This window comes from Zootoca vivipara, chromosome 3, assembly GCF_965207765.1.
Source record: "Zootoca vivipara chromosome 3, rZooViv2.hap1.1, whole genome shotgun sequence".
Taxonomy (NCBI): domain Eukaryota; kingdom Metazoa; phylum Chordata; class Lepidosauria; order Squamata; family Lacertidae; genus Zootoca; species Zootoca vivipara.
This window is the reverse complement of record NC_142586.1, coordinates 26,221,638-26,353,055: the sequence shown is the minus strand read 5'-3', so window position 1 is coordinate 26,353,055 and position 131,418 is coordinate 26,221,638. Positions and strand designations below refer to the sequence as shown.

The 131,418-nt window shown below is 45.1% G+C and overlaps 1 protein-coding gene and 2 long non-coding RNA genes across 4 annotated transcripts; 2 read left to right on the top strand and 1 right to left on the bottom strand.

Annotated features, from left to right (window-relative positions):
• Positions 1-12,701: 12,701 nt before the first annotated feature.
• On the bottom strand, positions 12,702-14,875 carry ID2 (inhibitor of DNA binding 2). Its single transcript, XM_035109888.3, has 3 exons — positions 14,378-14,875; positions 13,989-14,053; positions 12,702-13,349 (listed from the first exon to the last, which is right to left on the bottom strand). The coding sequence occupies exons 1-2, from the start codon at positions 14,723-14,725 to the stop codon at positions 13,997-13,999; spliced, it is 405 nt and encodes a 134-aa protein (XP_034965779.1). The 5' UTR covers positions 14,726-14,875; the 3' UTR covers positions 12,702-13,349; positions 13,989-13,996.
• A 27,169-nt stretch (positions 14,876-42,044) lies between these two features.
• Positions 42,045-43,619, top strand: LOC148686193 (uncharacterized). The gene is made up of 2 exons (XR_015948877.1): positions 42,045-42,130; positions 43,298-43,619. It is a non-coding gene; the product is annotated as an uncharacterized LOC148686193 (long non-coding RNA).
• Positions 43,620-45,014: 1,395 nt separating this feature from the next.
• On the top strand, positions 45,015-103,338 carry LOC118082406 (uncharacterized). Of its 2 annotated transcripts, XR_015948875.1 has the most exons (7): positions 45,015-45,154; positions 46,973-47,152; positions 49,778-49,875; positions 50,480-50,553; positions 69,162-69,249; positions 95,823-95,883; positions 103,077-103,338. It is a non-coding gene; the product is annotated as an uncharacterized LOC118082406 (long non-coding RNA). The 2 variants fall into 2 exon arrangements; XR_015948876.1 differs by lacking the exons at positions 45,015-45,154; positions 49,778-49,875; positions 103,077-103,338 and adding an exon at positions 90,601-90,831 and having other exon boundaries at positions 47,030-47,152; positions 95,823-95,911.
• Positions 103,339-131,418: the final 28,080 nt, after the last annotated feature.

Here is a 131,418-nt window from a genome sequence, read left to right as displayed (position 1 = left end):
CCTCCAGTATCATTGACAGATATTGATTAAATTCAGAAAGGAACTAACATTTTTACAATGTGAGAACTTTAAGTAATGTTACTAGGGATCATAAACTGGCTGCCCAAACTTGGGTCTCCTGAGAAGTACCAGCTGCTTCCCCACTCCACCCTCCAAATTAACAGGTCTGATGCAGTTGAAGGTTGTGGAGGAGTGTGGCTGTTGCAACTTGCTGGCATCAGCTGTCCTGAATTCCTTCTTCAAACTGGCCTTCCTAAAAACTAGTTGCTGACATTGGATGTACACTGTAATTGGTGTATAGACAGTAGTTGGTTTTTTTACTCTCCTAGATGGATTCCGTTTTATTTTGCCCTTCCTGCATACAAGGAACACATATCTTTCGTAGCCTTTCCCCCAGAGTTATCTTTCCAACAGTCCTGTGAGGTAGGTTAAACTGAAAGATTTAATTTATTAATATTTCTTTCGAAGAATTCCATTTATAAAAAGAGTGACAAAAAAGAGAAAGGAAAAAGCAAGTGAGAATGAAAACATTTATCTTAGAGGTTTATAATTTAGAGGAGGAGAATTGCTTAGAATTTGCAAATATTTAAGACTTTAAGGACTAATATGAGCACAGCTTGTGTATTAATCCTGGGCAATATGTCCTTGGAATTGTAGGAAGGAACAAATCCCAATATCTGCTAGCCATGCGGAAGCTCCACCCTTCCCAGAGGTTCCTGGTCTGACAATTCAGTCTGGTATGAAATATTTCCAGGTTGACGTCTATCTGTTCCTTTGCTGTATACCTCAGTTAGGAAAGATGGAGTCTCAGGATTTTCCTGCAGCTGCTTCTCTTAACTAGTTGTGAAAAGGAATCCCAATTATTGTTCTGACCCACTGTTCTTTCAGTATTATGTGCGCGCATAATATTTATTCATGTTCAGTGGGACTCCTCAGAAGCATAAAAACCCAGGCAATAGATTTTCCTTTCCCGGTTCTGAAGGTACCCATCTGCCTGAGTTGAGCACAGAATGATAGAGATTGGCTTTCCTGTACATAGCAGCTGTGACTAATCTCCCAAGCAATTGGGGGGGGGGGGATTCAGGTCAAATTATCCTGTCTTTCTTTTCCATCTTATTCATGGGCACCTGCTATCTCCAGGGGGAGAGAGAGAGAGAGAGGCCAAATCTATGGACATAGGAAGTCATCTTGCTGATGATGGTGTAAGAGCCTCTTGTGGCTTATGTCTTTCAAACTTCTTCAACAAGAAAAGGATCTGTTTTCTGTCACATTCTGGGAGTGGAGTGGTAGAACGGACACAAGATATGATCCTCTGTGTGCAGTACTGGTCACTGGTCAAAGACGTGAAGATCGACATCAGCCTAACTTCAAGAAAGTTTTGTAAACCAGAGTCCCCAATACATTTTTCAAGATAATGTCACATCCTAAAAACCCTGTTCCATGCCTTTTTTAGGTTGGGAGCGTCATTAAAGCAAGATGTCCTATTCTATATGCATACACTCATACGGTTGGGGTTATAGCTGATCCAGAGAATTGTCGTGACTCCAGGTTCTCAGCTTTCCAAAATTACATTGGGATTTTTGCCCTGATAAATAACTGGTGAGGTCAGGCAATTTTTCTACACTGCTAGTCTGGAATGTTGCCTGAATCAGAGCACTGCATTGCATCTCTTCTCCCCTCGGTACACCCCCTGCCTCAGCCAATGCTAGGGCTAGACATTTTAAAACTGGCTTTATTGCCTTCATTCATCATTATCTTAGTTTGTAGGACAGTGATTTCTATGGGGCAGGGTGTCTTAGGAGAAAGCATGCTCACTTTGCTGCCTGAAACAGCTCAGACCATCTTCCATGGTCAGATTGACCCTATTTTCCACGTGCAGTTCTGGAGGATCCAGATATCTTTGCCCAAGGAAGAGCTTTTGTTTCTGGGGTATTGCATTTCGCTGGCATCCTGACTGCCATATTTTGTCATTGAGAAAATGCAGTCTTTCCCTCAATATAGCTTACAGGGCATTCCAATTACAGGCAACTGAAATATACTAGAACACACGAGAGAATTATGCTGGCACAAATTACAGTGCGATCCACATTTCAAGCATATACTGTGCTCGTCATACAGCTGCCCTTGTGCAGAGAGAGCAGGAGTACATAACAGCGTTTCAGAGCCTATGTTGACTTCCCAACATTGTACAGGATCAATTCCAAGTTCTGCTTAGAACCTCTGGTGCTCCAGATAGCCTGGCCCCTGCACAACAAAGAAACATTTCCTATTCCTTCACTACACTGTGTGCAATCTCTGAGAATGTTTGGACAGTGGTCTCTTAAATTTTCTAGTATACCTCAAGATGGGGCTGCAAGCACATATATAGGAAGTGTTAGTAGAGGCTGCTTCTCTATTAATTTGTCTTGGAAATCTGCTGAAGTACAAGTTTGGGTGCCTCTTCACTGTCAAAAAGAGATGGTCACATCCCCCACCCCCTTTTATGAATCTGTCCGGTTCAGAGTTCCTTGGCATTTAGCTGGAGGTTAGAGATGAGGGAAGAGGGCAGCTCTACCTTCTCTTGGGGCAACGTCCAAGGACGTCCTGCCTGCCTGCACAATGAAAATTTGGTTTCTCAGTTCCTGTTTCCTGGGTGCCCCCAAAATATGCCCCAAAGGGCCCCAACCCTCTAAAACAGATTTTTGGGGGTCTGCGGAGGGAAGAGAGGAGGGGAAAGTCCTGTTGCATGAGCAGGTGCCCACTGGTGCCACTTTGCATCTCACCCATGGTGTCCTTTAATAAGAAAGATGGTGTTTCCTTAGGGGCAGCCTTAAAATCATAGAATACTCTGACTCTAAATTAGTCAAAACCTTAGTCAAGTTAAACACAAGGCTCCTGATGTTGCACCTGTACAAGTCTCCCATACAAGATGAATCCCATCTGGTTTCACTTAAGTGTGGCAAATGTCTCATCACAAACATTTGGTTATGACTCCGATCTTTTTAGTGAGTATCTAGAAGATTTTCTGTGCCGTTGAAGGGGCATATGTTGTGATATCTTGGAATTACTATAATTTAATAATGCCCCGGATATAGAATCTACACAGGGACGGAGTCTGTTGTAACAGCGTTTGTGCTTTATATGTCAGAGGTTCTCGAACGCAGTAAATTAGAAGCCTCTGAATAGAATCATTGTGGGAGAAAATATTGAAAAACAAAAATCAATGTACTAGGGCTATGCTATTATATATGTGGGCCTGCACTTTCACATATATTACACACCAAACTAAACCTCTGATCAGTCTTCCATTATTCCCAAAGTGATTTAGTAAATGTACGCCTCATTTATGATGAGCACCCATCTGAAAACATGGATCTAGAGAATTTTAGATCTCATAATCTTTGTCTTGCCTTTGTTTTGCTTGTAGCTGCCATGTAACATAAAGTGATGCATTTAAAAATAAAAAGCTGAGCTAAGGAAAAAAGACCCATCTCGTAAAATATATGCCACAGCTAGTAACTATGCTAACCTGCCCAAAGGCTTGTCTAAATAGCTAGGTTGGGGTTATATGCCAGCAGCTGGGCTTTCCAGAGCTGAGGTGCAGTGACTGAAGAATCCCTATTGTCTACAGAGTTTCAGGCCTCAGTAACTGAGCGTGGCTTCTGAAACTCGAGTACACTCGTAAGTACATATGGGAGGAGGCATTAATCCTAGGCCAGTTGCATGCAAAAGAACAAGCCTTGGTGATGTTGCATCACATGGCTTCTACAAAGACAAGTTTTGCCCTTATCAACCTTTCAGAATTCTTTTAAGAGTGTCAACAAGCATATTGATGGTGTGATTCAATAGACAATTGGGCTTTTGACACCCAAGACTCCTGAGCAAACTTCGCCGTCACACAGGATATGAATCATGGGGCAGCAGCTGTAGCTGGTTAAAGAGCAGAAAGCTGCAGGAGTGGACCATTTTAACAATACAGGAGCTGTGTTGGGACTGTTTGCATTAACATTCAGAACTGATCTGAAGCCAGGGCGGAATAGCATAGTGAAGTTGAAAGCATACTATGAAGAGCTCTAGGAGGGTACTCTTAAAATGAGTACTGTACCCTCAGCGGCAGAATGGCAAATGGGGCAAAAATGGTATCCAATTGCTGATTGGGGTCTCAGTGACTGTGACTGTTCAGGAAAGAGATATTGGGTCAGTTTTTGCATGTCCCCCCTCTTCCCTTCACCCTCAGCATCGCCAGAAAATCAGCTTCAGGGAACCACGGGAAAGGCAGAAACTGCCTCTTCCATTATCAGACACATTGAGTGTGTCATTCTGCGAGTGCAACGGCACCAATTTGAGTCTGCTTGCTATGTTCAAAGACTGTATTCTGTATTCGTTCTCTGACAATCCTTATGTAGCAGAAATTAGGGAACTCCCAACATTTGCAGAAGTACTTTTAGAGAAACATCCTAAGGAGAAACCCCCAAAGAGCAAAATGAGAACTCGGAATGCTCAGTAGCTGCAGAAAGCAAGAGCGTTGTGTGAGGGGGGCGGGGGGCGGAATGGCAATTCTATCCAAGGGCGTAGCCAGGATCAAAACTAGGGGGGGGGGCAAGCCATGATCATTCAGGGGCGGGGCCACAAAGTGGGAACGTGGGCGGGGCTACAGGGCCAGCTGGCCTGGCGACATCGTGGTGGCGGCAGCGGCGGCAGCGGCCACCTTGTGCTTCTGGGGCTGGCAACGGCGGCGGCTACCCTGCTTGGCTGGAGAGGACGGGAGGGTCGGGCAGGCAAGAGGGGGTGACAGGGTGGGCGAGGGCAAGGCAAGGCACGGCCGCAGTCACGACGGCTCCGAGGCATTGCTGCATATCAGCATAATATTTCAACCATGTTGTGGGTTCAAGCCCCACCTTAGGAAAAAATTCCTGCATTGCAGGGGGTTGGACTAGATGACCCTTGTGGTCCCTTCCGACTACAATTCTATGATTCTATTGATATATTGCCATAGCATATGCATCATTCTGCTTTCTTGAATTGTCCTACTCCTAGGCATAGCAGCCAACTCCTAGAGGCCTAGGTGCCTCCCCCCCCCCAATTACTAGTAAATACCGTATGTGAAAGAGTCATCCCCCCCATGTTGATGGGCTTTCTATGTGGGGCTTATCTGCCCCCCCCATATTTTATTAAGAATGGAAGAGGGAGGGAAGGAAGGAAGAAATAGAGAGAGGGATAACTCATATTTGTGGGTGCCTCTGGGTGACGCTGTGATGCTGGAACTCTGCAGCAAGTGGACGGGAGGGTCGGGCAGGCGAGAGGGGGTGGCAGGGCTGGTGAGGGCGAGGGAAGGCACGACCGCAGTCACGACAGCTCCGAGGCGTTGCTGCATATCAGCATAATATTTCAACCATGTTGTGGGTTCAAGCCCCACCTTGGGGGGGAAATCCTGCATTGCAGGGGGTTGGACTAGATGACCCTTGTGGTCCCTTCCGACTACAATTCTATGATTCCATTGATATATTACCATAGCATATGCATCATTCTGCTTTCTTGAATTGTCCTACTCCTAGGCATAGCAGCCAAATCCTAGAGGCCTAGGTGCCTCACCCCCCCCCCCCAATTACTGGTAAATACCGTATTTGAAAGTGTCACCCCCCCCCCCATTTTGATGGGCTTTCTATGTGGGGCTTATCTGCCCCCCCCCCAGTATTTTATTAAGGATGGAAGAGGGAGGGAAGGAAGGAATAATAGAGAGAGGGATACCTCATATTTGTGGGTGCCTCTGGGTGATGCTGTGAAGCTGGAACTCTGCAGCAAGAGGATGGGAGGGTCGGGCAGGGGAGAGGGGGTGGCAGGGCAGGCGAGGGTGAGGCAAGACAGGGCCGCAGTCTCGATGGCTCCGAGGCGTTGCTGCATATCAGCATAATATTTCAACCATGTTGTGGGTTCAAGCCCCACATTGGGGAAAAATTCCTGCATTGCAGGGGGTTGGACTAGATGACCCTTGTGGTCACTTCCGACTACAATTCCATGATTCTATTGATATATTACCATAGCATATGCATGATTCTGCTTTCTTGAATTGTCCTAGGCATAGCAGCCAACTCCTAGAGGCCTAGGTGCCTCCCCCCCCCAAAAGAAATTACTGGTAAATACTGTATTTTAAAGAGTCCTCCCCCCCCCATGTTGATGGGCTTTCTATGTGGGGCTTATCTGCCCCCCCCCCCCAGTATTTTATTGAGGATGGAAGAGGGAGGAAAGGAAGGAAGAAATAGAGAGAGGGATAACTCACATTTGTGGGTGCCTCTGGGTGACGCTGTGATGCTAGAACTCTGCAGCAAGAGGAAGATACCGGTACACCTGTACAGGAGCCTTGTAAGCAGCTTTCTCTCTGCTTGATTTACAGCAGGCACGTCCAACAGGTAGATTGTGATCTACCAGTAGATCACTGGATGTCTGTGGTAGATCACTGCTAGATCACTGGCACCCCTAAAAAAAGCTCACCCAAATTTTTCCTCCTCCCTAAAAAAAGCTGAACTATGACCTGAAGCCCTAAACAAAAATGGGCCTCCCTCCCTCCTAAAAGAAGCTCAACAAGTTTGACCTAAACCCCCCAAAACAGGGCTTCCCTTCCTTTAAAAAACTTAACAGCTTTGACCTGAACCCCCCAAAAGGGGGTAGACCACTCCCAGTTTTTAACTCTGTGAGTAGATCAGAGTCTCTTGGGAGGTGGCCACCCCTGATTTACAGTATACAGATGCAGGAGGGGGGGCAGACTGGAACACCAATGCTTTTTATAAACATCACTGTGTCTATCAAAGCTACAGCCCCCCCTTCTTATTCACTTCCTTTTAGCCTTGCAGGGCCACCTTAGTCAAATTGAATCCTCTGCACCCTCATTAAATCGCCAATAGAACTGTTAATGCGATCCCTGAATGCCCATTAACAACTCCCACTGAATAACAATAGGGTGGACCTTAAGTACTGGTAGCCACTTTGCTTTATTTATTTGATGTGTTTTTGTTACAGCTGTGTTCCCGCCCCCAGCAAGTGGAGAGCTGCTCTTGCTAAAGCAAAGCCCTTTCCACTTCAGTTTTTGGAGGGGCAAAGTATTGGTTATGGTCTGTAAAATACAATAAATTTTTGCTTCTAGGGGGGGGCAGCTGTCTACACCCATGATTCTATCCTGGAAGGTGGCATGGCTGGCTGTAACTCCTACATGCTGTCATTTCACATTCTGTTGCTAGTCTCCGAATACCAAGCACCTAAGTCGCTGAATACCAAAAACTCAGTATTAGAGGGTTTTGCCTTCCTGCCTGCCTCCTTCCTTCCCGAAGGCATTCAGTTAGCCACCGAACCATACCATTGGTTGTTTCATATATACAGTATAGTAGTTGCATCGCTGTTCTTCTGCTGAATGGAATGGCTGCTGTTGGAAATGCGTTCTGGGAAAAATTGGATGCTGAATCCTGAAAAGACAGAGGTGTTCCGAGTTCTTGAGTCTGGGGGGAGGGGGGAGACTGCCTGTTCTGAACAGGACTGCACCCCCCTAGGAAAAATCAGGTCCTTGTCCTGAACCCCTGGCCTGTCTGGCGACAAGTCAGTATGTCAAGTTCCCAGACTGGGGTCAATCCACGTTTCCAAAGCCCAAACCGAAGCACAGCCCTGCAGAGATCCTGGAGCACCCAAGTTGAGAGCCATCAATGTGGGCAGTCGAGCAGTCTCAGCACCTCTGCTCTGCTGATTGCAGCATCTGGGCTTGATGAGGCAGGTGACCCTCACCTGTTCCAAACCTGCTGCTGCTGAGGAATCACACCCCTCCTCCCAGAGCTAGCGAGCCCCACCTGGCCAGCTAGGGAGCTGGGCTGTGGGCTCTGGCCTGCCTCAGCCTCTTGGAGCACCCTGCCCGCTGCTCCCTAGGCCTGAGAGCCCGCTGCGTTCATGAAGACAGGGGCCACCCTGGTGATGGGCCCTGCTGCTCTGGTTCCTGCGCACTGACCCTCATCTCCTTGTCATCCTCCGTCACCCTGTGAGTACTTTCTACACCAATCTCTCCTTCCCCATCCCAAGCTTGCCCCAGTGTGTCCTAGTCCCAGGTGCACCCCTGGCAGGGATCCTTTTCCTCCTCTTCCTCCTCCCTGTTGTCCTGCCAGTTCATAGCTTAGGGGTGCTCCTGGATCTAGCACTAGCACTGGACGTTCAGGAAGCCTCTGTGGCAGGCAGTGCCTTCATTTCTAGCTATGGTTCCTCATGGACAGAGATGATGTGGCCCACTGTACTCCATGTTCAGGAAACTGCCATATTGGATTACTGCAATGCGCTCTTCGTGGAGACTCCAGAAATCCAGCTGTTCCAAAATGCAACAGCCAGGTTACTGGCTGGCATTTTTATTTAGAGCTCATATAAGCACTGTTTTAAAAGCACTGGTTGCTGGTTTATTTCCATGCCCAGTTCAAGGTGTTCATAGTGGGGTGGGAAGCCCAAATATCTGAAAAACAGCCTCCATCCCTACCAACCCTCTTGGGTGTTGTTATGAGCAAAGAGGGCCCTTTTAATATCCCACCACCCTGAATTACAGTGGTCCAGAAAAGATCACAGAGGTGCATCTAGCTTTATATAGCTTCCATGTCATGCTGAAGATGCACCCCTTTTTAGCCTACCCTTTGATAAGTTATGGTATTGTGGGACCCAACTTTTCTGTTTTGGTTAATTTATGCTCTGCTGTTTTTGCTTGAATTAGTTCTACTTGGGTTTTTTTTTATAAACGGTTGGACTTTCATTTGCTTTTTATAGTTTAAAAGTATTGCTGCAGCCTGCCCTGGGACCTTGCAGTGGGCACTCGAAAAAATCTTACAATTAAAGAAATAAATGAAAGGAGCCAAACGGCAGCCAGTCCCAGCCAAAATTGTGGTGTGGGAAGGCTTCTGTGTCTCACCTCTCAGATGCAGTTGGATGGAATGCTAAGCAGGGCTACTTAAATGTTGTGGAGACACTTGTGATTAATGGAGAACTTGAATTAGAATATCTTGTCCTATAGAATGCTGTGGGTGTCCTATATTTCATGGTTTCTCTGTTACAAGGATGATCTCTGGCCCTTTTTGAAAGGAAAGAGTTTGTGTTTGTTTATTTGGCAGCCAAACTGAGTTATAACAGAATCACAAACCAACTTTTTGAGAAAATGCCCAAGGACATTTGTGTCACTTGAATCATTAAAATGGGCTTCTTTTGGAGGAAAGGTGGGATATAAACTTAATAAAGCAAGTAACTTCAGACTTCCAAATTTACTTCAACCAGTATCTCTTTCAAATAGATATTTCTGATCTATTTGTAAATACAGCAGAAAATCTTTTTTTTTTTAATAAGTGGAAGTTGTCATCTTTGTCTAGGCCGCAAGGTGGTGCTCACTGTCCACAGACAGAAACAGTAATGCTTGGCACGAATGGAATGCTACTCAAAAATAGGAATATTCAATATTTGCATGCATTTCCTCACAGTTGCATTTCAGAATGGCAGACTTCTTTAGGTAAGAGAGAGGATTTGTAAAGCACTTTGGTAAATTCTTAGCAACCCAAAATTGTGATTGGACAGTTCCCTTAACCTTTTTTTGATGCTCTTGTAATTTGAACTTGACAGTGATACATCTTACAAGACTGGCTTACACTGTTTGAATGTTGCCACATGGGATCATTTTTGTCAGCTATCCTTAGCTGACACACCTCTGGCTATAGATTGTCCTGCTCTGTATCGACCACCCTTTTGTTCAGTGCTGTATCCGTAAATGTGCGCTATTGCGATCCTGTTCTGCATTAGATTAGGCCCCCAAAGAGAAAACTATTGGTATGCTGATGTTTGTTCCTTAGGAAACTTTTGCCAAACAGTTCAGTTAATCCTTCCTGCATTTCTTTTTCTGCACAGCAGGACAAAATGCAGTATTTTTTTACCACTCTTGCAAAAGGCTTTTAAATATCCATACTCTTGGTGAATTGAGTCAGATGTACACCACACACATTGGAATTGTTCACTAGTGAGTCAACAGGGTATTCTATCTTTTCACCAAGCTGTTTATATAAGCAGAAGTATGATCATATTGAATATAGCTAAGAGCTTTTCAGAAGCTTGCTCTGGGAGCTGTTCTACATAAGGGACTGAGAGCAAGCTCCACAGATCAGTTAATCTGAAAAATAAAATATTGAGACTGGCTGTTCCCTGAAATTCACTTCCATCTAAATTGTGTTTATGAACCATTAAAGGTAAAGGTACCCCTGACCATTAGGTCCAGTCGTGACCGACTCTGGGGTTGTGCGCTCATCTCGCATTATTGGCCGAGGGAGCCGGCTTATAGTTTCCAGGTCATGTGGCCAGCATGACAAAGCCACTACTGGCAAACCAGAGCAGCACACGGAAACGCCGTTTACCTTCCCGCTGTAGCGGTTCCTATTTATCTACTTGCATTTTGATGTGCTTTCGAACTGCTAGGTTGGCAGGAGCTGGGACCAAGCAACGGGAGCTCACCCCGCCACAGGGATTCGAACCGCTGACCTTCTGATCAGCAAGCCCTAGGCTCAGTGGTTTAACCCACAGAGCCACCTGGGTCCCTCTTATGAACCATTAATGATAGATTATTCCTGTTCCATTCTCACAATCCGATACAGGCTTGTTGCCATCTTTATAACACTTGTACCTTCATGTGAAGTGTTGGGTTTGTCATGCTACAGTGGAATCCGTCTTAACAGCAAAACTAAATTGGATGTAAAATCTGTTGTTTCTGTTAAAATGCTGAGGAATTGTTTGACATAATCATGCAACTAATGAAGCCCATAATACAAAAAGGGGTAGATACGCAATTTATGTGACAGTTGTTGCAGTTTAAGGCAATTATTTGTCATTTAGGTTTAATTAATTCTCTACTGTTCCCTCATTTGTTAGTGCAAACACTAAAACTGACTGGTAGGGAGAAGGCAGCTATGGGTTTAGATTCTGTAGTGTCCGCTGATGCCCAATCGTTCAAAATTGAAGTTGTAAATAACTGTGGAAAGTTTTCAGTGTTCTTATTACTTTACTCTTGGGGAGGAGTCAAAAACATTAGTGGCATGAATGACACATTGTTCTGCCTATGCCAAAGAGCCTGAATTTGAATATTAAGATGAAATGCCTTGAAAGAAAGAAAGAGGAAGCAGGATAGTGAGTCATATGGGTTGCTCTTGGAAGCAGCCAAAATACTCTACAGAATAAAACCCTTTGCAAATTAAATTCCAGTGTACAGATATGCATTCCCAGCGCACGCGGAAAGTTCAGATATGCGACTCTAGAACTCCTAGTGTTCTGCTGTCGACAGAACTTTGCCTGTTTGGTGGAATTCATCCGTGAAATATAAAATCATATTTACTGTATATTTAAGGCTTGAGGTCCCCATTAATTTGACGGAAATAGTGAGGCAGAGAAGATGAGCTCTCTTCCCACTTAGATTGCTCTGATCCCTTTTGAGAAGGCTGGGCCGCTGATTGGTTGGGGCAGCTTCTGTACTAAACTGATCTGAGCTGGCTCCCACCCCCACCCCCACCCCCTGTCTCTGTGGATAGATTTGATGTCAAGGGCGAGGAAAGACAGCTGCAGCAGACTGTGCGGCGCCACCCACACACCTGTTCTCTTTGGTGAAAGTGTTACAGGCCCCAGGTGAGGCTTCTGCATTTCAGTGTAAGAGTCCCCAGAGCACAGAAATCCCAGGCTCACACCCAGGTGCCAAACGGATGCATTCCTCAGCAGGACTCTTTCCCTCAAACTTTGTGCAGTCTGCTGCAGATGCTTCTGCTGTGCAGCTTTGCCCAAAGTGGGAAATTAACGTAGTGGCTGCTGCTGCTGGTGGTGGTAGAAACTGACAACAGGCAGGTATAGTTCTTACAAACGAGGATTTCTGCACTAGAAAGTTGGGGTTGCACGCAGAACAGGAAAAAGGTGCATAATTGTTTTTTTGGGGGGGGTGGGGGAAGCAGGAGAAACCTACACATACCGGTATTTATGCTGCCTGAATTCCATGTGAATCACTGTATTGCAACACCCTATGTTCAGGATTGCAGCCTGCCTTAAGGCAGTACTACAAATACAACTCAATTCCTTTTGCAGGGAGAGGGTGATGCTTAGAGCAGCAGCCAAAGTTTAATCAATAACATGAGGGGTGACTTCCATTTCTCAATAGCTTAGTCATATAGGGAAGCTGCTGCAACTGATTAACTAATACCCTTTGCCTTGAAATATTGCATGGATTTAGGTAACATTTTCAGTTTAGTGCTGCACATCAGCTTCTCTGTTAAAATGTGTTGCAGAAACTGGGTGGCTGGGGAAATGTAACAACTCTCTGCAAATCTTAGTTAGGCATAATTATCCAAAAGGGAAAGTTTTCTTGGAGTTGAAGTAGTTCCTGTGAGAAGTTAATGCAAGACAATCAACCCAGGATGAAGAGCAAACAGACCAGGGGAATTTCTCTGGCTAAACTGAATTTGATTTTGCCAGAGCTTAACAGCATTCTCTAGGTAATGAACAACTTAAGCAGTTTCTCCTATAGCGATTTCATAAGCTGATTGTCAGACATCTACCATACCCCCCCCCTCTTTTTTAAAGCAACTTAGGAACATACATTCATTTCAGGTACTTTTTTATTATGTAGGTTTTACAAATACTCCCCCCTCCCCATCACACCCAGAAAACTGTTGGTCCCTATGAATAAAGCAAGCAAACTACCGTTCAATAAACACACATTATTTATTTTGATTTTGTATAAAAAGGTTAAGTTTACAACTAAACTTTTATAAAAAGTTTAGCACGATTACGTACATCATTACACTTTTTGCAGAAATACACATTTCTGCTACTATACAAGAGAACTCTAATTAAAGAGTTCCAAGTTTCATTCCCATATTTATATATAAATATATACATAGCATTCAGTCCTACGTTTGTGTCAAAACAGGATAATTTTTGACAAAGACTTCACCGAAAAACTGAACACTAAATCCTTCTAGTACTCACGCTCCACCTTTGGAGGAAAAAAGGCAAAGTCTGCATTTAAAACGGGCAATTCCTTATGATTTTTTGTTTCGTTTTTTACATTTCATTTTGCTCCCCGTTGTGGGGATATTATATAAATGAAGCCTTCCAACTAGAGAAAGGCATTTTTTAAAAAGTCTCTTCATAAATAATTAAGATTAGTCCATGTTGTAGAAGAGGGGAGATGGGTGTCCACAATTTTGCTTAAAATGTCCATTTAACTGGATATGGATTCTCCTCCACCCAGATACAGCTGAAAATCAGATTCAGCAGCTCATTCGAAAAAAGGGGGAAAAAAGAGGCTGTCTTCTTGTGCAAAAAAAAAAAAAAAAGTCAGCAAACACCTGCAAAAGATTGAAGAGAAGCATATTTAGAAGAATGCTAACAGGGCAGAGATCCGGACAGACTGGCGCCAGAGAGGAAGCCACAGTTTGAACATTTAACCAAACACTCAAAGATTGGGCAAACCCTGGCGTCCAGATGCAGCATGCGCACACAAACACACACTCTGATACACACACCACATATGAAATTAAAAAATTGGGGTTTGGGTATGAAGATACTCCTGGTAACACCCTCCCCACTGCCCCCCAATTCTCTATATAATAACTGTTCGAATCTCTATTTGCGGTGACAGTAGACACTAACCTACTTCTCTGGGCAATTATCCTTTGATTACAAGTTCTTTTAACAAGGAACGATTCTGTATCTCCATGTTAAGTTTCACTGCCCCATTTGCTTAAGCTTTCTGGAGGTTGTCCCTGAATTTACAGCATCCAACGTTTTGGGTACAGAATATGCAGAAGCCAACATGCGTTTTATGACTTAAAACTGCCACTTCATGGGATCCTCGGTTCCGTGTAATTTTAAGACAGTTCCAAGGGCAATTCTGAACACTAGCAAGAACCCCCCCCCACATTTCTGATGGATGACATAAATCATATACTGTACTTAAAAAACAGAAATAAACCTGAACAACTTACCAATTGCTTTAGCCACAAAGTGCTTTGCTGTCATTTGACATTAACTCTGAGGGGAATTCAGCTGCCTGCAACGGGGGAGGGAAGGGGGAAGACAGTGTGGTGTTAAGATGCTTAACAGTTCAAGAAAGCATATGAAGTACACTCCAGATTACAAAGGCACTAAACGTGACAAGCAAGGATTCCGATTTGACCACAATGGGGAACATTAGAATGGACAAGGAACCCCAATTCATGCATTCCCTTTTAATCCAACATTTATTTATTTATTTTAAAAGCGAGAGCTAAAACCGCGCAGGTTCGGAACAATGTCGCTTTCTCAAATCCTATTAAAGATGCGATACACGAAATCGCCGGGGAAGAAGTAAGCCAAGGACAGGGCGCTGGCTTACCTGTAATGACAGGATGCTGATGTCTGTGTTTAAGGTGGTCAGCGGGGTCCTGGAGGAAGGATTTTGTCCCGGTCTCTGGTGATGGAGGCTGACGATGCTGGGATGCGTGTCCAGAGCGATCTGCAGGTCCAGGATATAATCGATAACGTGCTGCAGAATTTCCATCTTGCTCACTTTCTTGTTCTGCGGGATGCTGGGCACCAGTTCTTTGAGCTTGGAGTAGCAGTCGTTCATGTTGTACAGCAAACTCATCGGGTCGTCCACCGGGGTTTTGCTCCGGGATATCCCCAAGCTGTGCTCCGAGAGGCTGTTTTTCCGCACGGACCGCACCGGACTGAATGCTTTCATACTCGAGGAAAGAAGAGCGCAAGAGCCGACTTTGCCTTTTGGAGACGAAGCGCAAAAACGCACGCGCCGCGGGGAGGAAATGGCTTTCGCTTCTCTTCTATCCGCGCTGCCTCACTTCCTCCTCCGACTCCTGTTCTTTGCAGCTGCCCGATCGGCGCTCGGAATGAAGCCGAAGCCGCCTAGTTCCTGCTTTTATACCGCACGTTCAGCAGCTGACAAATCCAGCCTGGGCGCGCTGCGATTGGGCACCCTGGACACGTCCGTCAGGCGCGCAGGCACTTCTCACTGGCGCCAAGGCAGCCGAAGAGAAAGCTCGTGCCTTCCGCGTTCGCAGCCAATCCTGGCAGAGCGGGGCGGGCCCCGAGCACAGCTGTGGGTAGTAAATACTGTACAGGCAAGCGCCGAGCCTGGAGTTAAACCGAGACCATTCCGAGGGAGAGGAAGACGCGGAAAGGTCTGCTCTTTGCAAAGGCAGGCCTGAGAAAAGAACGCAAGAAAAGCCCTGCAGGATCAGGCCAACGAGATTCCATCTAGGGCAGCATCCTGCTCTCACAGTGGCTATGGCTACTCCCCACTCTTCCTGCGTGTCCATTCCCACCAACTGGACATAGGACGCAACATATAGTTGTCACCATGGCAAGCATGAGTGTGACAAGTTAGTTTTCTTCCATGCACAGGCCACAGAGTTAGTATTATTATATATATATATTTAAAAACCTGCACGAGTGGTTTTTAGATGCATTGCCTACCAAAAAGGGAACATGCAAGTTCTTCTTATAAGCAAACCAAACAGCAGTGATACTGTAGTAACTTCCAGTCTTCTCTGGCAGTCTGTTTCAAGCCCGATTGGCCCAAGACTTGCAATCACAGATTACTTATTTTGAAGCAGTTCCCTTGAGATTTGTGAGTGTGTGTGATCTCACTCACGGTCAAATACTGTAATTATTTGGCTAAAACAACTGAAGAGTTTATTTGTGGCTATTTTAGTGAAAAGACATCATTGGGTGCTGGAAGCCGAGGCACTGAAGGAGGGGAGGGTAACTATAACCTAGTCAAGCACATCTGTCAAACATGCAAAGCTTAAATGGAACTGTTCCCTCTCTGCCAGCGGTGCAGAAATCCAGAAAGTTTTCGAGGTGATGGAGTTGTTTGGTTTCACAAGTATGCTAGCTAAGCGACACTATAAATTTCAGAGCATTAGGCTAATGTGCATACGTAGCACCCATAGACATATATTGTTCATGTAAGACTCCTGCTTGTGCCCCTTTAATGTACACATGACATTTAAAGAGATATAAATGAATCACAGGACAAATATGAATGCCTTACTTTATTTGGATGTGTGAAGCTTTTATTGAAGATAACTATGGTGGAAGCCTCCTCGAAACAAATCACTACACCACTCCATATAGATCATTATACTTAATTATGACATGGGGGGTGTCACTGAAAATAAATATACAACCAGTAAACATTAGATTCAGGGTGCAAGGGTGGTTTTGAGGTTCTTTGCAATATCTATGCTGCCTATAATGCAATGTCTATAAACTGTACTTTGAAATTAGCTTTGAGGGAGATTAGTTGTGCAGGTAAGATCAGACATTGGCACCTCTGCCTTTTGACCTCTCTGGGCTACTGGAAGATCTTCAGGTTTTGCCATCCCTCATGTTCTTCTCTCCCACTTTTTTGCTTTTTTGATCCAGCTCATAATTTGTGAGCAACTCTCTCTCATAATGAGTACAGGTGGTGCTCCTCCCCTATATATCCTTTTTTTGTTGTTAACATCCCAATGACATTTCCTCATGTGGAGTTGTTTGTAAATGTTCTTTTCCCACCCTGCAAGGGAAATAAAATTGCACTCCACGCAAGTGGTTGTAATCACCGAGTGCCAGCTTACGTGTTCTTGGAAAGGAACATACGGTAAGAGGGTGAAGTGCAGTAGCTGCTTCCACCAACCAACCAAGATATGACCCTGAACTTGCTCTCATTCAACCCTTTCCCCACTCCTCCCTCCTCCCCAAGGTATGTGGCTTCTCTGCCACAATAATACAAGGCTACACTTACATTCCTAATCAGCGTACCTGGGTGCAGAGCATGGGCATGGCCAGGGGGACAGGCTTTTCGTTGGGGGGCAGAACCGAGTTATCTGCAACACAATTGGCCAATGAGTTTTTTATTTATTTACTTCATTTAGGGGGGCACCTGCCCCCCTCTACGCCCATGATGCCAAGTTATAGCACAGGTTCTGTGTTTAGCATCTCCATCCAAGGCTGGAAACCCTGGAAGATGGCTGCCTGTAGACAATGCAGGACTAGGTGGACTAAGGAACAGACCGAGCAATTCCTGTGTACTTCGCCACTCATTTAACTGATGCTTTACTATGCCTTATTCTAAAGAAAAGATTTAATTGGCCCTGTAATGCTACCCAGACAATATGGAAGTTCTACCGAAGAGTTCTCAGTAACGAATCACAGGGCTGCACTTTAAAACTGCAATCCAGCTGTAAGGGTACTTAAATCCAGTGGAAGGCCATGATCCATGCACCATGACCCCTAAGTATGCTTACTCAGAAGTAAATGAGCGTAGTGAGGGTTGCTACTTAACAAGAGTACTTTTTCAGACTTCAGCCTTAAGCAACATGTAAGATTGCAGCCGAATCTTTTATCAACAAAATAATGTTCGTGACAATTTTATTTCTTAAATACCCCCCAAAAAACACATGATTTTGCCCCAAGGACTTAAACCCCACCCCCCACAATATTTCCTTATGACCAGCTGATTTCTTAGCCTGTGTTTGAGGTCTTCCGAGATGCGTTTTTCTGGCTCTGTCAGGCTTCACTTCATGTTTTTATTTTGGACGAGACTGTATGCAAATCAAACAGACTTTTATCACTGGTATGTTACTGTATGCTCAAGGGGGGGGGACCAAGAGCATTCCTAGGTAGGGAAAGGTAAAAAAAAATAGGTAGGCTGGAAGGATATACTGCACTTTGAAATACAGAGGATAGCATCTTACAAGGAAGGTTGAAACCATTGTTAAAGCCATACTAATTTGGCACATGACATTTATGAAACATTTTGGATGTGACCCTGCCAAAATTTCAGGTTCATGTTTATCTAAAAGGGACTTGTTAAGTGTATGCTTAAATCTCTTCCACTGAAATCAGTGCTAGAGAAGAACTTAATATGGATGGACACTCTTTGATAAAAATTACTTTAGTACAGTATACATTTACCACTTCCACTACCAAATTTACAGAATTACTATTATAATAACCTTTGTAAGCAATTTATTACTATAAATACTATGCTTGAGATGAACCATGGGCTATGTTATCTTCTCTAGCATTTTCTTTTCAGTTGGAAGCCACTTTAATATCCAATTGTATTTTATTGAGAAACTGTGCACTGGTGTTCTCCAGAAACTAAGTTGTCACATGCATGCTTAGAAGTCTCACTGTATTCAGAGGAGTTTATTCTCATTGCAACCTAAATCTAAACTAGATTGTACAGCTCTGCTTTAGATTGTACAGCTCTATTTGCATTCCAGTGCTCCGGTTCAATGCTCGATTGTTTCTACCTCATCAAGCTAGGTAGGGTACAATCCTAGCCATAGGTCTGCTGGGATGAGTTAAGATGCAGCGGATATTTGGCCCAGCATACTAAATCCCAGCTCAGCTGGGCTATGCTGGCAGCAAGTCCCCAGCCCCAACTCAGTTGGAGATACGCCAGCCTCAGGTCAACTGAGCTGAAACCAGTGAAACTTCTGCTGGAGTAAGCTCTGAAAAATGGCCGTTCCAGGGAAGTGGGATCGTGCGGAGTTTTTTAAAGCTGGATCCGAACTCCATTCAGCTTGGTCATGTGGCGTGGCAACCTGCCATAATTTAGGAGCCCGGCAAAAAGTGTGGTGTAAGTCAAACTGTGTTAAAGGCTTGTTTTCCTCTGCCAGGTTTAGGCCAACTCAAATGGCAATAGCCCTGCTCTGGAACAGATCCGATGTAGTTTGCACTAAAATTTTAAGCCGGCTTGTTTTCCTCTGCCAGGTTTAGGCCAACTCAAATGGCAATAGCCCTGCTCTGGAACAGATCCGATGTAGTTTGCACTAAAATTTTAAGCCAGAGTTATTCATGCTGGCTTCCCATATTCAGGAGACTGCTTCCTTATTTGCAAATGCCCTCCTTACGGCACAACAGATGGAAAAAGCACCAAAATCCTTGTGTAGTGCCCTGAAGACTAAAAGCAGTGTATTCAGAGAACCTCCTCTTTAGGGCTCTGAAACGTGTTGCAAGCTGGAAAAAGAAGTCCTTTCTAATAATGGCTTCAGAGTTAAATTGGTTGGGAATTCAAAGTTTGTTTAGGGCCTGATGTAAAAGCCGCCCATTCAAGTGACAGAGCCTGCCAACCTTTCCCCTCTCTTCTTCTGTCGCAGGAAAGAGAACAGTGAGAGCTTCCGCTTAAGGAAAAAGTGTTTGCGTGGGAGCCGTCTATGTATGCAATCCCAGCCTAGCAGGGGGTTGGTATAAATGACCCTCGGGTCCCTTCCAAATACCCGCCTCTGGTTCCTTTTACAGGGAAGCAGCGGAGTGAGGTGGTGAGAAAAAAAGAGAGGCTGTTTCTCCTGTTTCTTGCAAGGGGGCTCGGCGGGGGGCTAAATTGTGAAAAGAATCTCGCTTAGGAGCTCCTACGCCTCAAAACACGGGTGGCTGGGGAAACCCCTCTGCCCGGCCTCTCATCACGGCCCACTTTCCTTTCACCCCCAATGTGAGTAATAAAAAGGACGCCCCGCCCCCTCCCTTCCCCCGAATCCCAGCCTCCTGCACCTGGACTGGCACGGGCAGCAAGCGGCAACAGCAGAGGGGCTGCCCTGAGCGCCGCCGTGCGCGCACCAGCCGAGCGCCTCCTTCCTCCTGCTCCCTTCCCGCTCCTCCGGGCAGGCCTCCCACCGCCTGCCTTCCCTTCCCTCCCTCCTTCCTTCCCACCCAGAGGCCGGGCCCGACTCGGCGGCGCCAGCCCCGTGACGTCGCTCCCCCGCTGCCTGCCCTCCCTCCCGGTCCAGGCCGGCGGCGCCTCTCAGGCGGCTGCCATGGAGACCGGGGCTTGGCCCGGGGCTGGGGGAGGGTGCAAAAGGCGGGGCCCGGCCCCGGCCCGGCCCCGGCTTGGCGGCGGAGGCAGCGGCGCGCTTTTTTCTCACCCGCACCTGCAGTGCAGCTCGCGCTCTCCTCCCGCCCCCCCCCGTTTGTTTGTTATTTGCAACGGTGTGTTGGTGCGCGCGCGCGCTTGCGGAAGGAGCGAAGCGGGCCCGGGAGGCTTTCCTTCTGCGGACGTAGCGCGCAGACAAGACACCGCTCGCCGTCAGTTTGCGCCGCCGCGGAAGAACGGAAAGCGCCGCCGCACCACGGTTGCAGCACCCCTAAACTGCTTCTGTGGCTGAGATATTTTCCTAGTCCCGTGATAATTTCTGACACAGGTTACATAGGCATTTGCGTGTACAGTATATATTCATTTATGTGTCCCAATATAAGGATCATGGAAATTTATTTATTTTTTTTGTTGCGTGTGTGGGGTGGGGACTTGAATAATAGTGACTTTCGCGGATGTTTGAAAGGTTTCCTGTTCCCCAATCCTTTTTGGGCGCACCCCCCAAAATCCTAAAGACACTCAAAAGAAAGGTTTTTTTTGGGGGGGTATTAAAAGCAGGTCTATGTACTTAAGGTTATATAGAATAATTAATAATAGAATTGTAGAGTCGGAAGGGAGCCTGAGGATGATCTAGCCCAGCCCCCCCCCCCCCCCCACAACGCAGGCATTTTCAGCACCACGCTCTTAATCAACTTACCTATAGATTTAATTGCAACTGCAAGGCTGCCACAAGTGGTTCTGCTTTTTTAGGAACATGTTACCTAAGTGAATGATTAAGGTTGAAGTCGTTGCTTCGCGACCTCTCTCACACACTCTAATGGGGAGTGGCTTTAATGTGGAAGCAGCCGAATGACGGGGATGAAGCACTAAATTTTAAAAAAAATCGGAGTGGGGGGGGGGGTTGCAAACTCAAAACCAGTTCTTACAGTGCCGCAACAATGCAATGCAAAGGTGTTGTTATTAGAACCTGCAGGATCCCAGCATTTTCTGGTTCTTGACAGAATCCCACATGCTTGTTTTTCCAGTCGCTAAACAGTCCACGCGCTTACCTGGGAAAAAGGTTTGCTTGGGTATGCATACATGCCTTAGAATTTGCACTGTAAATAGATCGAGAACTGCACAGGGCAGGGGTTGGGTGAACCCTGTACAACTTACAACCAGGGCAGTGACTTGCAAACTGGGTTATTTTTTTTTACTGTTTGCATCGCATTGCCCATGTGTTCAAAGAGAGAAAAGTTTTAGAAAACGAGGGGAGAAGGACGCGCGCGCTGGCTGGGGTGGTGGTGGTGGTGGTGTGTGTGTGTGTGTGTGTGTGTGTGTGTGAGAGAGAGAGAGAGAGAGAGAGAGAGAGAGAGAGAGAGAGAGAGAGAGAGAGAGAGAGAGAGAGAGAGAGAGAGAGAGAGAGAGAGAGAGAGAGAGAGAGAGAGAGAGAGAGAGAGAGAGAGAGAGAGAGAGAGAGAGAGAGAGAGAGAGAGAGAGAGAGAGAGAGAGAGAGAGAGAGAGAGAGAGAGAGAGAGAGAGAGAGAGAGAGAGAGAGAGAGAGAGAGAGAGAGAGAGAGAGAGAGAGAGGAATGCCTGCGAAATATTGCTGCAGAAATCTGTGAAGTGCACTGATCTCGAACAGCGCTCCCCCCCCCCCCCCGCTTTCACAAAGGATTCTGCTGTTACTTTTGTTCCGGTCACAAAACTGGAGCGAACGAAAGAAATTAACTAGGGAGAGATAAGGTCTGGAAAACAATCTGGAATTGCCAGTGTTTGGTGGGAGCTCTGCAGGGCTGGCGTCAGGAAGTCTGCGCCGCCTTCTATTACTGTTGATCCAGCTTTGTGCAGCTGCACTCAGTACAATTAGCTTGTAGAAACAATCCTGCTGTAGGCAGCCTTTTCCCTTCAAAGCGCTTTTCTGTACTGACCTCTCTTCCCTCCCCTCCCCGCCCCACTTCCCTCCTTCCATTTCCACACACAACACACACCAACCAGCTATCATGATGCTTGAAATCAAGTCACAGGCCGATCACTGTTTGGGCAACATCATCTGTGGGAATTCATCAACCCCCCCGCGTCCTAGAGATGCAACAAGAGATTGTTTGTCCAGAACTTAAACTTGCAGCTTAATATTACGATGTAACCCATACAGAAGAAGAGAAAGGGGAAAGCCGGGCTGGGCTGCGTAACAAGAAACACATTGTGCTCTTTGCTTTTATCCCCCGCCTTTTTCTTTTAAAGAGAGTAACGGGGCGCAGAGTAGTGGGAAAGGGGCACAGAGACACCTTCGAAAACAATTCAGAGTCCTCACCATCAACTTAATTGCCTTTATTTTTATTTAAGGGGTGGTGGTAGAAAGAATGCGTCGCTACGAAGCTGCATGCACAAGCGGTATCTCTCCCCCCCCCCACTTCACTTTGGTGATCTTGCTTAGATGCGCAAACTCGTTCACGCTCGTCCCCCTCGAAGTTTGATGCCGACTCATTTCCTCTTTTTATATTCCATTTCATTTATTCATTTTATTATTTTGCACTGCGCACCCCTTTGCTTGCTATGCGCACGGCTGACACCCCCCCCCCCCCCACTTCTGGCTCCCCTTTTGCCCTCGCGCAGCAAAGCCTCTCCTCGAGTTTTCTGGACTCCTCCACGCCGCCTATCCCCGAGGTAACAAGCGCGCCAACCGCCCACCCCCACGTCACCCCCCCAGTTTCCCCGCCCTCCGTGTCTCCTCCCTCCGCCGCCCCCCGCCTCTGCGCCCGGTTATGCGGAACACCAGGCGCCGCTGTTGCGAACTCCGCCACACGCCGGTCGCGTGCTGCTCTGCGTAAACTTTGCCGGTGGCTCCAGTTCCACACGGGGAGGGGAGGCGGACCAGGCCGCGGCTTCCTCGGCGGGCAGACGCCTACGCCGCCCGAGCTGATGCAAGGCTGACGGGCAGAGTAGAGCCAGATGTGTGTGTAGGGGCGCGCGCGTAAATTTGCAAGAGAAAATTTTTGGGTTTCGTATTAAACCGCGGCGCTTTTCGTTTCTAAAGGTTTGGCTTCCCTGCAGAAAAAGAAGCAAGGTTCAGATTCAGAATATGTTGCTATTTTGTTACTGCTATTTGCAGTAACTTGAGACCTCCAATGTCCCTCCCCCCCATGTATCATAGACCATCTTTATTCCAGACAGAGTGAACCAATACTTTACCAGAACGTTTTAGAAAATGGATGTTGTTTAGTCGTGTCCGACTCTTTGTGACCCCATGGACCAGAGCACGCCAGGCACTCCTGTCTTCCACTGCCTCCCCCAGTTTGGTCAGACTCATGTTGGTGGCTTCGAGACACTGTCCAACCATCTCGTCCTCTGTCGTCTCCTTCTCCTTGTGCCCTCAATCTTTCCCAACATCAGGGTCTTTTCCAGGGAGTCTTCTCTTCTCATGAGGTGGCCAAAGTATTGGACCCTCAGCTTCAGGATCTGTCCTTCCAGTGAGCACTCAGAGCTGATTTCCTTCAGAATGGATAGGTTTGATCTTGCAGTCCATGGGACTCTCAAGAATCTCCTCCAGCACCATAATTCAAAATGGATACCAAAACGAAAAACTTACAAACATCTGGAGGGCCGAATTTGTCTATGCCTGGCCTGGCGTAACCCCTAGCAACACAAAGATTACATGTCAATGTCTGTGAATTAGCAGAGAACATCACTTTCTTGAACCAGTTATCTAGGGTATAACATGAAGCATCTTTCCAGCCCTGAGTGATTACTAAATGAGCAGCTGCCAGATATACAATTAACTGTTTACATATAAGATCCACATTGCCTTTACCAAAAACAGATAAAACACATAGAGTAGGGCCTAGAATCTGATTTCTGCAATAATTTGTTTCCAAAATTTATGGACTCCACCATGTGTCTCCACAGCCCCACCAGCATAAGGGAGATCCTGATCTTGCAATAAGAACCAAACACACTGGCTAAAAAAGACCACCAATGGATGACCTTTAAAGAATTCTCCAACATGCTGGCAGAGACCAGTCTAAAAGAGATGATGGACCAGATCTTTGTTGAGATGCATCAAATTGTTCCTTAAGACCACGTATGGCAAAAACTCTAATAGCAAAAGTAGGGAGTTAGTGCAATATGGAGTTCCGAGGATAGAATCTCAGAATTCTAGAGTCCTCTAGTCTTGCAATGCAGGAATATTTTTGCCCAATGCGGGGCTCGGACCAATGGCCCTGAGATTGTGCTCTACCAGCTGAGGATGCTGAGTTCTGCTACAGGCATTTAAAGCCACAAGTAACCTGGAACCAGGGACCTAGCAGCCTCCCCAGTGCAGACGAAGTCGATCTTTTAAGATCTTCAGAGGAGACTCTGCTAGTCCTTTGCAAGATTGTCACTTGGAAGCAGGCCACCTCAGTGCTAGTACCCAGCCTCCAGAACACCCTCCTTTCACTAATTCATGAGGCAGCGGCAGCAGCGGCGTTTAAACATTTCTTGTGTAGAGTGTTTTAATCTGGTTTGTGCCACACCCTCTGCAGCAAGAGGAGAAGTTGATCTGCGTATTAAGAGCCCGACCCATACAACAGCATATAAAAACACACAGGATCCTCAAAATGGCCTCTTAACAACTAGGTATAGTTGTTATGGGGTGGGGGGGTGGGGATAGACTAAGGAGTCTATTGGAAAATTGCTTGCAGATACCAGCTCGTGGAATTATAGGACAAACTAAATTGAAAATAATACCTCCCGATTCTTTCGAAAAGCGTCTTCCTATGCTGTTCACCACAGCCTCGGTGACGGATTTCAAGGGGCAGGACCCCAGTGAATGAGGATCATAGAATGCCATTTTAATTTCGTCGGAGGGTTTTGGGGTGGCGGATGGAGGAGATCTTGGAAATGTGTTCCAGGTGACTGTTTGAGGGGGGAGCCAACCTTTCTTACTTAGCAGCAGGGGTGGGGTTATTTGCATGAAGTGCCCTGCATTGTTTATGTCGCAGTCATCATCATCATCATCATCATCATCATCATCGCTTAAAGTTTTAGGGGAAGTTTGAGACCTCCAGATTATATATATGAGCTAATTCTCAGTAAACTTGGAAGTTTGCTGTACTGGCATTACTTGCCCCCCATTCTGACCCACCAAGTCAGGAATGGAGAGTAACGTAAAACACATGCTTTCGGTGGGGTGACTTAACTGACACTGCTATTACTGGTATTAGGGGAGTATCCACGGTGCTTATTATCAGTCATTTTCGAATATGTAGCAGGACCCAGCTGTTGCCTGCAGGGTTCCCATATAATTTCAACAATCCTGGCTCATGGCAACATGCTTGCACAGCTCAGGGGTGCTCTGTAGGAAACAATTATTTCCAGGAGGTTTAAAACTCAGGCTTACAAATTCAAAATGATTCCTGTCTTAGATGTGGAATAACTGGATTATTTGCAGAAATGTAACAATGCAGTAGTCTACTTTTATTGTGCCCCCCCCCCCCGGTTGATCCTTCCAGACTAGACCGATGGAAAGTTGAAGTTAATTCAGTATGTAGTATGCTGGGAATGGCAGAGTTTTTTGTTTTTTTTAAAGGTACAATAGTCGCAAAAGATCAATTAGGCTCCTTTCGTCAGTATCCAATCACCATTTTTTGATAGTTGCATAAACATTTGCATATATATTCTGGGGGGTGGGAAGGTTAAGGAGATTTGAAAGAGCTCCTGGTGGTTAGGGTTGCCAGACTCAATAGAGGACAGGACTTCTGTGCCTTTAATTGCCCTGCTCTCTTTTGAGTCTGGAAACCTTAAAGAGAAACCAGCAGACCCTTTTAATTTCCAAGCAAAGGGTCTGCTGGTTTCTCTTTAAGGTTTCCAGACTCAAAAGAGAGCAGGGCAATTAAAGGCACAGAAGTCCTGTCCTCTATTGAGTCTGGCAACCCTACTGGTGGTTGGGCTACTTCTCCTCTGGTAAACAAGGTTTTTTCTTCATTATTGGGGTGGGGGGTTGGAACCTGCAAAACCTTCAGTCTCAGTAGGGGGCAAGGAGATGAGGGCAAGACCTGCAGGAGATGAGTTGCTGTGCTCATTAGGCCTGAAACTCCTGTGTACATCCCTTGTCCCATGCTCCTGATGTTCCCTTCCTTAGGAGGCTTGCCAAAGCCCCAGAATCTTTCAGATGCAGAACAAGACCTTATTTTTGCGGTTGTGTAACCCAAGAAAAGAAAAAAAGCACCACTGCAAATTAATTTGAGGCCACAGCCTCTACATCTGGTCACCGAGAGTTCCAAAGAGTGATACAGAACTGTGGGAGAAAAGGCAGGAATTCCATGGGGAAGTTTGGTCTTCAATCCCCTTGGCAAAAAAGTTTCCCTTCTGAATATGTGTCTACCACTGAATTGATATTGCCCAGCTATTAGATTAGGCACGCACAATGAACCAAATGTGGCAAAAAGGACGGGATAGGGAACAGCAGCATTTTTCATGAGTTTTGTTTCTACACCTAAAAAATTAAAAATATCGAGACACTATTTCTCTTGAAAGAGAGAGAGAATAGAATCAGAGAACTGTCGAGTTGGAAGGGACCCTGAGGATTATCTAGCCCAGGCATCCCCAAACTTCGGCCCTCCAGATGTTTTGGACTACAATTCCCATCTTCCCCGATCACTGGTCCTGTTAGCTAGGGATCATGGGAGTTGTAGGCCAAAACATCTGGAGGGCCGCAGTTTGGGGATGCCTGGTCTAGCCCAACCCTCTGCCATGCAGTTGTTCCATAGGGGGATCGAAACTTCAACTTTGACATGTTATGCTTCATGAAGCCTTCGTGGGAAGGACTAGCTCAGTGGCAGAGCATCTCCCTTGCTTGGAAAAACCCTAGGTTCAATCCCCAACATCTCCAGGTTGGGCTGGGAGAGAACCATGCCTGAAAATCTGGAGAAGTGCTGCTCTCAGTCAGTGTAGTTAGTACTGAGCTAGATGAACCAGAGGTCTGACTGCACAAAGCAGCTTCCTTTGCCTTCAAAAAGCCAGGCAATGCAGGTGAGATGCAGGATGGAAGTGGATTCAGCTAGCATCAATTTGCAGCAGAGAATCCAAACTCTCTTAACAACCAAGGCCGAAACCAAGTGACTATTTATGTTTGCGGTAGAGGAAGACACACTGCTCTGTCTTCAGTGAGGTGGTGCAGCGAAGTGTGATAAGCAAACAAGGCCCGAGGCTGTGCGAGGAGAGGGCTAACCTTTTTCTTTGTCTCCGTGCTAATGCATCTTGAGTCAAGAATTAACAGATTAATAAGAATGTTATTCACACGGACATGTATAAGCAGCTTGGGAACTCTGTCAGATCCAACTCCTTCCCTGATCCTGGAGACTGTTCCATTTAATAACTCTCAAACATCCTTCCCCGTTAAGTCGATGTCTAGCATTTTAAAAAGATCTGCATGGGAGGTACTGCAGGGGCCGGCCATCAGGGAGGCAAGCATGCTGAAAGAAAATGGATGGAAACTGTACCCTAACTCAAAAAACAATGCAATAAATTAAGCAAAATGGGCCGCGGGGGGTGGGGAGAAGCTTATATATATATTGTCTACAAATACTACCTTATTTCCCTTTCTTTCATCCTCTATTTGGGTTCTTTGTGATCAAACCACTCTATCCCAGTTCCTGCTCTGCAATGTGCTTGGACCAGTTGACTAACGTTGAGTATGACTGCTGGCAGCTTTCAACAACAATAGGAGAATTGCTCACCCTAATCCCTGGAAACTTGCAACACTCTATGAAAGAGCTGCCTTGCTGTTTATCAAAGGAGCCTGTAAAGTTTTTACATATTGACAAAGGCTATGAAAACTGGTGATGACAAGGAAGATCCTGGTTTCTTCTCAAGGATGTGGGCGAGGACACAGGAATCTCGTTCTCTCTTCCGACAGTTAATAGGAAACCAACCATCGGGATGCCACGCTCATGTTTCACATCCACACTGTGTTCCCCTCTTGTGATGTGTGAAGATGTCATACAATGCCATCCAAGGGCGTACCCACCACGGGGCAAGTTAGGGCAGCTGCCCTACTCTAGAAGCAGGGCTGGTGGGCAGAGGCGGAGCACAGCCCGGCGGAGCGCGAGTTCGCCATTCCCGCCGCGCCGCACCCTCCCTCCAGCTCCCCGGTGCGCCCTCAGGCAAGGCCAAGCGCGGCGGGGAACCAGGGAGCGCGGCGCAGTGGGCGGGAACGGCGAACTCGCGCTCCGCTGGGCTGGGCTCCGCCTCCGCCCACCAGCCCTGCTTCTAGGGAGGGGCACAGCCCGGCGGAGCGCGAGTTCGCCGTTCCCGCCCACTTTGTGGCCCCTCCCCTTGCCCCCCCTAGTTTTGATCCTGGGTATGCCCATGATGCCATCTGCAACATGGTTCATGGGCAGGTGGCATAATGGAGGCTCCTGCTTTCCCTCTCAGGAACCGGGTTAGAGTAGGGGTGAGGAAATGTTCGTCCTGAGGGCCACATTCCTTCCTGATCAGCCTTTCAGGGGCCACTTTGCATTGATGAGTACAGCCAGAGGTAAAAGTTGGGGCACAGCAACAAAAGTCATTTGGTTGGTTCATGTTTAAAATATAGCTGCTGAAAGAAGCTAAGCTCCCAGACTATTGTATGGGACTTAAACAGTCTCTGATGCCCTCAGTTGGCTGATTCACTTATTCCAAATACGGCAGTGGCATTTTTTTTTAAAGCTATGTAAAGGCAGCATTATTAACACTAGAAAGAAAATTCAGCCAACATTGTACCATAGGATACATATTTCTTAAGCCCCTTAACAAACTATGGTTGAGAAGGTTTGCTCTTGCCTCACACACCAAGACTGCACGAAAGAATCTCCTGCTGTAGACCCAATATCTTTACTCGCCCTTCATCACGATTTTCTTGGCACCAAAGCCAGGAATGAGTATTCCGAAATTCAGTGCTAATTGGGTGCCTAACCCAATGAATGTCGAGAGCAAAGAGCAAATGCACTATTGTATCTGAAATTATGGGTTTTTTTGGGGTGGGGGTGGGGTGGGACTCAGAAATGTGCCTCTCTTGGAATCATAGAGTTGGAAGGGACCCTGCGGACCATCTAGTCCAGGAATACGTAGCTGTCCCATACGGGGATCGAACCTGCAACCTTGGCATTGCCAGCACCACGCTCTAACCCACGCATCCCCAAACTTCGGCCCTCCAGATGTTTTGGACTACAATTCCCATCATCCCTGACCACTGGTCCTGTTAGCTAGGGATCATGGGAGTTGTAGGCCAAAACATCTGGAGGGCCGCAGTTTGGGGATGCCTGCTCTAACCAACTGAGCTAATGTGTCCCACTGATGCTTATCTTAACTATTTGTTTTGTCATGGCCACCTCAACTAAACATAAGTGTTTGAGAAATGAGGGGCAGATTTACCAGAGCCAGCTATTCACATTAAAAAAAGAAACACCCTTTATTGCAGACAACCTTTATGTGGTCCGCACAAAAATTTGCAGAATTGTTTTGAATGCTTAACTATGCAGGGTAAATCTATGTACTATTCAATTGTTGTCTGTGATATGTAATTCATTTCTCTCCCTCTCTCCTCTCCTCTTTTAATAAGGAAAACAGCTATACAGTATAATTCATGATGTTTAAGACAGAGACCAGGTTGAGATGTCATATTTATTTTAATTTTTAGTATAATGTGTGAGAGCAGTGTCCTGATTTGCTCCTTCCCTGCTCCTGCTTGCGCTATACCAGAAAGTAAGGTGGATGAGGAGGAGAAACAGAGGTTGGCTTAGCATTGTGCATGACACAGCATTTGTGATTTGTTTCTTTCAAGCAAACCACAGTTGGGGAAGCCAAGGCTGCTTTTAAGCAAACAGTGGTTTAATGTGACACGCAGACCACCTCTTCTGTCCCTTGCTGGTGTTTCTAAAGCAAAGTTCTTTTGAGTTTTCTATCTGGTTGTACTTTAAACTTTAAAGAATTTGCAAGCGCAGGATCACATGGGACTGGCCAGTTCTGTGTGACTCAGCAGTTGTCATCTTAATGTTCAGGCAGTAGAATTACATCATGGGAAGTAAACTTTTCTGAGTAATCTACTATGCAAGATCCATCTGTCGACCACACCTGTGTGCATGTGTCTTTCCTTTCATGAATGCCAGAGCGTTTCCTCCCAACCTCTCACTGACTTTGTAAAAGCAAAGAAAAAGAAGTGGGGGTGGGGTGGGGGGAGAGACACGTCTGTGCTTATTAGCCCTTTCTTGTGCAGCAGTAAGCAGTTGTCATAATTTGCAGCTGTCTGTATGTTACATTTGCATTTTTGCAATTGTTGCATAGTATTTGGGCTCGGTTCAAAAGTGCTGGTGCTCACCTTTTAAAATCCCGAGTGCCTTAAGACCCAGGCATCTGCTTGACTCTTGGGAGAGATCTAGCATTGTGGACCACATGCATTGCACATGGTTTTGCACATGTGGCTTTTGCATGTGCCGCTACTAATCCAGCGGGTGATGGAGAAGCAGAAATGTCCTTTCACAAGCTAATAATCACTATCTCTTGATCAGGGTCTGCCTGATCTGCAGATAGTGTACTACGGAATCATGTATTTCCCTTATGCTTGATCAGTCTGAATTCAAACTTTTTTTGCAACTTGATTAAAGGGCACTGGTTCATTAGCTATTAGAACGTCATTCAAACTATTTGTCCTTTAAACTATTTGGCAGCTTTGATTTTTTTTTAAAAAACAACAACCCTCAGAGTGTTCCTTAGCAAAGACAATGTTTATAAGACTCACACCGAAGATCTCTGGTGACAGATCAAGTGCGAGGTTTAAAATATGTTTTTTGAGTGCAAATGAATAAAAAGGGGATGCAGTACATATTAGCAAGTGCCCCATACATTGGAATCTGTTGCGTTTTCCCAGGACCATGTAGGAATCTTGTTAACCAGTGCTTAAAACATGTTGGTGTCATAAAACCTATCGTTCACCCAAAGGCCAGAACCCAGTTCACAGATGTTGGAATGGTTTGAGTCTATTTTGGGGACTGAATAGGGTGAAAAGGCTGGGTTTGTTGAAGAGTAGAATACCTTCAGAGGCCTTTTCTGCAAGCAATACCATGACTTCATTACCATGTCAATTCTGGGAAAGGCCTCTGATTTAACACAGCAGTTGGCTGAATCCATATGGAGCTGATGAACCTCTGAATGAATAGTGAATGGAAAAACTGCTGGAATCTGCTTTCAGCTTTTTGTTCCCAGGATGACCAATGTAAAAGAGCTAAGGCCTATACAACACAGATGGTATAAAGGAGTAAGAATCCTGCACCTTTTAAATTTGGTCTTTCATCCTGCATTGTTCGGGCGTCTGTAACTGAAGTATAAATACCAAGGTTCCCATGTCTCTCTGCCCCCGCCCCCCACACCAAGAAAAATAATAATTCTGGGTCGGTGCAGGCTACCATTCAAGTCCAACATTTTGTAAAATCTGCATACGTATTGTAGCAAGTTACCATTTGGTAATTGGTCATCTGGGCTGATCGTCTGCTTGACTATTATTATTTATTGTCTTATGAATGAAAGCCAACTTGTGGGGAAAGAGGGGTTCAGAGCCAGCCCCTCCAAGTGTCCCTGTTTTCCAGGGACAGTCCCTGATTTTCAGAAGCCGTCTCAGTTTCTGATTTGATCCCATAATGTCCCCCTTTTCCTCAGGACGTCCCTGCTTTCATTGGAGAAATGGTAGAGGGGCATGGTAGGGCACCCATATTTTCATCAGAGAAATGTTGGATGGTATGGAGTTATGCAACCCCCCCAAGCCAAGGAGATAAGTAACTATACAACATTTAGAAGACATCTGAATGCAGCCCTGTATAGAGAAGTGTTTTTTCTAAATGTTTATTGTTTTATTATGTTTTTATAAGCCATCCAGAGTGATTGGGGCAACCCAGTCAGATAATAATAATAATAATAATAATAATAATAATAATAATAATAGATGTCCCTATTTTCATCGGATAAATGTTGGAGGGTATGAAAACCACCAGCAGCCTATACAGTGGTACCTCGGTTTACGACGACGATCTGTTCCGGGGAGCCGGTCGCTCCCCGAGTTTGTCGCTCCCCGAAGGTATGCTTCTGCGCGTGCGCGAAGCGCTGATAGAGCACTTCTGCGCATCTGCGCGCGCGGAACCCTGATGTAAATACTTCCGGGTCCGCAGCGGTCACTCTCCGAGTTCTTCGTAAACGGAGGCGGTCCCAAACCGAGGTTCCACTGTACACAGCAAAAGTGGTGGTGTTTTAAAATGCATTTTGTCCAACAGCAGACCAAGCAAGAATGGAAATGTGAAGTGTGAAAAGCCGGGGAAGGGAGTTCTGGAATTCCTTCCGTTCACACTATGTGGTGGGAATATGCAGATGTTCCCATTGACACAGCCATGTACGTCCACTAGGGTTACATGCCTTAAGAGTTCGACACATTGCTGCAAGTGCCAATACAGTAAATCAAAAGGCTCTGTGGCATTATCTGGTTTCCTTTTTGGCTTGAGAAGTTAGAACAGATGTCACCAGAGAGGACAAAATGGATTTTACCCACGGAGAGGAGCTTTATTGCCGCTCTTTAATAGGAAGTTCCTTGAAATGCTAATGGACACAGTTTGTGTTGCTGGGTTTGCATACAGAGGGTGGGAAACGATCCTGATCCCTAAGAGGCGGGGGGGGGGGAGAAAGAGAAAACCCTTTTGTTATTAATCAAGGATATCTGCTGCTTCAACAGCAAAGCACGTTAAACGGTGCGGAGACAGATCTCTCTCTAGCAATCTCCTGCAAACACACATACACACAAACTGCTGAACATTTTTTGACAAGATAGGATGTACATGTATCATAGCTCCGTTGAATTTGCAAAGATGTTTTGCCCCCTTCTTATTGCACAGAGGACACACACAGTGAAACAGCGTGGTGGGTTGCCCCCCCCTCCTACTCAATATTCCAATTCTTGTTTCTTTCAGCAATCTGAGAATTCAAGACTGGCTAAGCATCCTTTGTAGGCCAGGCTGTTCTGTATATAAAGTCCTGGCAGACTGAGGAGGAAAGAACCCACCAGAGACATTGCACTTGCTTAATATCGGTGATGGTGAGCTCCTGTTCAGCGCCTGTGTGCTCTCAGGCATCAAAGCACAGTGCTGTTTTCTTACAGACTTCCAAGAGAACAAGTTTAGTTCCACTGTTCAATGTCTGAAATCAAGGACCATGCATATTATTCCTCAGATTTTTACAACACGTAAATTTCAGTCAAAAATGTTTGCTTTGGCAGAAATATTTCTAAAGTTACTGGGGGAAGTGAAATTAAGTACAATAAATTTCCCGCAAAAGTATTGTTACATGCCACCCCAATATCAGCAACAGTGTGAGATTCCAGTGGTACCAGGCACGCCTACCAGGGTCTATGTTTCCTTTTGGAAAGTGAGGCACAGCAGAGACTGATGTCTTAATGGCATATGGTTTATTTACACATATGTCATTGCTGTGTGCTGATGGGTCATTACCTCCAGGCAACCACCTACAAGGAAATTAATCTGCCTTGATTAGTTCTTAACCCATGTTGATTCCCTAAGATTTAGAAGTGCCTAATACACAGTTTGGGAAGTTAGCTTTTCACACATGCTAATTCTGGAGGGTTAAAAAGGCTTAACACACAGCCCAAATACACACAGGTTTAGCTATCATCTCACACAGGAGACTAGCCTCTCCCAATTAGCTTTTGACACCCAAGCTTAATTGAATTCTAGCACCTATTGGTCCTAGGGATTTAGGAAAAGTCTAGCACCCACAAGCTCATCACAGTATTTTAAAGGTGCACATGCTAAGCCTTTTTAAAGCATTGACTGTAGGCACACTGAACACAAATGAAGGAGTGGGATTGTGGCAGCAACCCTTGTTCTTGACCACATGTCCACTTGGCTGTTGGAACTGACCCTCCACAAACATATTGACTTTATGCACATGGCCACTGTCTGCCTGTGAACCGCTCCAAAATCTCCCTAGAATTGCTAATAGAACAAGTTGCTCTGAGGCAGGAAACTCTCTGTGGCTATAATGCTGCATTTCATTTCATTTTTTACCTTTATGAAGTTCAGTAAATGATGGGCTGATATTGCAGCACCCGTCCAAATAGTTTCTGGGACAAATTGCCTATTCTGTTGTTTGGGGCTCTGCTTTCACAGTGCCTAGATTAGCAGGCCATTCTCTCCAACGCCAGTGTCACACACAATAACTTCCAGCCATTTCAAGAGGGTCCCGGGGGATCCTCAGGCATCATGCTGATGTAGAAACTCCCATTGAACAATCTCAAGGTTTATGTCTGCCTAAGTCTCCACCACTGTACCACCACTGGTCATTGATCAGTGATAGCAGCTAATAACTTCATGGGCTCTCGTCTTCAGCAAGCATGCTGGGGGCTTAGGAAGAGCCCAGCGTTTGTTAGCTAAGAATGCTAAATGTGCCCACAGCATGACCTTCATGAAAAGTATTTCTGCTGGATCCTTCTCGCAGTCACAGCAGTTTGCTAGACTAGTCTAGTAAATTTCGGAATAGAGGGAAGCCAGAGAATGAGGAAAACATTAATGCAGAGGCTAGATACCTTTTCCTTTCCTTTGATGGGGTCCCTACTTCAGGTTATCCGTTTAAATGGCAACACCGCTCTGCAAGATTGTCTCCATTTCTAATTAAAATCAAAAGGTTTCATTTCAGCTTTTGTTAAAGCTCCATTTGTCTTTCGAGCTGAATTTCTTCTATAAACATCTATTCTGTGATTGTGAGCTGATCCTATTATGCTACGTACTGCTGCTTTTTGGTGGGTGTATATTTGTGTGTGTGTGTGTATTTGGATCAACGCAGCTGCCTGCATCTTTTGGACTCTCTTTGGGAACGTGGCTATGGGGGCGTCACGACGAGCTTCTACACTTCAGAATTTACCGCTCCGTCACTGTATTTAAAACCCCAGTTCAAGAAGCTTGATAGCACATGTGGTTACATTTTCTAAGAAGATGGTGCGGAGGTGTTTCAACAGAAGAGAGAGAGATTGGCTCCTTGCACATTCTTTATTAGGAAGTGGTAAGTATATTTGTCTCAGTGCAAACCAATACCTATTTCTGGAAACATTGGTTTAATACTTTTTCCTCTAGCAGAGAGGATGTTTCATTCTATAGACGGTTGTCAGATGCACTGACACTGTTTTCTTAAAAAGTCAGAAAGTTGGGTGTGCGTGTCCCCCTGCCCCGGAACAACTTTTGTCCTATCTCTGGAGACAAAAATGAGCAAACGACAAGACTTTAAACTCTGTGACCCAGTGAAAAATCAATTTGGGGCACATTTCCCCCGGAAGGTGCACCCTACTGCTCATCAAATATGGTGCAGTAGCGCCTCTGAGAACTTTGAGAGACTTTTTCCAATGCCCATTTAAAGAACAGATTCCTTTCTAATATTTCTGAAGGGGTGTGTGTGTCCATGCACCAAATTTACAAATTATGGGGTGTCCAGAGAAAGGTGGTTTGTGGTGATCTTATAGCTATAGGACACTGTTGTTAACCACTGCAACCAAACCTTTGTGACAGGTCAAAGCATGCATTTAAAAATGGTGTTGCCAACTTTTAAAATTATTATTTACTTGCGCCTTCGTAAACTACCCGATCGCATAGAAACAAAACAAGCCCTTTAACCCCTTCTACAGCTTCTTAATTCATAGTTGTTTAATTCATTTGGTCAATGTGAAACCCATTAACAGTTGGTGGGTCCTTTCCCATGATGAATTTTAATTGTTCATATTCTCTGTATTAAACATTTATTTTAAAAAGCTTTTTTGGGTGGGTGGGAGGAGTCCTTTAAATTGGACTGAAGAGGACATGCACGGTAAGGGGACAGTCGGAGAGAGAAGGGGGGGGGGGGTCCTGGCATGAAAGGGTGCAAAGAAAGGGTCTCTCAGGGAGAAGAAATAGGCTCACAGGTGGGAGATGGGAGAGTCTGCCTCTCTGCGTGTGGTTAAATGATAGGATAAATATGATAAAGGGCCTTACAGTTTTTTCTCTTTTTCTCTCTCTTTCTCTTTCTCCTCTTGCTTTTTCTATTCTTGTTCTGTACACTAGTCTGATTCTTACTGTAATTTATGTCAAAAATTCTCAATCAACATATTTCTTATAAAAAATGATTTTAGACACACTGTTTAGAAATTCTGAATATTAAGGTTTATACAAATACAGTGTGGTACCTCGGTTTTCAAATGCAGTCCGTTCCTGAAGATGGTTTGAGTTCTGAAACGTTCGAAAACTGAAAACTCAATATGGAAGCCTCAGTACGGAAAACTCAATGCAGAAGCCGTGTGGCATGTTCGACTTCCGAGACGTGTTCGAAAACCGAAGCATTCACTTCCGGGTTTAGGGTGTTCGAAAACCGAAATGTTCGTCAACAGATACCACTGTATCTGAAATAATAAATCAGAGGCCCTGCTTCAGTTGACCATTCATGGTTTCCTCAGAGAGTTGTCTTTTAAAGCATGGCTTGCTTTGTATTGTTATCAAGGCAAAGTCTGGGTGAATAACTTCAAATTCGTTTTTAAATTGTTTCCCCCACAGACTTTTAAACTTGTATTGTTCTCTTCCACTTCTTCTCCCCCTACCCCTCAAACTTATACTGTTAGGTAGCACCCTATAAAAGTTGCTAAAACTCCAACACCTAAGATGGCCTCATAAACCCTGCGGACATTGAGCTCCTAGAGAACAGATTGGATGGGTAAAAATTAGTGTGTGTGTTCTCGCAGAACCTGAGAAAATAGCACCTTCACTTAGTTTAAAAAAAATATCTGTTTGTGCCACTCTAATAATCACTTCATAACTGGTGGGATAGCAGAACATATGTCTCTGGAGTGGCAGAACAGAGAAGGCTCCTGTACCTCTGTTCCCTGAGAGGGAGAAATACCTTTTGCAGCGTTTCTCTTGCAAATTCTGTGCCAAAGGGCTCCTCTTCAGAAACTTCAACTGAAATGTAAATTGCTCATGAAAACCAAATGAAATGTTTGTTGTTGTTTTTAAGGGTGAGATGACGTGTATATTGAAATGCTATTTGACATATGTCCCAACTGTCCTTATTTACTAAGAGCAGTCATTATCCCTGGTGCGTGCCACCGCTAAAATGCTGGAGAGGTGTTTTGGGAGGGTTTTAATTTTGCTTTTTTGGAGAGCTACTGAGGTTTCTTTCTTTAATGTTGTCGGCAAGCATGCATATGTGCCAGAGACCATCAGGTTTTCAGTTATGTCTCCTGAGTCTTACATACCCCAGAGTCGTCTGCGACTGGACCTAACCGTCAGGGGTACCTTTACTTTTACCTTTAAACATTAAAAAAACCTTCCCTATACAGGGCTGCCTTCAATTGTCTTTTAAAGGTTGTAAAGTTACTGATCTCCTTGATTTGGGGGGGGGTGTCACACAACACAATGCCCCCCAACATTTCTCTGATGAAAATAGGGACTTCCTAAGGAAAAGCGGGACATTATGGGATGAAATCAGAAACTGGGACAGCTTCTGTAAATCCGAGACTGTCACTGGGAAATAGGAACACTTGGATGGTCTAGTCTTGACAGCTCATAGAACAATATAGCTGAGATGATGGAATGACTGTTAACTCATGCATTATGCTGAAGTCCTTGTCTTGGACTTTTTCCAGCCTTGACAGTTGTGTGTGCGTGCATGGAGAAGGGGTGGTAATTCTTACAATTTTCAGAGGCAGTTTTTTTTTATTTTAAGTAAAGACTGGCATCTTGAGGTGGCGGCATCATTTAGATGGTGCAAGAAACTCAAGTCCCTGAGTGACACCAATTAATTCCACAATCAACCTCTTATGTGGAAGGGCCCTAACATGGCTACTTTCCTGGAAATGAGTAAAGGCTACTCGTAATAGAAAGACTGGCATTCTTGGGCGATACCAGACAAGGGCTCGGCTGACATTTTTCAAAACCCATATAAATGGGGACTCTTCGAATGGTTCAAGGCTGGATTGTTTTGAAGTTGCTAGTAAATTCAGAGCTGAGCTGGAATGCAAGGACTGTCTGCAAGGCCATGGTGGGTAGCTTTTGCGGTGACAGCAAAAGTATCTTGCTTGTTTACTATTACAAAATTGCCTCGGTGAAAATGTTTAAAAGAACATTCCCATTCGCCTTTGGGGTCCTGCACTGAAATAGTACGTATGAAGGAAATGAGAATAATTCAGAGCAGGGCGTAGCTGAGGAGAGGAAAGCTGTTCCAGAAAGCTGTAGAAACCGAGGGTGATTCGAGATGGCTTGTAAACAACCATAAAGACGTATTTGGACTGGCCTTGGGTGCCGCACAGCAGGAGGAACTGAAAACAGTTGATGTGGGTTGAAGGCAGGGCAATAATCTACACCCACCCACATGTCACACTCAAGGGTAGACCCATTAAAACTGATGAACCGAAGGCTCTTGATATTTAAAAACGTGTAAGATCTTGGGTTGAAGTCCAAAGGCGTTGTTGCAGGCTAATAAACAGATTGCAAACTAAACAGTAAGCATTTAGGATTGCAGCCTTTAGATGACGTGACTTCCCATGTGAATATATTTACTGTGAAATGTACGTGCTCTTCCTTATATCATCAGACCAAAGGTCAATGCTTCCAGATCATGAGGTAGGTTTGTTTTAAGGTAGACAGTTTCTACGACTTTGTAGCAGAACACATGGCAGTATACTGAGGCTCACCGCGTGAAGTCGCCTTTTGATTTCCTAATCCCAGTGGATTAAGCATCCGTTTACAGCTGGGTGGACAAGCAAGGGCTACTCAACAGTGAGATCAAGGAAAAGTTGAAGCCCTAGCTTTCAATGCAGGGTTTATTCTCTCTTGCCCCTCTCTTACTGCACAAGCAGTTTGCCCCTCACATGCCCTTGGACTTTCAGAAACCAAGAGAAAACAGGAACAGGCAGGCAGGGAAACCAACGCAGAAAGAACGGGAAAAAAGACAGGAATGTTGGGAACATGAGTGAAAATCAGAGGGAACAAAGTGGGAGGGAGTGGAATGCATTGGAAAAAAAATGTGGGGGACAGCCCCCCCCCCACTATCATTTAGGGATGAGGTTGTCTCTCTTCCCTAACCTATAGTTGCTCTGCGTGATGCCCTAGACTTCTTGTGGAGGAAGGGCAGGTTATATATCGAATAAACAAGAATAATAATAGTTGTTGCCTGTAATAAGCAATTCAAGTATCATTCACAACATGTCAGGAATAAGGCCCAGGGCACAAAATAATATCAATACATCTAGCTAGCCTTCCCTTTGTGCCTCTCTGAGGCTGGATCAGCCTACAACATTTTGTAGGTTAATTTAATATTTCAGTGTGATGCGGCTAGAATTGTGCACTTTAAAGTCCCACTAATAAAAAAAAGGAAGAGCTAAACAAGCCTGGATAGCTCAGCTGGTTAGAGCATGGTGCTGATAACGCCACGGTTGCAGGTTCGATCCCTGTATGGGACGGCTGCATATTCCTGCATTGCGGGGGGTTGGTCTAGATCAGGCATCCCCAACCTTCGGCCCTCCAGATGTTTTGGACTATAATTCCCATCATCCCTGACCACTGGTCCTGTTAGCTAGGGATCATGGGAGTTGTAGGTGAAAACATCTGGAGGGCCGCAGGTTGGGGATGCCTTAGGGTCCCTTCCAACTCTACAATTCTATGTTCTATATGCTTGAATCTCTCCCATCGAAAGGGTCAGAGGTAGAACACAAGTCCCAGGTCCATTCCCAGGTAAAGCTGGGGAATACCTTGGAGAGCTGCTGCCAGCCTGTGTTGGTACTATTGAGCTGGGCCAATGGACTAACTCAGTACAAGGCAGTGCCCTCTGATCCTTTCCAATGGGCTTCATGTACAGTACTATGCTGCTAACTCAAGCTGTATTGTAGCCCGTGTTATTAATTTAGGCTTCTGTGTATTTTCTCAAAATGTCACTTCCTTTTATGGTGGTTCACCTAATTGACGTTAATGCACATAATGAGTAGGGACTTCTGTAAAATGTCTCCCAAGTAGCTGCAAAGAGAATATGGCTATGATTATATGAGTATTTAAATGTTTATGATGGTGGCTTGTAGATGTCAAATGAAATCATTATGCATAAAATTTTAAAATTTGATTTTTTTAAAATAAAAAATGTATCATTTTCTATTATAAAATAATGTGTAGGACTTCATATCTGGCCCCTTAAGACTATATCGGGAGGTCGGTGTGGGGAGGTGGGGAAATGCACTAATTTTCCTTTCTCTACAATTTTAAACCTTTCATTTTCAAATTCATTTATATGAAACCAGGTCCCTATTTTTCATGCTTTAGTCACTGGTGTTGCTGTTGTGACGCTGGTGTCAAGTGTGCAGTAGGTAATAATAAATAAATAAATAATAATCATAATCCTATTTGTACCTTACACATCTGTTTGGTTTGATTATGAAAGCTCAAATGAAATGTTGGAACTTTGCGTGTTCAGACCCAGAGACCTCCTCCCTAAATAAATTCACACATGACTCAAATTTTGGTTGGGTTTTTGGCAGAATTTGGCCACAACTTTATTGATTACAGAAAGTGAGTGGTTGCATAGGCTCTGGTTCGACTAGCTCCCTGCACCCTTGCAGATAGCGCTGACCCAGGGCACCAGCATACGTCAGCCAAGGGTGAACACCTGGATAGGCGGAAAGCCGGGAACAGGTTATGTCCACCACCCAGATGTCCCCCTGGACTCTGGCATGGGCACAACCCCCTCACAGGGTTGACCAAACCATAGAGTCCCTGGATACCTTTAACGGAATACCCTTCACATAGGGATGGCGAGAGCGTTCTCCCATCCCTATCACCTGAACCAGAGCCTATCCGCAACCTTACAAGTTGTGATGATTTGCTACGCGGCAGGCGAAACCCATATGGCACCAGCCAATCAGCCAAGTGGGGAAAATTCCTGCCGTGCCCCTGTCCCAATGACAGATGACACATGACGGCATAGCAAGGTCAAGCACAACAAAGCCCTAAAAGTAGGGAGAGGTGGGTTGGTGTTCTGAATGCACACGCCGAAAGATGAATCTCTGGGTCACGTGCATGCAAATATATAGGTCCCTCGATCCATTTGGACTGTGCCCATTGGCCAGATTGAACCCCAACATTGAGGGACCTACCAATCAGCTGTTGTGGCTGACCAATCTTACCCACCCACAACACAGGGTGTCAGTTTCCAGGGAGGAACCGATTTCTCATTTGTAGGTTTAAGAACTGTGAGTACTGTCTAGGGTGTATCAATTCAGAATTTAAAAAATATATACCTTTTTAAAGACTGGCATGCCTTTGACCCCCAACTTCAGGGTCCAGAGAAAATGGGATGGAAAGGCTAAGGTAATGCATGGGTACTCGGAGGTCAAACTTTCTCCTGTCATCCCTGACCATTGGTCATTCTTAGGGCTGCCATACACCTGGAATTTCCCAGATATAGCTGGGATTTGCCCCCCATAAAAACCCAGATTTTCACTTTTTTGAAATATGGCAACCCAAGTCATTCTGGCTTGTGTGGTTGGCTCGAACAACATTTGAGGGTGCTAAGCATGAAGTTTACCCAGGAAGCACTGACATAGGAGATGGATATGGAGGGCTAAGGGTCCCACATATCCAGAGCCCACCCATGTGGGTGCCCTAACTCTTCCCTTAAATGGAAAGTCTGGGCGGGAAATATCTTGCTAGAATCAGACTACCTTTAGGAAATAGATACCTGTGTTCATTCTGCTTACCTTACTGGTTACACGCCATTGTCTTCTTCCATTTTCCGATAAAATCCTTACCAAATCTGGCACAGTCTGAACCTTTGTGAAGCTTTCATGTTCCATCAGATTATGTTGATAAAAGCTTGAGTGAACAATACAGAAAGCAAAGCAAGGCATCTTAAGTCCTTGGAACAAATCTGACCCAAATATTTGCTTTTCACAATTGTCCCTTCTGAGACGTAAAGGTCAGTGGGGGGAAATTACTCAGAGACAAAGGTGGTTGGGTGTCATCCCGTAGGATGGTGACTTGGCTTATTCCACACCTCTTTCTGTTTCACACTTCCTCCTGACTTTGTGAAACTCACTGCAGATCAGTTTGCACATTCTGAAAAAGCACATTGAATACCCTCCACTCATAGGGGCTGTTTTAATCTCCCACAATATCACAGAGAGATGTGGCATCAGGGACATTGTGGAAAATTTAAATAGTGGCTTTATAATTCTCATGAGCCTTCCTGTTTTGGAATGTGGACATCACCATGACAGTAAGAACTACTACTGATAAAAAGCTTATTGAGTAACACTTTTGCATAAATACTGTTTTTTAAAGCTGCAAATATTTATTTTGCATCTTCTTATACAGTCATACCTTGGTTTAAGTACGCTTCGGTTTGAGTACTTTCAGTTTAAGTACTCCGCGGACCTGTCTGGAACGGATTAATCCACTTTCCATTACTTTCAATGGGAAAGTTCGCTTCAGGTTAAGTACGCTTCAGGTTAAGTACGGACTTCCAGAACTAATTACACTCATCCTTTGGGTTAAGTACGCTTCAGGTTGAGTACTCCGCGGACCCGTCTGGAACAGATTAATCCACTTTCCATTACTTTCAATGGGAAAGTTCACTTCATGTTAAGTACGCTTCAGGTTAAGTACAGACTTCCGGAACCAATTGTGTACTTAAACCGAGGTACCACTGTATAGAGCTGGACTCTGCTAGCCTGTTTTGGTAGTGGCATCTTCAGTTTGCCAGATTCATTGCACTGAAGCAAAATACTTTGAAAATACTAGCAGTCGGGCTCTCTGCACATCACAATGCCGTGGCATTGGGGTTATGCATGCTCTCCCTGCCTCTCAGATCAGCGCATTTTGATGAGTGCAGTCCTATACTTGTCTACTAGAAGCAATCCCCATTGAGCTTAATGAAATTCACTCTGCACCCTAAGGCTCCCAAGCAGAGAGAGAACATGTGTAGGCTGTGTGATTGGGGTCCCCAATTTAGGCTGCAGTCAGACCACCTTCATCTGAACATGCAGCCACTTAGAGGTTTATTGACAGCATATTAGTTTTGTTAAATAAAATAAATAAGACGACTGGAATACTAAGTGAGGCCGCTGGTTCATCTATCTCCATATTGTCTCTATATACTGACTGGCTATAGCTCTCCGGGATTTCAGATAGGGGGTCTCATTCAGTCCAGACAGGGGTCTCACCTGACCCACAGACTTGTGATCTTTCTGTAGGATTGGAAGCAGAGACTATGGATGTCGTTCTGCGCCATCCTTCTCACACAAATCGGAAAAAAGAGAGAGCTTCTGATGCATAAATTGAAGTGTGTGGCAACAGTGACATGGAAAGTCAGAATTCATTGCTTCATTTGTTCATTGAAAATACATTAAAATAACTAATCTTTCTTTTTCTTTTTCTTTTCAAGAAACCCCATGACTTGCTTGTTAGAAAATAAGAAAGTGTCAAAGGAGCATGGCCAATTGATGCTGATGTGAAGCAAGCTTGTCTTTTTTCTTCAGTTGCCTTTTCTTCTTCTGATGTTTTGTTTAATGTTCTCTGTCAGCATCTTTCCGAGAGAGATGGATCAAATTGGCGGAGATTGTTTATCTGCAGAGGGCTAGCACAGGGTTATGATGCAAGGGTACCTCCAGATATCCACAGATGGGTCCAAGACATTGTGGTGTTTGAGGAGAAAAATCAAGATGGCACCCCAGTAAGAAAAATAAAAACATACCTTTTGCTTGGGATGGTTTTAGTCTATTCTTGCTTGTTCCTTAGCTATTGCTGTTTTGTTTCTGCTTTTAAGGTAAATCTTTCTTATCCTAAAATCTAATTCACGTTGTTCATCTCCACACAAAAGAGACTAGAAATCAACAACTTCTCCTCCATAGGCCTCATGCTAAATTCATACCTGCCAAGTTCCAGCCTGAGAAATAAGGGACCGGACCGGAAGTAGCGCTGCCACCATTTTGGAACTGGGTGGAGCATGCTCAGAAGTGACTTTTGATGCTGCTGTGCCCAGTTCCAAAATGGCCGTCGCACCAGGAGTCGCGCTGCAGCCATTTTGGAACTGGGCACAGCAGCATCAAAAGTCGCTTCTGAGCATGCTCCGCCCAATTCCAAAATGGCCACTGCACCAGAATAAACCGGGGGAAAACAAAAAAAATCCGTTTTTTCCGGCTGGGAACAGCTGGAAAAACGGGGGTTTCCCGGGGAATACGGGAGACTTGGCAGCTATGTAAATTCACTCCCCCCCTTACACACACACACACACACACACACACAAGTAAATGAGGTGATAGCGCCCTGATACATTGAACAGCCAATTTTGTTATTGCTCATTTGATCCCTATCCTGCTTTTAATTCAGAAGGACCCCCAAATCCTACAGGAAATGAAATACAATCATACTGAGGCAGCTTCTATGCCCCACAACATCTGTCATCGCTCATAGAATTCCCTCACAGCAAATCTAGTTCTTAGTAGGCCATTTGACTGTTCCCATTACATTCTGTTCCGACTCGCACCCCTCTTGGCAATTTGGTGTTTCGTTGTGTGGCTGTACGCTCTCTTGAGTGGGGTGTCATAAATAGGGCTTGTTGTGCTGAAAATCACAGAGGTTTCCCTATTCCTGGTGTAGACCATGCCTCAGAAGATTGAAACCAAAGGTGTTTTTCAGAGCAAAGCTGCCAGTGATAAGTTACCAGAGGGCAGAAACAGCAGCTGTGGCAAAGTCCCACAAATATTTTCCTGAGGCGCCGGTTGCAGGACAACCTGGTGGGGGAAATAACGACCTCTCTATGTGAGACTTCCATCTTGCATCAGTTGCTGCCACATAAGTTATTCTGAGCTCGTTGTCCCACTTCCCTCTTCCCATATGCCATCCTTCGAATGTGAAGATGAGTAGGCTTTCAAAGTGGCCGAGGCATCACAATGGAAGGAAAATTGTGTAAGAGAAGTTCATGATCCAGGATGGCAGGGACCCTTCAGTCTCTGAGTACGGTAGTTGTAGCTGTTACACCCTGTTATGAAGTCTTTACATTAGCGCTCGGCGTTTTCACATTGCCTCCTTAATCTTTTTATCATTTTCTCCTGCTTCCTCTTGGTAATAGGACTGAACGACCTTAAATTGTTTTTCTACAGAAGAGGCACATGTCTTTTGGCTGAAGCTGGTGGTCACATTCCCTTCTGTGGAATGACAAAACGGAGAATTTACAGCCAGAAGTGATTGTCTCGGCCTTGTGGCAGGACTGGGTAGTGTGTTCCATCTTGTGGGAAATTGGGTGAGCGGGAAACTTGTGACACTGCGGTCTCTTTAGTTATCTCTCAGATTAATAACAATCCTTGAATGGCGGCATAGTCACTTGTTGTTTCCCCCACATTTTAATTTTGTCCTCCCCACTCATTTTTTTTAAAAGAAAAGGACATCCTCCAACAGTGGCATTGATAGCTTTGAAAGAGGGAAACTGTCTTCATTGTTCAGCCATTCTCAAAGTGTAACTAGGGATGAAGAAAGACAGTCCCCTTCAACAGTTATTGCCACAGCGGGTTCTTCACTTCTTTTGAGAACCCATCTTTCCCGCTTTTCTCATGCCCTTGTGTACTAGAAAACTGAAAACCACAGTCTTACTGTTCTGCCCATGTGTCAGGTGACCTGTCCATTGAAATCTTTTAAAGAGTCTTGGTCAGACCACACCTGGAGAATTGTGTCCAGTTCTGGGTGCCACAATTTAAGAAGGAGGTCGACAAACTAGAACAGGGGTGGCCAACTCCCAAGAGACTGCAATCTACTCACAGAGTTAAAAACTGGCAGTGATCTACCCCCTTTTTTGGGGTTCAGGTCAAAGTTGTTGAGCTATTTTTAGGACTGAGGAAGGCCGTTTTTCGGGTCCGGGTCAAAGTTGTTGAGTTTTTTCAGGGGGGAGGTAAATCGTTGAGCTTTTTTAAGGGCAGCCACAGTTGTTCAGCTTCTTTGGGGGGAGCCAATGATCTACCAGTGATCTACCACAGACGTCCAGTGATCTACCGGTAGATCACGATCTACCTGTTGTACATGCCTCAGCTAGAATATGCGCAGAGGAGGGTGATCAGGATGATCAGGGGTCTGGAAAACAAGCCTTATGAGGAACAGTCGAAAGAGCTGGGTATCTTTAGCCTGGATAAGAAGAGACAGAGAGGAGATATGATACCCATTTTCAAATATCTAAAGGGCTGTCAAATGAAAGATGGAGCAAGTTTGTTTTCTCCTGCTCTGGAGGATGGGACCCGAACCAATGGATTCAAGTTACAAGAAAGGAGATTTTGATAGGTGTAGATATTTGAAAATGGGTATCATATCTCCTCTCTGTCTCTGGAGAAGCTGCCTCATTAACTCCAGTAGAGGGGGCAGGTCAATATTGTATGCAAATATACCTGTGTGTAGAACAACTTTTTTCTATTTAAATAAACAGGGCAATGATTGTGGAGAGTGTAAACTTTATGCTCAGTTTGGAACTCCCACACTAAATTGAAGAACTCCTCGACTATTGAGTTGCTACCCTCCCCCCATCTCCCCAAAGCTATGAAGATTTTTTTTTTGCATTTCCCCCAACACCAATATTAAAGGTTTGCAATTCATGTGGATGAAAGCCTTCGTCTGTCAGTGGAAGTTTGTCCATCTCTGGGGTAAAATACAGGGAATTTAGGAAGAGAGGAATGTAATTTATTACCAATGTTTGGAAACCAGCCAAGATACTGAGATTAAAACCACTCATCATACAAAGGGTGCCTTGGGATTTTTAAATGACCGCAAATGATCAGCTCATCAACTCTTTAGCCTAAAACCCTCCACTGTGAATATGCATTTTCCAATAATAATTAGACTGATATTCAGGTAATCATGGCAATGCCCTCTTTAATTAGATAAGGCCCTCGTTCAGATTTCCCACTGAGGTGTTTCATATATTGTTCACCTGTTGCCTTTGTCTGAGGGTCTCTTATTGATGTCATCTGAGTTTACATGAGGATAAACAGGCAGGCTAAGCCTACAGTTCTGTGCCAGCTGCTGTTACATTGATCTCAAACTAGCATAGCACAGTCATGATCTTCGGTACTTCCCACAGCAAAGAAAAAAGCACAAGAATAAGAGACAAGATAGCTGAAGGAACATCTCCATTCCTATTGTTCAGCCGGGACACTGAGATCCAGCACCGAGGGCCTTCTGGTGTTTCCCTCATGGTGAAAAGTGAAGCTACAGGGCCTTCTTAGTAGTGGCACCCACCCTGGTATCAGATGTCAAGGAGGTAATACAACCGTGTAATGTTTTATAATGTTTTTATATATGTTGGAATCTGCCCAGAGTGGCTAGGGTAATAATAATAATAATAATAATAATAATAATAATAATAATAATAATAATAATAATAATGTGCTAACTCTTCCTTCTTCACGTAGGCAGGAATAACCAGATGCACAAATGTAGGGTGGGGGACACCTGGCTTGACAGCTGTGCATGTGAAAATGATCTAGGGGGGCTTAGTTGACCACTGAGATCGCCATCTTCAGGTATTTAAAGGAGTGCCATATGGTAGTTTGTTTTCTGCTACTCCAGAGGGTAGGATCTGACCAGTGGAGTCACATTACAAGAAAGGAGATCCTGACTAAATGTTAGGAAGAACTTTCTGATGGTAAGAGCTGTTCAACACTGGAATGGACCACCTTGAAAGGTGGTGGACTCTTCATCAATGGAGGTTTTTAAATAGAGGTTGGATAGCCATCTGCCAGGGATTCTTCAGCTGTGATTCTTGTGTTCAGGGGGTTGGACTAGATGACCCCTTGGGGGTCAACTTCCAACCCTACAGTCCTGTGATTCTGTGGTTTCACACTAACAATGCCCCCACATTAGCCATGTATAGAAAGCACCAATCCATATGTGGTGATCACCACAATGAAACATAGCCGCCTTATAATGAGGCAGAGCACTTGTTTATTTTGTGCAGTGCTTTCTGTGCCAAGTGGCAATTGGCTCTCCAGGGTTTCAGAGGGAGATTCCAGAAACTGAACCTGGAACCTTCCAAATGCAAAGCCATTGAGCTATGGCCCTTTCCTATATGATGTCATCCTACATAGTCCACCACCCACTCCCTCCCTCTCTCTTACACACGTGCATAAATAAGAAGATCTCGCTGTTCCCTGCTTTTCGGGGGCCTTCCTGGCACAGGAGATGGCCTGCATTGTAGTAGAATGTGACTACAGTGGTACCTTGGTTTATGAACACAATTGATTCCGGAAGTCTGTTCATAAACTGAAGCGTTCATAAACTGAAGCGAACTTTCCCATTGAAAGTAATGGAAAGTGGATTAATCCGTTCCAGATGGGTCCGCAGAGTACTCAACCTGAAGCGTACTTAACCCGAAGCATGGGTGTAATTGGTTCCGGAAGTCTGTTCATAAACTGAAGTGTTCATAAACTGAAGAGAACTTTCCCATTAAAAGTAATGGAAAGTGAATGAATCCGTTCCAGATGGGTCCACGGCGTTCGTAGACTGAAAATTCATAAACCGAGGTGTTCATAAACCGAGGTTCCACTGTACCAGCCTTTTTGTTCTCTGTAGAATCCTGTGCCATTGAACAGCAGCAAAAATCACGATTCCTCTCTGAAAGGGGGGAGATTTCCAAGTGACCCTATCTATCCCTTTCCAGCAATCATAGAGAACAGAGAGAACAGTTGTATTGCTAGTCAACTTAACTGGGAGGCAAATGTGTCCCAGAATTACAATACCTGAAAGCAGGATTTGCCTCCCTCTCTGAATTTCTGTATATGCACACACCAAAGCTAGCAAATTTAATCCCCACCCCCACCCTATTCAAGAACGGGAGAATCTCCCTGCTTTTATTTTTAAAAGCATAAAATTGTTAGCAGGCCCATGAAAAGGGAGAGAGGGAGGGGAGGGGAGAATATTACGGTCCCTTGTTTGTCGGTTAACCTTCACTGCAGAATTGATCTATGGGAATTTCTCACAGTGTAACATACTGTATCCAATTCCATAAACCTATTAGTGCCACCTGGGTTTGCATATCTGCAGTGCTGTCCAAGTGAAGACAGATTAGGTCTGTCACATGTTATGCCAGAGGGACGGCCTCACGAGGAGCCTGCCCTCGGGGCGGGGGGCGGGAAGAGAGACTCAGACCTTTAATGAGAATGCAGTGCTTTATAATAGCATTTGGGGGCCTAGAGATTTTCTGCCAAGTCGTTTTGAATTAAACTGGAATTCAGGATTCAGACTCTATGATATTTTTCCTCTCTCTCTCTCTCTCTCTCTCTCTCTCTCTCTCTCTCTCTCTCTCTCTCTCTCTCTGTGTGTGTGTGTGTGTGTGTGTGTATGCTCTGTATACTGCTAATGTTAAATCAACTCTCAAGCTGAGGTCGACAAAATGCAACAGACTGCTCCGATTATATCCTTCCTCTTTTTTATACAGTGGTGCCTTGCAAGACGAATTTAATTCATTCCGTGAGTCAATTCGTTTTGCGAAAAATTCATCTTGCGAATCGCAGTTTCCCATAGGAATGCATTGAAATTTCTTTCTTTTTTTTGCCCATAGGAACACATTGCTTAAATTTCAATGCATTCCTATGGGAAACCGCGATTCGCAAGATGAATTTTCCGCAAAACGAATTCGTCTTGCAAGTCACCATCAGATCGCAAGACGCATTCGTCTTGTGAAAAATTCGTCTTGCAGGGCATTCGTCTTGCGAGGTACCACTGTATATATAAGAGTTATTAATTTAGAAAAATCAGCAGAAGATAAAATTTCCCAATATGATGCTAGTTTGATATTTTTTTTATAAAAAATATATAGACTATATTATAGAGGCTAAGCTGGTGCATTATTTCCCCAATAAACTTTCTTCAACTTGGTGTCTTTCAGATGTTTCAAACTTCAGTGCCCATCAGCCAATGGACAGGGATGATGGGAGTTGTAGCCCAAAATCTCTGGAGGACATCAAACTGATACACCAATGAAAGGTGGAAATTAAATATTATAGGGCAAACAGGGAGAGGAATAGTGGATGAGGGTTGCAGTTTTGAAATTGCTATAATAGGAAGAATTATACCAAAGATATACTATACCACTGTGAAGCCTAACATGCTAACTTAAAAAAAGAGCCTTGCTGAGTTTCACTTCCCATAAATGTGCATAGAATTGCAGCTCACCCCCCCCCAAATCTTTCATAAAATCAGCATGATGGCTTCAGGTGGGTTGTTCATGATATACAACTGGCACAAATTCCCTGACAGATGTTGGCAACTTTTCTGATAGCGCTCTTGTGCCTTTAAAAGGTATGATATAGCTCGAAATTCACCAGGTGCAGCTTGGGAAACAGCTGAAGTTGCACCTCTTTATTCCTAGCTTTTTACACCGAAGCTGTATATTTTTAGGACCCTCCCATTTTTAAGTTGTTTTAAGCTGTTGTTGTTTTTTTTAAAAAAAATGTGTAATACTATTGTTTTAATATTGATTTTGTGTTTTAATTGTTGCAACCTGGGCCTGGGACCTTAGGTGAAGAGCAGGCAATAAATTGTAGTAGGAGGAGTCACCCTCATGCTTCGCTTTCTGCTTGTCATGCAGCTTTTAAGGACAGAAGGGTCCTGCCAAGACCAAGGAATGGGACAACCCTGCTGCTGGAAAGCACCCAACCAAAGGTATTCATATGTTTATCTACTATATGTTGTGGAAAGCTGCCTGTTTGCTATGCATTTGTGCAGCCCTGAAGATATTTTGACTATTGGTTACTGTGAGCAGGGTTTTTCCTCTCTGTTCGGGCACAACTGGGCACCATTTTGATTCAAGATGGCTTACCAAGAATATGTTATAGAGAATTTACGCGTGTCCGGAAATGCGTAGATGCAACTTCCGGTGGCACTTTGCCCTTCTATGGGCACCAGAAAATGGCGGCACCGGAAGTCGCTTCTACGCATGTCTGGAAACGTGTAGACGCAACTTCCGGTGGCACTTTGCCCTTCTATGGGCACCAGAAAATGCCGGCGCCGCAAGTCGCTTTTACGCTTTTCCGGTCATGTGTAGAAGCGACGTCCGGCGCTGCCAGCGCCATTTTCTGGTGCCCATAGAAGGGCAACTTCCGGTGTCGCACGGCTGCCGATCCCGGATTTTTCCGTCCAGGACTTGGCAGGTATGGCCGGATGCGGCCCAATTGCCTTCTGAATCCGGCCCGCGGACGGTCCGGGAATCAGTGTGTTTTTACATGAGTAGAATGTGTGCTTTTATTTAAAATGCATCTCTGGGTTATTTGTGGGGCATAGGAATTCGTTCATTACCCCCCCCCCAAAAAAATAGTCCGGCCCACCACATAGTCTGAGGGATGGTGGAACAGCCCACGGCTGAAAAAGGTTGCTGACCCCTGCATTACAGCAATGCCAGGGAACCTGTGGGGAATTTGGATGTTGCTGGACTACAACTCCCATCATCCCTGACTATTGGCCATGCTGGCTGGGGCTTACGGGGGCGGGGTTGGAGTCCAACAGCACCCAGAGGGCCACAGGTTCACTGTCCCTGTTTCACATGCTCCCTTCCTTTGTCTCTTGCCCCACCCCATGGCAGCTCTCCACTGCAATTCTCCACTGCACTGGTGGAAGTGAAGGGTGCCACTTCTTATCACATCAGTTATGAAGGCTTAAAACTGAGGACTGGACCATAACAAGTTAATTTGCTAACATTCTTTCTTTGGGGTATTTTCCTCCCCTTGTACAATTATTTCCTCCCACGTAACAACTGAGCTAAAAACATATAAAGGCAAGCTTCATTACTTTGACAACACCATATGCCAAGACAACTGGACAAAGCCCGATAATGTTTGTTGTGCTGAATATGTTTTAAAGTTTTGTGTTAAGGTATAAATCTTTTAAAACTTTATTTCTTTCTGACTGGGTTTTTTCTTTCTTTCTTTTTTAAAGAAAAACTTCCCCTTGTTTGAATCAGTGCATTTCTCTCTTTTTCTCATAGCAAAACCAATCAATATTAATATGGCACAACCAATTAATGATAATACAGATTGTTCTATGTCGTTTAGCAGCATATGAAGCTTTTGCTTGCTTTAGTTTTGCTTTTTTAAAAGCAGAAACACACATACACTGCCCCCCTGACAAATGAAATAATTAAGAATTAGTTGTTAGAAAGGACACTTTGAGATTAGGTACTCTTTTGGCTGGTGTTTGTATTGTAGTTCATCAACTGCAGCAAGTAATCTGTTATCATGGCGTTCTCTTCTAAGCCCTATTATCTGGCCTGCAGATTCCTACACATGACTAGTCCTCGGCAGCGAACAAAAATGGCATCTAAATCCTGAATGTCACTCTTAAGCACTTGGCAGCAGAAGGGGTCTTCTGAGGAAGATTAAGTTAATAGAAGCGTTTGGGTAACATCTGCATGCCTCCATCCTAGCAAGGCAAACTTGCACTGCAGTGACACGTGATCAAGGATTTCTCCGATTATCACTTAAGTACCTGACTGGCTCCAAGATGAGTTTTGGTGCATAGATACATGTGCATACGCACACATGCCCTTTCTACATGCATGTAGAATGTTACAAGTTATGTGATGTAATCTCAGTGTTGGAGCATTTGTGTGTCTGTAATATTCACATTTGAAACGGCATCATGTTGTTAACAAATGCTGGGTGCCTCACCCTCTCTCTGCCTCAACTCTGGCACAGAACCACTTCCTTTGTTACCTTAATGGTCCATACTTAGAGGGTCATTACCTCACCAGGAAGCTGGGCTTCCTATTCCAGGAATGGAATCTGTGCTGTATCGAGGAATATAGAAGGGGGCTCAGGAATACAGCCTACACCCACCCCCCCGGTCATAACAATATGTAGGATTGTGCTGTAAATCCTATTGAAACCGATGGGGTTGAAAAATCTCAACTCACCCAAGTCCCAATGCTTTTTAGTAAGATCTAGCCATTGCAAACCTTCAGTTAGGATCGGGCTGCTTGTGCAAACTGTTAAATATTGAAATATGGTCCCAACAGATGGTCTATATTGATGTGACACAGAGAGTGCAAAACAAGTATCTGACTAGTTAATAAAAAAATAAAATAAAAGGGAAAAGTAATTTTAACATCATACAAACATGATATCTCTTTCATGAGAGAACTGTCTGTGGGGATCTCATATACCTAATTGTAATGAATAAATAAGTGTCAGTGCATGTGCTTTTCACCTTGGTTGACTTGGAGCCCCAAATATGGTTCTTGTCGAGCACCTAGGAAAAGTTCGCCATACTTCTCTTCCATATTTATAAATGCCTCTTATAATGGTTGTCTCAATCCCTAAGGGCCAAACCTTAGTAGGCGTGAACAGGATGAGGGAAAGCACCAACACAGCAGAAGCAAGTTTGTCACATGGTCTGGAGGAAGTTGTCGCAAATGGGATGCATCCACTGGATCAGAGAGCAGTAGTCAATGGAAGGCTCCCTTCAATGCAGGGTGGGAACCTGTGGCCTTTCAGAGTTGGCTGAACTACGACTCTTCTTGTTCCTGACCAGGGAGCATCAGCTGGGTGAGCTGATGAGATTTGGAGGCTAACACCACCTGGATAGCCACAGGGGGCATTAATGTTTTGCATTTCCCATTGAACTAAAACTACTACTACTACTAATTTGTATGCCGCCCATCTGACTGGGTTGCCTCAGCCACTCTGGACAGCTCCCAACCGAGTTTGATAAAACACTAAAAACTTCACTAAACAGGGCTGCCTTCAGATGTCTTCTAAAAGTCAAATAGTTGTTTATTTCCTTGACATCTGATGGGAGGGCATTCCACAGGGCAGGTGCGACTACTGAGAAGGCCGTCAGCCTGGTTCCCTGTAACCTCACCTCTCGCAGTGAGGCAACCAACAGAAGGCCCTCAGTGCTCGATCTCAGTGTCCGGGTTGGATGATGGGGGTGGAGACACACCCTTCAGGTATACAGGGCCAAAGCCGTTTAGGGTTTCAAAGATCAGTACCAACACTTTGAATTGTGCTCGGAAACGTACCGGGAGCCATTGTAGAGCCAATGTTCTATGGTCCCTGCAGCTGCTCCCAGTCACCAATCTAGCAGCCCCATTCTGGAATAATTGTACTGTAGTTTCCAAACTGGCATCAATATGTCTTTGGGCTTTCTGAGCAGCATTTCCCCAATTTAAAAGATGGCCAAACACCTGGAATCCCCCCAAAGAGCTTACTACAGCCTTTGTTCTGTACGTCAGAGATGACGTACCATTTGCTACTCCCTGGCAATATTTTTATGATGTACTGGATGGAACAGGCACAATAGTTTGCATGCCTGCAACAACTTACCACACCCACAGAAAGTAGGTGTTAAATGCAAAATTAGGTTTGCCAAAACCAGGACACCCCCCAAAAACCAGAAATTCTCCTTGGATGTCAATTCCGCTTTTGAAATCCCGGTAAGGTCTGGACGTATGGCAGGCCTAGCAAAATGCTCAAATATTGTTCACTCTCAGGTGACCAGTCAACCAGATTTGGTTGTTTGCTTCTGTCTCCGTGAGAAAGATCCCCTTCTGCTGTCAGGCTGCTGCTGCTGTTGCACTTTGAATCACCCATTCTAACTTTTTAAAGATTGTTGAGTCTTTAAGGAAACCATAAGCATTTCTGATGTTTTATTAATCCCAGTCTGCTTTGATTACCGTGCCTCGACTGACTGCAGCGCTCCTTTGGTAGCGGTGGCAGAGGCGGTGGCAATCAGGCTAATATTGATTTACCTACATACAGCATGTAGTAGATCAGTGGTATCAAGTGCGATTCTGTTTTAGCAGTGGCTTTGCAACACAAATCTAAGCTGACAGTTTTATAAGACCCTCTCTGGCTCAATTTTGAAGGAAATAGGTTACAGCTTGTGTTGTTGTCATTTTGTTTTAATGCCGGCATTTGGCAATTCAAAAGCGTTTTAGGAGACCAAAACAGTTCCCAAGGTTTCATCTTTTGACTGTACAGTAGATATTCATTTTTTTATTTATTTATAACTATTTAAAACAAAGGGTGCCGAGATATCCAAGTAGCCACATGTGCTTTTACCGCATGCTCGTTCTTGGAGGTTGTCCGTGGCTTGTATGGCCCTCCTTTGGGTGTTAATCCAAACACGGGGCAGGGAAGTTTGTTTCCTACTTTCAAACCTACTTGCTTATTTATGAATGAATCTGCTTAAGCCATCAAATCCCTTGCTCACAGGATATCTGCAAAGAATACTTGAATGGAGGTGATGCCTGTCCTCAGACATCACCCAATGTCTAAAAACCTTGGCTCCTTTCCCATATGCTTGAAAGAACAGATTGATTAAAGATCTGGGCACTTTTGGCTCAACGCAACCCCCCCCCCCCAATTTCTGGATTTGTATGATTGCAATTAAGTTCACTGTGGCATGTTTTAGAAAACGACTTTCTGGCCTTTTAAGATACATAACTTAGCAATACCTGGCACGGTTAAGCTCACCTAAAACAATAGTTCTGAGAAACCCTTTTCTCTGTACCTTAGGCATTGGGTTGACCCTTTGGGAACAAGTGAGAGGACAAGATGGGCCTTTGGCCTGATCCAGAAGAGCTCTTCTTACATGGCTACATTATTTTCTTTTTGACCCCTCTCCAGCAGAACACAATATACAGTCATACCTCGGTTTAAGTACACCTCAGTTTGAGTACTTTCAGTTTAAGTACTGTGCGGACCCGTCTGGAACGGATTAATACACTTTCCATTACTTTCAATGGGAAAGTTCGCTTCAGGTTAAGTACACTTCAGGTTAAGTACGGACTTCCAGAACCAATTGTGTACTTAAACCGAGGTACCACTGTATATGCAAGGCCGAGGGAAGAGAGTCTGTCACCCACAGAGGCATGAACATATTGTTATGAGCTTGGGGTGGGAGGGGCAGGAGAAGAGATTTAGAGTCTCTGGTCAACATGTTTCGAAAAGCTTTTGTGTCTCCCTCCGTCCCCGTCCCCCAGCACACTGGAACAGTGAGTAAAATACTATAGGTTAGACTCAACATTTGATCTTTGTTGAAAGTTTTGCATGGCTTGATATCAAATCATATTTTCCATACAATTTGCAAAGACTTTTGCTGGGAGAGAGAAAAAAAATGTGGTGTGGATTAATGGCCTTTGTTTTCCAGCTTCAAGAAGGCAAAACACAGCTGGAATTGTTTCTTTTGAATATTCTTTCTCCTCGGGACTCATTTAACGGGTTTAATTATAAAGCAACAATTGACAAAAGACATCGAATGCAATAGTCCCCAACATTCTCTCTGTGTAGTCTAGTGGTCCTGGGTGGATTTTTTTAGAACATCAGGAGGTTCAGGGCGGCCCTTGCAAGGTATATTTGTGAATACTGGAGTTGCGCTGGTATCTTTGATTGAGTAGTCATGATGGAAAGGGTTGTGTGTTGCTGTTAGTGGGAGAAATGGAACATTCTGCCAGTTTGGGTTTCTTTCTGTTTCTCATGTTTCCAGCCTTAATCTCAGTTCTCTGCATTTCTGAATCAGTTTGCTTTTATTTAAAAGAAAAGGCCACATACAAAATTGTCAGCATTAAGCAGAATCTCCCCCGCCCCCCCCGGATGAACTCATTTTTGTGTGTCATTTTGTCCCACAGACACTTTTTTTTTTTTTGCAAACAATTCTGTCTCGTGTCATGCATTTTTGTATGTTAGTTTCACCGATGCACACATTTTTATGCACCCTTTCCTCTAATATACACACTTTGTATGCATTATTTGGTTGGAAAACTGCACCACAGAATTCAGAGAAGTGTGAATTTCAAAGGGTAGCTGCACTTCAGTTTCCATATTGATTCAGGAAGTGTTAATTAGAGTTTCACATTCACATGTCAGCTGAAAAAAAATTCTCCCCTATCTTTGTGTGTGTGTGTGTGTGTTTGTGCAAAAGCAAGGGGGGGGGGGGCTAGCTATCTAAAACATCACTTCTGTTTCCTGAAATCCAAACTAATTCGTTTATTAAAATATTTTAAACCACCCTTCATCAATTAGATATGGAGGCAGTGTACAAAAGAAAAGACCAACAAATGGTCTTGCAACCATAATATATAAACATAAAATGCAAGCAAAACAATGTGGGTTCTTTTTGTTTTTTTGTTTAAAAAAGGCAATAAAAACATAACCAACTGAAATACCTAGAAAAATAGAAAAACCTTAACTTTGCACTTGAAATGCGAACAGAATCGGCACTCATCTTGTTTCTACAGCTTCCAGTCTTTCTGTCTAGCCCTCATAATACTGCTGGCCACATCCCTCACTAGTCCTTGCTTTGCAGCTCATGTGCTTTTGCCTGGCTGGAATGTGTTCTTGAACTCTGTTGATGCCTCTTGTTCCTATGAATGGAAGACAGTCAAAGGTAAACGCTTGCTCCTCCCACTTTTGTTGCCCCTCCCATGTTTGCCTCTCGCCCCACCCACCACTGCCAGGTGATCCTTGGAAAGTTGCCAAGAAGGGAAAGTGGTCCTTAGTATGAAAGAAGTCTGCAAATGTATTCCTCCCCTCATCCCTGGTATGGCAGGGGTGTGTGCACATGCCCCCCCCCCAATTTTCCTACTCCATGCTTTGTAGGGCTGCCATACATCTGGGACATATCTGGGATTCATCTGCTGAAAATCCTGGTGTATAATCGTACCTTGTTTTGCGAACAGGATCCATTCTGGAGCCCTGCCCGCTAGCTGAAAAGGATGCAGGGCAAAGCGCCACATGCGTGGAGTGGTTTGTGATTCTGCGCATGCGCAAAGTGGGATTTAGTGCTTCTGAGTATGTGTGAGCGTCAAACCCAGAAGGATGGGATTCGGATCACGGGCCGCCTTCCAATGTGTTCTAAAAGTCAGATAGTTGTTTATTTCCTTCAGATAGTTGTTTATTTCCTTGACATCTTATGGGAGGGCGTTCTACCGGGAGGGCACCACTGCTGAGAAGGCCCTCTGCCTGGTTCCCTGTAACCTCACCTCTCGCAATGAGGGAATCAGCAGAAGGCCCTTAGAGCTGGACCTCAGTGTCTGGGTTGGATGATGGGGGGTGGAGACACTCTTTCAGGTATGCAGGGCCAAAGCCTTTTAGGACTCCCCTTCTCCTTGGGCCATGTCCCTGATTTACACTGGTGGACCCATAGCTTCTTTCAGAAGATGGAAAGTATGTTGGGAGATCCAGTTGCAGTTCTCCCCCAGAACGTTCCTAGACCATAATTTTCTGGAGGCCAGTCTCTGAGCCCCCTCAAGCAAGATATATTTTTGCACATAGGATGTGCATATGATACCTTAAGACAAAATATGAGTTGAGCACCAGATGTGTGCATTTTCTCACCCGCACTTAGCCCTTTAAGAATGTGTACAAATAGGGGGTCTAATGTTTCCTTGGTCGCTGCCTGTGTGTAGTAAGAAATAAGACAATTGGCATGCAATTCCCACATGTGCAATGCAGATGTCATACATGACATGTGTATTCTCCACTCTGGTGTTGTATCTTAGTACAGTACAGAAAATTTAAATGAAGGGGCTTTCAGAATGGGGTAGGCTGTGAGCTTCATGCTCACACATCCAAATAATTCCCTTACACTATTCCATGACCTCAATGTGTTCTTTTACTACTGTACATCTGTTTGGAACTGCTAATATGGTCAACAAACCATTAAGACAAGCTCTGTAAACTTACTGTAGACAAACCAAAGAGCAAGAGTACCTACTCTCTTCTTGTGGTTGTTGATACTGAGTGAATAAAGAAAGAAAAAAGAGCAAACAGCAATAGAAGAAATGAAAAGAGAAACTGGGGCTCAGAACAGGGATATACAGTGCAAAACCCAAGTTTGTTGAAGTTTCAGTGCTTTCAAACACAACCTCATAATCAGCATGCCACAGTATTCTGCCAGGTTAAATGTGAGATGATAGTGATTTTTTATAGTGAGGGTAAACACACTCCCAATTACTCTGTGGTGCAAGGGGACATTGTGTCTGGCTGTTCACCAGAAGGTGGGTCGTTTGAGCCCACCTAGGGATGGCTGTGGCCAGGATTCGTGCATTGCAAGGGGTTGGACTAGATGAACCTTGGTATCCCTTCCAACTCTACGATTCTATGAGGTATTTTTAATGAGATGAATGAGCATTAGGAAATGGGGAAGGAAGAAGCAGGGAAGAGGGTGGGTGGAGGGACAGAATGACGACAGCAGAATGTTGATATTCTTGCAAATGGTGGAAGGAGAGCAAAGTGACGTCTGGAATTGTGAAGTGGTGTTTTGAGTTTTGAAGTACAGTCAGCTCTCTTCCTTGTCCATGAAGAAGAAAACAAAGATCATCGTGGGTGGGTAGGACAGATGTCCATGTGAATAAGACAGATACTTTCTAAAGATGAGGCAGCTTCTAAATACCAAGTTGTTTTCTACACAATTTCAAGCCCACTTGAATGCTCTGAAGTTCACTTCTGAGTAAAAATCCTCCATGTCACTCAGAGATAGGATGGCTCATTAATCATAGTTCAGCTCCTCAATCAGGTACGATTTGTCACCAGTTCGGAACCCTGCAGGTTATGAAATGTTCCGTTTTAGACATTGTCCTATGAACCTTCCAGATTTTATTGCTCTACACTAGATCCCGGGGCTGAGCATAAATTGCCAAGTCTGAAAGGCAGCCTTGCCATCTATTTTCTCACCAGTATCCTTGATCAACAACTAGCTTTTTCAAGGTCATTTAAAGTTCAGGGCAAAGCCATGTGGTCTGCATGGCTGCCAAAGCCAATATCCTCTTGCTGAGTTCAGTATGATGGTGGTTTCACACTGATGTGCTATATATTGCACCTGGCTCTCAGTGGCAAGGAGGCAGTCTGTGGGTACAAGCACCATGTTTAGGAACTGGTGCGTTGCAGAACCCTGCATATTATTAGAGTCAGCTGGCTGAATTTCCCTCTTATCAGAATTTTCCAGTCCAGGGAAGAAGAAAAGTGCTGGATAACAGGAACCCCAAATACTCAAAAACCAGGAGATCTGTAAGCCATTAACTCCAAATGTTAAAATAATTAACCAATCAGAAAAAAGGGAAAAAGTTAACCAAACAGATATGACTGTGTGACCAGATGAGTTAAGTCGTAGCACAGGCTTCCTCAACCTTGGCCCTCCAGATGTTTTGAGACTACAATTCCCATCACCCCTGACCACTGGTCCTGCTAGCTAGGGATCATGGGAGTTGTAGGCCAAAAACATCTGGAGGGCCGAGGTTGAGGAAGCCTGTCCTAGCACTACTTCAAATGATGGCCTCATGGTTTTTGGCACTTTGAAATCAATTGATGATTTTATTGATTGAAAACATTTTTCTAGCACTCTTCATTAAAAAGAATTCCAGGGAAGTTTGTAACTCAAAAATGCCAATGCATTAAAACAGCCCATTAAAATTCAAAATGTGGGCCAGTGACTCCCACAATCAACCCTTTAACTGGCCCTTCAAACGCCGCTGCATGGATGTGCATGAAGATGCTACCCCCCCCATCTCAAAGACAGACTATAGAATACCGACCAAGGCCTAAAACCGCCAAAGTTGTGACGATTTCTACAGGGAAGGCAAAACCTGCCAATGCAGGGAAATGCCTTCTCGGTTCTGGAACACAACAACCTTCTTATAACCATAGCAGCTCTCGCCCGCTGACCTAGGAAGCAAGAGGTTAATCTGCAAAAGAAGACCGTGTTAAATTTTAGGGAGGGTCGGGAGGGTGAACCTGGAAAGAAAAAATGTGAGCCCGGGCCGAGGAGCATTGGCCCTTTCCCCTGCCCTCGCCCAGCCTGCAGCCCATTGGCCTGCTGGGATGGGGGCGGGCGATGGCCACCCTGTAGCCAAGGTGGGTGGCACCCTGGTCCCAGGAAGCCCCGTGTTGGGTTGCAAACCCTGCCCCCCTCTCGGAGGGGTTGAGCGGTAATTCCGAAGTTGGGGAGTATCTCTTGATTTGAGGATTCGCATGGGTGGGAAGTTTAGGCAAAATTTGAGGAACCAGTGTGACTCAAATGGTCGAGATCTGGAGCTTTTCACCTGTTAATAACGAGGTGGGCAGGCTGGGTAATTTGAATAAACCAAGTGGAGTGTGAGATGACCAGGATGCGTGGCACCACGTGATATTTCTAAATGGTGGTGGTGGAACTTTTTGACTTCCTTCTGGACAATCCTCCAAAGACCAATGTCGATGGTGGGGGGGGGCAGAGGTGAAATTGGGCACAGCAATGGATCTGAGTTTTACCTTTGTACAGAATGCTAGTTTTAACAGACACTTGCACAGCCCTCTCTTCTTTTCAACCCAGACAAGCAAGAGGCATAAGCAGAGTTCAAGGACACACTCCAGGAGGCAAAAACACTCAATGTCCAAAGCAGGCCAGAGAGTGGCATGACCTGGGGTCAGTTTGATGGGTTTGCAGGGTTGCATTTGGTCTCCAGGCCTGAGGTTTCTTACTCCTGTGGGGAAAAGGCCTAATAAGCATGCCAAACGTGCATACCTGAAGCTATGCTTCAGCCAGGAGTATGTAAATGTATAACTTTCCTAATAGGAACCATTTCTTGCTTTGAGCCAGGCAAATTCCTTCAGAAAACCCCAGCCTTGCCAAATTTTTAATTCCTGTTATTCTCAGTGAATCATTTGATTGACGCTAGTCTACAAATATTGTTTATATACATATGTTTCATGTAGGCATATATTGTATACTATAAGGAGAGATGGATTTATTGAATGCAAACATAAATCGGGGGGTAAATATTTGTTCTAGGGAAAAGGAAGGAGGGGGAAAGGAGGAAAATAAAGAACACGGATTGTCAGAACGCACACAAAAAACATGGTTCAGGGACAGCTTATTCTTGTAGGAAATATGGCCTTTTACATTGTCGTAATGTTCTCTAGCGCATTTGCAAATCATTTCAGAATACTGACTTTCCTTTTAGCTTGTTTTGGCTGCTGGTGTTCCAGTTGCATTCCTAACAAATGGCACGAAGTACTTTTCCATTATTTCTATTGTGTTTCTCAGCAGAATGTGGTTATCTTGCCCTTGTGTCACACTTCAGCACTAAACTGCATTGATGCTCTTTAAGAAGAGAATACCGAAGTTCTGACATTGAACTAACACTTTGTATATGAGAACCACAGATCGCAAAGTCCGGGATTGCTTTTGGTTTGAAACGGAGAGAGAAGATCGGGCTGCTCTCAATCACCAGCCTAGCTGCCGCATTCTGGATTAGTTGTAGTTTCCAAGTCACCTTCAAAGGTAGCCCCATGTAGAGCACATTGCAGTAGTCTAAGTGGGAGATAATCAGGGCATGTACCACTCTGACAAGGGGCAGGGATAATTGGAGTTGTAGTCCATCAACAGGGTGGGTGGGTACAGGTTGCTCATCTCTAGTTTATGGCTACAGCCTCCACATAATAATTTAGTGCTGCACACTGAAGGGTTTTCCTTCCCTCACATTCCATAACTGCAATACAAACTATTATCCACAAAATATGAACGGCTGAGATCTGCCTTGCAGCTTTTCAGAGCGTGGAGACATGTGGCGAGGCATTACTACATAGCAAGTAAAAACATTTTATTCTGCGAGTGGGGAATAATATAACTGCAATTCAGAACGATCACTTTCCAAGGCTGACCTCTAGGTAATACTTGGCCCATGCCGAGGGTTAGTAAAAGGCTGAACTCTATAGCTTGTCTCCCCCTGTCCTTTAACAGTTAGTTAATAGCTATGTGACTGTTTGTTTTTTCCAGTTATTTCTAACCTGGCCATAAACTTGTAACAAGAAGCAAATGGCAACCAAGTAATTTAACGTCGCAAAATGCCTAGATTTGCTTTTGACCGTAGTGTTTGCTGTTGATTTAAGATCTGTGCATGTCTTTCAAGCTGAGCCTTTGACATTTATCGTTACAATATTAAAACAAGAAAGCAGTACAAAACACACCATCAACATTAATAACAACTTAACAAAACAACAGCTTCTAGGCTGTCTAGTTCTGCTGTGGTTTAATACGCTCTCTGGCTGATCATTGTTAAACTCTTGACATCTCATATCACCGCAACTACGTGAAACCAGAGTTAGGAGCAGGGATTTTATTTTTCCTCAAAAAAAGAGCTTTAGTGTTTTGGTGCTGATGGGATAATTGCTAACAGGAGCTTTTCACCAAGTATTGCTATTCTCAGTCTCTCTCGCTCCCCCCCCTCCCCTGTATTTCCCACAATCCTTTCCTCCACTTATTCATCCCTCCTACTTAAGGCCTCCTTGAAACAGATGTAATGGCTCTTCTTGGGAGAGATGCAGTAGGTCTGGGAGTTCCCTCATGGCTCTTTCCTCTTAATAGCTGATCCTGAGTCAGCACAGTATGCATGGCTGGTTGAAGCAAAGTGCAATCTGAACAACTCCCATTCCTTCAAAGCAGCACAAGAAAAAACTGTAGAGTTTAGCTCAAGAACTTCCAGTCTCTTCAGTGTCATAGTTTATCTTGTCATAGTGCATGCTTGAATGCTGCCCCCCCCCCCAAAGTCTAGGCCAGTCCATTAGGAGTAGGTGGGTTATGACCCTAGGGCTATTCTCGTGGGACATTAGGCAAAGAGGCTTATCTTGCAGGGCCTTTGAGAAAAGTGCCTGTATTTTCTGGAAATCGAACCCCTATTTTCTCCCAGTTTGGACATGTTAAGAAGGCCTTGTTAATAGTTTGAGTTGGTAGCGTTGTTATTCCTCAGGAGGCTTCAAATCCCACCCCAGAGTCTCTGGAAGCAAAATATCTGAGTGGGCCATGTTTACATTTTGTCTCTAGCATACAGGTAAATAAATGCATGCTTATTAAGTCACCCAAGGCAGCCCACAGCTCCCCCCCCCGCCATCACATTATAGCTGCTGAGGGTTACTCTGAACTTATTTCTGGTGAAAAACAAGAGCTAAACTATGGACCTAAGCAGGATCAAAGCAACTACAATCTCATTTTCTCCTGCATGACCACACTAGACCATGGTTTGGCTTAGTGTTGCATGCAAATTGAGCCACTGTCTAATTCTGTTAATGTTTTCTGCATCAAATGGATAACTTCTTCAACTAAGCCCAGGTGTAAGCTCTTTCATTCTTTCCTCATGTGTCGGCACGTTCACATCCTGTCATGCAGTGGAATGACGGGTCAAGCAATTTTTCAGAATCAGGAATTCGGCTGCTTTTTCAAGGGCTGAATGTCTTTATTAATGCAGGTGACACCACCGCAGAATTATTTGGCATTGGATGAATAATCCCTTTTGAGTATATGGGTGATGCCAGCCTGACTCTCACCCATTAGCCTTCTTCAGTTGCCTAGATTTTAACTTGACCATGCTTGAGAAGGCTCAAAGCGTTTCCATGTTGCAAGACCAAGGCAGCTATAATAAAAATATTCTTTTCACTTCATTTATTCCCTTTTTTCCTGGACTGCAGGAGATGCCCCCACACCAGGCACCCGAGCAGCTAGCTATGCTGCTGCATTTAACTTCTGCTCATTGATATATTTTATGGTGGAAGAAAAGGCATATGCATGGGGAATTTTAAGACAGCCTCTGCCTGGGAAGATCATAGATTACAGAATTGTAGAGTTGGAAGGGATCCATTACAAACCAATCTTGGCTTTGTGCAGGTTTTAACTGTTGTGACTACTGGTGGAATGGAGAAAACCAATGGGCCATGCTTGTCTCCTGATGTAAACTCCATAGTGTGGAATATGACATCACTGTAGCAGTCAAGTGCAACATTTTTTGTTTGCCCAGAGTGGACACACTCCAGCCAGGAGGACTTCCTGTCATACTTGTCTGGAGCATCCTCCCTCTTGAAGGACAGGGAAGGGTGTACTGGAGGTAGTGTTACTCTGTTTGTCAGCAATGGCCTCGAGTCCACCAAGCTAGAAATCCCAAAAGGGATAGACACTTCCAAAGAGTCATTGTGGGTGGTGAGTAATTTAGTACTGGGGACATGCCGCTTCCCCCCCCCCCCCGCTTCCAAGGTTCAGCTCTCCTCTCAGCAGGCTGAATCTGTGAGTGGGAGATGCTGATAAGGTAGATATTTCTGAAGATTGCCAAGAAAAGGTTTCTGGAAGATCCACACATACCATACCTCAAACCTCTTAAGCTCTGTGGGGCAATGTAAAAAAACACTATGTCTATAGCTGGTGGATAGAATTTCCATTGACTTTACCTGGGGCTTTTCCTTTTCCTTTTGGTAACTGTTGACATCATATGGAGGTAGAAAGTTCTTTCCAAACCACATCCACTGAGTGAAAGAGAGTGCCTGCGAATGAGTGAGAGCTGCGTGTTTCATACCCTCAAACAAACTGCAGCCAGAAACATCACCTTATTGAGAAAAACCTCTGGTTGTGCAGGTGCGTTTCACAGTCAACTCATTCAGGTAGTGAGAGAGCTGAGTAAGCCGTCTCTGCCCTGTGACGTGCAGATTGTGCTCCAGCCATTTGCTCCCACCAATGACTTTTGCTGTTCACTTGCCCTTGTTAATCTTTAACTGAGAATCCTGTGTGCAGCTATAGAAACAAATCTCTTCTTTTGGTTCCTGTTCTTAGTGCCTCTCTATGGCATTTTTGGATCCCTGTAGACATTATTATTATTATTATTATTATTATTATTATTATTTACCGTCCTATACGTGTAGATCTCTGGGCGATTCACAACATAAAATTACAGTATGAAAAGGGCACAAAATACATAATTTAAAAATAAATAAAAAAAGCGAAGACAACCAGTAATACCCTTCACAGGATGATCTCAGGATCCTGGTTGGTTCATATGGAGAGGTGGCTGTTGAGGTATTGTGGCCCTGAGCTGTTTAAGGCATTACACATCAAAATTAGCACTTTTAATTGGACCCAGAAACTAATTGTTAGCCAGTGGTTGGACCAGAATTGATGTAACATGCTCAAACCACCTTGCTCTAGTGAACAACCTGGCCGCCGAATTCGGTACTAGTTGAAGTTTCAAAGCTTCTTACCACCAGCATATTCATTTTTACTTCCTAGACTGTCAGATGCTGTTGGACTCCAGCTCCCACAAGCCCCAGCCAGCATGGCCTATGATCAGGGGTGATGGGACTTGTAGTCCAGCAACATCTTGAATGCTACAGGTTCACCACCCATACTCTAGGCCAGTGTTTCCCAAACTTGGGTCTCCAGCTGTTTTTTGAATTACAATTCCCACCATCCCTGATCACTGGTCCTGCTACGTAGCTAGGGATGATGTGAGTTGTAGTCCAAAAACAGATGGATACCCAAGTTTGGGAAACACAGCTCTAGGCTATGACACTATAGCATTTTGAATGTGTTGCGGGATGTTATTGTTATTGTTATTATTATTATTATTATTATTATTATTATTTTGTGGTTATTATGTTACATGTTTTGTGTTTTCATTTTGTATTTTTGTGTTGCAAGCTGCACTGTGATCTTCAGATGAAGGGCAGTATATAGATTTAAGAAATAATAATGATAATTGCAACTAACACAGTCAAATGTAGAGAGTTCTGAATCGTGAGACTTTATTTTGAATATTGCCATTCCTGTTTGCCTTCTGGAAAGAGGTATTGCTGTTGTTCTCCGCCTCAATGAAGGTTATAACATCTTGCATGAAAAAAAGAAAGTTGAGAAACTGACGTAAAGGAAGAACTTGGTGGCAGAAGGGGGGGAAAAGTCCCTTTTGATACACCACATCAGACTGGAAGGATGTTTAGGGTTTCATAACAACATGACAATGAGATGGTCTAGTTAGTAGTTCAGGACTTAGGCTAATATCCTGCCAAATATTCACGAGAAACTCTACAAAGAGAGTTCTAGCAACCATGCTACGCATTTTGCATTATCCTGGAATACAGCTAAAAGAATGCCAGAATATGAGAAGAGTCTTGCTACACCAGGTCAAGGGCCCATCCATATCATTCAACATTTCTCCAATGAAAATAGGGACATGTGCTATTTTTCTAGGAAAATGGAGAGGTGCCGGAACTGAGTTTCAGTGAGTTCCGGCTGAAAGAAAGGCCTTTGGACATCCTATTCCACACCCTCCAACATTTCTCCAATGAAAATAGGGATGTCCTAAGGAAAAGCGAGATGTTCCGGGATCAAATCAGAAACCGGGGCGGCTTCTGTAAACCCAGGATTGTTCCTGGAAAATAGGGACACTTGCAGGGTCTGTCCATCTAGTTCAGCATGCTGTTCTCATAGTGGCCAAGCAGATGCCCATCAGAGATGCACAAAAAGGGCCTGAGTGCAACAGTACTTAACTCACCTGTGATTCCCAGCAACTTACCGGTATATTCAAAGGCATACTTCCCCCACCAGCAGATGTGGAACATCTATGATCTGAAGGCGTATCACACAGTTTTGTTGCTATACCTAAGCAGGTTCTGGTCCCGTTTTAACTGCTGGAGTAAGAGAGTGTCAGTCTGGAAGCAATATTTAAGATTCATAAAGGAGAAAGGGGTCTAAAGTATACAATGTACATTAACAACTTAGCCCTGCGCATGCTTGCTTGGAAGCAAGTTCCAGTGTGTTTACTCCTAGTAAGTGGATATATAGGACTGAAATCTAAAAGGCAGTAGGAATTTGCGGTGTGTTGCTAGTTAGAACAATTATTCTTCAACTTATATATTTCTCTTCATTCATATGACTTTAGTATGCTCTGAGATTTTGTCTGTGCAAGTGTGCCAAAGACCCAGCATGATATGCTTCTTAGCTAGGATTATACACTGAATTTTATGCTAATTTTATTTATTTTTATTAATATTTACTTGCCCAGAAAAACACAGTTCAGACACAGCATCTGATTTTCTACAAGGTCCTGACTTTCTTTAAATAGTCATTAGGAGGAGGAAGGAAGTAATATGAGATTGTTGCTTGTAAATATTTACACTTTGCCTCTGTGCTAATGAGCCTTCACAAAATAAAGCGAGAGACGATGTTTTTGCTGTTGGAGAGCAAGGTTTTGCTTATTGTGCTGCATGACAGGGGCAATAAGCCCCTATATGAGCCTGTCTATATTCAGGAAGGTGGCCTCCCCAGCCATTGCTCATATGCGATACATTTAAATATACACAGCTTTTTAACGTGATCCATTTTTAGCATTGGGTGGCAATACAGCCAGTATTTCCACATCCAACATAGCAACCTTCGCCTCTAGGGGGGCAGGGATATTTTTTCTCCAGTTGACAGCTGGATTCCCAATCTGTTGGTGGGGAGAGGCGTGCATATTGCTGGGGGGGGGGCAAGAATGAAGCCAGGAGTAGGGAAGACCACTCCCCTTCTCTCTCTCTGCTACCTCCTCTCTCCCCCCCCAAACCCCCCTCATTTTCTTCCCCTCTTTCTGCTATCTCTCCTTCTCCCTGCCCAGATGGTTTCTCAGAGATGAACAGATAGCATTTTCCAGAAGCCTGAACTGATCGCTTGCAGAGGACTCTCCCCTCCTCCTCTGGCCATTGCTCCATCTGTTTGGTTCTGTTTGGCCCCGTTTCCCCCTCTCCTTCCTCCTGTGCTCTTTGGCCTCCTCCCTGCACCCATACGAAATAGGCCGGGGGCCATGTGCAGCCCTCAGCCTGCAGATTCCCCACCTGTGCTCTGAAGAGGTCACATGATAAGAGGTCACATGACAAGAGACAAATCAGAATGAACACTCAGTAAGCAGGTTGTGTGGAAGTGCCCATATAGACCAACACTCTAACCACTCTAAGAAGAATCCTCCAGAGGTTTTCCTCATTGGAAAGGTGCTCCAGTCTCCTGATGTCTTGTTTTTGCTCTTTTCTGTACTTTTTCCTAGCTCGATTATACCCCTTTTCAAGCTGGTGATGGCCAATATTATTACAAAATTAATTAATTGTTTTCCATTTTACAACAAACACACAACAACGTTTTCCACATCAAATTCCAATATCTGATTTGGGATTTATTTATAGACCACCTTTTCTTCTTCTTCCAAGGAGCTCCTGGTTCTCCTTCTCCCCATTTCATCCTCACAACAACCCTATGAGGTAGGTTAGGCGGAGAGGCAGTGACTAGCCCAAGGGCACCCCATGCGAATCATAGATGAGGGGGGATTCGAACCCTGGTCTCCCGGGTCATACATAGTCCAGCACCTTAACCATTATACCACACTGGCTCTCCAGTGAGGCTCCACTGAAATAAACCCTCATATAAAGTTTACCTTCCCCACCCCCCACCCCTACTATGGTTCTAAAGGTAGCTCATCACTGCCCAGTTTATCAATGACAATATTTCCTGGTCTCTTGCAGGCTCCCATAACTGGGTGGTAGCCCGTGTTCAGCCCGATTGGTTGCAAGCTCTACAGACTTGAATTCTACCCCAATTCCAGTCTTCCAGGTAAGCCACCATGAGAACTTTAGTTATAGAATGGCCTGCAAAATAAATAATTCACCTACCCTGAACAAAAAGGAAGAAAAGTGCATATAGCACCTTTGTTTTTGCCCACATAGGTCCTGTAAAAGTTGTATCACTTGGACTGAGACTTACTGTGACATGATTAGTTGAATATTTTAATGTGTATGTAAGAGAGAAGGAGGGAAAAAGCAACTTCTTCCCAAGTGTTTTTGTTTTGTTTTACATAACATATTTTATGCTCTTCTGTTGTCACTTTACCTGACTAGGCTTTGACCCTGCTGCAAAGTTTCAAGACAACGCTGTTTTATATATTTTAAAGTTTTCATTATTGCAATGTCTTGCTGTTATAAAGGTTTGTTTTACAATGCTTCGGGGCCCTTTAATTTTCCAGCTGAGAATGCAGAATAAAAGTTTGAAATAGAGTAAGTTTAACTGAGGCAGACGGCTCTTGAGCTGGCCTTGTCTGCAAAGCAACCGACACTAGTCTGTTGTAACAATGTGCAAGAGTAAAAAGACACTACCGGTAGTAATGTGACAGATTTGTTAAGTTAGTGTGTGTGTGTGTGTGTGTGTGTGTGTGTGAGAGAGAGAGAGAGAGAGAGAGAGAGAGAGAGAGAGAGAGGTGTTCTATATTGCCAACATAATAGACTGGGGTATGATGGGATGTGGCGATTAACATGGAGACGCAGGCTGTAAACTGAGTGGTACAGCACAGCGATGCTACATGATGCTCTCTTGTCCTTTCTATGGGTTATGGCTCACCAAAAGGCCCAGGAGCTGTCTAGAGTGACTAAAAGCCTTGGCTGACTTCCCTTCTGTGATGGTTCTTAGCTGGCATTTGAGAAGAACTACTAAACAGAGTGCCCTTTTGTTTGTGCTGGTGGCAGAGAATTAAGTTCTGAGGCGTTAAAGCATTAAGAGAAACAATATTATGATGAAGAATACTCCATCAATAAGTCCCAAAGCAACTTCCAAAGCTGTTGCTTGAAAAGTTCTATGTCCCCACCAGCGGTTACCAGGAGAGTTACTGTATTCCCAAAAACCGTTCTCAGTTTGGTGGCGGCGATCCACATGGTAGGCTAACATAGTTATGGTATGACGCGGTTATCTTAAGGAGGCTGCTTTTTCTCAGCCTCTCTGTGCCAAGTGTAATGTGCGCACGGTACTCAGACAGAAGTGCTAAAGACTGAGTAACATTGTCTATGTGATGCCACTCCAGTGTCACTGGGGTGTTTTGTCCCCCCCCCCCAAAAGCGAGGAGGCAATGGTTCAATGTTATCACTATGCTCTATTGGCAGAGAGCAGAGGTGATGCGATCATAAAGTTGTTTATTATTCTTCCCCCCAGCAAGCATGACCAGTTGTCAGGGATGATGGGAGCTGGGGTCCCCCAGCCCTGATCACTGTGTTAAAGTAGAAGAGTTATAGTTCGGCACCTCACTGAGGCAACAAATCTGTAGGACTGCAACAACCATCTTCTAAGTCAGGCACCCCCAAACTTCAGCCCTCCAGATGTTATGGACTACAGTTCCCATCATCCCTGACCACTGGTCCTCTTAGCTAGGGATCATGGGAGTTGTAGGCCAAAACATCTGGAGCACCGCAGTTTGGGGATGCCTGTTCTAAGTTGAGTATCATTGACCCTGTGCTCAAATATGTTCAGGTATCCTGAATGATACCTTCAATACTGTATGCCTGGAGCAATAGGAATGACTTGCACATGTTCTTGTTTCCTCCCTCCACAGAATAGAATATCCTTTACACATTTATAAGTGTGCATAGGATCAGAGCTCCAGGTATGTTCTCAATCTAATAAGTATGGTCCCTTCTAAGAACATAGACCAGAAAATAAAGAATTGTCTTGCTGATCAAGCTGAGGCCCATCTAGCTGAATGTTCTGCTTCAGCCAGAGTCCTTTGGGCATTCACAATCAAAGCGTAAAGTTGATGGCATTCTCCTGACCTGTGCAGTGCATTTCTGAGGGCTACTCTTGTGTCTGGTCTTGACTAAGGTGCAGACAGAGCATCAATGCCAGCATGAGTAAAGCAAAACTCTTTCTTATTCTTCCACTGCTTGTTTGCAGATGGTCCTGTGCCATCCTATTCCCAGATTCATATTTTATTTTTAGTAGAAATTGAGCCATCTCCTTCACGTTAATCTGCATTCAAGGCACAAAGAATACACTAACCTACTACTGGCATGTGCCAAGCACATTTTGGTTTATATGACATAGTTCTGTATTTCTGAACTTCTGATCTAGCTTGGGTTAAAGCCAATAGAATAATTTCTCCTGGATCTCGCTGAATCTGGATCTGCTTCTTAGGTTGAAGTCGTGAGATTGCTTGTGGCCAACGTTTTTAAAGAAGAAGCATCCCTTGAAATGATTAGAAGTAGACAAAACAAGGGGGAAATTTCTCTCATGGCGAGAGAATATATCCAAATGACCTAATAGAGCCTTTCCAATGACAACATATCTGTGCTTTCAGGATTTGGAATCAAATTGTTAAATATTAGGGGATACATTTTCCAAATAGATGAGTGGGCCGAAGCCCAATAGTTTCTGGAGAGGGTTTACAACCTCAAGTTATAGAGAGTGCCATAATCTCTTCTTTCCAACCCACATACCGTATTGGAGTGAGATAGATTTTTTGCTGCAAAATTCACTGTAATAAACAAGTTTCATTAAAAATACGTTCAGCAGCAACTGGAGCTATATGGGTTTTTTAGCCACTGATGATAAGCAAAATCAATGTTATCACACAAAGACAATATAAGACATTTTGATGCCTATGGCAGAAAACCCAAATAGCAGCCATCTTTGTGAAGTTAACCTAACAGCAGCAGCAATAAGAATAAACTGAGTATGCAATCATACAAACATTTTGTTGGGTTTAAGGTAAAAAGGTAAAAGGTAAAGGACCCTTGGACGGTTAAGTCCAATCAGAAGCGACTATGGGGTTGCAGCACTCATCTCACTTTCAGGCCGAGGGAGTTGGTGTTTGTCCACATTCAGCTTTCCGGGTCATGTGGCCAGCATGACTAAACCACTTCTGACGCAACAGAACATTGAACACAGGGGAATTTAGCTCCAAGTAAAAGTGGGGTAGGATGATATTCTCAGGCAGAGCTGGGGAACCTGTGGCCCTCCATATATTTTTGGGGCTCCAGCTTTCATCAGCTACAGCCAGCATGGCCAGTGGATAGGGGCAGCCTTTGCCAACTGTCAGGAGTATGGGCAGGAGTCAGGCTCTGGGGCCTGTAGTGCTTTGCAGGACTGGGGCATGCCTCAACTTGTGCTGGAGAAGCAAGGCGTGGCCACACAGGTGAAGTCCTCAGCTTGTGCTGGAGAAGCAAGGAGTAATCACCCAGGTGAGGCCACTTGAGATCTCACTGCACCTGGTGGCAGGAGCTGGGAGGGATAAAAGCCCAGCATTTCCCTTCAGCTCTTTGCCACAGCAATGCTATCCCTGCTTGGTTGCATCTGGCCTCCTGTTCCTTGGACCCTTGCCTTGTTGCTGCCGTGCTTCTTGGACCCCTGCCTCGCCTTCGCCTTGCTCCTGCCCCGTGGACCTTCGCCTTGCTTCTTGTTCCTGGATCCTTCACCTTGCTCCTTGCTCCTTGGACCCTTGCTTCGCCTTCGCCTTGCACTTGCCCCGTGGACCTTCGCCTTGCTTCTTGTTCCTGGACCCTCGCTTTGCCTTCGCCTTGCTTCGTGCCCCGTGGACCTTCGCCTCTGCCTTCAACCCTGCTTCTTCACCACCATCTTGCCTCTGGTCCTGACGCCCGCCGACCAGACCGTGACACCAACCTGGTGCCCTACAGATGTTTTGGACTGCAACTTCCATCAGCCCCGGCCAGCATGCTAGGGAGCTTGTCACAGCAGAAGGGGGGAGACACCCGTAACTCTTCACCAGCCTGACTCATCTCTGCCTCTTGGCCGCTTCATCCTACTCTCCTACTTCAGCTTCTGCCTCTGATTCTGGACTTATTTCTGCCACATACTCTCCCTTCTCACTAAGCCCTGTTACCTCTTCAGCTTCTGACACCTCCTCCCCATAGTCTTCTTCCTCTCCTCCCTCTGACCACTCATTGTCGTCCCACCATCAATCCACTGTCACATTTTTTTCTGTCAAAATACAGGGCGGTACAGTTGGGGGTGTGTGATTCCCCCCGCATCTGGTGCTGGAGTGACTTCAAAAGCAATCCATTACAATCTATTGCAGCCTAACACAGTGGCCCCTCTGGAATTTGGCACCCGCGTACGTTTACCCGCGAATACATGTATTTGTAAATCTTGCTGTGCTTGGCTATCCAGAGCTTAAATACATGACTTTTCACACACCCTTTCAAGCACATGCATTCGGAGAGGATCCCTAACTTGGCAGAAGGAGAGAGGGAGAGAGACCAGACCTGAAATAGAGGACAAAACTGTATCCATACAGGATGTAGCATTTTACAATGAAATATGGGACAATCCTGTATTATACAGGACAGGTGGCAACCCTCTGAGCACTCTTCCCTTGGGAGTTCCCCAGTTGATGCTTCCTAGCATTCCTCTGCATTCAACGAGTCCTGCTATTGCCTCTGTCAGGACAACTTTGATAGCATGGACCTGACTGTGAAGCTGCTGCTGCTGCTGATTCGGCAGAATCACTCTGCATTAATTTCTGGAAACAATTCCAATGGACCCTCAGGGTGGAATCTGAGTCAGAGTCCAATCAGATCCCCTCCCATGCTGCCTGCAGGAGCTGATCAGAGATTGCACAGTTTAGTTTCGAACCAAAAGCCTTTTGTAGCATAGCAGTGGCGGCGGTGGCAGCAGCGGCAGCAGCAGCACACTTTTTCATGTGACAGGCATTTGCACATTTCACCATTCAGCTGATTGTGGGTGCTGTTCTATTTTAAACCCACATGGAAGTATGATTTTAGGCCCATCTGCTACCGGCCCTAACCCAGATGATACAGAGCCTACCCACAGCATCCTTTCCTCCTTCAGACAGTTCCAGGAACAAGCAGTGAGTCAGCCGCGCAGCTGAGCTCGGTTTTTTTTTTTTAAAGCTAACCCCTCCTGAGCTGGTGCAGGATGCAGCTCAGCAACAGCCGCACTCCAGGTGTGAGGCCTTGTCATTTTTCATTATCGAAAAATGGGACCTTGCTTTGGAAGGAGATGACTTGGGCAAAAGTCACAGCCATGCACCAACTGCTCTGGTCGCTGGGAAGGTTGTGAAATCAAAACGGCCCAGGCAGCAGCCTGCAGCTTTACAATTTCTCTTTCTCTCTCTTTCTCTCTCCCCCCCCCCACTCCCTGGTCATGCAGCTTCTCTCTCACTGAGGAACACAACATCGCCACAGTGAGGACCATGTCCCTCTTCAAGAACATCCCCCCCTTTTTCTTGGGCTGGGATAATACAGTTGAACTTTATTATTATCATTTAGCTGGAAGCACCCATCCGGGGCAGGATTTCTGTGCACAAAACATTCTTTGTGGGTCTTTATGGCTTCTGACTCTCAGCAAGACACCCTTGGCATTCTCCATCATGGATGGCCATTACGGAACACCGCCTTGAGGCCATTCCATCAGAGAGGAAATACTTTTGTCGTTAAAACAATAGGATTGCCGCTGCTGAAACACAAGCATGTGTATATTTTGAGCTTGTTTCACCAGGCTGTTCCTGGGAACTCAAGGCCATGGGGGCTTTTGAATTGCCCCTACTCTTGCTTGGAGAAATATCGGGGTGTTGTTATGGGGGCCTTCTTTGTTTAAAGAGCCTGAAGAGATTTGTAACTGGGCCGGGGCGGTGGGGCGGCAGCTTTGCTGTCCAGACTCACACACAGGGCTTTCACACACAGGACTCACACACAGGGCTCACAAGAATTCATTTCCAGCACCTCTCAGGTGGGTGCCATTGCCATTACAAGAGAACAAGGTTGAGTTTTGGCACCCTTTTCCCCTAGAAAAATAGTGCTGCTCACAATGCCTCTCGGGCATCATGTTGGATGAACAGAATTGGCTTAGTCAGACCAGCAACATCTTGTGCAATGGGAAGCAGAGACCTCTGCAAATGATGGGAAGGGGAACCTGAGGCATTTATTGGCAGGCATTGTGAGGCAACAGAGTAAGCCTGGGGGCTGTTTGATAAGTGCATGGCTCCTGGAGCTGCCAGCGAGGCCAACATAGGCCACTGACACTCATGCCATGTGCTGACCTAACAGTTCTCATGCTGTCACTTTGCAATAATAATAATAATAATTTATTTACAGACCACCCATCTGGCTGGGTTCCCCAAGCCACTCTGGGCAGCTAACAATCTATATATAAAATAGTAAAACACCAAACATTAAAAGATAGGTATTAGTTCTCCATCCCTCTCATTGCCCATTTAGTGCATTACCTCATCAACAGCCACCAAAGAAGAGTAAGCACCAGTAACTGTATGCCCGGGCCTACGTGGTTCTCTGTGAAGGGCATGGGAACAAACCACAGCAACACCATAGTTTTGTGTTTTTGAGGAAGCAGGTCCTCTCCTGGTCGCTTTCCTACCCCAGGAGATGTCCAAATTTTCATCGCAGCTTTGGGACACTGGAATATATTTTGCATGGGCAGCTTCTGCAGCCTGTTGCCAAAAGCTTTTGGGAACTTTTGACTTCCCAGGCGCCTGGAGAAGGCTGTATGTGAGCATTTCACTGAAAGCAGCAAATCCCATGTCTGCTGAGGGTCAGCCAGAGTACAAATGCTGTTGTTACCCTGCAGCACTTCGGCTGACACAAAGCAAACCCAGATCAACTGGTTTGTGCTGAAAGTGCAGTGCAACCACGCAGTTGGAGAGCAGATTACAAACCACTTCCTAGCACAGAGATTGCTAGACCTCAGCAGGCCTGTGTAGATGGATGCTGTCAAAAAGTTATGTTTCTCCTGGATTTTAGCTAGTTTTGATTGTGAGGTTTGCAGTACTCAACAGGTTAAAAGATCCATTGATTCCTTAAAGTGCAAAGCAGTGGTGTGGATAACTTCAGTCTCCAAGCAGGCCAGGCAGAAGACATTTACATTTGAAAGGACAGTCAAAATGCCCCAGGTCTCTCTACCTCAGTGTTTCCCAACCTTGGGTCTCCAGGTGGTTTTGGACCACAATTCCCATCATCTCTGACCACTGATCTTGCTAGTTAGGGATGATGGGAGTTGTAGTTCAAAAATAGTTGGAGACCCAAAGTTGGGAAACACTGCTCTACCTGCTCCAGTGAGTAATGTGTATTGTTGCCATTGTTTCCAAAAGGATCTCGGCAGCAAGAAACATCGTAACTAGACACTGGAAGGGTTTATCAGGAGTGAACATGCTGTAGACCACTGGTACCAAAATGTATGGGAAACTGCCCTACTGGAAAAGTTAGCCAACAAACTTAAATTAGCATGGGGACAAGCAAAGGAGGATGCCTTCACCCCAGTGTAGTTCCCCTTTATCTCATACACAGCACAACAGGACAATGACCTATCCCACCCCCCACAAAGCATATGAATCAATATGGCTTACCTGACCCAACAACCTGTGCCTCCCCCATATAAACAAGCCACACTGCAACCAACTAAACACAACCAACCAAGCTCTTGGATTCCCTCCAAGCTCTTGGATTCCCCCCCCTCTCTCACACACAAACTATTCATGTGTAGGACCCCTACACTAACACTAGGTAATGGAATGAAAGAGTAACACCCCTCCCTCCCTCCCTCCCTCCCTCCCTCCCTCCAACTGTACTTTTCTCCCCTTATTGGTCTTAAAAACAAAACCCTAATTTAAAAAAGGTTCTAGATTGCTTTTGATGCAAGGAAAACTCTCTCTTTCTCCTCAAGGGTCTCGAGAGGCCACTCTGTAGAGAGAAGTGCCTGAGAATTGTGACCTTATGAGGATAGGGTGATTATGCGTACCAGCAGCAACCTAGGAACTTAAGTGCCTTGCTTTGTATCCTGTATTTTTAAAATTGCAAGTCTTCTGCCCCAGGTGTGTGTGTGTGAAAGAGAGAGAGAGAGAGAGAGAGAGAGAGAGAGAGAGAGAGAGAGAGAGAGAGAGAGAGAGAGAGTCTTGTTTCTGTCACTGAGGCTTCCGACCGGCCTTTCCAAGCCATGCTGATGATGGCTTGTTCTCACAACACATGACACTGAATTTGCTCCAGTCCTCTTCTGACAGGCAGCCTTTATCCTCCTCAACAGAAACATCCGCAGCTGTACCACAGCAAGCCCTGGGCTTCGGGGAGTTACTTCATCACAGCTTGACAGCTGTGTCCCCTGACCATTATCTGGCGGCTGCATACTTCAATAGCAGGGCGAATGTACTGCACAGCACTCCACTACGGAGCAGCCTGACAGTGCTGCTTCCTCTCCCAGAGTATATCTTCTGCTGCTACTCAGCGTCCTAACAGTTTATCTGTGGTCAGCTTTCTTACCCATTTCCTGCCAGCTGCTACTGGTCTTTCCACTCGCCTTGCACAGGCGTGTAGGGCACTAACGCTCTGGCTGCACCATGTATTTACCGAGGTGCCACCCAGGCACAGGATTTCCTACCGTTGAGCAACATTATCGCTGGCCATCGCTGGGTTTCCCCCCCCCCCAATAATAAACAAGGCTAAAGGAAGAGGGTTTCTCTCTCCCCTGCCCCACAGCCGCCTTCCTCTTCCTTGCACTTTTGCTAAGCAAGCCACAAGATCAGTTTTATTCAAAAGCTTAGCAGTACTGAATCATATGTATATATATATGTATACTAGTGTCATTCAGCCCGTTTAATAAACGGGCACTAGAGCATTCAGCCTTTTTCGGCGCCAGCGCCACGTGGGGGTGCCGGTTGGCCCCTCCCACGGCCGCCACTTCGTCGGGGCGCTCCGCTGAGCCCAGCTGGCCGGCGGGCGCCCAGGAGAAGGCCGCAATTCTTCTGAGGACTGCGAGGGAAATGGTAGGCAGAGGGGGTGGGGGGTGGGAGAGAGAGAGTGTGTGCGTCAAGTCTCTGCGTCCAATCCCTGTGTCCGTGGGGCACATGCGCAGTAGCGCGGACACAGGGACACAGGGAATCTGGACGCAGAGACACTTGCACATTATTATATAGGATGTATATGTATATGTATATGTATATGCACGTTAACTTCCCACCCCACCTCAGGCACATTTCAGTGGCCTCATAGGATGACCTGTATAGTCGCAGGTATTCAGAGATGAATCACTCAGGGCATTCCAGTGGGGTTCATAGAATTGTAGAGTTGGAGGGGACCCCAACTCAACAATTCAGTTTTTTTTTTTACAGCAATGTGGAATGTCTGCAGTTGAGACACAGGTTAAGGGCACAACAGGGTGAACCTCTGAGGGTCTTCTGGCGGTTCCCTCACTTCGATTAGTGAGGTTACAGGGAACCAGGCAGAGGGCCTTCTTGGTAGTGGCGCCCGCCCTGTGGAACGCCCTCCCATCAGATGTCAAGGAAATGAACAACTATCTGACTTTTAGAAGACATCTGAAGGCAGCCCTGTTTAGTGAAGTTTTTAATGTTTGATGCTTTATTGTGTTTTTAATATTCTGTTTGGAGCCGGCCAGAGTGGCTTGGGTATAAATAAATAAATAAATAAATAAATAAATAAATAAATAAATAAATAAATAATAATAATAATTTATTAACAACACCAACCCCAACATTACTATTTAGATATAAAGCTCACTGGATGGTGCTGGGCAAATCATGATCACTCAGGCTACAATATTGCACACTCGACAACTGTCCCAGAAAAATAGTTCCTGCAAGAGCATGGCGGCCATTTGGGCTGAGATCTCATCCTCCCAAAAGCATTTTTTTGGGGGGTTGCAATCTCGTGCAATGCCCCCAAGTGCATGTTTTGGGCACCGTGCCTGAAAAAAAAACACCCAACACTTTTTCTGGGGCCACAATCTCCTATGGGTCACATGACTCACATGGGAGTGTGGACCCAGAAGATGGCATCCTGGTTTTGGACTGTGTTGTGTTGGAGGGTGTGATATTGGCCCAGCATGGAAATGGGGGCCAGCTTCACATCTTGAATTTCTGCCTGCCAGGCAGCTCTTAAATACCCCGGAGCCCTGACAGGGAGAACGTGGCAACCCTTCAAGGGCTTGTGATTGCATGCCGAGTCTAGGCAGCCATTAATTGCCCTACGTAATAAACCGGGCAAACTTATTTATAGAGTTGTGGCTACAGCTGGGAGCACACCATAAGCCTTGCATGCTGCTATTCCCTCTTTTCTTAGTAATATACTTTGATTTGCTGTAGTTCATTCCCCTCCGCAGTCTGCTTTTTGTAGATAACATAAAGCACTTGCCAGAGTGGCTGATAACTGAATGTACGAAGCATGACATTTTCCTAGATATATAGTGCACTACATGAATACTCTCCTTTCCTATCAGAACCCAGAAACTAGAGTTGAGGAAGGGCAAATAACTTGCATGGGTCCTTAAGAAAGAAGGCCGGCGAAGCTGTCTGCTACATTTCCGAGGCGTTTGCCATACATGCTAAAGGAATGCAAGCTTTATGCTGATGCCACGACAAGACAGAAGCTGCCTAATGAATGGGCAAGCAGTAAAAGCTTGTTGTTCAGTAGAGGAACAGAGGCTGCTTCCAGACAGGGCTTTATCCCATCCTCCCCCGATATTTCCTTACCTGATAATTTCCATGTTTTGTGTGATCTTTCACACAACCCTCTTTTGGAAATACAGTAGTCAAATCCGGTGGAAGTTGAGCACTCATTTCCAGGTTAATTCTTTCCAGAAAAAAAAGTAAATAAATCTGTTTGCCAACTCATAAAACCATGGGAGTTTTGCACTGTAATTTCATTTTATGAAATTTGGGGTGGCATTCTGTCATTACTGTTCTTTCCCACCATTTAAAATGAATGTAATGTGACAGTATATTGATTTTTTTTTAAAAAAAGCCATAATTCCGTAACACAACAGACAATGCCGTGTAACAGCAATGTCAGAGAAGTGCTAGCATCAGGAAAACTTGCACAGTAATCTGCATGTCTCAGTGCACCCAGAGTGTCTTGAAACAACATGTGAGATGAACCTCTTTTCCGAGGTGTCCAGGAGAGTCACCAGCTTTTCCCTTAACTGTTCCCAGTGCTTTGTGAATGGCTCCAAACTCCTTGCTGTTAGTGCAGCCCAGCACAGGAGGTGCTGCTGGGTTTACAATTTCATATTTTAGTAAATCGGGTCCTCCCACAAGAGAGGGCACGCGTTGCAGTGGGACCCGGCCATCAGGCCTAGGAGTTGGGGCGGGGACATTTGGAGCAGCCACAACACCCTATTGGTGATCCCTCTGACAGGGAGCAATTGGGCTAAGGGCATGTCAGTCAATAGGCAGAGGGATCACTATCTAAGCGCTGCACATGACCCCTAAAGATCCTCTTCTCGGGTTGCAGTGCATCGGAACACCCACCCACCTCTCCCTAATTTTAGGGCTTTTGCGCTTGACCTTGCTATGCCGTCATGTGTCGTTTGTTGTTGGGACAGGGGCACGGCAGGAATTTTCCCCACTTGGCTGATTGGCTGTTGCCACTTGGGGTTTGCCTGCCGCGTAGCTAAATCGTCACAACTTGTAAGGTTGGCAGATAGGCTCTGGTTCATGCTGATAGGAGTGGCAGGATTCCTAGCCAACCCTATCCACAGGTATTCCTGTAAAAGGAATCCTAGAACTCCTGGTTGGTCTTCCTCAAGCGGGGTTGTACCCGGATCCAGAGTTCAGGGCACATCTGGGGGAACCAGGGCCGGGCGCTAGTCAAGGCTCCCATCCCAGGTGTTGATCTGGCTGACTCATGGTGCGCCCAGAGCCAGCGCTACCCTAGGTAGCTTTGGGAAGCAGAGCCTATGCAACCACTCACTTGATTTTGTAATCAATAAAGTTGTGGCCTAAATTCTGCCAAAAACCAAACCAAAACCAGAGTCCTGTCTGAATTTATTTATAGGCCGGGTGAAAGGGTCTCCACACACAAAGGGATTTTGATAGGTGCGTGTGACAATTTGTAGCAAAATCTATTCGGGTGGGTGGGTGGGGTTGGTTCTCCCTATTGGAGGAGCAAAAGCAGAAATTGTCCAATGTGTGACTTAAGGGGTTAATTCTGCTGTTGGTCTGAATTACAGTAGATTCTGATTGGCAGGAGGTTCTAGTCAGTTAGAGATCTGACACCTGGAGTTCTGAAGAGGTTTTACCCCCTGTGTAGGTCTGAACTCTGAAAACAAGGCAAAAACCCTCTGTTTTATTTCCCCTCTAGTTATACCCTGTTCTTGTTCAGTTTATGAAATATACTCGGAGTCGAGAGTGAATTTCATGCTCTTTATTCAGCTCATATTCATCAAGGAGAAGAAGAGAAGACGAATGGCTCTTTTCCCAAAACCATCTGCTTATATACATTATTTACACAATGGGCCTTGCGTGATTGGCTACTTCAGGGCTACACCTGTGGGCCAATTATATTGTGGATTGACTTCTGCCTGCAGCCTGATTGGCTGCTCCTACAGGCCAATCAGGTAGCCGATTCACTTCTGCCAGCCGCCTGATTGGCTGCTCCAGCAGGCCAATCAGGTTGCGGATTCACTTCCACCTGGAGTTGGATTGGGTAGCTCCCGCTGATTCTGAATCCTATTGTTCTAGGATTCCGCTCAGTACATAACACCCCTCCCCTCTAAGTTCCAGTCCTGCCCGGGAAGTTGCATTCGTAGTCCCCAAGGTCTGCTGGCCGCCTCCGTGTGCGTTGTGGCCTGGGGTGTTCCTTGGTCAGGGGTTCTGGTTCTGGCTCGTGTTCCGAGGCTGCTGGCTGTGCCGGGGCTGTCTGGTCTGGCGCCACTGAACCACTAGGTTGTGACTCTGGTTCCGGTGTCCTTCCAGCCTCGGGGCGCCCCTCTGTGCCTACTGCTTCTGCTTCCCCTGCCCACCCCTCTCGCTCTACAGGCCTCACTGCCCTGCTGTCCCCTTGGGACCCCTCTGTCCCGCTCTCCTCCCGGGTTCCTCCTGGGAATCGTCGCCGTAGCTGGTCGCAGTGGCGGCGCCAACATTGCCCCCCTTCCGTTAGTACCTCGTACGACACGGGACCTGTCACCTTGGTGACTGTGGCGGGTACCCATGCTGGGCCTGCCCCAAAATTCTTTGCATACACTGGGTCCTGGGCCACAAATGTCCGGGGGTTCCTGCCTTTCCCCACCACTACCTCATCCTGAGCTCTGTCGGGGTGAAGTCGGTCCAGTCTAGTTGCAAGGCGCCGGCCCATGAGTAGTTCAGCTGGGCTCCGGCCCGTCGTTGTGCTTGGGGTGCTGTGCTGTGCTAGAAGAAATGCGGCAAGGCGGTATTCCCAGTCCCCTTGTGTTATGCGGCGGAGGCTGTCCTTGGTGGTCCGCACCATGCGCTCCGCTTGGCCATTGGTGGCAGGGTGGAATGGTGCTGAGCGGATGTGGCGGATGGCGTTCTGCGCTGTGAAGGTCTGGAACTCCTCTGACGTGAATGCGGTTCCATTGTCCGAGACGAGGGTGTCAGGGAGCCCGTGGGTTGCAAACAGCTTACGTAGTACCCGGATGGCTGCCGCCGTAGAAGTGGACGGTACCAGTGCGACCTCCAGCCATTTGGTGTAGGAATCCACCACTATGAAGAATGTTTTTCCCTGGAAGGGGCCAGCGAAGTCCACGTGCAAGCGTGACCATGGATGTCGGGCGGACTCCCAGGGCTGGACTGGGGCCCTTGGGGGATCCGGGCGGGATTCTTGGCAGGTCTGGCAGTGTTGGACCCAGGCCTCTATCTCTCTGTCAATCCCCGGCCACCACACATAACTCCTGGCAAGGGCCTTCATCCTCACTACCCCTGGGTGTGTCTCGTGTAGGGCTGTGAGGACCCTTTTGCGGAGGGGCTGGGGAACAACAACCCTGCTTCCCCATAACAGGCACCCCTTGTGGGCCGACAGTTCATGTTTGCGGTTTGTGTAGCCAGCGAATTCTGGCCCGGGGCTGCTGCTGGGCCATCCTCGCCACACCCAGTCCAGGACCCAGGAGATGACCCTATCTTTTGTGGAATGGTGCGCAACTTCTTGTGCCTGAATGGGTCGGTCGGGAAGCAGCTCCAGGGTCATAACCTCTTGCGCAGGCGCTGGGTCGGGGCCTGTTTCTGGTAGTGGTAGCCTGCTGAGTGCGTCTGCGTGGCCCATCGCCTTCCCAGGGCGGTGGATTAGTGCATACTGGTAGCCGGCAAGGAAAATTGACCACCTGAGGACACGTGGAGACAACACTTGGGGGGTCTGCTTCTCGGGGGCAAACAGGCCAAGCAACGGCTTGTGGTCAGTCACTATGGTAAAGGGCCGCCCGTACAAGAAATCATGGAATTTTTTTACGCCCTTCACGATTGCCAGACCCTCCTTGTCAATCTGTGAGTAGTTTCGTTCGGCTGCAGCAAGCGTCTGGGAGAAGTATGCCACCGGCACCTCTCTTCCATCCGGGAGTTGGTGTCCCAGGACAGCGCCGATGCCATAGGGAGAGGCGTCGCATGCCAGCACCACTGGCAGCCTCTCGTCGAAGTGTGCCAAGACCGAGTTTGAGACGAGCAAGTCCTTGACTGCCTGGAATGCGGCCCTTTGTCGCTGGCCCCACACCCAAGGGGCCCTTTTATCTAGGAGTCTGTGTAGGGGCTCCGCTACCGCTGCCTTATGGGGAAGGAAGGCATGGTAAAAGTTCAATAGTCCCAAGAATGACTGAAGTTCGGGCTTGCTCTTGGGCGCTGGGGCCTCACAAATGGCCCGTACCTTGTCACCGGTTGGATGGACCCCTTCTGCGTCCACCTTAAATCCCAGAAAGTCCACCTGCGGCACTCCCAGTAAACACTTTTCCCGCTTCACCTTGAGGCCCGCCGTCTGGAAACGGTGCAGGACGGAGCGGAGGCGGTCCTCAAATTCCTTTGGTGTGGGCCCGGCGATCAGTACATCATCGAAGAAGGGGGTGACGCCAGGAATCCCTTTAAGGAGAGAGTCCATTAGATTCTGGAATATGCCTGGTGCCACGCTAACGCCAAATTGCAGCCGCTTTACTCTGAATGCCCCTCTGTGCGTCACAATCGTCTGAGCCTCTGCTGTGGCTTCGTCCACAGGCAACTGTTGATACGCTTGGGCCAAGTCCAGTTTGCCAAAGATTTTTGACCCAGCCAGGGTGGCGAGGACATGGCTGACCACTGGCACTGGGTATGCATGGGCCGTGAGAGCCTTGTTTATGGTGCATTTGTAGTCTGCACAGATGCGGACCGAACCGTTAGGCTTGACGGGTGTGACAATTGGAGTTTCCCAGGGGGCGTTGGGCACCGGCTCCAGCACTCCTTGCTCCACGAGCCGGTCCAATTCCTCGTCTATGCGGGGTTTCAGGGCAAACGGGACCCGGCGGGCCTTGTGCCTGATGGGTCGTACAGCGGGGTCTAGCTGTAGGGCAATGGGGGGTCCTGTATATCGTCCCAATGCCCCATCGAAAACCCCTGGAAACTCTTTGCATATGGCGTCCACGTCCACTTGTAAGCTAGTGCGGTTCACCCCGGTAACGGCTAGCCCCAGAGGTCCAAACCATGCCAGTCCCAGTAAGCTAACGTAGGGGCCCTTAACTACCAGCAAGTCCAATTGTTGCTTTCGCCCTCGATATTGCACCCTGAAGGTCCCCACCCCCATTGTAGGGACCTTACGTTTCTGGAAGTCCCGGAGGGTGAATGGGGCCGGCCTTAGTTTGGGACCCCCATTAGGGCACAGTTCCCTTAATGTTCGGGCCGAGATTATGGATAGAGTTGAACCCGTGTCCAGCTCCATGCGGCATGGGGCTCCCTCTATCTGTACCTCTATATAAATTTTCTCTGTGCTGGGATGGGGCAACTGGAATACCTGGTAGTCCGTGATCTCCGTCGAGTTGCCTTGGTGCATGGTGCCGTGTGACCTGGGGCTCCTGGGTCGGTCATCTGATGCTTGTCGACGGGTGAGTCGAGCCCGACACACCCGGGCGATGTGTCCCAATTTTCTGCACTGCCTGCACTCTGCGTTGCGGAAACGACAGGTCCTCCTCTCGTGGTTCTCCCCGCAGCTTGCACAGTTCCCTCCTTCTCGTCGAGGCTGCTGTGGTGTGTGTGCTGCTTGAGTGCGCCGCTGTACTCGGTGTACTTCCTCCCTGTCAGATTCGGATTCGTCGGTGAGGTCTTCGTGGTAGACCCTCGGTTGGGATGGCGGGGCCGGTCGTGCCTCTTGCGTTGACCTCTCGGCGGCTTCGGTTGCCAGGGCTTCCTCCAGAGCAATCTGGAACGTGAGGTCTTTTTTGGCGTAGAGGCGTCGTTGCAACATCTCGTCCCTCAGGCCACCGACGAGGCGGTCACGAAGCATGTTCTCCAACTCTGAGAAGTTGCATAACCGGGCGGCTTGGCGGAGGGAGGTCACAAACCCAGTTATGGTTTCCCCTGGGGCTTGCCGCTTTGCGTAGAAGGCATTTCGGCAAGCTACCACCGAGGGCTGTGGTGAAAAGTGCTCCTTCAGCCGTTCCATTATTGTTTTGTAAGAGACGGTAGCGACATCTCTAGGTGCAAGGAGAGCCCGGGCAATTTCAAACGTCTCCTCTCCACAGACGCTGAAGAATGTCGCCCTCTTCATGGCATCGTTGGTGACTTCTTTCGCTTGCAGGAGGAAGTTGAAACGGGCGGCGTACCCTTCCCAGTCTCCTGATGCTGGTTTGAATGGCAAGAAGCTGCTGTCGGTTGCCATTCTGGGTTCCTTGGGTCCTGGAGCTGAAGCCTGGATGCACGGTGCGATGCAGCGGTGCAGCAGGTGGCGGTGCTGCGGTGCAGTGCGTGGTGGCGGTCAGCTCAGCAGGATCCCATCCTCGTCGCCAGTGAAATATACTCGGAGTCGAGAGTGAATTTCATGCTCTTTATTCAGCTCATATTCATCAAGGAGAAGAAGAGAAGACGAATGGCTCTTTTCCCAAAACCATCTGCTTATATACATTATTTACACAATGGGCCTTGCGTGATTGGCTACTTCAGGGCTACACCTGTGGGCCAATTATATTGTGGATTGACTTCTGCCTGCAGCCTGATTGGCTGCTCCTACAGGCCAATCAGGTAGCCGATTCACTTCTGCCAGCCGCCTGATTGGCTGCTCCAGCAGGCCAATCAGGTTGCGGATTCACTTCCACCTGGAGTTGGATTGGGTAGCTCCCGCTGATTCTGAATCCTATTGTTCTAGGATTCCGCTCAGTACATAACAGTTTACCTCATGGAATTTATCCCATTTCTTTTCTCTCTGGACTCTGTCTGCTTTATTCTAGTCACTCACCCCCACCCTCTGGAGCAAATGAGGGGAACATGCCAGGGAGTGACAGTCCTATTATACACTTTACTTTTAAGAGCCCCATGTTTACATTCTGCGCCCCACTTTAAGTAGAGATCAATATGCACCTCAGGAATAACCTTGTTAATCCTGGAACTCAGGTGACAAGAAAAGACAAACCTCTTGCAATGCCTCCAAGTAGAAAAAAAGGGTAGACTGCAAGCTTAAACTAATCTTTCTATGTAATGCCTTTGTTTTGTGCACTAGACATGTAATTGTTTTGTTTAGTAAACGTGGTTTAACTCTGGTATTTAGTTTGCATGCGTAGAAGGTGAAAAATGACTGAATATCTCTCTTTTTTGCATACTTGGAGCAATATTGCTCTGAGAACTTTGGTTGAAACTAAACTAAATCTTCCCCTAGAGGATTCTGAAGTCGAAATGCAAAAGCCACAGTGAGGAAGTAGTGGGAAGTCCAAATGGCATTATGGGACAGATATAGACAAATGAATGCATTTACGGTCACAGAGGATGATTTTGACGATGCACAGCTCTGAACGTTCAAGGCTGGTTGCCTACTAGGTGACTCTATCAGATGCAAAGATTCATTCCGTACATGCGTTGCACAATTATTAATCTTTCAGTGTTAACTGGAATTAGATTCTTAAAACAAGAAGGAAACTGTGTGGCCTACTTGCCATTAGTATGGGCAGCTGCTACTGAAAGCTGAAAACTTCTTGGTGTTTAGTTGGAACCTTCAGTGGCTGTTGCCCAGCAGAGTTTGTTCAAAGTTCCTGTCTCTGTAAGTGAATATTGCAGTGGGTTACCGGTACATACATCTGATAAAGTGTGACCCTCACAAAGCAAGCAAATCAAATTCATGCAAATGTCAATACTTTGTATAAGTAGAACAAAAAGTAACTGCAGGTTGCCAGTTGTAACTATGGGCAGTTTCAAGGTACAGTAGTACCTCTACTTACAAATAACTCTACTTACGAATTTTTCTACGGTACTTACAAATGGAGCTCCGTCCGCCATCTTGGATGCAGTTTAGATAGGATTTTTCTACTTACGAATTTTTAGATAGGGTTGCTTCGACTTACGAATTTTTTCTCCCAATGCATTCCTATGGGATTCGACTTACAATTTTTTTCAACTTACAGAGTGTGTTCGGAACGCATTAAATTCGTAAGTAGAGGTACCACTGTATCTAATCTCTTACTGCTCCCATCTGCACAGCTTGCCACAAAACCATTATTCTTTTTACAGATCCCCCCAATTACTTACTGCTATCAGTCCATAATTATACTACAGCTTCAAGAGTGAGACAGGGCTAATAAATAACAACAACAACAACAACAAGAAGAAGTTTATTATTTATACCCTGCCCACCTGGCTGGGTTGCTTCCAACACATATAAAAACATAGCAAATCTTCAAATGTTAAAAGCTTCCCAATACAGGGCTTCTTTCAAATATCTTCTAAAAGTTGTGTAGTTCTTTATATGCTTAGCATCTGATGGGAATGCGTTCCACAGGGAGGGCGCCATTTCCGAGAAGGCCCTCTGCCTGGTTCCCTGTAACTTCACTTCTCGCAATGAGGAAACCAACAGAAGGCCCTCAAAGCTTGACCTCAGAGCCTGGGCTGAACATTGGGCATGGAGACTTATCCACACTTCCTATTGTCCCACTCTTTAGCGCTCAGTCGAAGCAAACAGCAATTTGGGTTTTCTCCGGATTGACCCTGGCTCTGCTAGGGTTGCTATATGTCCTCATTTTCCAGGACACAACCTCTTTTTCATGGGTGGAGACATCATAGCAGTCCATAGTTAAAAGTAGAAGTCGGCAAATATGTCCTCTTTTTTGCTCTTCAAAATATGGCAAGCCTAGCACTAAAGAGCGGGTTTGCTGCCACAGGCACATAATATCTGTGGCTGATGCAGGGAGGCCTAAAACAACTGACAGGAGAGTGGGATTAGGTTGAATTAGGCCACAACTCCATTGATTACAAGTAAGATTGCAGGTTTGGCTAATGTATTGGGCATGTGTCTAGCATCAGGGGAGTCATCCCCGACATGGATTGTGTGCCACGACCCTGCATAGGCCTCCATTGGGAGAGGTGTATTGGCTCATTGGTGTGGACTCCCGGACAGGGTCAACCCTCCCGGACCCCTTTAACAGGGCACCCCCATGACTAAGGATCCAGCCCAATGCCTTATCCACCAAAGGGCACCCCCATGACTAAGGATCCAGCCCAATGCCTTATCCACCAAAGTTGTGACAGTTGTCCATGTTACTCCTCCAGTAGGTGGGCTGCTAACAGACTGGGTGGGCCTTGATTTGGATTCCATTGCCATTGGATTAGCTGGGACACAGGAGAGAGCTTCCTCTGTTGTTATGCCTCCGTTGTGAAATTCCCTCTCCTTGGAAGCTTCACCAGACTCTCCATTGCTGGGGTTTAGACAAACTTCAATATGGTTTTGTTTGCTGTCCTCTCCCTCCCACCCTACCCCCTCAGCGGACTCTGCTCCGTTTTGTGAAGTTCTGGGTCTGCCGTCATCTTTTTTAAATATTATTATTGGGTGCATTTTGTAGATAGTTCTAACTTACCTTGTGAGCTGCCTTGAGGGCAGAATAGGAATATTTTAATTAAGTAAGTAATCTACAAGGGCCTTAAGCGGGTTTTGCATATTTCACACAAAAACATTCAAGGGAGATGGAAACATGGGAAGCGAAACTGAAGAGCGTGTTTATAAGCACAAATATAGATTGATGCTGCAGAGAGAGAGAGAGAGAGAGAGAGAGAGAGAGAGAGAACCGTGCAGATGCTGACAGAATTATTTCGGTGGCTCCTTCTGAAAATTCAGTTCTGTAGTGTTAATAGCGAGGAAAAGTCAACCCCGAGATTGTGACAATGACTTTGCATTACATGCTGAATTCCAGGAGTTCGATAAGACTACAGGGCTGTGAATGCCAGGCAAGCTTATATAGGAGATAGGGATGGCAGAAGCATAAAGGTAAAGATGTTGTTATATTGACTTCAGTAGTCAGGCTTGATTAGAGCTGGGCAACAATGATGAGCTGAAAGGATTCAGAATAAACCAATTTAAAGTGTAATTATGTAGGGTTTGAGATATAGCGCGTGTAATTATTTTCTTTTGCTCATGTGTACTATACTGCACGTGATTTGTTCTCCGGGATATAGAGGGGGAAGGAGGGAGGAAAACTGGAAAATGAATGGAAATCAATAGATTGCTTTAAGAGTGTTTTCTGAAAAGATGGAATCCTTTTGTGCGTGGCTAGACCCACCCTCAAGTGCAGAGTTGCTGAAAGAATGTAGAGTAACATTCTCCCGCTCCTCAAACAGAATATATTTACATTAATAGCAAGAGATTGAGGTGGGGTGGAGGGAATACAGCAGAATACATGGGGTGGTGTGTGGAATGTGGAAATTCATTGTGTGTCAAGAAAGGCAGAACCTCGTATTTCAATCCTGCAGAAGTCTTAACCGGATTAGAGAAGATAAATATACACCTGTGTAGGTATCTTCTGACAGGTGAGAAATCCCAGTGTAAGGAGCAAGGATATTGGAGTTAAAGGGAGGCATTTGGAGGTATGAGAAAGGAGCATCATGTACCTTGACTGGGGGACAGGAAACAAAACGGGGTTGGTTTAGAAGATAAAGTAGATAAATAGGTACCGCTACAGTGGGAAGGTAAACGGCGTTTCCATGCACTGTTCTGGTTTGCCAGAAGCGGCTTTGTCATGCTGGCCACATGACCTGGAAGCTGTACGCCAGCTCCCTCGGCCAATAATGTGAGATGAGCGCCGCAACCCCAGAGTCGGTCACGACCGGGCATAATGGTCAGGGGTCCCTTTCCCTTTAATAACTATCCAATGCCAAGTATCCTTTGGATACTTTTCTCAGTCGCAAGGCATCTAGTTGTTGTTTACCAAAATTTAATTCCATAAATAATCCATTTTATTTTCCTTTGACATTTGTTCTAACCCCCCCCCCAGTTTCTCCTATACAGTCGTACCTCGGAAGTCGAACACCTTGTGAGTCGAACATATTGGCTCCCGAACGCCACAAACCCAGAAGTGAGTGTTCCTGTTTGCAAACGTTCTTTGGAACCCGAATGTTCATCGTGGCTTCCATGTCCTCCAATTGGCTGCAGAAGCCGTGCCTTGGTTCCCGCACGTTTTGGAAGTCGAACGGACTTCTGGAACGGATTCCATTCGGCTTCCAAGGTACGACTGTGCTTCCTTTTAAAACATGGTATTTAAATACTTTTAAAGGCTGCAACTGTAATAAAGATACCTTGGACCAGGTAACCACAGCTTCCAAGTCTGGATGAGATGAGAGGCTATAGTTAATTGGAGATGTCCATGCAGGAGGTCCAGGTGCAGTTGCCAGGATCATCAGCTAGGTCAGGGAATGTCCCTGTCTGAAACTCCGAAGAGCTGCTTCCAGTCAGAGTAAACAACACTGATCTAGAGGGAACCGGTGGTCTGACTCGATATATGGTAGCTTCGTACGTTCCTTTGAAATATTGTATCCCTTAGGCACTTAGCAGTCTTTCAAATGAATATTAAACATTGAGTATCGCAGAGACTGGGACTTCACAAATGCCACCACCACCTTATAGACGACTGCAATTCTTGTAAGATTACCAGGGGAATTGCAAACGGGAATGCTACTTTCTCCTGGTACAAGGTGGGAGCACTGAGTGCTGATAAGGCTTTCCCCCACTGACCCATATTCCTGGCTCTCCTCCAGGCGCAAGGCTGGTGCTGCTGGAAATGGAGGTGATTAATCAGTTCTCTGCGAGCAGATAGCGCCATACAGGAGCACAGTTAATGCACCTGTTATTTCAATAACCTGAGCTTTAGCTGTTCCACTTTAAAAACTAATGAAGCAAACAACGATACGACACAGTTGTAGGCAGCAAAAATATGACAGGGAAAGGCAATTAACCTCTGTACTAATGAAGTCTTTGCAACATTAATACAGCATTTTTCTATACTGTAGTGCCTCCATCTTACAAATGCCTTGGGAACAAAGGTTGTTTCTAACTCCAGAGTCTCCAGACCAATTACTCTCCTTTCTATGGTCCCACCCTCCTCCAGCAGCCCCACTTCTTCCCAAACCACTCTGAGAAAATTGCCTCTGCTACATATCCACTCACCTTTCATGGTGGGTGGTGTTGTGTTGCTGCCAGGCATCCGGGCCCTTGCAGTGATCTCGGATAGGGGCGGAAGGTTTATGCCCCCCTTCACATCAACCCTCGGCTGTGTCACACTGGCCAACCAACCCTGGCGTGGGGCATGGCTGCGGGTGATTTAAACAGTGGCGCAGCCAGGGGACTTCCCCCTTTTGCCTCCTCACTGGATCTGTTTGGATCTGAGCATCATGGTACTAGCTATGAGATGAAAAATTCATTCTCATTCAATGATCACGTGAAGGCAACTCAGGTGGCAGTCTGTGGATTAGAGGGGTCATTTTTATTATGTTTCCCTGGTCATAATAACCCATATACCTTTAAATTCACTGCTAAATTAGGAGATGAGGCAGCCACGGCTGTATCTGCCTTTTCTAGATTCCTTTTGGGTACACTTTGGCTGTGTACACACTGCTCCATCTGCAGCACAACAATGTAGTCTTTTTTCTTAATCTAGGATCATTTGTGCTCATCCAGAATGCGGCACCAGATAGACTGGTGACTGGGAGCAGCCGCCGAGACCACATAACACCGGTTTTGAAAGACCTGCATTGGCTCCCAGTACATTTCCAAGCACAATTCAAAGTGTTGGTGCTGACCTTTAAAGCCCTAAACGGCCTTGGTCCAGTATACCTGAAGGACCGTTTCCACCCCCATCGCTCTGCCCGGACACTGAGGTCTAGTGCTGAGGGCCTTCTGGCGGTTCCCTCGCTGCGAGAAGCCAAGTTGCAGGGAACCAGGCAGAGGGCCTTCTCGGTAGTGGCACTTGCCCTGTGGAACGCCCTCCCACCAGATGTCAAAAAGAAAAATAACTACCAGACTTTTAGAGGACATCTGAAGGCAGCCCTGTTTAGGGAAGCTTTTAATCTTTAATAAATTAGTGTATTCTAATATTTCTGTTGGAAGCCGCCCAGAGTGGCTGGGGAAACCCAGCCAGATGGGCGGGGTATAAATAATAAATTATTATTACTATTATTATTATCTTCAGCATGCTGCTTTCCATCTAGACCCTGCCATCCTTTCCAACTCTACAATTCTATGACTCTCCAAGTCTGGAGATTCCTGCATTTCAGGGGGTTGGAATAGATGACCCTTGGAATCCCAACTATACAATTCTATGATTCTACAAGGGTGGGTGTTCTTCTTTGAAACATGTTGGTTAGGTCACCCATGCCTTTCCCTCCCTGCACATGCCCCAGGTGAATAGAGAAGGAAGTGGCGATTGCAATCTTCATATATGCACACCAACAATGCCATGCAGCACTGCCAACAACAACAACAACAAAAGCACTTGGTCTAAATTGTGCGTGGACTATGTTAGAAAACACCCCCCAAGTACTCAGTCTCCATTGATTCTCAAATAAAATGTCATGTGTATGCAGTCATTGCCCACATGCTGTAGTGAGCAGTTTGAGAAGCATACTACACTACTGATGGGAGGGAGGAGAGGATGAAATGGCTGAGGTGGGGACTTGGAGAAGCAATGGCTCTTGCCTGCTGCTTCAGGGGCAAATTGAAACGGACAATGGGTATCTAACTTGTGACCTTTGTTTCTTCTTGGAACATGGGAGGAGCCCTACTGGAAAGAAACATGATACGTCAAAAGCAATCATGTGCTTTTCGTATCATCAAGTTTGACCCAAATATTGTGGCAGTGATTATCTTTAATATTGCACCTCGTGTGGCTGTTTTAACCCGTGAAGTATGAGATAAAGTGAAATTCTGAAAAAATATAGCAAACCCAAGTAGCTAGGTTCAGAACCATGCATGCTGTTTACATCTTGTATGACTAAAACACTTCATACTCCTTTCCTCATTTGCTCTCATAACCATCACACAGGGGAGGTAATTTTTATTCCATTTTAGAGACGGAGATCTCAGGTTGACAGAAAGCAATTTGCCCAAGGCCAGTTTGAAAGCTTAGTGACAGACAATGATATAAACTCAGATTTCTCCAGGGAGCAAGCCCACCATCTTATATAAAAGGTTTAGGCTGCCTGGAATTCTACTGTGGTGTTCTTGGTGAGTTGATCACGGCCTCAGAATTTCCTTCTATGAAAACTCTGCAAAGCTGAATCATCACCATCATCATTTTTTGAGAAGCATCGTAAGACATTTTATATGGCTTTACTTTTGATACCTGGGACAAATCTGGAAAATAGGGTTTGAATTTTATATTTCACTCTTGGGTTTTGTATTGGTATTTATTCCTTCATTTCAAACATTTATACTCTGCCTTTATTTTGGGATACTCAATGCAGTGTTTTACAAAGAACCACAAATAGACATTGCTAAAAGGTAATCTAAAGTAGTTCTGAATCTGAGATTTAAAATCACAAAACATGCAGCAAAGTAAACCATGGAAATATAGGCTGTTAGACCTTTAAAATATCCCCTTCTAAGTTTCTTCTAAAGCTACCCACATCCCTTAGTATAGAAAGAGACCATATGTTTGGTAAGGTAAAAATGGCTTACTTATAAACTCTTCAAAGGTCAGATTCCCGTGCTTTCCCGTGAAGCAGCAGGAAAGGACAGGCAGTACAACTTAGTTGCAAAATTAGTAAATGCTTCTAAATTATTTGTATAGAAACATAAAGATGGCTTGCTAAAGCCATGTGGTCTGGCCTTAGAGCAATCAGCCCAGACACCATTACTAGTCAGTTCACATAGTGGAAAAGGAGACAAAATGAGGTGTTTGGTAACCCTTCCTCCCAAGGTGAGGGGGTTTAACCTAGCTAAGCCTGACAGGACAGCTTACTCTGTGGTCTTAACCCTTCATGCATTAATTAGAGTTAAGCAGGTTGGCTATATGAGGCTGGATATATCCCACATATATGACATCAGGTGTAGGGCAGGGAGATGTGGTTTTGCCCAAATGGCTTTATACACCTACACCAAAACCAGCACCTTGAAATTACCCTGGGAACTATTTGGCAAGCAGTACAATTCATTCACCAGTGGGGTAACATGTTGACATGACTTGAAGGAAGGAACTCTGAGCATACTAGCAACCAGGTGAAATACCAAGTGGACCAGTTAGCCTCAAGATACCTTAGCTGGATTCAGATTGTGACAACAGGAGGGAAGGGGAAACGGCACAGCCAGAGCAAAGATCCAGTAGATCCAGTCAGATTATTATTATTTTATTTTCTGCCTGGAGACAGATGGGTGAGACATCCTGTCCATAGGAATCCTTTTGGCTTGAAACTGGCTGAGTGGTGCAGAGACCTGATTGGGCAAGGAATGGGAGCTTGGCAAGGATCATCTCTACAATGAAATGCATTGTGGAAGGATGTGTGTGACAGGAAAGAGTGTGTCTTTGAAATTTGGGGTGCGGGGAAAACATTAAAAAAAATAAATTTAAAAAATTCAGATAATTTCATTTGGTAGAGCTAAGGTCTGGTTGCCCTAATGGACCAGTCTCCACCGTGTTTGTTTCAGTCATATCTGCCATGGGGTAGTAAATCACTGATTTATTTGAACATGTTCTCAGTCATGTGTTAAGGTGACTGAATTAATTCGACAATTTGTTTCAGGCATCAGCTGACATTTGCCGAGCCTATTGTCTCGTGTTTGAAATCCCATTCAGAATGTTGAGCTGTTAACTAAATCAAGAGCGGTATCCCGTAACCAATGAATCGGCTGCTGAATATAAAGTAACAAAAAGGGCGAAGGTAGATGTCCCTTAAAAATCCAAAAGAAAGCCACATGTCAGCTCCCAAAGCTTTGTTCTTGTGGAACAGGGAATCACATTGATTGATTGGTCTTATTGTTTTTAGCACATTCCCCCCTCCCCCTTTTTAAATACTCAGTTTGGTTATTTTTTTTTAATGTTAGGCAGGTTAGTGGTTTGGAAAATGTGTTTGGCAGTCTGTTAATTAAAGGGAGAAATTGAAATATAAAGTGATTATTTTTGCACTCCTCATTTGTGGATTTCAAAGTTCTTTTGCAAACATTAATTAAGCCTCATAACATCCCACAGAGGTAGGTAACTTAAGTGTTGTTATCTTCATTCTGCAGGTGTGAGGGCCTGGGAAGAAGAAGAAAAGTGTTCTGGGTCTGAGCCTGTAAATCCCAATAGGTAAGAGTTAAGAACGTTCAGTAGTCACAGGAAATGATAGGAATAAGTAATGGTTGGCGCAGCTGGTTTTGGACAGAGGAAGACCCAAGATCAAAATGCTGCTCACAAGATGGCCTCTGGCAAACCATTATCTCTCACCCAAATTTGCTTATTTTATCTGTGAAGATAAAATAAGATAAGACTGTATGTAGTGTTATTTTTCTAGAAAAAGAGGTGCTGGGACTCTCAATGAACACCTCCCTCATTCTCTTAGAATGGCAATGGCACCCACCTGAGAGGTGCCGGAACTGAGTTCCTGTGAGTTCTGGCTGAGAAAAAGAGCCCTGACTATATGGCATCTAGGATTGCGGAGCCTGAGAGATCATTGGAACGTAGTTTAGACAGAGAAATTCTGTAAGGTTTAGTTTTTCTGATCACCGTAGCAGGACTTCGAATGGGGAAAACGGCAAACAGACGGCATCCCTTTTAAACACTCCACCCCCAAAATAGATTGTTACCCACCCTGAGCTCTGGCCTAGTCTGAGAAAGCAACCTAAATGCACAGACCTCCGAACTGACCCCTGAAAGCATGTTCAGTTGGCCATACAAAGGATTCCTTGCAGCTCCACTGTTAAGAATCTTATTAAGAACCTCTCTAAATAGTCTCCGTAAGAACTGGCTGAAGAAAGAGGCAAACTCAAATTCTTGCTGAAGAGATGTGTGGAAGCATAACAACATCTCTCTTAGCAACTTTCTATTGAATGAGATTTTCCAGTGCAGGGACAGAAACACCAACTATATACTAATGGGCTTTCCATAGTGCCTCTTGCCATTCGCCAGGACCCAAAGTGAAAACCTGTATACACGCATGAGAGAACTGAGCGTGTAGCTTGCCATTTCTGCTAAGCCTGTTTCCATTGCTGAAGAGGCAAGGAACTACAGTGGTACCTCTACTTACGAATGTTTCTACTTACGAACGGAGTTCCGTCCGCCATCTTGGATGCGGTTTCGATAGGATTTTTTCTACTTACGAATTTTTAGATAGGGTTGTTTCGACTTACGAATTTTTTCTCCCAATGCATTCCTATGGGATTCAACTTACAATTTTTTTCGACTTGCAAATGTGCGTTTGGAACGCATTAAATTCGTAAGTAGAGGTACCACTGTATAATGTTTAGCAGCAAAGCCTGCCAATCAAGGTCCAGTGGTTGGACGTAGGATTATTGTCCCTTGTGTGTGTATCTCTTCCTACTAAACTAGCTGCATAATCTGAGGCATGTTCATGCAGTTCACCAAGTTCAGTGGGACTTATTCCTTGGCTTTGGGTGGCAACAGATTAGGACAGTCTTCCAAAATAAGACTGCAAAGGTTGCTAGTGAAGTTTTTAATGGCCGACATTTTATTGCGTTCTAAATATTTTGTTGGGAGCCGCCCAGAGTGGCTGCAGCAGCCCTGTCAGATCATCATCATCATCAAACACAGGCTTTGTTTTTTGTTTAAAATTATTTTCAAATCTATTAAGTTCATAGTCTCAGACCCTTACCTGAGAACATTATTAACAACAGCAAAAAACCATTGGCAATTTTATAGGGGCAATTCTCCTGTCCCTCCCCAAAAGGTGAAGACATCTCTGTAAAAACCTGGCCACATTTACACATTGCGGTTACCCTTCGTGTTATTCTGGTTAGACAACAACAACAAAAGAGCCTTTTGTGACCAACGGACGCCTATCCTTTAGCAAAGAACTATTCACGACATGACTTTGCAACATAAAGTGGATGTCCTAGTTTTTCTCCCTACCCCCGCCCACCACAACCCCTGCCCAATAACCAGGGCTTAATTTGAAACAAGGATTGGGTTTGTATATATGTGTTTGAAGCAGGAACGGGGAACCTGTGACCTTCCTAAAGTGCTTTCACAAGAACTCCCACCATCCCTGACAATTGGCCCATGCTGGCTGGGGATGATAAGAGTTGTATCCCTGTAGCATCTGTCTGGCCAAAGGGTAGGGGGATATAATCCATACTGAAGTCCTTGCAGATTCCTATGTGTATATCGGACGCAGAAATGATTATATTTAAATGTGGCCATTTTAGTGTGGACTTGAGAATACAAGGAATCCTTGTGCCAGCATTATATGTGTTGTCGATAAAGTTTGTATATGTGTGTGTGTGTGTGTGTGTGTGTGTGTGTGTGTGTGTACACACACATTGCTATATTCTCATTGAACATCCTGTAAAAGTGCTATTAAGAAGGATGTAAATAGAAAGGGTTAAAGGAAAAGATCTGAGGCACAAATGGATCGAGCTTTGTGTGTGAGTGTGTCAGAGATCGAGAATGAGAATGAGTGTGTTTGCTGCTCACTGAAGACAGGGAGTGATATACATTCATGGACAAAGCAAAAAAAGAACCAATTTTTATTCTTCTCTTTTGCATATTGCAAGTATGGCATTTCAATAATTCTTTGCATGATATACTGTAGTAATATGTTGGTGGAAGAGGCATGTGTAATTCCCATTTGCTCGAGGCAGCTATTGTTACAGCACACAATCCCCTTTACCTTTCACTGTGTGGCTGTTTGTCTCTGTCTCTGGAGGTTAATGACATATATTTCTTGACGCGTTTGTCTACATGGGAGCTGCCTTGCATGGGAATTACTATTCGTGCATGGGAAATTCACTTCTCTGTTGCTTAGGTTGGTGGGTTTTTTTTTTTGCCACTGCTTGCAATTCTCTGTTAATCATGTTCAAATTCTTGTTAAAAACTCACCTCTTCACTTTGGCGTAGTCAAATTGATTTCCCTCCCCTAATTTCCCTCCTTTCCTTCCCCTTTCCTTCTCATGGGTGGCTTGTGGGCAAATCCTATGTGTTTTTTTATTTCATTTCATGACTGTATGCTGACTCCAGGTTCTGAGAAAGAAGAAGAACCAGCTGGGGACAACATTGGGGGAGCCTTGTCGGCTTCCCAAGATGCACCTGGCTGGTCACTGTAGGAAACTGGATGCGGAACCAGATCCTTGGTCTGATGCATCAGGATTCTTATGCAGCAGCAGGGGTCATTCAGTTTATAACTTAAGGGTTATTTCCATCATCAGTAAATCAGCTAACCCAGAGGGTGGGGGTGGTAGTAGAGGTGTTGCTTAGCAACCTGGCATGGTAACATGGTATTTGCTGAGGTAGCACATGCCCTGATTTGTTGTGTAGTTCTGAGGGAGTTTTCCTCTGTATGTTTGGTTGACTGAATCCTTGCTCTGTACAAGGCCTGGCCTAAAGAAAGACAAAACCTCTCTCTTCCTTTCTCCTCAAATCAACCATACACTGATTTTGTCCAGTTTCCTCACTGAAGTGTTAGCAGAATTTATTTTCTCTCTGGACCCCATCTGTGTTATTTAAGTGCTAACACTCACATATTTCGCTTTATGCAGGCGCTTCAGGAACACACCATTCATCCTCATCCCGAGACACTTAGAATTTTCTAGGACATTAGCATTCCCCAAGCTTAGATTGCTTAGATTTTAGGTGCAATAACAGGACTGCACAGGATTTCATGGATTACCTATTCTAGCTCTGTGGAACTAGGCAGCGTTCACTGAACACTTCCGGCCGTGTTTATCCAGCCCATCTTATGAAACTGCAAATGAAGGAAGTTGCACAACTTGTGAGACAATGTGGTCTATTGCCAAAATGATTTTTTTGTTTGCAGTCGAGAAGCTATCTTGCAGAAAGAAACCCGTAGCCTGAACCTATAGAACAGCAATTGGTGTGGCTTGTGCTTCTCCAGGAGCTATAACGCAGCAATGACAAATGAGGGTAGACTCTCCCTCCTTTCTGTGGCTCTGTCAGGCTTGCTATGCAAAAGGGCCATGAAAAGCCCCGCTTCCTCTTCTTCACTGCCATTCCCATATGATGGGCTGAATACCCTTACTACTGGCAGCTGAACATATGAAGCCACTATATAATGAGTCGTGGGATGCGGGTGGCGCTGTGGTCTAAACCGCTGAGCCTAGGACTTGCCGACCAGAAGGTCGGCAGTTCGAATCCCCACGACTGGGTGAGCTCCTGTTGCTCAGTCCCAGCTCCTGCCCACCTAGCAGTTCGAAAGCACGTCAGAGTGCAAGTAGATAAATAGGTATCACTCTGGTGGGAAGGTAAAGGCGTTTCCATGCGCTGCTCTGGTTCGACAGAAGCGGCTTAGTCATGCTGGCCACATGACCCGGAAGCTGTCTGCGAACAAACACCGGCTCCCTTGGCCTATAGAGCGAGATGAGTGCCGCAACCCCAGAGTTGTCTGCGACTGGACTTAACGGTCAGGGGTACCTGACAACACACCAAACCAAACCTTATGCGGTGATTTGCGTGGTGTGGGTGTTCACACATATTTACATTAATCATTCATTCATCTCACACCTTTCAGTGCGTTTTCCTAGTGGCAAAATACTTTTTTTAAAAAGTGGCATTGTTGTGGTAGGGCAGCAGAACACTTAAATCTACTTTAATTGCTCAAAGTTAAAGTTTGGTGTGCTCTTGAATCCTTGCAACAAAATAGTGACAGTCAGAAACAAGTTCATGCAAAGTTGCTCTCTGTACAGTCCGCAGGAGTATGGAGCAGGAGTACCTTAAAAGTGTGGGCAAAGAGTTTTTTTTAGCAGGGTTAAAGCTTCCCCTCCCTTTTCTTTTCCGTGCTGGTCTCTTTCCATTGCAGAGCATATTGCAATTAGCGCTCTTAAGTCACTTGCACACCATACATTTAAATAAGTGTTTCTCAACCCAGCTGTTGCTGGACTACAATTCCCATCAAGCCTGACCACTGGCCCAGCTAGCTGGAGGTTGAGAAACACTGATTTAAAGCTCACGACTTCCTCCAGAGAATCCTGGGGACTGTAGTTTGCGAAAGGTGCTGGGAATTGTATCTCTCTGAGGAGTAAACTACAGTTCCCAGGATTCTTAAGGGGAAGTCATGTGTTCTAAATGTATGGTGTAGATGTATTATGGGCGATAGAGCCAAGAAGAGCCCCCGAGGTATCTCAGTGTGAATACACTGAATGTGGGGCAGGTGGTGGAGGTCAGGGAGAGCAATGGGTATTTCTATTCCAGCCTTTGAGAACCTGGACTACAACTGTGTAGTCATAACTGTGTGATCAATGCCTTAAAAATGCTAGTTAAGGGCTACACTAGACTTGTATTACTCTTTAATTTGCATGTTTTTTTAAAAATGCAAATCACTTTGGGATTGCAGCAGCAGCAGCTGAGGGGAAAGGAATTTAACCCTTCCTTCCCCTCTTGCATTCCTGCGGAAAATCCCTTTTCTGAAGTTGCTGTTTACTGTACATTGAAAGGAAATCTCCTTGTTGCCTTCTCAAGCATGTGTTAGATTTCTAAGTGGACCTATTCAGATTCTTCCTCCTTGCCCTCAAAAGCAGTTCTGTTTAGATTTTCATCTTTGTGAATGTTGAACTGGAGAGGGACACCATCCCATTTGAGATTCCCCACCCCCCCATCTTCTTTCAGCCACTGAAACTGCAATCATGGCACTTCTAATGACCCTTTTGAGATTCTCCTCACAATCTGGCACCTATTTTGTAAGCCTGGGTTTAAAGCCTTTTAAACGCTGCCCATAGAGAATGCTGAGATTTATTTCCCGCTGTCAACGAAAGGGGGAAGGGGGGGGGACACAGACTGTAACAGATATTTGGTTCTCGCACATGAATAATAAGGAGGAACAATAGGTGCTGTATATGGAAATGATTTTTCTTTTGAAAACACTTGCACCAAGAGGGCTATAAATACAGAAATCTACTACAGGTGCTTCAGAATGCAGGGGTGCCAAATGTGTGTGCCGAGGTAAAGAGTTTGCTTTTATTACAAAGGGAAACCGTATCTTTTCTCTTTGAGACAACCAAAGATACCAATATTGGACTAATTATGTTGAATACATAAGTATAGTTGGCTTGAAACAGTCCTGTGGTTTGTGCAGGTGAATTGAAATTATCCCACTTAATATTTTAATTTCTTGGCCTTTTCGAAGGAGCTGTTTTAATACTGTTCACTAGCAGTTTGGAACATTCTAGTCAGTGTGCTTTGCCTTCAGGGAGACCCAGGCCTTTTCAGGCAATTGAAAATTCACCTTATTTTTTTAATGTTATATTGGCACTAGCACTATAATGTACTTACTTATTAAAGTTTAGGGGAAACTGGTGGTTATGATTGCAATGAGTGCTTAATGTAGAACTGGTAAATGATATGCATTTATTTATAAGATTTCTTACCAGACTACTCCCAACCCCCAAGGGACGTGGCTGGCGCTGTGGGTTAAACCACAGAGCCTAGGGCTTGCCGATCGGAAGATCGGCGGTTCGAATCCCCGCGACGGGGTGAGCTCCCGTTGCTCAGTCCCAGCTCCTGCCAACCTAGCAGTTCGAAAGCACGTCAAAGTGCAAGCAGATAAATAGGTAACGCTACAGTGGGAAGGTAAACGGCGTTTCCGTGTGCTGCTCTGGTTCGCCAGAAGTGGCTTAGTCATGCTAGCCACACGACCTGGAAGCTGTATGCCGGCTCCTTCGGCCAATAATGTGAGATGAGTGCCGCAACCCTAGAGTCGGTCACGACTGGACCTAATCGTCAGGGGTCCCTTTGCCTTTACCTTTACTCCCAACCCCCAGGAGCTTGGCTGTTGTTGTTGTTGTTGTTGTTGTTGTTGTTGTTGTTGTTTTTGTTGTGAATTTGGGGGTATACGTGATAGTGCAAATGTTTCAGGCATCTCCTGAATGTTTCTTGTGAAACAATGATAAATAAATAATTTAATAATAATAATAATAATAATAATAATAAATAATTTTATTATTTATACTCTGCCCATCTGGCTGGGTTTCCCCAGCCACTTTGGGTGGCTTACAGAATATATAAAACACAATAAACCATCAAACATTAAAAACTTTCCCAATACAGGGCTGCCTTTAGATGTCTTCCAAAAATCTGCTTGGGACGTCCCTATTTTCATCGGAGAAATGTTGGAGGGTATGAAATTGTTAGGATTCTGTGGCTGAGATGGACATCACATAGTTGAGATGTACTGTTGATATAACTTCCTACCCACCAGCTGCTATGCCCAAAAAAGTGGTAGGAGCTGAAAAAGCAATTTCATTATGGTGGTCTCCCCCCCCCTTTTTTCCCTTGCTTGCTTTTTGCCTGAACCATTTCTCCTCCTCCTCCTCCAGGCGAAGGGACACCTGAAGCCGACCTTTCCTGCTTTGTCTGCCTCACTCTGTAAGGTGGAGCCTTTGTGGCAGCCACCCGCTAGGCAACCAATATGCTGCCATGGAAGCAGAGCATATCCTGATGAGCGGGGAATCTGCTCTTGCACCTGTTTAAGCACCAGAACAAAAAAAACGCAGGAGGTACTTAGCAAATGAGGGGCGCACACCTGTGTGTGTTTGTTTGCATTGTGCGTGTATGTGTGCGTATTAATAAAACCTCTTATATTTAATCATGTGCTATAAGTCATTTTAGAACTGTCAGGCTGTTTTTCAGCTTCTTGTCACCGTTGCCTGATGCATTTAATTAGCCCCGTCCTCCAGCTGACAAATATCAGCTGCTCCTAACTAAAAGGCACTTTCCCCCTTAAGTACCTCCCTCTGGCAAAGTGAAATACTAATTATGCCCCCCCCTGCCCACTTCATTCTATGATTATTCATGGGTACAAATGTCACCACAGGATGGGACTCATATAAGTCGCTGTCATAAAATGCTCAAAGTGGGGATTTCGGAACACCAAACTGCTTCAGGAGAAGGAGGAGACGTAAGTCGTTAAAAACTGTGTGATTACTGTCAGGGCTCCCCCCCCCCCGCCCACCAGAACTTTACAGAGCTCGGTTCCAGCACTTCTCAGGTGGGCACCATTGCCATTCTAAAAAAGCAAGGGAGGAGTTTATGGTGAGTTTCCGGCACCTCTTTTTCTAGAAAAATACCACTGGCATCGAAACGTGTGAAGGGCAGATGGGCATCCTTGAAACTCACAATGGTCACTCACTTGAAAATGGTAGCTAACCTGGCTTTGCCTTAGCATGTGTCCTCATCAAATGGAGATTTGTGCCTGATATTCTCATACGACATGTGTGTTGTGGGAAGCTGGTATGGTGCAGGAAATAGGACTGCGATTCATGTGTGAAGCAGCCGACAGTCAGAATGGAGTTCCCCTTTGTTTACTTCAGAGCAGGCATCCCCAAACTGCGGCCCTCCAGATGTTTTGGCCTACAACTCCCATGATCCCTAGCTAACAGGACCAGTGGTCAGGGATGATGGGAATTGCAGTCCAAAACATCTGGAGGGCCAAAGTTTGGGGATGCCTGCTTCAGAGCATGCCTGTCATCTGCTGATCCCAGGGCAGGTTACAGGGTTTTAGGACGACAACAACATGGCTACCTTAAATAAACAAGAGCGGGTAAAAATGCAGGGTTGGAACTACCAGTGGACTCATATACCCAAAGTTCATAGGCGAGGCGGTATGATGTCAAAAGTGTCTGTGTCTCACATAATTCCAAGGTGCGGGGATCTGCCATAGAGAAGGTTGTATCCTGTGTTACCACATCTGGTAGTAGGACAAAAAGAAGGGTCTTCTCCCTCAGATCTAAGGACTTTGCCAGGCTGGGGCGGGGAGGGTTGCCCTCAGCTGCTCTGGGTGGCTTCTGACAAATTAAAGCATCGGGGAGGGTTGCCCTCAGCTGCTCTGGGTGGCTTCTGACAAATTAAAGCATCACACACGGTAAAACATCCAACATTGAAGACTTCCCTATACAGGGCTGCCTTCAGAAGTCAGATAGTTGAATATTTCCTCAACATCTGATGGGAGGACGTTCTACAGGGTGGGCATGACTACCGAGAAGGCCTTCTGGCTAGTTCCCTGTAACCTCACTCCTTGCAATGAGGGAACCACCATTAGTCATATAGGACCTTAGAGGTCAATACCAGCATTTTAAATTCAGCCCAGAAGACAATAGGCAACTAATGTAGATCATTTAGAATTGGTGTAACACGGGGGCCGACAGCCCTTTGGGACCCGTTGGCACATTTGCAAATTGAAGGAAATATTGGGTAGACAAGAACATCGTACAACCTAATCAATTGGGTACAAGAGAAGGCTTATTTCAGGCCTAATTTCAGCAGGGGGATAGGGACCTTTATGGGCGCTTGAATATCCATGGGCATCATGTTGGTGGTCCCTGGTATAACGATCCATGCAGGCAATGTCTTGAGGTGGAATGTAACCAGGGCTATTTTTTAAGATGCTCAAATCTGGCACCTCTCAGATGGGTGCCATTGCTATTCTAAGGGAACAAGGGAGAGGTTCACGGTGAGTTCTGGAGCCTCTTTTTCTAGAAAAACAGCACAGAATGTAACCTTTTTATAGTTAAATAATCATAAATATTCTGTGAGAGGCACATGGACGCACTGCTATAAAACGTTACTGATGACATCTTAATTTACTATTGCAAATTTGTCAGATTGCATTAGAAATGCTGTATTATCACGTCCCCTGAAATGCTATGGTTCTGTAGTTATGTAGAGCAATATAGTAGGGGTAGTCAACGTGGCAGTCTCTAGACATTGTTGGACTACAACTCCCATGATTCCTGCCCATTGGTCATGTTGGCTAGGGCTGACTACCCCTGTTATATAGGGTCATGTTACAAGAGGGGGAGACATTGGCGATAGAATAGAGGAATAGAGACAAGGCCAAATGAAGTGTGTGGGGTTAAGCACAGGAGTGGCCCTTGTGCGCTTGTTTTTTGTTTGCTAAATAGCAGCCCCAGAGTGGTGACGGATCCAGAATGGTGCTGGGAGGGGGGAATTTAACCATTTGACCCCACCACAATCCTGAATTGCTGTTGCAGGACTTAATGCATTTAAATTTAGATTTAGAAATGCAGTTTATTGATACACGTAAAGCAAAACACAGACCCCCCCCTTCATAATCTGCGCGTTTGCTCTCTGAAACTTTTTTTTGCTATGAAAATGTACTTTTGCACAGTCCCATGCCCATGTTGCCATAAAGAATTAGCATTTATATGATCTTCTAATTAAGCGTGCCTTTTGGATGTGTCCCTAGCCACTTAGATGAATAAAACTATAATACTAATGATTGCAGCATTCGTTTTAATATTTCTCTGGGGACTCATCCATGTCCATTATTTTTGGGATGCTGTTCTAACATTGGTGTTGTGCCACCAGCTTCTGTTGAGGAGGGTTCACATGACTGCACAACGTAATTGTAATTGTTTTCCGTAGTGTGGTACTGGGAGGGGGGCGGGGGTGGCATCTATGACCCAAAGGTGTGTTTGTGCGTCTGGCAGAAGATGGATACATGGATAAGAAAGGAAGAAATAAATCCCGCCGCCTTGTTCTCCCTTCCTCATCCCCTTACTGCTGATGACATAATGTTGTTGTTTTTAATGTAAAGGTAAAGGGACCCCTGAACATTAGGTCCAGTCATGACCGACTCTGGGGTTGTGGCGCTTATCTCACGTTATTGGCCGAAGGAGCCACCGTACAGCTTCCAGGTCATGTGGCCAGCATGACAAAGCCGCTTCTGGCAAACCAGAGCAGCACACGGAAATGCCGTTTACCTTCCCACTGTAGCGGTACCTATTTATCTACTTGTACTTTGACGTGCTTTCGAACTGCTAGGTTGGCAGGAGCAGGGAGCAAGCAACAGGAGCTCACCCCGTCGCGGGGATTCGAACCACCGACCTTCTGATCGGCAAAACCTAGGCTCAGTGGTTTAACCCACAGCGCCACCCGCGTCCCTTTTTAATGTACAGGTATCCTATTAAGTTAATCTTGCAGCATGAACCCATCACAAAAGTTCAGGGAAGGCAGTGATAAGTGCAAAAATAAAAATTTCACCAGGGGGCCAGTCCACTGTCCCTCAGACCTTGGGGGGGGGCGGACTATATTTTGAAAAAAATAATGAACGAATTCCTATGCCCCACAAATAACCCAGAGATGCATTTTAAATAAAAGCACACATTCTATTCATGTAAAAAGAAGCTGATTCCTGGACTGTCCGCGGGCCGGATTTAGAAGGCGATTGGGCCGGATCCGGCCCCCGGGCTTTAATTTGCCTACCCATGGTTTAAAATATACCAATAATTACAATGCCAATAAAAACAGCATGGCACCAGCCCTTTAATTAAAAGCAGTAACTCCCCCAAAGTCTGTGGGAACAAGAAAGTTGTCAGCTGCCGGCAGAAAGACAGCAAGGAAGGAAGGATCTTCTTTAGGGAGGGAGTTCCACAGTCTGGGAGCAGCCACCAAGGAGGCCCTGTCCTGCATCCCCACCTAGCATTCCTGTGAGGGTGGTGGGACTGAGAGATGGGCCACCCCTGAAGATCTCAAAACTCAGGCTGGTTAGTATGAGGGAATACAGTCTTTCAGATAACTTGGACCCAAGCCACGGAGGGCTTTATAGGTCAATTTGTTTGAACTGCGTCCAGAAACAGACCGGCAGTGGAGCTGTTGTAGCAAGGGAAGTTGTGTGCTCCCTAGAACCATCCCCAGCCAATAATCTGACTGCAGCTCTTTGAGCCAGTTGAAGTGTCTGAGCGCTTTTCAAAGGCAGCCCCACTTGGAGCATGTTACAGTAATCCAAATGGGGAAGCAACTATGGCGTGCAGTATTGTGGCCAAATCAGACACCTCAAGGAATGGGTGCAGCTGGCTGGCCACTAGATTTAACTGTGCAAAATGCACTTTTGCCCACTGCAGAGACCTGGGCATCCATGCTCAGGGATGAGTCCAGAGGAACACCCAAAATTCAAACCAGTGTCTACAGGGGGAGTGTTACCCCCCCCCCCACAACTGGCTGAACTATTCCCTGTTCTGCCTTCTGACTGACCAAGAGCACCTCTGTCTTGTCCGGATAAAGTTTCAATTTGTTTACCCGCATCCAATTCATTACTGATGACAGACACTGGTTTAGAACTGAGTGGGCTTCCTTAGATATAGGTGGAAAGTTAAAACGGATCTGGGAAACACCTCTGCCCTGGCACGCTCATTGTGATGAGAATTACCAATAATAATAATAATAATAATAATAATAATAATAATAATAATAATATTTTCTTATGAACACCGTGGTTGTCAAACGTGCATGATTCGAGACTGGATAAGTGCCACAGGATTATGTCGATGCTGTATTGTATTACATAACCTTGCCTTGTGCTGCGTCCTGTGAGTGCAAAACTAATAAGGAACAGAGTGACGTCACTTGACATGAGAGAAACGTCTCTTCCCCCTGCAAGGCAAGCAGATACCTGCTAACCATTCAAAGACAGAGGGAGCCTCTGATTGAAAGTTACTGAGGTGAACAGAATCACTGTGAGCACTAAAGCCTTCCAAACTGGCATACGCGGTGGGTATCCAATCATTCTAATTATTTCCAAGTAATTTAGCATATCTCTAATTATAATACGAGGTCATCTTAATTAGAATGACATAAAATAATGTTTAATTAGACACAATTCCCTCTTTCAGATACTCGTCATGGATTCTAGTGGAAAAACCTTTGGCTCCTCTTGTGGGGAGCTCTTTATTCTTAATTTACATTTCTCCTTTTTTTCTGGTAACTAATTTCTTTTTAACAAACAAGGCAAATCAAGCCATTTGAATCTAATTAGTGTTTCTTCCTTGGCTCGTCATTCTCTCCCTGCTCCTCCCTCCTTTTATCTCGAGGTTGTTCTAATTTATACATGTTTGTTTGCATAATGGCCTCTGGCTTGGAGCTGGCGGGAGACCACCACAAGTAGAGCGGTGGGAGCTCTGGGGAAAGAAGTGGCTGGCTGTGTCCTGTCCCATAAGTTTCTGTGACGTGGGCATTAAAATCTGCCTTTCTCTCTGTGCATGCCAAGTTCTCGAACTTTTGTTGGTGAAGGCATCATTGTAAAGAGAGGGCTATCTTTCCCCCTTTGCATGTTAATGGCACCTATATGCTTCTGCTCCATTCTGGGTACCAAGAATGTAGAGCTGGTGTGTCCTTGGCCCTGCATGATCTCCACGTTTTGGAGGTGATTTCTGTAGAGGATGCTGACGTGCAAACCTAGAACCACCTTCCTCAATCTGGTGCCCTCCAAATGTCTTTCTGTGTACAACTTTGACCAACCCCAACCATCCCCGTGGTAGTCTGAAGGGCATCGGGTTTGAGGGGAAGATGCTTCCCTAGAAAAGTGAAAGGTACAGATTGCAGAAGCTGAGCTCATGTGTGCTGGCACATAGAATTATAGAGCTGGAAGAGACCACAAGGGCCATCCAGTCCAACCCCCTGCCAAGCAGGAAACACAATCAAAGCATTCCTGACATATGCCTGTCAAGCCTCTGCTTAAAGACCTCCAAAGAAGGAGACTCCATCACACTCCTTGGCAGCAAATTCCACTGCCGAACAGCTCTTACTGCCAGGAAGTTCTTCCTAATGTTTAGGTGGAATCTTCTTTCTTGTAGTTTGAATCCATTGCTCCATGTCCGCTTCTCTGGAGCAGCAGAAAACAATCTTTCTCCCTCCTCTATATGACATCCTTTTATATATTTGAACATGGCTATCATATCACCCCCTAACCTTCTCTTCTCCAGGCTAAACATACCTAGCTCCCTAAGCCGTTCCTCATAAGGCATTGTTTCCAGGCCTTTGACCATTTTGGTTGCCCTCTTCTGGACACGTTCCAGCTTGTCAGTATCCTTCTTGAACTGTGGTGCCCAGAACTGGACACAGTACTCCAGGTGAGGTTTGACCAGTGCGGAATACAGTGGTACTATTCCCTTGATCTAGATCAGGCACCCCCAAACTTTGGCCCTCCAGATGTTTTGGACTACAATTCCCATCATCCCTGACCACTGGTCCTGTTAGCTAGGGATGACGGGAGTTGTAGGCCAAAACATCTGGAGGGCCGCAGTTTGGGGATGCCTGATCTAGATGCTATACTCCTATTGATGCAGCCCAGAATTGTATTGGCTTTTTAAGCTGCTGCTTCACAATGTTGACTCATGTCAAGTTTGTGGTCTACCAAGACTCCTAGATCCTTTTCACATGTACTGCTCTCAAGCCAGGTGTCTCCCATTCTGTACATGTATGCACAGAAACCCCCCTGTGCAGGCATCACCACCAACATCTGAAAAAAGTGCAGTGATGAGCATGGCTGGTTATGGTCCTTACCATACCATAAATCCAGCTGTTCGTGGAATGGCCATTTGCACAGCTGGAGTGAAACTTAGTCTGGGCTTAGAATAGGAGACTGGCAAGTTGGCAAGGCAGATGGAGAAAACTTTGCTTGGGAGCTGAGGCTTGGCCAACAGATGTGGAACTTGCGTGCATTCCGCATTTTTTGGCATAGATGAACCTCTTTGGGATTTAATGGCTTGCATTCTTAGACCCTTGTTTGGGAGTAATAACTTCAGAGATGGGTTAAGCTTCACTGAGATTCACTAGAAGTGGCTCAATGAATAGGGAAAGGCTGCTGTCTACTGCTGTCATTCCTTCCCTGTGCTATGGCCAGCAGCCTGCCATTTACAAAATGGTTTTAGTATTCCAGAAATGAGTGGCACAAAGCATGCGAAGTGTAATGATATGTTTTCAGAGTGGTGGGGATTACATAATTGACTCTAATTACGATGGAATTAAATTTATTTTGTGCTTTGCACATTCAGTCAGCTTCTCAATTCAAGGTTCCTCCATTCAAGCTCTCTACGTACATGTCTACTCAGAATTATTCAGTGAAAATGAAAAAACCTCCCATAAATATCCAAAAATGGAATTTTACTGAGGCTGGAGTAAATTTTGCCAACGAGATCTGCCAGTGCTATGCATCACACACTCTACTTAAGCAGCTGTGTGTGTGTGTTAAGCACACACGGTATAAGTAGATTAATACAGGATGTAGAAGATGACCAGTTAAGCCTGGTTGAGCACCAAGAAGAATATGTGGAAGTGTGTGTGTGATCATTGTTGAGACCAGGGGTGGGGGGACCTGCGGTCCTCCAGATGTTGGCAGGCTTTAACTTCCATGAGCCTCAGCCAGCACATGATGGGAGTTGGAGTCCAGCAACATCTTGGGGGACAGCAAGCCCCCACCCAATGCAGTAGACTGCTAGGTTGTTTGTTTGTTGTTTGTTTAAAATAGTTGGACACCACCCGCAATCTCTGGTGAGCTATGGCAAGATTTCAGGGGATCCCAGGTGCTCATCCATGGTCCGTGTTCCTTTGGAGGTTGTCGTAGCTTTAAGAAATATGATTTATTCACATACTTACACCTGAGTTTGGATTGAGGGAGTCCAGATCTTACAGCATGGTCATATCAAAAGGGGCTTGTTCCCCACAGCAGTGCAGCACTGGAATCCAAGGCATCTCTCCCAGGCTGGATCTAGACACATCAAAGAAGTGTTTCAGCTTAAACACATTGTAAATTTAAACAGGGAAAACGGGTAGAGAAAAAACAGGACTCCACAGCACCACCTGGTGGCACATCATTATATTGCACATACAACACATATAAATCGCTTTTTCTTTACCAATCGAGCTGAGTCCCCAGACTGCCTTCAAATTCACTTAGTATTCCAAATCTTTAACAATATTTGCATTCTGCCCTTTCACAGAGGGTGATTGATTATTTCTTAGCACCGTTGTATATCTGGACAGCATTCTCAGAACAAGGGTCTGGGAATGAGTTAACCGTTTGTGCGTCACCTGAGGCTTGCAAGAGCTAATTGAGAAATTTTTAAAAATGAACAAGGCTCAGAGATCAGGTGGCATGTATTTGCAACTTCATACGGAACTCATATGTGAAATTTGTGGGTTTTGTAATTTAAATAGGCAACTTTTGCATTGCTGAATCACTTCTCACTGAAAGCAATTATTAGGTCTATTGCGTGCAATGTTGACTTCTTCTGGACTGCACCAAAGCATTCAGTGTAAACAGAGTACTTTGTACACAAACTGTTAGAGCATCTCCCCAACTTGGTGTCCTCTGGGTATTGCTGGACTGCAACTCCTATTGTCGTTTGCCCTTGGCCATGCTGGCTGGGGCTGATGACAACTGGCTGGAGAGCCGCAGGTTGGAGAAGGATGCTGTAGAACTTTCAGAAAAATCTGCCTATAATCTGCCCTTCTCTCCCTCCCTCCAACATAACAAAACAACAAAACAAAACCCCATTGACACTAGATCAGGACTTGCCAAGAGAAGCAAACACCTGTCACATCATCAGCATCCTTGCTAGCTGAGACATTACTAAGTGGCAGCATTTGTCCTTTCCGGAGATGATTCAGGCTGTGAAGACTTCTGGTAGGGATGGTACAAAAACGCAAGCTACTCGCTGGAAGCAGAACTAATGAGCAGTGTCAGTCATGTAAGCATCTGGTTTGACAACAGATGCACCTGTTGGTAACTAAGTATTTGCCTACGTTATTTTATGCAGGAGCATCTCAACTGCTCACCTGTTAAAATCCTCGGGGATATTTACGAAGTTCCGTAAAGTTCCAACCTTTCCTCAGGGAAACTGGAGAATAGCACCCAGTCAACGGGTATCAGCAAGAGTTGAACCAGTGGGTGCAAAACAGAATTTATGGAAAGAACAGGAACCCTAACACAATTTTCACTAGGGAGAATATGATTTTTCACTAGGAATAATAGGATTTTTAAGAGGTTCAGAAATGCATATGTTCCTCCAGAATTTTGGATTTTGGAACACAGGAAGCTGTCTTATGCTATTGGTGCATCTAACTCACTGACCAGCAGCAATTTTCCAGGGTCTGAGGCATGGAGTCCTTCCCAGCCCTCCCTGGAGATACAAGGACTCGAACCTGGAACCTTCTGCATGCAAAGTGTATTCTATAACAAAGACCTTTACTCAGTCATATTTTTATATACTTCCTCTGGAGATGTGTGCTTGAAACATGCTTGGATTTCTGTTCTCTGAACAAGCCTTATTTGTTGACAGCTTTCAAGTTTATTCTTTCTGTGCGCAAATTAAGCTAGTAATTTGCTTACTTCGATATTCTAGGACTCCCTAGAATCATTCCACTACCCTTTGGGGTGTGAGAGATGATGGCATTGGACAGGGCTTCTTCTGTGGTAGCCCCAAAACTGTGAACTTCCCTCCCAACAGAAGAAGGGTCTAGAGTCAGCATGAGTATTATTTCAATTCCATGTTTCCACTTCCCCAATCTTAAGTTTAATTCTCCAAACATCAGTTTATAAATAGTTTTTTTAAAAAAAATCCTTGCGAAAATTCATTAGAATTTCAGTGCAAATTTCCTATACTAAAATGTGTCCTCCCTAAAAGAGGGCACGTGTTGTGGTGAGACGTGGAGACTGACCTCCTGGTTGTGGGTGGGTCTATTGGACAGCCACAACACCCGATTGGTAGGTCCCACATTGCTGGGTTTAATCTTGGCTGATTGGCTATTGCCATTTGGGTTTTGCCTGCCACGTAGCAAATCTTCACACCTTGTAAGGTTGTGGATAGGCACTGGTTCAGGTGATAGGGATGGGGGAACATCCCTATGTGAAGGGTATTCCATTAAAGGAATCCACAACTTGGTTTGGTCAACCCCCAAGAGGGGATTGTGCCCATGCCTGCGTCCAGGGGAGCATCTGGGGGAGTGGACTGTTCCCGGGCTTTCTACCTACCTCAGGGGTTCACCCTTGGCTGACCTATGATAGAGCTCTGGGTCAGCGCTACCTGCAAGGGTGCAGGGAGCTAGTCGAGTCGAGTCCCAGTCACGGACCCTCCATGCCTCCGTGGAGGCCTCCATAGGCCTCGGAAAGCTCTTGGTAGAAAGTAAAATTATTGTTAAATTGCTGCTTTAGGGGGTGTTTTTCATCGCCTGGAACGGATTAATCCACTTTCCATTATTTTCAATGGGAAAGTTTGCTTCGGTTTATGAACGCTTCGGTTTATGAACAGACTTCCGGAACCAATTGTGTTCATAAACCGAGGTACCACTGTACGTTATTATGTGTGTGTCATTCAGGGAACAACTGCTAAACAGAGGTACTTCCAACAAACTAGTCATCACCAGGATGAAACCGAACACTCAGTAGACAGAAACATGCAGCTTGGTTGTTTATACAAATATACCTGAAAGAGCGTCTCCACCCCCAGTGTTCAGCCTGGACACTGAGGTCCACCTCTGAGGGGCTTTAGGTGGTTCCCTCACTGCAAGAAGTGAAGTTACAGGGAACCAGGTAGAGGGCCTTCTCGGTAGTGGTGCCCTCGCCGTGGAATATCCTCCCATTAGATGTCAAGGTGATAAAGAACTACATGACTTTTAGAAGACATCTTAAGGCAGCCCTGTATCAGGAATTTTTTAATGTTTGACATTTTATTATGTTTATATATGTGCTGGAAGCTGCCCAGACTGGCTGGGGAAACCCAACTAGGTGGGTGGGGTATAAAATAAATATTATTCTTATTCTTACTTGCCAAATGAACTGGCTCTGTGCTTTTGTCATCTTGTGCTTACCACATTTGTACACACACACATACTTCCCCCTATATTTTAAACTAAAACTGCTGACACGTTTTCAAATTTGTCTCTACCATTATGCGGCCTAGCAACATGGCTTTAAGTTGCTTGTGTTCTTGGGGATTTCGTGCTAGATGTCACGATTCTACCTTCGTGGCACACAATCCGAGCCAGGCAGGTTTTTAATTCCACCATGCAAGAGGGCAAAAGTGTGCGTGTCTCTGGGGGAGCCATCGACAGAAAGCTGAGCTGCATCCGCTGACACAACTCTGCCTTTGGCACTTGACACATATTGAGCAAAATTTCCACCGAGTTATCTGCAATACAAAGAGAGCCCTTGATTATCCTTTCACACAGAGGCAGCAGAAAACTTTGCCTTCCTATATTAATCAGCCCTATTAGCATATGGACTAATTGGAGCATCATTCTGATCTTGCTTTTACACCCTAGATAACTCTTTGATGCTTTGCTCTGGTTTTAGACAGGATACTCTGACTATTTTTGCAGCTGTTATTAGCAACGCTTGCATATTCCCGGTGCCCTCTCGCACAGCCAAGCTGTCGGTCCTGCAGGATCCTCCCATCCAAACCCTAATTGCACCCCATATTCATGTATTGTGCTATTTGATTTGATTTTTAAGTTATGAAAGCAACTTGGTTAAAAAGGAACATTTTGCAAAGCAGGCTTTTTTTCTGGTGGAAAGTCTTTACTTCCCAGAAGGCAAGAAAACAATTGTTTCCAGTAATTGGACAGTTTGATTAGAGGCAGGTGGTGCCGAGCTGAGGAAACTGGAGCCACGAAGCCAATTTTAGCGTCAAGCACATTTCCTTTTACTTTAGGATCCAGCAGCATAACATGCAAATTGCTTCCAACAACAACCAAAAAGACAGGGGGAGAGAAATGTAAATTTAGTTCCTATTTATTACCTCTAAGTAACAGGCACTTTGTTCAAAGTTGAGGTTTGCAACATTTCATACCTATTTTGTGTCTACCAGCACAACAGCAGCACAGGGATATAAGATCATGGGAGTTAAGGAGGCTATTGGCTAGATCATGAAGTACATCTTTCTGCAAAGGCAGATTAGAGGTAAATTTAGGATCTGATCCCACAAATGTCTGCTCAGGCAACTAATCTTAGCTAATGCTAATAATCTCATTGACTTCACTGGACTTTGACTGCAGGTTGTTCCGAGGGGACCTCATTGGCAAGGACTCGAATGAACTTCAGCAGAAAGGCTAGGCTCTAGAGCCAAGCCTGTTGCCTTATGCTGCCGCCCCCCCCCCCCCCGGTGCACACTGACTGACATCTTGTCATGCAGACATCAGATACATTAAAGCTTGCATAGAGAGCAGTGCTGAACCAACCACCACACCGGCTACTTCAGTTCGACAGATTACAGCATTGAGCTGAACACCTTGGAGGTAATAAATAAACAAGAAGCTTAGAACAGGGGTGGAGGAGAAAATTCAATACAGCGGGAACCATTCTTACTTCCCAAAGCAATATACCAACTGAAACACAGCTATCCTTCAAAATCCAGGCTTGGTTTTGTGACACAGTTCTCCAACCATGTAATCTGTACAGAAATGTGTATATGAATCACAGAATCATAGAAACGTAGAGTTGGAAGAGACCCAAGGGTCACCTAGTCCAATCCCCTGCAATGCAGGAATCTCAGCTAAAGCATCCATGACAGACTGCCATCCAACCTCTGCTTAGAAACTTCCAAGGAAGGAGAAAGTGTACCTAAAAATAACATTTAAAACTCATTAATTAGGTGAAATTGCTTTCAAAAATGTGTATATCAGGCAATTGCATTAAAATGCATATAGTTAAAAATTGCAAACTGATGCAGAAATGTGGGGAACTAAACTTAAGATGAAATCAATGAGAATGTGGAAGGCCCTAAAATGGACAGATTCTTTTTTATTATTGGTAACATTTTATTAATTTTCCAAAAATAACAACAATACAAAAACAAAACAAAACAAAATGACTTCCCTCTAGTCCCTTCCTTGGTTCTATTATTTATCAACATACTGCATGTCCATTGTTAAATTTGAAACCCATTTAAATTATATATTACCCATTCATAACAAAATTACAAGTAGTTTTAAAACCCCGCTAATGTATTAGCCTGTGTACATTGCTTCTGTATATATGCAATAAACATCTTCCATTCTTCCTTGAATTCATTGTCATCTCTTCCTCTTAGTTTCATTGTCATTTTTGCCATTTCACCATATTCTGTTAATTTAACTTGCCAATCTTCTTTAGCTGAGACACCTTCTTTTTTCCAATGTTGTGCTAATAGTGTCCGTGCGGCCGTAGTTGCATACATAAATAAGTTCTTTTTTATTTTGGTAAGTCCACTCCTGTAATACCTAGTAGGAAAGCTTCTGGTTTTTTTAACAAATGTTATTTAAAACATCTTCTTCATTTCATTATAGATCATTTCCCAATATTTCTATATAATTTTACAATCCCACCACATGTGAAAAAATGTCCCTTCTGTTATGTTACATTTCTGCTTTCCTTAGTTTTGTACATTTTTTATAATTTGACTGGCGTTATATACCATCTAAACATCATTTTCATATACAGTACTGTAATTTTATTTAATGGCTACACATGCTGTAAATTTTATCACATTCTTCCATCGTTTTTCCTCTTCCTCCATCTGGATATTATCGGTATGTCCTACATCTTGTGCCCAGAAACGGACAGATTCATCCATCCTTAGTGCAGGGTGATATCTGCATTTACTGAGGGTAGGGAGTTGCTCGTTACTATTTTTTAACATAATTTTTCAGTTGACAAAACAACAATGTTTCCTTTTCAATTAATAAAGGTGTTAACATTTAACAGGAGCTGCTTTGCAAAAGACATGGCAGATATGCTGTTATGTACTGAGCTGAATCCTAGAACAATAGGATTCAGAAACAGCGGGAGCTACCCAATCCAACTCCAGGTGGAAGTGAATCCGCAACCTGATTGGCCTGCTGGAGCAGCCAATCAGGCGGCGGGCAGAAGTGAATCTGCTACCTGATTGGCCTGTAGGAGCAGCCAATCAGGCTGCAGGCAGAAGTCAATCCACAATATAATTGGCCCACAGGTGTAGCCCTGAAGTAGCCAATCACGCAAGGCCCATTGTGTAAATAATGTATATAAGCAGATGGTTTTGGGAAAAGAGCCATTCTTCTTCTTCTCCTCTTCTCCTTGATGACTATGAGCTGAATAAAGAGCATGAAATTCACTCTCGACTCCGAGTACATTTCATATGCATTTATCATCATGGGGAAATGCGGCTAACCGCCTCCATAGTGTGCATGACATTTACGGTGGTAAAATGCATGTTTTGTCCCATGCAGATTGCATTCGGATGCAATGTGCTTGTGTCGAAAACACGATGAAGCCCTCAGGCTCAATTCAAAGCATTGCATATCCAATTGTGCAACACAAAACGGGCAACTCTAGAGGTTAAGATGTCCAGATGTAAAACAATACTTCTTTAACATATAAAGTGCAGGGGGGGGGTTATCTCCCAGCCACCATGAATTCCCCCCCCCATGAACTCACCACACATGCACACATCCAGAAGTGCTCTTATACAGTATATCTGCTTGGCCCCAGATTACATTTGGGGAAATCAACATGCAGCTTTAGCTGTTGTTCCTGTTCTTCTCTAGACTCTGTCATTTGGGATTTTCCATACTGTTGTAAGCAAAACCTGTGCCTATGTAATGCCCACAGGCCTGGTACTATAAGGAGATGCAAAGTTTTCAAGCACTTGTGTGCAGACTGGGTTGGGGAGCAAGGGAGACACAAGGGAGGAGGAAAAGGTTTCCAGGGCTTTGGAAGTCAGGAACTCCATCTCCCATCAGATTGCCTTGATAGGATTCTTCCTCTTTCCCAGTTGGAGAAACTGGGGCTCAAGGATGCTCCACTCCATCGCCAAAACATCAGCCAGAATTCTGTGTCTACTCAGCATACTCAGTTCTCACTGAGCTGCTTTAGGGTGTTTCCCCCTTGAGTTTCCCCCAAATATTTTTTGTACTTCTGTGAACCTTGGGGACGCTCCTCCCAAAGCTTGCTGATACCTCCTTCTTGTGTCCGAATGGTGCTGTTTTGTCTGCATAAGAACCCATAGTTGAAGAATAAGTCGCGCTCAATTTATTTATGGACTGTATTTGTACACAAATTCACCTGTATTCAAAGCAATTCACATAAATACAGCCTAAATACAACAACGATAAACAATAAAACTTGCACTATCAGTACAACGTACCACAAAAAATGATTAACAGGTATCAAAATCACTAACAGATATCCAAATTTAAATGAGCAGAAAGCTCACCAATAGGTGAAATGAAAATACTAACTTCCCATTCAAAAGTAGCCCAAAAGCTGAAAATATGAGCACCTAGTACCTAGCACACCTAAACCCTTATGTCTCAACCTCAAAGGCCAGAAAGTCCCGTCAAGAGATCTTCTAAAAGCAACTCCTTTACAAAGGTTCTCAGGAGTGGAAGGTAAAGAAAGGCGGGTGGGTGACAAAGTCTCTCTCACCTCACCATTAAATTGAGGCTGCTGTTGGTATATTTAATTCATGCACTAACCAGAAGCTGCTAAAATTTGAACTAGCAGGTGGGTTGCTCTTGAAAACCCATTGCTGAAGCTTGAGAAATGGCATTTTATGTTTTTAAATATGTTGTGAGTTGCCTGAAGACTTAGGTGTAACAAGTGACTAACAAGTCCGAGAAGGAGGAGGAGGAAGAGGAGGAGGAGGAGGAGGAGGAGGAAGAGGAGGAGGAGGAGGAGAAGGAGAAATTCTTTTGCTTCCACTGCCTGTCCATAATTATACAGTACCTTCCATAATTATGTACACCTCTGTCATGTCCCCTCTTACATTGCCTTTCCTCCAAACTAGAAAGCCCCAGATGTTTCCTCATAAGGGAGTTGCTTCATCCCCTTGATCATTCTGGTTGCCACCACAGAACACTTCAAAAGCATCCAGTTCCTCTTTCTTCGTGTCAATGATGTTAGCTGCAGAATCTGGTAAATGTATGTCTCTCTCAAAATTAGGGATGGGGTTTTCTGAAAATCTCAACGTCAAGCTTATACACATGGATTTCCACCCCCCCCACCCCAATCTTGCTGCTTGATCTTGATGAGAAGCAAGTTGTTGTTGTTTTTTCCAGTTCCACCAAAAATATGAACAATTATCCTATGAATTACTTCATGCATACTATATGCATTATTACCGTACATGCATACTGTATCCAATTCTGCATTACAAAGATGTATGCAAATGTGAGTCTGGCAACATCAATCCTACTGTGCAGGAACCCCTTGCAGGCGACCACAGTGCTGGGAGATAGATCATCAGGTTGCATATCTACAGCAGTGACCAGAGGAGGAATGATCACTGGGAAGAGCACAGAGAGAGAGAGAAACACCATGGTGCATCTGCAGCAGCTCAACTGGGCAACTTCATCTACCCCAACTGCAATAAAACATGTCTCTCCTTTATGCTCTCTACAGTCACAGCAAGTGCTGTAACCTTCCAGCAGTTTGACGTAATCCCCCAAAACGCACTCCTCCATTGTCTCCTGAGACAGACAGATACCAGCAATAACTATATGCATATACCCTCCACGTTTCCTAAAGTAACCAGAATATAAACAGATACATTCAGCCGTGCCAAGATACTTATATATTAATACTTTTAAAATTATGCAGCAGAAATACAGAGCCACATGAAGCTTGACTCTTTCATATGCATTATACATATAATATACAAAAATAATGTGGATAACTTTGCATATGATTAGTTGGGCCTTTAAAAAATAAAAATCTACAGTTGGCTATTAATAGGCAGGTCCTTGATGCAAGAGGTGCTTGAAGATCGATCCAGTCAGAACGGCCAAATTCAGTTTATAAATCCACTTCTTCATCCCCAGTCAAAATAAAAGGTTTTCTTGCACGAGTCACATCTCTATTTGATTCTTATCTAGATGGTGCCTGATTTTCTTCGGTCATGTGGTTCACTTCCTTCCATTTTATCCTGTGTATGGCATCACTCAAGATTGTGGAGTGCTTCTTAGGCTGTCTTGCATTTCTATCAGTCCACTGCAAATTAAGTTTTCAGATAGTTTGATTTCAGAATCACCTGTTTGGTTTGATCCCGATCTTCTGTAGCAATTCTGCTTCATCCCATGGGAAATTTGAGTCTGTTTCTGCCATCTGTCCCAATTTTGTTTTTTGAATGCCAAAGAAAGGGAGGGGGATAGAGCTCTCTCTGTATGTGTCTCTTTCTTTCTTTCTTTCTTTCTTTCTTTCTTTCTTTCTTTCTTTCTTTCTTTCTTTCTTTCTTTCTTTCTTTCTTTCTTTCTTTAGCAATGTTTGAGCCTTTATAAATGTCCTCGCCACTGGACTCTCTGGTCTTTTGTTCCAAAGGCAATCGCAACAGTGCTTCGAGTTCTTCCAGAAAGTACACTAGAGAAGTTAAAATAGACAAATGTAGTAACCCAGGCATCCCCAAAATGCGGCCCTCCAGATGTTTTGGCCTACAACTCCCATGATTCCTTGCTAACAGGACCAGTGGTCGGGGGAGATGGGAATCGTAGTCCAAAACATCTGGAGGGCTGAAGTTTGGGGATGCCTGTAGTAACCTTTATAAGCTCAAACAATTTGGCTCAGCAGCATGCTCTTGTCTTCCTTAGGTCAAATGGCACATTAGGTTAACTGCACTTTAAAAACTGCCCATTTTGTTTTGAAGGAAAAGCAGCCAATCAGCAGCTGTCGCTGGTGAACAGACATGACCACATAGCACATCGCAACGTCCTCTCACTTCCCTTGCCATTGATCATTGGCTGGAAAAAGAGGGGAGAAGGAATGGAAGAACCTCAGCCAGGAAGCTCTTGGGAGCCCACCTCCTGCAGCACCATGTGTGAGTTGCCACATTCACCAATTTAAAGAGTCGCAGGGATGGATGTGAAACTTGGTTCAGTTCACATTTAAAGGCAAATCTACCTCATTCATACTTGCTGCAACAATGCATAAACCGAAATGCAACTGTCCTTCATAATTTCCTCCTGGTTTCTATTTTATTTTTCTTGTAAAGCACCTGTTTCAATTTTTCAGTGCAGTTAATGTGTAGGAAAATGCATGCACCAGGCAAAGTGTGCATAAAAATGCACATATTAGTCAGAGTTACACAAAAAATGCTTTATATGTACTGTAGAGGAAATTGTTGCAAGAATGTGTATATCAGGCAAAGCTGCTTGCTTGTTCAGACCCAGAGACCTCCCCCCTAAATAAATAAATAAACACACATTTGACTCAAATTTTAGTTTGGGTTTTTGGCAGAATTTAGACCACAACTTTATTGATTACAGAAAGTGAGTGGTTGCATAGGCTCGACTCCGCGAGGCCGGCTCAAGAGAAGCGGGCCTTCGCTGTCACGTTCCTGCGATGCCTCTCCACAGGAGCGCTACGGCGAAGGTGGAGAGACGTCGCAGGAGCGCGACGCGAAAGCCCGCTTCTCTTGAGCCGGCCTCGCGGAGGGCTCAAGAGAAGCGGACCGTTGCGCTCCTGCGACGCCTCTCCACAGGAGCGCGATGCCGAAGGTGGAGAGACGTCGCAGGAGCATGACGGCGAAGGCCCGGCCTCGCGGAGGGGTCAAGAGAAGCGAGGCCGGGCCTTCACCATTGCGCCCCTGCGGAGTGGAGAGGCTCGGGGTTGAGAGAGCCGCCATTGCTGCCGCCGCTCCAACCAGAGCCAGGCACACCGCGAGCCACCCCGGCCAGTCCTGGCGTCTGGTGGTGGCGGCGGCTGCTCTGAGGAGAAGGAAGGTCGCCCGGCCAGCACCGCAGAGAGAGGGGGAAGGAGAGCTGCGAGCGCTGCCACCGCCGTGCAGCGAAACGACTCGCAAAGCCTCTCACTGCTGTTGCTGCTACTGCTGCTGGAAGCCCTTTTCTAAGCGCGAGGTAAGAGCTTCCAAAGAGAACCCCCCCCGGGGTTCCCGCGCTTTACTCAGCCACCTTGACTGAGAGGCGGCCGCAGCGCAGGGCACTCGCGTCGGGGAAAGGCTCCTTTCTGTGCAGTTTGCCTCTGTGAAGGCATCGGAGCGCTTCCGTGGCTGCGTCCCAGTCGCGGACGCTCCAATGCCTCCATGGAGGCCTTCATGGACCTCAGGTTACTTACTTCCGGGTTTCGATGGTCCGTAAACCGAAAGTTCGTAACCCGAGGTGTTCGTAAACCGAGGTACCACTGTAGTTGAAAGCAAGCATTTCACTTCCCTCAACAATTCCAAAATAGTGGTGCTAAGAAAACCCTTCACAAAATACTACAGCCAAATTAATATGAACCCTAAAACGGACCTTTCCATACATGGTTGGCAATCACATTAAAACATGTCCAGATATCAGGAGCATGGAAATGAAAAGGTCTATGCTTGGCTACAAAAAGGCACAAGAGTGGTCACTAACCAAACCTCTTGTGTGTGTATGTCTTCTGCATCGGTGAGGGGGCAGCACTACTGAGAATGCCCTTTTGTTCCACCCACCCACCATGGCTCAACTTGTAAGGGGACATGGAGATGGTCGTCTGTTGGCAATCTCAGGACTTGGGTAGGTTTATATGGAAAGCAGCAAGCCTTCAGTTATTGGGGACCCAAGCACGGTTGGTGAGGAGGTGTGGCCTGGGAGCCAGGCAAAGAGCCACATCCGGCCCCCAGGCCTCAGGTCCCCCACCCCTGTGCAATGCATTGTATACATGCAGTAAAGGTTGCATCATGTCGCCATTATGTCCTAGCCATCACCTTCTGTTGACTGGGACCGCCCATGTGTGGCTAATATAGGGGTGAGTATTGGTGAGTATTATTTTGATTGGTGGGTGGTGCCATTGTTTCCAAGGAGATCGGTGTGGATAGCTATAGACGTTGTTTCTTCTGCAGCTTCTATGCTTTCAACTTTGCCACTGGGATCGCAAGGAAGTTGCAGCACTGGCGTTGCTTTCATGGAATGGTTGCCAGCAACACGCTAACTTTCCTTGCACCAGGTCCTTCCTTTACTAGAAACCTGCCTCTCTTTCCCTTTTTAAAATTAAAACTGAAACCTGAAAACAAAACGATCAGAGCTGCTTTTTTTTAAAAAATGAAGAGTATGGATGTGTACTGAGGACACACACGGGCATTAGCTGTATTAGAAATATCAGCAGTCGGTGCTGAACTTAAATCACCAAGGAAGCATTAGGCTCACACAGCAGCAATGGAAATTACACACATTGTATTCCATAAGGGTTTATCTTTATCCTTATGACTATTCCACCCCCAGAGATCCATCCTTTCTAAAGCCCAAAATTGTGCAGCAACAATACCAGGGATTTATATATGTGTCTGCTGACATGTACTATTTAGCAACTTTTGTTTATCTCTTAAGAGATGGGGGTGGAAAGAGAGGCATTCGGCATTCTTCCTCGCGTATCTGAGCTTGTTTTAGTTACACTTGAGTGGCTAGACTTACTACGTGTGTGTGTGTGTGTGTGTGTGTGTGTGTGTCTTTTGCAGGCAAGGACTGAACAATCCACATACAACAATTAGGATTTCTGAAAGTCAAAATAATAAAAGCATTGGCAGCAGCAAGGGTCAATGGGAGAGGTTTTAAATAATAAAAAGTGGAAGGGTAGACTGAAGTTGATAGAATTATGGACTGCTCTTCTTAATTTGAAGTGTAGGTAGGCAGCAGGGTTTGCTTTTTGTTTTTTTAATCCCATGTGAGAAACTCCCTGCATGTAGTAAGCCGTCCATGAGAGAATATTTTTACATAGCTTCTCTCTGTTATGCTAGTTTCCTATATGCACATTGAAAAATATCATCATTCCCCACCTACAGGCTGAAGTGGTACAGTTCAGAGTTCTGCCACTCCAGTCTTATCACTTCATTCTGCATAATTAAGAATTATTGATATTTCTAAATGGCATTCAAAGACCAATTTATTTATTTTTTTACTGCGGCTTTTCGTGACTGATTGTCTGAAAGCTCTGACAGTTTTTAGTCTGACTATGTTATGTTGAGTATTTTGTCTACCTAGTGCCGGTTGTAATAATTTTGAATGTGCCTCCGTAGTGATGTCAACAAACTTCAGAAGAAACAACACTACAGCAACAACCTGTGTTGTGCACCTGATAACTAGATATGCTCTAAAAGGTATTAATTTGAGACTAATGAATTTAACTCGGATATCTCAAGGAAGCTCAGTGTGGTTCTCTCATGTGACATTAAGACAGTGGATCGCACAGTGCAAAGAAAAGAATAGAAAAAAAGGACCCCCAACAGAAGGCTAAAATATTGGGATTTTTGCCTGGGGAAACTAGAGATGGGACTAGTGTGTTCACCAAGTTTGGTCCTGGTGGGTTTCTGGTTCTGTGAATTGTTCTTAGATTTGGGTGTCTTTGAAGAGCCCTTTTGGACCTTTGGGGAAGGGGAATTGGGAGAGAGATGGGGAAAATCTAGAAATATACCTGTGCGCAGGTAGGTGCCATAGGCTGGCCACATGGCCCTATGGATAGTTTCTGAGCCAATCATGACTGAGTAGTCAACAGCTGATCTTTAGGAAGGAATGTTATATGGAAAATGGGGTATAATGAATGCAACCAAAACATACATTTGTCCTGAACTGTGCTTAATACAATTCACAGCTTAGACCAGGAATGCTGCCTTTTCCAGAAAATGCCAGGTTTCATCCTGAGACATGTGATATAATAACAGAATGCCTCTGAGTACCTTTTCCCAGTTCTCCAACTGGGAAGTGTTTGTGAATCAAAGGGCTTAGCTTTCAGTCCAATGGTATGACCACCCCACCGGTTCTGAACAGAATAGCTAGCTTACTCAACTTACGTGTGATGTATGGAACAAAAAATCATGGAAGACGGCCATGAAGTAATCATCACTTCAGTTCAGGCCTTGCAGAATGGTCACACACCAAACCAAGTGGAACCCACCAGCCTTGAATTGTAATCTATTGGAGCTAGCAGATGCTTCTAAGTTTCTTCTTCATTCAATGTTTATATTTTATAGTAAGAGTAACTTATTTTAATCATTGCTAGAAGGTGTGGAAGCTGACCTATAGAATTTTGATGTCTATATGCACCGGGGTTGACACCTGCATAAATTGTTTGACAAGCTTTTTTACACAGACAAATAGGGCAGAGAGAAAGAAATGCAAAACTGCATTGGCACGAACTTTATTAAGTAGGTTCTTTGTGGTAACATGCAGGAAGTGAAATTGTTTTCAGGTTGAAAGTATTTCTCAATTATTTCATGCGCCAGTAATCTTTAAGGTTTAGGCTCGTTTGGTCCCCTTTTTAGTCATTTAAGTGAGATGAAGTTCCAGATGGCAAGGGGGAAATGGTGAAATTTCCCCTGGAACCCACAAGCATCTACCTTCCCCTTCCTGTTGCTCAAGTTAGTAATGAAAGTTTCAGGCAAATGCCACATCTCTAATTAGTTTGTTATTGAGTAGTTTTGTGGTGTTAGCTAGACCAGTCTGCGTGTCGTAAACCAAATGGGCTTTCCATCTCCCCACCGTCAAATAATGCTCATCTGGCTTTCAGTTTTTGTCTGGCATGCTCACAGTCAGTTCAAGACAGGGATGTCTGAAAAAAACATTGATGGGGGACTTGTGGCACTCTAGGTGTTTTTGGACTACAACTCCCATCATTCATTATCTTTGGTCATGTGAGTTGATGGTAGGTGTCAGGCTCCAGCAACCCCGATAGACCAAAGGTTGCATATCCTGGAATAAATGCTTGATGGTGTGGCCCCAAGGATATGAACACAGAAAGCCACCTGCAGTCATGAAGGGATGCATACTTGTTTATTATTGACTAGCTGTACCCGGCCACGCGTTGCTGTGGCTCTGTCAGGGCCCTCGTTTCCCAGGACAGACGCATGACGTAATGACACTCCTCCCTCTGTTGTCCCGGTGGGTGACATCATATCCCCCCTGCGTGACGTCACCCTCCACCCCAAGCCCTCTCTCTCTCTCCCCCTCGCATACCACATGGACATGTTGGGGAGGGTCTGCCCGGTTCCCCTGGTGGATTCCGGCAGGTGAGGGGGCAGGCGGCCCAGCTACAGGTCCTTAGGGAAGGCGGACATGTCGAGGGCGGCGGGGAGAGCCGAGGCGGCGGAGGCAGAGGGAGAGGATCCCGCCCCCGCTCTCCCAGAAGGAGCCGCCGGCCACCCGCTCCCAGCACCCTCTGCGCGCTCATGTCGGAATGACGCCACCATGTTCCCTGTAGCGTCCTGGGAGTAAAGAATGTACTATAGCGTCTGTTGCTTCGACGTCCAATAGATGGCGCTATTTTTACACAAAATCATGTTTTTACCTGTCACAGGTGTGATATCAATATAATCTAAGTATATGCTAACACTCGCATATTCATATGCAACGTTGTGTCAAAATTTCAAGGCAATCGCTCAGGCACATTCGGAGATTTTTGGTTATGTACGAACGGACATTTACATTTTTATTTATATAGATTTGACAAATGTCATTCCTTGCCTTTCAGCTCCAAAGAGCTCCCAGGGAAGGAAGAAGGTTAGAAAAAGTTGGAAGGTTAGTGCCACCCCCTGCCCCCTGCCGTAATATTCCTGCAGTATTAAAAACACGGAATAAAAGTTTAAAAGGCTTGGAGTAATAGAAAGAATGCAGCATACCCTCCAACATTTCCTCCAGTGAAAATAGGGACATTCTAAAGAAAAGTTTTGATAAAATCAGAAACGGGGATGACTTCTGTAAATCTAGGAATGTCCCTGCAAAATAGGGACACTTGGTGGGTCTGAATACAGCCAATTCAGCAGAGTTGGGGATCTAGATCTGGAAGACAACATAGGACAACTCCCTATCTGCCCACCTGTCACTCAGCTGACAGCATTATGACACCAGATGACCCGGTTTTGCTTGTGCATACAGTCAGATGGTCATAGGGCCTTGAATAGCATTGCACACAAACAAGAGAGCAGGAATATTCCAGCAGCCTTAACAACACAGAATAAAAGTTTAAAAGGCTTGGAGGAATGCAAATTTAATAGTAGTAGTAGTTATTATTATTGTTGTTGTTGTTGTTGTAATAATTTGTTCTGAAAAGACATAATACTCTGTGCTACGTAAACTTCTGTGTGGAGAGCATACTAAAGCATGCTACAACAAACCTTATTTTTGCAATCCACCTTCTATGCATGTAATATGGTCTTTCAAAAAAGAAAAAAAAGAAAAAAAAGAAGTGACTGCAGAATTTCCTTCCATCCTAAGAGGAAACAGCAGCAGTGACTTATAGGAATGTGATCTGTTGGCACTGCAAACACAGAGTCTGAGCAAATATTTAGCATCAGGATCTTAAAGTGAGTTAAGCTGGCTCAATGTCTACGAGGTATTTACTTCCTTTTGTAGTTCCGTGTCATATCCTCATCATATAAATCCATTCCCATTAAGTTGGTGCAAACGTTTTCTGCACTTTTTTGTTTTGTTTGTTTATAGCCTGCTTGGAAATGTGGGTCATATACATCTCACCCAGATCCATTTGCTCTTTGCATCTATATCTATATGGAGGTGGGGGAGAGGAACAAGCTGTTTATGTTTTCTCAAGCTACCTCTGGTTTTGGCGCATCACATTTCCAGACAAAAGCTGAATTTAGGCTTTTTTCAAAAAGCAAGTGGCTTAGCCCTGAGACCAGAAAGAGCAAGATTATGGAAGGTGTATTTTGGGGTAAACAGAAATGCCATCCCCGTTTCTGTTTTGACCCCAGAATGTCCTGCTTTTCCTTAGGATGTCCCTATGTTCATCAGAAAAATGTTGGAGGGTATAGAGTTATGCATTCCCCAAGCCATGGAGATATATAACCTTTAGAAGACACCTGAAAGCCGTCCTGTATAGGAAAGTTTTTTTTTAATGTTTTATTATGTCTTTATATATGTTGGAAGCCTTCTAGAATGGCTGGAGAAACCCAGTCAGAAGGGCTGGGTACAGATAATGAAATTATCATTATGGAATAGGACACCCCTATTTTCATCGGAGAAATGTTGGAGGGGATGCATCTCTGCAAGGTATTACATATGACATCAGGTGTATGGGCAGGCAGGTGTGGTTTGGGGAATACAGCCCCATGCACCAAATTTGAACCCCTAAAAGACCAGGTTTGACTCATGGGCCAGAGTCTCCCCACCCTGTCTAACCCGCTACCAAATGGCAGGGCCTCACAGTCACAGTTCAGTGTGTGCTGGGAGCAGTTTCCCCATGTAACAGATACACAGTCAATGCAAATCTCATGAAAAGATTTCAAATGATTCCTGTTGGCTTCCATAGATTAGATGGATCCACAAATGTTGACATTATGCAAGCCGTTCTCAGTTTTGTGTCAGGAGAACAATGTTATGAATGTATAAACTTTTTGCAACAATATTTCTTTTCTGCTCTGTAATTAACACTTGCAAACGGTTTGGTTAGGTACATTATGAGCTGGTTGTAATATAAGAACACGAATGGAGTAATAAAGCAATGTGTATGTATGATGTGGTGCTCAGTCTACTGCCGGTTGAATCAACTGTTTGACTAAAGAGGGCTCTAATGCCCTAAAATGAAAAAAAGATGTGTTTATTCCTCAGTGTTGGACTATGAAGGAGCAGCAGCAGCAGCAGCAACAACAACAAAATCGCCCCAAGTGTCTGCAAAATGATAAGTTGGCAAAATAAATATTTGGATGCTGACTGTAAAGAAGTCATATGAATATTACCAGCGGTGCTTTGGGGATTTTGAAAAAACAACAACAGCTAAGAAAACCCATTTCTCTAATGAGCAGAGTTTGTGATTCAGAATCTGGTGGATTTTTGAGCCGTGTCCCCTGCACTTTCAATACATCAAGAGATGGCACACATGATCTGATGTTTGTAGTCATGATTTTTATGTCCCTCTCGACCCTGGGCTTTTTAAAATGGAGCTCATTCACACATTCAGCTGTCAGTCACCAAGCACAGAGAAATCAAGTGATTTATGTGAAACCTGCCCTTTAGAAAAGAACTGTGCTGTGTGTTTGCTTTTCTATATATTTATCTCGTCTATTCCATTGTTTTCACTTATTTATACGAAGAGCAATAACCAACAATCCCACCCCCGCAGCAGAAGCACCAAGTGCCAAAATGTGAGCGTCAAGCTTTGAAGCATGGAACCAGTGGTCTTTGGGATGTTATTGAGCTTCAGTTCCCATCATAGCTGACCACATAGCTGTGTTGTTTGGAGCTGAGGGGAGAGGGTACCCAACAGCCCTTGTAAGGCTGACAGCTCCCAGTCCTAAACAGCTTAGGGCCACATCATACATTTAAAGCACCTCCTCCTGGGAGCTGCAATTTGTTAAGGGGAATTGTAGCTGTGTGAGAGGCAGGGCTCCTCCCACCCCCAGCTGAAATTCAGTTCTGGGCACCATTGCCAGTACAGTGCTACCTTGGTTTAAGAACAGCTTAGTTTATGAACAACTTGGATTAAGAAAGCTGCAAACCCGGAAGTAGGTGTTTTGGTTTGTGAACTTTTGCCTTGGTTCAGTGTGTTCCATTTGTAAATTGAGTCCCCCACTTCTATGAGAAAGCATGCCTTGGTTTAAGAACGCTTTGGCTTAAGAACGGACTTCCGGAACGGATTAAGTTCGTAAACCAAGGTACCACTGTATAAGAGAACAAGGGAGGTGTTCATGGTGAGTTCTGGCATCCCTTTTTAATAGCACTGGTGAGAGGTAAACTATAGTTCCCAGGTTTCTTTTTGGTGTGTGTGCTTTAAATGTGTACACAGCACAGTGGCTTCCATGATACTCCACATCTCCCATCATTCTTCGTAGCATTTGCATGTCCTGGCAACCAAGGGGAGGACCCCTCCATGGGTATAGCAGAATTCTTGCAGCTGTGCGGGGTCACTGGATGAGGTTAAGCATGGGAGACCCATCCTCAAAGCCAAAGCATGGCGACGGGTGTTGGGGGGTGTCAGAATGTGGACATGAAGTCTTTGAGGAGGAGAGGAAGGAGGTGATTGTTCCTGGCAGTTTGGGTATGGTGCTGTGGTAGATTGTGAGCCTTGTAAAGCTGCCCACTGCATGGAACATGGACTGAATAAGGAGATTGTTATTTTTTTAAAAAAGCACTTCTGTAATCGATAGGGTGTATCTGTTGGAAAGGTCTGCATTGTAAGGGAGAAAGAAATACTGCAGCGAGATCTTCTCGCAGGTGGAAGCCAAGTGTTCAAAGAAAAGGGTCTTTCAGCACCTGCTTTCGTTATCTAACCTTTGCAAGTTGGCATTAACAAGTTCCTGTTTATCCTTCTGCTGCAATCGCCGCTGCTTCTTGAAGGAGCTGACCATGAGAGGGATCATTTATATGCCAGGTTTCCATTAATGGGCAATTGGCCTTAGATTTTATGGCACTGAGTAGCACTTCCTTCTTTAGTCTCTCTTTCTCTCTCCCCCCCCCCCCAAATGCATGTTTCGGGGATATATTTCCATGGGAAAGTTGATAAGTATACATAGACGGGGCAAGTTGTTGCTAGAATTATTACTATTTTTTGCACTTTTCACAATACAGTTCTAAGAGAACAAACTGATCTATGAGAAATAAAGAAAAGAAAGAACCCAAAAGAAAGAAGAAACAGAAAAAGAAACTACAAATTCCCCTTTCACCGCTATATCTTAACTTTCATCCCCTGCAGAGGAAGGTGTGTCCCGCAAGCTCTCACCTGAGCTCATCCCTCCCTTCTCACAACCTCTCAGCCTGCGAGATCTCCATAGCTGCCAAGTTCTCCCCTTTTTTTTTTTAAGGGAAATTCCTTTATGCTGAATAGGCTTCCTCGCGAGAAAAGGGAAAACTTGGCAGCTATGGATCTCCCCTTCACCGTCTCTCACATGGGGTCCTATAACTGTCCTTCCAACTTCATCTGCACACAGTTCTTACCAATATAGCTATTGGTAAGTAAATGTTGTTGTTGTTGTTGTTGTTTCTTCTTCTTTTAAA

Excerpts from the sequence above, each read along its gene's own strand:
- ID2 (XM_035109888.3), bottom strand. The coding sequence starts at position 14,725 with ATGAAAGCATTCAGTCCGGTGCGGTCCGTGCGGAAAAACAGCCTCTCG. Across the intron at positions 14,054-14,377 it reads TCAGCATCCTGTCATTACAG|GCAGCTGAATTCCCCTCAGA; the intron begins GTAAGCCAGCGC and ends CCCCCGTTGCAG.